Source organism: Elgaria multicarinata, chromosome 5 (assembly GCF_023053635.1).
Source record: "Elgaria multicarinata webbii isolate HBS135686 ecotype San Diego chromosome 5, rElgMul1.1.pri, whole genome shotgun sequence".
Taxonomy (NCBI): domain Eukaryota; kingdom Metazoa; phylum Chordata; class Lepidosauria; order Squamata; family Anguidae; genus Elgaria; species Elgaria multicarinata.
Genome location: NC_086175.1, coordinates 109062158 through 109190207, shown reverse-complemented (window position 1 = coordinate 109190207; position 128050 = coordinate 109062158). Strand labels below are relative to the sequence as shown.

The following is a 128050-nucleotide window of genomic DNA, read 5'->3' as shown; positions in this document are numbered from 1 at the left end:
ACTGTTAAAGATACAAGAGCCCTATCCTCTCCATAAGGTCACTCTAATTTATAACAACAGAGGAGGTGTGTCTGTCTGCACCATAGCACCAAGACCATAAAACCTAGACACCTGAAGCTTGGCATGCATACTAAAGAGGGACCCTAGGGACCTCTCTGGGTTATTTGTATTTTAAAATGCATTAAATTAATTTAATGCATCCATCTGTTTGAAGCCTGTAGTACCATCTTCAGTCACTAGCTGACAGTCTTCCCTAACTAGTCCATAGTTTTGCAATCAATGTAGTTTGAAACCAGGAAGCAGTAGTCCAAGGAACAGAGCTATATGGCCACCCCATTCCTTCTGCTATGGGGAAGCCCTCCCTTGGGGAGAAATAGGGCTACACCATGGCAGCAGCTTTGCCTAAGGGTGCCAGCATGCATGGCTTTGCTTATGCAGGCAGGCACAATGTAAGACACCCTGACAGCTGCATAGCTGTTTGAAGTCTTCATTATATCAAACTAAGGGCTATCCCAAGCTATGCAAAGCCAGGTTATGAATAAAATATCCCAATCTTTTTTTATTTAAAGATAGAACTCACTAAAAACATTTATCCCAAATATTTAATTGATTAATTAATTTGACTTGTACCCACCTTTCTACCAAAAATAGTACTCATAGCAGTTCCACTGAGTTCAATGGCAAGTACACATATTCTAAATGTTTTAAATACTTTCCTCTGTTCTTGCCCTCTGAAACAAAACGAGTTAAAAATCCAAGTAACAGCGCAATTCTGTGCAGGATTACTTCAAAGTCCAACTGTGCTCAGTAAGACTTACAGCACAATCTTATGTATATCTATGCAGAAGTGTCCTTGACTTATTCCCAGGAAAGTATGTATAGAATTGCAGCCTCATGCCCTACTAAGTGCACTAGGATTGCATCCTAAATTAACAAAAGTGGCTCAGATCCAACTAAATGAAGTCATGCTTATGTCCCAAGGGAGGGTGGGGAATGGAACAATTTTGTCACTACTACATAGGCTTTATTGATTCATCTTACACACACAAACTGTGTTTCTTCAAACCTAAACATTCATTTTCTTTTTGAAGGAAAATCTGGCATTTCTATCACCATTCATAATATCAATTGCTTGCAAACCCATCTTTCATTGTGTGCGGAGAACTATTGTGGCTTCTTCACACAAGGTGGCTTAGGGGTTATTTGCTAGATAACTGGTTTTACACAGCTCGGACTTTGGTAATAAGGCTTACTTCCAAACTGAGAAGAGTTTATTGTCCACCATGATCATCTAAAGACAAATATTGTCACCACTAGGACTCTGCAAAGGCAACAATAAGGCAGCATTATATTGGGCTGCATGGAACACACGAAAGATGCTGTCAAGCTAACCTCAAGAGTTTAGCTGTAAAATTGGATTCCTGGAGAGAGAATGTAACAGATTTGGCAACCTAAGGATATTTAAAAAGCTTAAGGCTCTCTGGAGGGAAGTTCAAGTTATTGAGTTGCAGACAACTGAACCTTTGCAAAGCATGTAAAACTAAGGTTTTCAATGAGCAACAGCAAAGTACACTATAATTTTGGTGCAGCATCTAAAACAGAGCAATGAAAACCTCAACATTGCTTTGCAACAATGACTTGCAGCTAAAGATTCAATTTCCAATTTCCCAACTCTAGGCCTAAATGGCAATTTCCCAACTAAGAATCAGATGAGCACTATTAGGGGATGGAAATTATTTAAAAATGCAATAGCCATTACTCATAGCTATGGGAGCTTCGCCGGTATCACCATCCAGTTAAAGGCTGTAACTTAGGGCCAAACAAGATACAATGTGGGATGTCCATGAATGAAACTCATGACATCTTTTTAAAAAGCAACCGCCCAGAGAGCTTCAGCTATGGGGCGGTATATAAATATAATAATAATAATAATAATAATAATAATAATAATAATAATAATAATAATAATAATGTGCTGAGGGGGGGACTGAATTAGCTCCAGACCATTCCCCACACACATATATCAAGTTGCTACTGGCCTGACTTGGGAAAAAAGACACACAAAACCATTGAAAAGAACTTCACATGTAATCAGTGTTTTAGATATACCAAAAACATTGCAACACATGATATATCCACTGCTGAATACAACAAGAAAACAACTATAAGACAACATGGAGTCCAGAAGGGATCAGAAGATCGCACCTGTCTTTTTCCTTATTAGCAACTTCAAGTGGCAATTTCTGGAAAACAACACCAATGCTCAAGGGTTAAAATCCCCTGTCCCACCACAGGCCACTTCCCTGAGCCTATTCACATAATTAATTAATTAATTAATTAATAGCACTGCTTATAAGCTTTAAAAAAAGACCCTAGGAGATCTGATCGTGGATCTTGCACAACAAGTTTTGTTGTGCAAGAGCCAGCTGTAATGCCTATAATACAGCTGGGCATTAGAACATAAGAAGAGTCATGCTGGATCAGACCAAGGCTCCATCTAGGGCCAGATCTACACTACTGCTTTAAAGCGCTTTATAACAGTTTTAAAGCGCTTTAAAGCAGTTAAAGCGCTTTATAACGGTTATAAAGCGCTTTAAAGCAGTAGTGTAGATCCGGCCTAGGTCAGCACTCTGTTCACACAGTGGTCAACCAGCTGTCGACCAGGAACCCACAAGCAGGTAACAAGTGCAACAGCACCTTCCTGCCCATGTTCCCCAGCAACTGGTGTACATAGACCTTTGTTGTTGGTCTTATCATGACCTGCTGGATTGGAAACAGTTCAAAGAGAGGAAAAGCCAAAAATGATTGGTTTCTCAACTGAACTGCTTAAGTAGTCCTTCCTGTCTTTTCCTTTCCTATGGCCTGATGGAATGGCTTAGGATTGTATTCAGAGTCAAAATCTTTGTACTCAACTACCTAGAATGCAATTTGACAGAAAGATACTTCTTAGGCCCTTGTGTTTTCTATGTACTTTGGGTTGTTGTGTTGAGGGGAAAGAAAATATAACAATATGCTACATGCATTTCAGAACTAGACACACAAGTGAAATCCACAGTCATGCCCAGCACCAGCACCTTATAAATAGATCCATTCATGTTAAAGCTTTATTCTTCTGGCCTTTTTCATTGCAACATCACAAGTTATTTCCCCTGTGTCAATTTCTTTTTCACATTCAATAGACAAAATAGGTAGGTGCTTAACCATTCTTGCCCTGTAGTAGAATGCTGTGTTATTCACCAGACATGGCAATATGGTGTGTGTGCAGGTTGGAGGACACGGGTTGTATGTGTGTTTGTGTGTGAACTAGATATTTACACACCTATATTTTGATCCTGTAAATGCTACCAGGAGCACAGGCTCCCACTGTTCTTGGTATCAACAGAGTGTCATCACAAAGAACCTTGATGGTGGGCCTTCTCCGTAGCGGCACCCACTTTCTGGAAAACCCTCTCTCGTGCTGTTCGGGAGGTGGAAAATATAACATCTTTCAAACACCTCCTGAAAACACAGCTTTTTAGACAAGCTTTCCCTGGAGTATAACTTTTATGGTTTTATATATTTTTAAAGTTTTAAATTGACTTTTGTATATTATGGTTTTAATTGTGAACTGCCCAGAGAGCCTTGGCTGTTGGGCAGTATAAATATGTAATAAATAAATAAAATAAATAACCTAATTATTATGGTGCTTTGTCCCTCCTTCCTGCCTGTACATAAGGAACTCTGGGACTGGTAGATCTTCATTTTGCGTGTCACAAAGGGAAGGTAGCACAAATCTCCAATTTCTGGTTAACTACACAAACACTCTCTGTGGCCCCATTCATATGCGCATAGGGGAAGGATGGGCAAGGGAACTACAGAGCAGGGAGGGGTAGGAAAAACACTACAAGCGGCTCCATCACATAACTGGCGACTATGCAATGCCCAATGGTTCATTTACTCCTCCCTGCTCCGTGGACAAATCAGTGTCCTCCTGTGCTGCCAGGTAACCGAATGGCTGGTGGGCAGGAAAAGGCATGCACTGGTCGCTCCAGCCATCGCTATACAACAGCTACCACCAAGAAAGTCTGCTAAAATGTTGCCAGAATTTGCAGGTGCTCTTGCCGACTTTCTCGCTTGTCTGCTGTTTTTTTTTTTGTCTGTGCAGCCGCCATGAATTACAAAACTCCTGTCAACCGACATGCAAACCATCCCCATGGCCTTCAGTGCAGAAAGTGCTAAGGGGGTTGGAAACTTGAACCATCTTGGGGAGAAACACACACACCCGACATATTAACCCACCGTGGATCACGTTTTTGAGTGATCCATGGTGGATTAGACTGACGTCTGAACAGGCCCTCTGTTCTAGAGACGGGCCTAGGCCAGCAACTCACTGCTCAGAATGTCGCTTCTTCTGCTCTAAAACTGCTTTGGATTGGATCCAGCCAATCTTACAAGATCTGGGAAAGAGAACATAAATACAGGGAAGTAAATTTCCATGAACATGCTCAAGCAAGATTAGCAATTTAGCCTTAATTTCTTTCCTCTCGGGAGTGAAGTTCCAGCCTAGGACTGCCTGCCCTGATTCTCCAGGCTCTGCTAAGTGAACCCTTGCCCCCACGCTTGGCCCCTGACAGTAGCCCTAGTGCAAGCTCTCTAGCTGCCTGAGGCAGGAGAGAACACGCGTCACAACTTGCTCCAAATCACACCCTGCAAGAGCCCCTCACCTACTCTTTCTGGCCGCATGGCAGCAAACATAACAGCAAAGCAGGCGCAACAAGGGGAAAAGAGGGTGAGTGGCTGCGCCAGAGATCCCCACTGGCCGTTCACACTGCAGCAGAAGCCACGGCAGAAGAGCAGCTGGTGGTGTTCACCAGAGTACCAGCTGGAGGTTGCAGGTGGTGGTGGGCCCTTCTTGTGGGGTGGGGCAGGGGCAGCGGGAAACAGTAGAGCACAATTCATTGGCTCTGCCACCTGATGCAGGCACCTCACCTTGCTTCATGGGAGGGCTGGTCCTGCCTGACACTACCTAGCTTCCATTGCCTCTGAAGCTTTGCTACACTAGTCTTGAAAGCAAGCTGCATCCATCTAAAATGTTTTCCACAATAAGAAAATGATGACTAGCAAGTGGATGATTCATACAAGTGCAGACGAGAGTTCAGGGTTGTGTTTTGTGGCCTACATTTTCCAAAGAGACTAGTAACAATTATAAATAACTTTGAAAGAAAGTTTTTTTAGAATGGCAAATCTCCTCCCCTGCTGCAAATCATATGTCTTTAATGGCAGGCACCAAAACGTTTACTCCAAAATGGGCCCACAGCACCTGTTTTTTCCTTGCAGTATAAAGTGTAGTGGTGTCGCTTTCCTTATCACACTCTCCTGATAAGTCCATATGGCCAGCGCCCTTGTGAATGCACTCCCTAGGCCTAGAAAAGGCAACAGCTGTTCTTGATGATTAGAGGGCGGTCTCTGCACTTTTCCCAGTGACAAAAAAAATTTGCATGCTTTGCTGTAACTCTCATCATGTTATTGTGGTACTCTGAACTCTGTAATCAATGTGGATGAAGTGTTTTCCTGTAATACTTTTGAAGAAAGGTGCACTGTTACTATTTATTTGAAAGCGCTTTCCTTTCCGTCTTTTCCTGACCACTCAAAACAATATTATTTCTTTAATAGTCCAAGTCAGCAAACTGCCGTCTGTGCTGGTAAAAAGAGTTAGACTGTAATCCTATACCCACTTATTTGGGAGCAAGCCCTATTGTACTCATTTGGATGTACTTCTGAATATATATATATATATATATATATATATATATATATATATTACACTGTAAAACCTCTTTAATTCTAGTATGTTGGTCCAAAGATCCTTATAAGCCCAACTGGTAAGTTTTCATTTAAAAAAAATGAAAGTAGAATGTGATTTGGGACAGGACATGGGAGGAATTAAAGATTAGGGGTGTATTTTATCAGCCAGTTTCAGAAAGCCATGGAAAATTTTGACTCGAAGCTTCATCTAACGAGCGTTTTACTGCATTCTCCTTACTGGGCATTCGCGAATTACTCACATGATGTTGTCTGCTTCTCGCCCGTCTTCTGCCCCTTCTGGCCATTATTGCGCCGCAAAAAAAACCCCTCATTAAATCCGGTTGCTGCTCTCTCCTACCGGACTGAATGGGACTAATTACTTCCTGTTTTCAGGAAGCGACGTGGGAGCAGCGGCAGAAGAAGCGACGGGAGCCGCGCGTTTGACTAGATGTGATGAAGCTTTCAGTCACAAAATGCCCCATATATATTATAGCCGGACACAAGGCAAAGCCTGTAGGAAAGGTAGGAATGGTTGGACATCTGCCAAGGGCCTATACCCCAGGAGGGACTCACTGACATGAGCTGCCTGAAGTTGCTCCTCCTCTTCATAGCAATCTGTTATTCACCTGGCTCTTGTTCTGGCCCAGACAATAGCGATGATGAGAAGGAAAAGCAGGAGATGCCACGGCCTACTTGCTCCCTGCCCATCAAGCAAGCAAGTGGCAGCAATGATGAGAAAGAAGAGGGGGAGCGAGAGCAGTTGGTGACAATGGTGGGGAGAAGGGAGACTCATTGACAGAGGGGGGCATTGAAGGTGTCTTGTCCAAGCCCCACCCCTCCAAAACCTGAGGGCCAAACTAGATACCTATAGATGCATGCACAGTTTTTGTTACGTGAATAGTAGCCTTGGGGAAGCCTGAGCTGGGGGAGAGGGGCTGTTGAACTCTTTTTTTCTTTGCGCAGTCCCAACAAAAATCTCCTCTCTGAAGCTGCTGCTTGCATTTCCAAAGCATTCCCCATTGGTACCCATGGAGGCCTCCCTTGAAATGCAAGGAGCAGTTTCAGAAAAGCTATTTGTGTCAGGACCGTAGCAGGGGGAGAAAGAGTTACACCTGCCCTCCCCATCCTCATGGTCCTGAGGGGGCTGCTATTTACATAACAAAAATGTGCAGGTCAAAATTGCATTCACACAATTAATGTTGCATTTAGTTTGGCCTCTGGGAAAGGATGTAAGGTCGGGTGTTTGTCTAATTTTTCAATTAGCTCGTCATAGTCAAATGCCACCTAGTGACTTGACAAAGAAATACAGGGCATGTTGGATGCTGAAATGACATAAAGCAGGTTGAAGGCGTTCAAGTTGCAACATCATTTCGTTTCACAGGGGGGTACTTACCACCTGCTTCACTGGCCCTCTGGTGCAATGCCTTTCACTTGCATGTTTATTCTCCCTCCTTTGCCCATCACTCTTCACATCTTTGCAGTGTGCAAACACATGCACAGAGGAATGGTGAGGAACAAGAGACAGGATGTGGTACAAATGTGCCACATCAAGCAACAAGCTAAAACACTTTCTTGCAAGTAACAAAGCAATCCTATGGTGTATGGGGGGCGGGCAGGAGGGAGAGTTTATGGCAGAACAACTGCCACATCCAAAGGGAATAAATTATGCCAGCTGGAATAGTTTCAGGGCCTGCTGGAAGGCCTGTTGGGGAAACAAGGGGTTTAGAATCTTGCAGATTAACGGCCTTCTCTGACATGTCACACCCATCCACCCACCCACCCACCCACACCCACACCCACACACACACAAAAGAAAACCCCTTTTTGGCCTCCATGACTGGCAGAACATTAATGGAAAGAAAGCAGCAATGGCATAAAAGCACCGAGGCGACCTTTGACGGCAGACTGCCATCCCACTGATGGGCCTGGCTTTACACCAGTGAAACAGCACTTCTGTTGCATCCTATTTCCCTCAGCCACCCTCCTGGGGAGCATAGGAGTGCTCCCTAAGTTTGTTTACAGGGAAGCGTGGTGCCTGCCTGCTACAAAGGATGGCTAGCTGGTATGACTACTCGGAAATGCTACTGAGTTAATGGTAAGCCATTATTTTAAGCTCAGATCCCTTGATTATGTTGTCTGAAAGTTGTTAGATCAGGGTGGGCAACCTACAGCCCTTAGCCCACATGTGGCCCTCAGCCTAATTACAAAAGCCCACTTCAAGAGATCAGTTCAGATGTGTGAGAAGAGCAATCTGTCCCTTCCTTGGCAGCCAGAGGAAGAGGCAGAGAGAGAGAGAAAAGAGAGTGGAAAGAAGTGGACAGGACTGGTGGGATACAATTACAACCATCTGTTTTTTCTGTTTTGCTTTTCTTTTCCTGAAACACTCTTTTAATAAGGCCCTACTTCACATGGGCATCAGACATCAAAACTCCTGGGTAAACGTTGTGGCTCCAATAAATAAGGTGATCATTAGAATAAGGTTCCAAAATGTTAAATGGAAATCAGAGAGGGGTTGTTCTAATATTAATAAAATTGAAAGGGTTTCACCAAACTTCCTGAAATTTGCACATGCCAGAAAGGAATGTCTATTTTACATAACCTGAAAATTTGAGGAAGATGGGTTAATGGTTGAGGGAGAAATGGCAGTTAACAGGGGGGAAAGAAAGAAAACTCTGTCATGCAAAAGTGTTCCTGAAAACATGTGTTGGCAACCTTTTGTGCCCATGATTTCTGAAAAGACTATAGGCTCTATGTTTTAAAGATTTATGTTTTCCTATTCCCTTTGTATTGTAGTTGGTGGAATTGAATTTCCTTTTTATTATTATTCAATTTACTTTTTAAATAAATATATATATATTATAATGCAAGTCTGTGGGAGTCTCATAACATGGCACTCAAAATGTTGAGGGTGATGAGGGAGGGGAATAACTGCCATGTGGAGTAAAAGTAGCAGTGAGTTTCTGAACATGTGTGCGCGTGTGTGCACGCACACACGCACACAGACTGTGACCGGTCCCCACCACTTCTGTGTACTGGTTTATGCTCTCACCTATTCCCCTTCTCCTCTGCCCCCCCCCCCTTTAACAATTCGCATTTCTAAAGTCCCTTTGGGGGTTCAAGTGCTGGGAACAGAGGGCTTAGAAGGAAGCTGTAGAACGGAATCGGAATGAACCTTTGGTTCATAAGCAAGCCTGTCTGTCCTTGAGGACAGAGAGTTTTGCTCTGAGAATCATGCTGACAAGGCAATGGTCAAGCCGTGAAACAATGGACCAGTATGAGAAAAGGTTACATTTGTTACTCCCTGCCGCTAGCAGCTCTGCGAGTCTGGAGCGTTCCCATGTATCCTGATAAGACCTAATGTAACATCAGCTGCTTAAAACAATGAGAAAACATGCCTGCAGGTTTCTGCCCACCAATATGCCATTCATCAACCTAGAACTAAATTTTCCAGTTAGCAGCTAGAGAAAAGAACCAGTCAAAAAGCAGAAAATTCAATTGGAGGAGTGTGAAGGCATTAAAGAAAGCAACAACACACCCAGTGAAAAGAGGAGACCCACATTTGTTCCAAGCTGGCTTGTTTGGTTTTTACTTTTTGCTTAACTCTGGACTTCGTTAGCAGATTGTGGTTTGTTTTGAGAGCCCTTTTGGGTGAAGAAGAGTCCTCTTTTTTTCTTTTTTGAACATGTTTCCCTTGGGTTTGAGATTACTTTGGGCTATTTTTCCTCAAGTCAATTTCTGTGAGCTAGGGTGACCATATGAAAAGGAGGACAGGGCTCCTGTATCTTTAACAGTTGTATTGAAAAGGGAAATTCTGCAGGTGTCATTTGTATATATGGAGAACCTGATGAAATTCCCTCTTCATCACAACAGTTAAAGCTGCAGGTGCCCTGCACTCTTTTAAAATGGTCACTCTAGTATAGCTCCTGCAGCTTTAACTGTTGTGATGAAGAGAGAATTTCACCCGGTTCTCCATATATACAAATGACACCTGCTGAAATTCCCTTTTCATTACAACTGATAAAGATACAGGAGCCCTGTCCTCTTTTTCATATGGTCACCCTGTGTGAGCCAGACTCCTGAGCAGCTTTGTGTAATTTTTGCCCTCTAATTTATTTTGCTCACTGGTGAAGCTGGGCCTCACAACTTTTCATTTTAAAATATTTTCTTCACTCTCTACCTGGATTAATTTCCCCTTCCTGGACTTTGCCGAGTTCTGCATCCTGGATTCTAGGAGAGGTCTCTTTCAGTTTTCTCTGGGCCAGCAAAAGAATGGTCTTCAGATCTCTGCTTGGGATAGGTAGGTAACTATGCCATCTTTTAATTCTCACCTCCCAGTGTTCTCTTCCTTTTCTCTATACTACTATAATGTTGAAAGCTTCAAACACTGTATTTAACTAGTTTGGACTGGTGGAAGTTTAAGTAGGGCTAAGTAAACAGCTGGTGGGCCTACTAACATTGTTTTGGGCCTACTAATATTTTTGTGTTTTTTAATGGGCTTCAGCAACAGTTAATAGTGTACACATGTATTTTCTTTATAATCATTGCACATTTCACATTTTACTTCTGTATCTGATGATCTTTTGCGTTTACTTTTCTTTATAAACCATTCATATCTTAAGACTTATTGTGTGGCATGCTATCATTTATTTAACGTTAAATGAATGATAACATACCACATGTTTTCCTGCTTAAGTTTTAAAATTTATTTTCAATAGGCCTAGTAACTTCAAAAGTTACAGAGTTGGGGAAAGTCCTCAACCTCTTTGTGATCAGAGGCACTGAGAAACGTACCCCAGGAGATAATTTAGACTGAGCCCAGACACATAACACTATTCCTCCTTCTGAAGAGGTCTGGACCACAGACTACTAAATACAAATAAACTGGCAGACCATAATAAGAGTTTGTCATGTGCCCATTTGCTTTATAAGGCAGGTTCTTCTGCAGGCTACCAAATGGAGGGCCTAACAGGCCAAGAGTTGCCTGGATGGGTCTGTCAGAAAACCTGCCTCACGACTCCTTGCAGGTACACATTCTACATCAACTGCTCTCAGCTGAACTTTATGGAATCCCATCTTCCACCCCTGGATTTAATTTATTGACCTCCCCTTGCTGGGCCTCGCAAGGAACTATAGGGACAGACGGAACAGGCATACACAGCATGCATAGAGTGCTGAGAGTGGCAAATCTAAAAGCACGTGTGTTGGGGAGACATTTGCTATTCAGAAACCAAGGGAATTCAATTATCAAAAAACCTGCAGATGTAAAATACCAAAAGCTAAGGCTATCTCACATTGGTCCAAACCCTATAAATTGGAAGCTAAAGCTGTTGCCTTATCTGACATGCCATGATTAGTCATGGGAAGTTGGGAGTGCCTGGGACCAGCAAAGATGTTCCACACTGCCCTTTATTTCCTTATGAGGCATCTGACCCTTACTGCATTGCTAGAGGAATCCTATTGTGAGGTGGACTGACACCTTTCTTCTGTGAGTTGACCCATGCCTTTACTGGTGAGTTGATAGCAAGACATGGATGTCTCCTTTAATGTAGTCAGGCTAGAATAGTACTATTGCTAATAATGGTATAGGGTACATACTGTAGTTAGGTCCTGCAATATGCATGCTGGCAGAAATTTCAACGTGGTAAAGAATGAATACTTTCCTTTCAGCACTCCAAACCCATTCTATCACACCAATGACTTGTATAAGAAAGCACCCACCAAAAAATATCTTTCAGCAGCATGCCTGCTGGTAGAAATCTCACCGTGGTGTTGAATGATTTTTCTTTTTGTCTCATTCATGATGGTGCAGTACAAAATCCAGAATAAAAAAACTTGAATTCCAATGTAATTCCATCTTACCTTGTGGTGACACAAAATAATAATATATGGATGATGAGGGGTTCAAGAAGAGGGCCCTTCTCACTGTCCAACCCATTCTGCAAGCTACTGATGTAAACAACAAACAGGCATGGGTCATCTCACAGTAGGATTCCTCTAGCAATACAGTAAGGCTCAGATGCTCCATAAAGCTACACAGGACCAGGACAATGTGGAGCATCTTTGCTGGCCCCAGGCACTCCATCCTCCCAATCTGGATTTGGGAATAAAAGACCCAGGAAAGGTGTGGGTGCCTGGAGTGTAAATTGTAAGCAAGCACAGTTTGTGACATTGTACAACATCACGACCGATCAAGAGGCATAACGTCATGACTGATCACAGGGCACATCAGAGAAGGCATCAGCAATAGCTTCCAATTTCCTGGCTTTGTAGAATTTGACTAATGTGAGATAGCCTTAGGGCATGCCTACACCAGCCCTATATCCCAGGATCATTCCTGTGCGTCCAAATGCCACACAGGGGATCCCAGGAGCAGGCAGGACTATCCCTCCATTTCCCTGGGATAACAGTTAGGTGTAGAAAGGGCTTTAGCTTCTGGTTTTTTAAACCAGCAGGTTTTTTTGATGATTGAATAACATCTATTGAGCAACCTAAAGGAAACTGTATTTCAACAGTCAGCGTTACTACGCTACACCACATTGCACTTGTATTATTTAAAATAAGATAAAATCCTTTACAAAGGCTGGGAGAGGCGGGAGCTGCCACCAGTTTTGTGACTGCGTACGTATGAAGCTACCGAAGCCTCCCTATCATAAGCACAGAAACAGCTGCACCACACAGTTACTGGTCTAGCAGGAAGGAATCCTCACCCTTGGTAATTCTCCTGTACAAATATGACAGTGCAAAGTCTGAATGGGCAGACTTGAATGAAATGGCAGCCTGGGTGTTTTCTCTTCTTCAGGAACCTCGGAGTCTATAAAATACTAAAAAAAAAAAAAAAAGAGGGAGGGAGGGAGGAAAGGAGGCGTTCTGCTGTCATGCATTGGCCCAGAACTACCACTAAAGCAGATGTTTGCCTGGAAAGGCTTTGCACCTGCCAAACCACCAGCCCCAAGCTTCCTTCCTTGTTTTTCTTCTTCTTTCTCCTTTTTAAGGCCTCAAAGCGGGAGAGAGCAGCATTTGAGCAACGTGCAAAGCTCTGCGGTTGTTGTTTTATTTCCCTCAAGACGCTCTATCTATTCTCCTCAGAGCAAGAAATCAGACAGCAAGCCTTCTGGGACAGGAGAGAGTTGAACTGTGAAGCAACAGGACTTTGCTCAGCGGCTTTTATTTCGTAACCGAGAATAACTTGGGGGGAAAGAGAAAAGTGTCAGTCAGTAAGTATATAAGCCGTACAAAAAGAGGATTTCCTACAACCCAAACAGGGCTGATTCTCAGCACTTTTCAGATGGGTCGTGTTGATCCCTACGGCCGGAATGAAACATTTGTTTATGCAAGCTTTTGGATTACACAGAACACTTCCTCAGGCAGAGTAGAAGATAACTAATCCTCAATTATACCCAGCAAGGGTATTTATTAAAGGTTGTTTTTTTTTAAAGTCACTTTAGGCAAGGAATGCCTTTATTATGAATATGTATAATGCAATAAGCTGGCAGGTGAATAAAGGCTGTTGTAATGGCACAAATGGAGGTGCAGCTATAAAACCCAGGGGTGCAACACCTCTTTTAGTAGGGGTGTGCACGGACCCCCCGCTCCGCTTCACTTGCAGATCCGCCATTTTCCGGATCGGGCCGCTCCGCCCCGCCCCCGCTCCGCCCACTTCCGCTCCACTCCGCTCGGAGCTCCAGATCCGGATCCGGAGCTCCGTTTTTTCCCTCCCATAGGCTTGCATTGAAAGCTAAAAAATTATACAACTTTTTTTCTGTTCAAGTTAGAAACCTCACGTTTGGCACCATGACACCTCATGGGGGTATACACACACACGCCAAGTTTCAAAGCAATCCCATCATCCCCTGATTTTTGGGGAATTTTTGAAAATCGGGCACCCCATTCACACCCCTTTCCATAGCTCCGTCAATTTGCACGTTAGAAACCTCAAACTCACCACCATGACAGCTTATCCAGGGATACATACGCACGCCGAGACTCAAGGCAGTCCCATCATCCCCTGTTTTTTGGCGGGGCTTAAACCTGCAAAATTTGGAACTTCCAAAACTCAAAGTGAGCGCAGGAAGGACTTCTCCCCTGAGTCAAAGCCACACACACACACAACATCCCTGTGAGGTGGGCAGGGGAGGAGGGAGGGAAGGCAGGCAGGCATGCAGCTGGCATTTCTGGGGGCATAAGGAAGTGAGCCAAGGATAAGCCAGTAATGCATATAAAATGGAATAAATCAATAAATAAACAAAGGAGGGGTGGAATTAAAAGCAGCAGTGTTGCTCAATAAACAGCAAGAAGATTTTTTTAAAAAAGGCTATATCTGTCTTTTACCAGCAATAGGGGGACGTGCCCGGGGGAGGGGGAAGCAGCTGCCAGTTCAACTCAAGACAGCCACCAACAGCTCTGAGATTAAGAAGTAAACGCTCACTTCAACTCATAACAAGCATCGCTCCACCACTAAGAAGTAAACGCTCACTTCGACTCATAATAGGCATTGCTCCACCGTTTTACTCTCTTTGGAAGGCTCTAATGGCCTTCCAGTGCAGGAGAGAGTGGGGGCACGTCCACGATGAGATGCCCTAGGGGAGCTCATCCCCTTGCACCACATCTTTTCAGTTGTTCCCCAAAGTTAGGGTGGGGAGCAGTGCTGTGTTTCTATCTCTTATTCTTGGCTTAGTATATGATTTCAGGTTGTGTTTGTGCATTTGGTGGGGCTACTGTTTTAAAAAACACTGGGAAAAGCCCGTTCAGATGAAGAAAGAGAAGTTTCCCAGAATCCCAAGTTACCCGTTTTGCCTATGCCCTCCTCTAACTTTGGGATCATGTGATCATGACCGGGAGCTGACTCTGCCCCTCAGCCCTTTGAAAAAGGTATTTTTCCCGCCGATTTTTTAAAAACTTCTAGCGCGCGACCCGCACGACGCAGAAAGTTGAGAGTAGTCTCAAAATGACCCCCATCCACGACTCTCTGTGCACAAGAATTTTCAGAACAATAGCTTAAAAACCAACCCAGTTATGCCCAAGTCTTTCCCTCAATGCAATCCTATGGGCGAAAAGCCGAAAACGCCGTTTGAGCCGCGCGGTTGACCCGATTTTAAAAAAAAAATAGCACGTGACCCGCACGACGCAGAGAGGTGAGAGTGGTCTCAAAATGACCCCCATCCACGACTCTCTGAGCACAAGAATTTCCAGAACGATAGCTTCAAAATGAACGTAGTTATCCGTGATTATTTGCCGCAATGCAATCCTATGGCGAAATGTTTTCAAGATGGCAACCGGAGCGCTCCGCCTGAACTAGGAGCTCCGAAAAATGGTCGCTTCTCTTCGCCTTGCTTCTAGGGGTCCGCGGTCCGCTCCTACTCCGCCTCTGGGTAAGGCGGAGCAGGCCAATCCGCTACTGCTTCTAGGCTCCTAATCGGAGCGGATCACACCCCTATCTTTTAGCCCAAGGGCTGAATTCACTTTTAAAGAAGCTCTCAGTGGTTTGTAGCTTAAAGCCCTTCCTGTCGATAACTAAGCCTTAAGAGAGGCATTTCAAGGTTTTAGAATGGGGAGGGGGAGCTACACAAAAGCCAGGAAACTACCAAATGATTGGTGGGTGGAGAAAAGGAGGTGGGGTCAAGGGAAGGGATATGGCCACCTGGGGGATTGGGCCCTTAGGCCTGATGTTCCCACTCCTGAATCTGAGGGAGTTCTGCATGCTCACCAAGCTTTCTGAAGCCCACCTTTTTAATCCTACCACAGGCCCAATATCACCCAGAAAGTTATAGAGCTTCTCTACATTACTGGGCTTTCTGTTTTCTGTTTCTTTGCAGGATTACGATGGACTCCTTTACACAGCAGACACGTGGTTTGAATTGAGGAAAGTCCTTCCTCAACAAGTTCTATATGTTTCTGTGTGTTTCAATTTATTGGCACTAGATTGTGCTGTCATTATAGTGCTATGTCAGCATTTCACACAGCTAGTAGATCGGAATAAGGTCCCTTTCACGTTATCTCTGATATTTTAAAAAGTGGAATAAAGCGCGGGGGGAACTGTGGGAGACGTCCTGGAGATTGATAACATTGTGTAAAGGACCTGCTAACTTCTGTGAGTGACCAGTCATGAGTGTGCAATAAATTGCTCCTGTAGAAAAGCCCTAGTCCGCTGTGCAGAAGCATCTGATCCAACACTGCCCCCATTCAGATGACAACATTAACCATGCTGTTTGTAGTTAAACAGCATAGTCAATGGTGTCCTCTGCTAGTGTTCCACATGTGGTTAGTGTTAACCACAGATGAACATGGTTAAGCTAACCACAAAGCCCTGAGTGTTGTCTGAACGGGGCCAGTAGGAGCTTGGAAGAGGAAACTGCAGAAGCACTAGTGTGCATGCAGAATTGACAAAGCTGTACAGTTTTAACTCCTTGGCCAGTCTTGTAAACATGGGTATTGAAAAACTTTCCTTTTATGACAATGATGGAGAACTTTAAAAAGGAATGAGGGTGATCGTGATGGCAAAATTGCCCACCCGCTTGTAAGAAACTGCTCTTCTCTATTGCCATTTTTTTTCTATGCAAGACCTTTTGAGATTTCCTCCAGTGGTTTTTGCACAGCATTAACTTGAAACTGGTCATTAACAAGCATGATTTTATTTGGTTGTGGTTTTCATCAGCAAGGTGACTTCCAGCCAATGACCCCTTTGCTTTGATTTCCATGTCTTCGCTAAGCCAGGGATACAAGATGCTTTGGGATATTAAAAGAAGTGTAATGTACAGAAGTCCTCATACTAAGAAAGCAACACTGTGAGCAGCCTTCCTTTAAAGAAAGAAAGAAAGTGGAAGAAATGTAATTAAAAAGCTAATTCATGGTAGGATGGAGATGTAGACAGACATTAAATGAAGAAAAACAAAACAAATGTTACATGGCTTAATGAGTACAATTAAATCAATAATTAATTACAGATTAAATATATAGATCTCAGTGAAGAGCGTTTAGTGGACTGCTGTAAACAAAATACACTCTACCAAGAGAGCATGTGGAATGGATCTTCATCGTTATTTATGGATATACTATTTGCATTCCAATACAGAGCTGGAGAAGTGGGAGGAATTATTGGAAGCCTTTGAATAACAACTTTGGAATACGGGATAAGTATCATCATCACTATGAATGTTTACAAATAATTATTTACTGATGCTGGGCTAATTAGACTGGGGCCGTAGCTAGACTTAAGGTTTATCCCAGGATCATCCTGGGTTCGTCCCTGCCTGAGCGCTGGATGCCCTGTGTGGCACTTAAATGAACAGGTTTGACCCCAGGACAATTCTGGGATAAACCTTAGGTCTAGCTACGGCCTAGGTTTGCTATATAAGCAAGCACCGATATTAAAAGGGATTTGAAAACATTCTCAATATAAATTTTCAACTGGAACCACCATAAGAGATTTTAACAGAGTTGTATACATGCAAAAGCAATAGTAGAATATGATACAACTACTTCTGGCCTCCTGGTCTAATTAAAATAATTAGTCAGTTTCTCCAACAGCAAACTCCAGGATGAAAGCAGAGAATTGTGCATGGGAAACTCTACTGTTAGTCATGTTAAATACCCCAGACCACCTTGGGAAATACCATACTAAAATAACAAATATAGAAGCCTTCCCCATACTCAGTATAGGTGTGATCCATTGCTGCAGACTAACTACATCGAAGAAGAAATGTATCTGAATTATCTTGAAGCAAAATAGTAGCTCTACTCACCACGTTGTTTGAGGTAAGCAATAGAGGCTGCATTAGGACGTGATGGGAATGGGCCACAGTGAGCCTTGGGCTCATGTGCTCTCCTTTCCCCTCCCCTCCTCCCGTATTGCCATAAGGAGAAGTTTGGAAACTTTCGCTTCTGGTTTTATTTACCACAGCTTTTTGTTTTCTCTGAACCAAACAAACTATAATGAATGTTAATTGTGGTTTGTCTGAAACAAGCCCACTTCAAACCAATTCAGGATCCAAAACCTCATAGCCAGTTAGCTGATGAAGACTGAAGATCAGAATGAAAATGAAGACCAAAATAGAGACCAAGGGGATGTCTATATGGGTTCTTTACCCCAACCTAAACGCGCAGATACGCGTTTCAGGACACATGACGCAGCCACCCATTCGCCGTAGTGCTGGGTTTTTAACGCGATAATGTGTATATTCGTTGTTGCAATTTACCATGACTTTTGGATCAATGTCCGAGTTTCCACCGCATTATAGTTATGTGTCGTTGGGGGAGTTAAATCACATTTTGACATGTAGGCGTAGCTTAGAGGGCAGGACAAAGTGATTGGCCGATTTCCCGCCTATCGCGTCCTCCTCTGGCTCCCTTGTTCCTTCCCACCATTTTCATTTTAAATTATATGATTCTGCGGAGCTCTGCAGATACAGCTTATAATATTAAATATTAAAACAAAGAGGGGGGAACACACAATCTCCTGCATAAGACTCCTGAGCACAGGCTGCTCTCTCTTGAGCTGACCACCTCTCCACCTGCACTTCTCTTGCCTTCGTCCTTTGCAACGTGCTGCTTTCCCCGCTCTCACATCTTCTTCTGCTGCCTCATTTCTTCCCCCCACCCCGGGGCTCCGCAAATAAAATTTATAGCTTCGCTCGTCTATACTCTGTAGCATTGCATGTGTGCATGTGCGCATTAATAACTGCACTACAAAAAAAATCAGGAGAAAAATCACTGTTGCTGCTGCAGTGTGACGCACTTTGCCTAGATTTGAATCAACAAAAATTTGGGTTTATATTCAATGAGGAGCAATCCCATTGTCGTATAGATGGGGGCCAAATGGCAATAACCCCCCCCCCCCCGATCCTTGACAAATGTGAAGTGAGCCTTCATAACTAATCACTGTTGGGCTGAAAAATTTCCTCAGCCTCCAGGAAGTGGGTAGGGAATGAAAGGCTCTCACCGCAGCCCAGCTGAAATCAGTCAGTCTACTTTTGGCAAGAATTCAGCTCCAGCCTTGAAGGCTTGGAGACTAGATCAACATGAAATAATACACGGAGGTGGTTTAATTAATGTGTGCAGGCCCATCTTCTTGAAAGGCAGTTTCTGCAAGCATTTAGACCTCAGGAAAAACAACAACCCTAATTTCTTATATTTGTGAAGAAAGAGATTGTTTTCCTGGAATTATCAAGAATGAAAGACACCACCTTAAATTCAGTTATTTTCATAGGTTTTGTCCCATTTATTTATTTATTTACACACTTTATATGCTGCTCTGCATTCAATAAAATATCAGAACAATGAACTATAAAATTCAGAGAATAATAATAATATTAAGAATACAGAATTTTAACCTATAAAATCAGATTGCAGCACAGTGCTGCTGCTTGTAAAAAGGGCAGCCCTTGATGTTAAACTGTGACCAACAATACATTTATGCTCCAGTGTCAATACTTTGGTCTTCAAGTAGAACTCTGTGGTGGTGTGACAGTGGGCAGCCATTTTCCATAAAATGTTTTTAAGGGTGTAATCCTATGCATGGTTAGACAGAAAAAAGCTGTGGGTTTTTGGTTTTGGTTTTTTGTCGTCTAAACATGTGTAGGATCCCATCCTAAGAGAGTCTACGTTCCATTTACTGCTGTGGATCTGGTCATGGATTTTCTGCTCTCCTGCAAATGTCCAACAGATCCAAGGTTTCTGTGTGCCACAATAAAACATCTCAACTATCGGGATGGTTGCCATTTCCCATGCTATCATCAGCTATCTTTAAAAAATAAGGAGGGGCTGGATATAAATACTAATGCAAAAAGAAAAAAAGATAGCTGGAAAAGGTGGTGATTAGCAGCGGAGATGTGGTCAGCTGCAAAACCACTAGAAATGAGATGTGGTATTACAGCAAAATGGCTTGCCCCCTAGAATCTGCAAACATCAAAACCACATACCCTGAAAAGACAGGAGGGTAGTCCTAAGAAGGGCTGTGCAAGTCCCAGATTCAGATCGCCAAAGCCTTGGTGGCCTTTTTAGGATGGATCGGCCATTTTAGTGCACAGCCCTAGAGTCTGCCGTGTGGAAAGTGCCTACAACTCCCAGCATGCAATGCCAGGGAGGAAGGTACTTACTGGGCCCAGGAATGGCAGGCACTCATGGTCTCACCGGCACGATCTCCCGCTCCCGGACACGATCACCAACCCAGCCACATTATACAGGACGCACAAGTTGCTGCCCTGCAGCTGCCTGCTTCCCCTGAGATCCGCCCATTTCTGATACAGTCTGGGCTCCCAGAAGCAGGTGGCTGAGGGACACTCGTAGAGCTTGCAGCAACCCCTCCAGGGACTTGCGCATCCTGGCTGATGCAGCCAGGTGGGCGACTGTGCCCGGGGGGGGGGGGTGAGGCCACGAGTACCTGCCATTCCTGGGCCCAGTAAGTCCCTCCCTCCCAAGCATTGCATGCTAGGAGTTGTGGGTACTTTCCACATGGCTGTGCACTAAAAGGGCGGATCCATCCTAAAATGGCCACCGAGGCTTCGGAGATCCAATGCTCGCACAGCCCTAGTGCAGTACTATTCACACCTGTGGAGACTGTGCTTCTCTTCTGGCTTTTTTTTTTTTTAAAAAAAAGTCTCATGTTTTCCTTACCAGTAAAAAAAGAGAAGGGGGGAAAATGGAAGAATGAATGGAAAAACAGGAGGAATTAGAAATGGATGATGATGTCATGTGGAATCCCTGTAAAGTGTGTATGAACAATGCCTGGTGATTCTGCATTAAATGCCCAGTGTGGAAGTAGGCGTTGTTTAATTTGAGCTAGTAATCTCATTACTGCTTGTGTTACACGGTTTGAGTACATGATGGAACTGTTACTACTTGTTTTTTGACAGAATGATGAAATCCATGGCTTCTGGAAGATGTCTGCGCAACATGTATGCACAACTCACTGCTCTGGCACATTGCACTGTGAGCTCTGGCACTCAGTGTTGCCCGTAGGGTACCTTACTTTCCTTTATCTTATTTTTTTTTTAAAGATACTTTTAGAAGGCCTCACTTTATAACACTTCCCATCTCGAACCATCTGTTGCAGCTGTTAGGAAACCTCTCTTTTGTTTCTGTTTTAAAACTTCTTCTTTCTACATTTGATCTTGGGTTTGAAAATGAATCAATTGAAAAATAGTATCTGTTAGTACAGTTTGAGGACATTGACAAGTGGCTTGGACAGGTTCGTGCAACCACTTCCATGCTGGATCCTTGCCCCTCTTGGCTGATAAAATCTAGCAAGGAGGCAACAGCTGGCTGAGCTAGGGAAGCGATTAACGACTTCTTGCAAGAAATAGGCGGTGGCAAAACTACTCCTGAAGACGTTCTCCCTCGACCCAGAAAAACTTGATAATTATGGGCCTGTGGCAAATGTTCCATTTCTCAGCGAGGACCTTGAGCGGATGGTTGCAAGCCAGCTCCAGACACTCTTGGGTGAGACTGATAATCTGGATCCATTTCAGTTAGGGTTCAGGCCTGGGTTGGGCATGAAAACAGTCTTGTTGTCCTGTATGTCAGAAGAAAGACTTGGGGAGTGTGACCTTGTTGTTTCTCCTTGATCTCTTGGTGGCTTTTGATACCATCAACCATGGTATCTTTTGGGGATGACTGTCTGAGGTGGGAGCGGGAGGCACTGCATTGCAGTGGTTTCACTCCTACTTGGAAAGTTGGCTACAGAAGTTGGTGCTTGGGAACCTTGCTTGGCCCCATGCTGTCCAACGTCGACATGAAACTGTTGTTTGATCATCCATAGTTTTGGAGTGTGTTGTCATCATTCTGCTGATGACATGCAGCTCTACAACCCCCTTTCATAGTCAGCAGGTGAGGCTGTGGATGTGCTAGATTGGTGCTTGGCTGCAACAATGGACTAATAAACTGAAGCTCAATCCAGAGAAGACTGAGATGCTGTTAGTAGATGGTTCTTCTGACCAGATGGAGGGTGTTCAACCTGTTCTGGATGGGGTTGTACCCCCATGAAGGAGCAGATTCATAGCTTCGGGCTGAATGAGCCCCAAGCTATGAATCCTGAGCCATCTTTGTAAATTGAGGCTCAGGTGGCCTCAGTAGCATGGAATGCCTTCTGCCATCTTCAATTGGTAGCCTAGCTATGCCCCTATCTGAACAGGGATAACCTGGGTTCAGTTGTCTATGCTCTGGTAACCTCCAAGTTAGGTTACTGCAATGTGCTCTAGGTGAGGCTGCCTTTGAAGATGGTTCAGAAGCTGCAGCAAAATATTTTATTTTATTTTATTTGGAACACTTCTGTACTGCCCTTCAGCCAAAATGGTTCCCAGGACAGTTTCCAATAAAGTCAGTACAATAGAACAGTTTCATTTTAGAATTGTAATTCGTTAGTGAGATGGATCTTTAATTGTCACATTGAGAGTGATCTTTACTCAGTTTAGGGACTGAGGTGTGAGGAGAAATGTTCTCTTATCCATAGCTATCCATTATCCATAGCTTATCCATTATCCATAGCTATCCATATGATATCTAGTGGAGGGATTAGTATGTCACTGAAGGTTTTACCCATTCAGCTGTGAAGGCATCTGGTGCTCAGGTTCCTTGCCAGTTTTGAGATGTTCCAGCCACCCCTTTAGTTGTAATGGCTTCTGAAACATCTTCTTTTATACCTGCAACAATTGTAGAAACTACAGTCTGTAAAATAGATGATGATGATGATGATGATGATGAAATTACTACTACTTCTACTGTTTTTTGTTTTTGATCCTGTTGTTCCCCCAGAAAGCTCAGGACAGCAAACATAACCCCCTCCTTTACAACAAGCTTGCAAGGTAGATTAAGCTGAAAGATAACTATTGGCCCAAGGTTACCCGATGAGCTTAATAACTGAGCACAGGAATTTAAGCACAGATCTCTCAGGTCAAAGTCCAAAGAAAGCATCAATTGCTTCTTGCGTTGATTTTCCTGTAGGAATGAATATTTTAGAATTAAGTGGTTTAGATTGTTCATTCATCTCAGTCATTTTGGTGTGCATTTTATTCTTATAGTTCCTTTACCAAGGCAAATGCATTCTATACATCGGTGTGGGTGTGTATCCCTCTTCTTATATATGATTGGGACTTACCTCAACTTACAAAGCAATACTTTACCAGTACACTTTTTATGCATTAGTACAAACTCAGCTTTGGCTATATAGATTGTATTAATTTTGTACATTTGCTTTTGTATTTGTCTCTGGAGTTCAAGGAATCCATTTCAGTTAAAAGCAGCATAAGCTTTTAATGGTCACAATTTTCTGTCCTTTCAATTTAATTAAAGTCTGGATATTATTTTTCTTTTCCTAAGGCTCTTTACTGTCCCTCTGATATATGCTTTAAATGAGTCCAAACACACTCTTTAGAGGGGTTGTGGGTGAATTTATTTTTGAAAATACTGAATTACCATTTGAGGTTTAAAAACTTTACCTTTTCAGAGAGAGATTCAATTTCCAGGTTGGTTTAGATGAAGATTCCCACAGCAAAGTCACCAACAATTGTACTGCTGCATGGTTGGATGTTTCGGTGGCATAAAAAATAAATAAAAATTCTCTAGAGCCAATCCTACATTCTTATTTACTAGCACTATGGGTTGGTTCCAAGATATAAGCCTCATAGAACAATTGTGGGCAGAAGGTAGATCTCCAGAAGTTTGGGACTTCAACTCCCAGAAGCCTCTGTCAGCATGGCCGATACTTAGGAGTGCTAGGAGTTGAAGTCCAAACCATCTGGAGATCTGCCCATTCCTGCCCTAAAGTTGTTCTTATGCCTTACTATTGAAATTTGCTTATTCCCCTGCCTTGCACTCTCACCCAGAAAATGGTGGTGGTGATGAGGATAAGCAGTAGATACCACTACCTACTTGCTCACTGGCTCTTATCCCGTCAAGCAAGTAAGTGATGCAGAGAAAGCAATATCAGCAATGTCAATGTTAGCCTATCAAGTCAGAAAGCAATACTGAGAAAGAGGATAAGGAGCCATAGCTGCTGGTGACAATGGTGGTGAACTCACTGACGGAGGGGGGACATTGAGGGTGTCTTGCCCAAGGCTCCTCAAAAACCTGGAGTTGGCACCACAAGGGGATAATCACTGTAGAAATGCAATGATGCGGAGAAGAGCTTTCTTCACTATCATCACCACCACAATACAGATTAGCCTTTCCCAAACTAGTGCCCTCTAGGCCCCCATCTATACGACAACGGGATTGCTCCTCTTTAAAAATAAAGCCAAATTTTTGTAGATTCAAATCTAGGCAAAGAGCATCACACTGCAGCAGCAACAGTGATATATTTCCTGAATTTACTGCTCAGAATATGCAGTCATACAAGAGCCCTTGTGGAGCAAAGTTGTTTTGCTGGACATGAACCTTTTTTTTTTTTGGTAGTGCTGTTATTAATGCGCACATACGCAGCTACAGAACCCTAACCCTTTATTTGCGGAGCTCCGCAGATACATATAAGAGAAAAACTGGGTCGGGGGGAAGGAACGAGGCAGCCAAGGAGGATGCAAGAGGGACTGAACACGTCTCCTCCCTCTGGTTGCCCGTTCCCCCCTCTTTGTTTTAATTTTATAAGCTTCATCTGCGGAGCTCTGCAGAATCATATAATTGCAAATGAAAATGGCGGGAAGGAACGAGGCAGCCAGAGGAGGACGCGATACATGGGAAGGTGGGAAATCAACCAATCACTTTGTCCTGCCCTCAAAGCTACGCCCACATGTCAAAATTCAATTTAACTCCCCCAATGGCACATAACTATAATGAGGTGCAAACTCAAACGTTGATCCAAAAGTCGCAGTAAATCGCAACTACGAATATGCGCATTATCTGGTTAAAAACCCGGTGCTGTGGCAAATGGGTGGCTGCGCCATGTGTCCTGAAACACATGTTTAGGTCAGGGTAAAGAAGCCATATAGACATGCTCCAGATGTTGAACATTCAACTCCTGTTAGACCCAGCCAACATGGCCAGTGGTCAGGGATCCTAGGAGTTGCAGCACAACACATCTGGAAAACTGGTGTAGACTCTAAAATGCACTCTATAACAAGCTGGGCCAGCTTTGGTATTAATTTCCTGCTGTCTGCATTTCCCTCTTAACCCCTTTAGAGAATCCAGTTCCCAATTAAACAGTGGTGAGTTGTATCCATAAAGAGCAGAGAGGATACTTATGAGCCACCATGGCAAAGAGCCAAGGTCAAGTAGACCATCAGCAGAGAGGCTGTTAAAATGAATGTCTAAATCAGCCCACTACTGATTTAGTCTTGAAACTTAGTATTGTCTCAATTATGCTGGAAGGAAAGACCACAGATACTCCACTACTTTCACCCATGAAGACTGCCTTCTACATTCCACACCATCCCCACACATATTATTACATTGAGTTGGGGGGGGGCACTCAGTATAATCCCTCCGATGACAGATTTGTATTAGGGCTGATTTGGCCCAAAAAGAAAGATACAAGCAAACTGGAGCAAATTTCAAGAAGAGCAACAAAGGTGACTAAAGGTGTAGAATACAGGCCCTACAAAAAAAAAGACTGAGGGAACTGAACATATTTAATTAAAGGCACATTCAAGCAACTTTGACAGATCAGATGTGCTGGCCACCAATTTGGATGGCTTTAAAAGGGGGTTGGATAAATTTCTGGAGGAGAAGGCTATCAGTGGCTACTAGTCCTGATGGCTAAGTGCAAACTCCACAATCGGAGGCAGTAAGCCTGTATACATGATTTGCTGGGGAACATGGCTGGGAGGGTGCTATTACACCCGTGTTCTGTTCGTGGGTCCTTGGTTGAGAGCCCGTTGGCCACTGTGTGAAGAGAGTGCTGGACTAGATGGACCCCAAGTCTGATCCAGCATGGCTCTTCTTCTATTCCAGTATGTCCAGTCCCTGCAGAAACAAAGGAAAGGATGATCAGGGCCGACCCAAGACATTTTGCTGCCCAAAGCAGAGGACAAGATGACGCCACCCTCCATTCTATATACAAAAGCCAACTGGACTAGCAGTTGAATCTTATTTCAACAATGGCAACAGGATACCATTAACACATCTGAGGGCAGTAGGCTAGTTTAGGTGGTGCATGATAGGCAGTAGGCTAGCTTTTGGGGTGCAAGACAGGTTTCCCTCTCCTGGAGGACAGCTCTGCCCTCCAAGAGAGGGAAAAAGTTGGGAAGAGGTCAAGAGGAAGAGCTGGGGGTTTCCACCTCTGCTCCCTGTGATGGTTGCCTCATTCTGAGGGCGGTTCTCCTGCTGGTCACCATAGCTATCAGCAACCAGACTGGGCTCTCTAGTCCACATAGTTGGCTTCCCACAGTGATCATGGAGGTATTCCATTCCCAGGGAGAAAGTTACTTGCATTTTCCCAGAGCATTTCCTACTCTGATGGTTGAGCACAGGACGCCATGGTTTCAACATGGCATTGGTGTATGCTAATCAGATTTTGTTGTCGTTGTTACCTACATAAAAATTTGAGAGAGAGAGAGAGAGAGAGAGAGAGAGAGAGAGAGAGAGAGAGAGAGAGAGACCTGGATTCCTCCTGAAATTGTATATGATGGCCAATGTAAAAATTAGATACTCACATTCCAAAATAAACATAACCCAGGGTACATTCAGAAACAGAGGGCTTTATGGGATAAGTGTGCCAAGATAACTGAAGTTCCAGAAACATGTTTGGTCAACCTTCTGGGCAAGACAAATAATTTCTTCTGTTGCTTTATTCATTTTGTAGACTTCTTTTTTAAGATGTTGGTTTTTGTTGGCTGGTATGTTACTTTGAAATCTAGGGTTTCAGTTTGATATCAGGATCAAGTTCAGGTACACTGTTTAGAATGGGGGAGGGGGACCACTTTCAGACCAAAAGCTAAATTTGGTTTTGGAAAAGCTCTTTGGGATGGTAGGCTGGGCTGAAGGCAGAAGGAGCAGGACGTAAAACAGAAGAGGTGGAGCCATAAATAGAAAAAAATAGAATAAAAATGCCAACATATTTTAGCTTCAAGCTTTTACTGCCAGTAAGAGCTCCATCACACCTACTTTTTAAATCCGGTTTCATCCACGGTTTCCCCCTCCATTTCCTTAGCGAGTCGAGTGCTGGGCACTTTCATGTCTGTGCGTTGTTGTGCTCTTTCAGCTCATGTACCTTTTCACTTGGAGCACTACTATGCCAGCGAAATCTCCCACCCCACCCCCTACATTCTCCTTTCTACAGCAGATATATATATATATATATATATATATATATATATATATATATAATTTGTGCACAAATACAATAGTACAGCAGCCTGAAACTGTGCAATTATGGTAAAACAACACACACAGAGACCAGTTCAATCACAGTGTTTCCAATCTGCACACCATGGGCTCACATGCTCCCTTCTTCCTGCCTCCTCTCTTGTGCACAAATCTCCTCTTGCCTTCCATGTGTTGCTATAACCATAGTTTAGTGAAACATATTTATTGGCACTAACTATGGTTAGAACTAACCAGGATGATCTCAAAACCATGGTTTGTTTGAAGTCAGCATACAAACTATGGTTTTGAGGCAATCCTGGTTATCTCTTATCATACTTAGACCTGATGTGGATGCAGCACTAAGCATTGTCTACAGCAAAACGTAGAAAGGAAGGGGGAATTTTCCACATGAAAGGGAAGGAGGGAATCACAGTGGAAGCCTACAAGGTGGTGATATGTTCCTGGTGTCTGAACCATGGTTTGAAAATTGGGTAGGAGGGATTATAGTTGAATCAGATCTCTGTGTGTTTGGAAGAGCTTCAAGCCCAACAGAGAGCCAGCAGGTCATCTTTCTTCCCTGAATCTCCTAGCCACTGGTCCAAGTCAGCCAGGAAGGACTAAAGAGGGCACAGCTGGAGTGACTGCTGCTTAGGTTCAACACAGCTTTCTGGTAAACTGGGCAAAGAACTCCATAGTTCCTTGCCAGATGATCAAACATCTGGGAACACTTCTTGACATTGCTCAAACATTCCTCTTCGTAGAGTGACTGAAGGCTATAATTGCACATCATGCCAGGAAAGCTATTTAAACCAACATAGTCCCTGGTGATGCAAGAAAAGCCTTCCCCAACATCTGGTGCCCACCAGGTGTTTTGGACAACAACTCCCATCAGCCCCAGCCAGCATGGCCAATGATCAGGAATGCTGGGAGTTGTAATCCAAAACATCTGGAGGGCACCAGGTCGAGGAATAAGCCCTGTTCCCACACTGGCATATTTACATTGGGGGTACGGAGATATACTGCTAAAAACAGCTTTCTCCAACCCAATGCCTTCCAGATGTATTAGGCTACAACTCCCATAATCCCCAGCTTGCTGGCTGCAGATAATAGGAGTTATAGTCCAATACATCTGGAGGGCCCCAGATTGGGACAGGCTGTGCTAAAGCATCTGATCCAAGCATAGTTTGCAAATAATGCTTTTATTACTGAGTTTGAGGCCGCTCTTACATGTGCATGTGGATGGAATCCTTATTGCCCCTTCAGCTCAGATCCCAAAGAGACAGGAAGTGAAGCTACTATCTTCACTGCAACCAAAGAGAACAAGTATTGCCTGCAAACGTCTCCAGACTGTTGTTGTCCTTGTCTTCTTCTCTTTCTCCTTCTCCTCATTGTGCTGTTTAACGGCTTAAAAAAATCCCACTTCACTTTTGCCTCGAAGCTACAGGCAAGTATGTGCCGCTCTGTGCTAAATACTTGTGCAATAAGTACAAGCAGATGTTTGAAGCTATGCTTTGAAGCAAAACTTCGTCCTGTGGATTGTTTCCCAGCAAACTGGAGTGGCGGGAGGGGGGAGGGGGGAAACCACCCAGCCATTACATACAAATACAGCGAAATGGATTAGTCATCCTAGAATCAGAGCTAGGGAGAGGCAGAGTGTGCTGAGCATGACTACTGAGGCAGGAATCTAAAGTGCAGACTTTCCAAGTTGGCCATATAAATGACATGCAAGCAAAGCTCGTACATTTAAAGCTACGTTTCTGCCTGAAGAATTCACCGACTGGACTGCAGCTCAAAAGCTGCATTTGCAGCTGAGCAGGAAAGGGGAGGGGAGGAATCTTCACCCTTGTAAACAGGAACAACACCTGGGATAGGCAGCCTTCCACAACACAGAATGAGGCCGTTTCCTCAGGCAGCCGATTTTGAACACCATTCAAGGGCAGGAAATTAAGGTTGTCTCAAGACGCTTTGCTGCCTAGGGTGAAGGACAAGATGGAAACCCACCCACCCCACTTTCATATATAGAAGTTGACTGGATTGGCGGTTGAACTTTACCTCAGCACTGGATAGCATGGCCCCTTATGAATCACCCCAAAAGAAGACATGCATCCTCAAAAAGAGGACACCATTTCCCATTACATTTGCATCAGATGAGCGTTTTATTGCACGCTCGCTACTGCCCACCTACAGATGTGCGCACGTCCTTTAGACTGTGACATCCACCACCCACTCCTTCCGCTCATTTTCCTGTAGCAAAATTGACCCCCTTTAATCCGATTTTTTTTAAAAAAAACCACGGAATGTGCCGTGATCTCCTGCTATGTGCAGGACAAGTGGAGTGATAAAAGCAGCCCCTGAATGGGCCAAATGGTCTTTGTTTACTTCCTCTTTCCTTTCTGTGAAGAATGAGGAAGTGCGGAGAAGCAACGGTAAGGAAACACGATTTCCCCCTGCGTGATGACACTTTATGTATAAACCCCTAAACGACTTGGGACTAGGTTACCTGAGAGAGTGTCTTCTCCCTTACCAACCTGCCCGGTCACTGAGGTCATCTGAGAGTATGCTTCTGGTGGTTTTGCATGGCCCTATTGGAGTCTACCTGGAGAAGAGCCTTCAGTGTGGTGGCCCCATTTCTATGGAAATTCCTGCCTCTGGACTTCAAAATAGGGACAGCCTTTTGGCAACCCTTCACATAGAGGACTGTCTATGTGACAGTAAAAGAGGACACATGGTCAACCCAACACTGGGTGATGGGACAGCATCCTCTGCCTCAGCTGAGGACAGCATCCAAGCTTAGGGACCAATCAACACATACAGCCATGCAATCTTCCCAAACTTTGCTGCCTCCTCCCACCCCTTAGCTAGGGTGGACACTTCCTCATCACCAAAAATGAGGAAATGCTGGCATTGATGTATGAAGCCCTAAATAGCCTGGGGCCAGGATAACCCCAGGACTGCCTTCTCCCAACCGGAACCTGCCTGACAATTTCATATATTTTTTTGAAGGCCCTCTTCTGCATTCTTACATCTGAAAGGGTGGAGGTCTCTACTACCTACCCTGCAGAACTCATACTTTTTCAGTCCTCAGTATTGGTATGCAGACAGTGAGGCTTACCAATGTCAGGCTAGATTCTGGTTTGAGAGCACTCAGGGAAAAACACTTCTGGAAGACCCACTCTGACATAGGTGGGCCTTCCTGACATCATTGGTCTTAGTAGGCTTACCAGCAGTGCTGGTGGATCATAGCAGTGCCATAATGTTTGGTAGGCAGATTATATGCATGCTGCCATTTTAATTACCCCACAGTCCTAATATAGTGTTCCCAGGATTATCACGGGGAATTTAAAATGGCAGGTGACTCACAGTCACCCACCATGTTTGCTATGTATGCCTGAGCTTGGAGGAAAGGGTGAAGGCAGGCCTGAATAATATATATAGTGAGGATGCCATCTCACTTTCAATGTATCCATTGAAAGGCAATGAGAATTTTGCTTCTGAACAAGTGTCATTGCTGTTTACAATATTTTAGGAAGCAGGGCTGGGACCATGTAAGGTCTTGAAGAGGTGTTGACTATTAGAGAAAATACTGGGCTGGTTGGACCAAACTATGTATAAGGGAATTTTGTATGTCCCATTTTCAACAAACTCATACCTTTTGAAATCATTTGCTTACTATTTTCCATAGCAGGGATCCCCAACCTTTTTGGGTTAGTGAGTACATCTGGAGTTTTGAGAGAGTGTTGTGGATGCTCTCACAAAATGCTTGCCATGGGGCGGGGGATCTTGCCTGTTCATAAAATGGCTCTATGGTGGGCGATTGTCAGAAGGCAAACTGGTGAGACTATAATAAAAGTAATTTGCCCAAGAACCTAAACATAAGGCAGATGTAGGGTCTGAGCTCCAGAACATAAGACCATCCTTTGGCTTTGTGGTATGCCAGCCTCCCAAATAAAATTATATACACAAACACACACACAAATAATTATAATTATAATTAAATAATAATGTAATTATATAATTATAAATAATCATTATAAATTTAAAGAATCCAAGTCAGCGGCCAATACATTAATGATGATAGATAGATAGATAGATAGATAGATATGGCTTAATTAGGCCATAATGTTGTTTTTTTAACAGGCAGGCATATCTTTAATGTGGTTTCCTTTTTAAGTAGCCAATGAGAACCCATAATGTTGATGTTGGCTTCAAGTTCTGTCTCTTAGGGCACAATCCTATGCATGTTTAGACAGAAAAAGCCCTGCAATTGCCAGCACACCCGAGCCAGCATGGTTAGCTAGAGTGATAACGGGAGTTGTAGGACTTTTTTTCTGTCTAAATGTGCATAGGATTGTGCCCTTAAAATAGGATGGACAAATCTATCAATTCTGAGTCCTCTCAGTTTTTTGTTTTTCCAGTCATAAATTCGTTTTCTTCCAAACAATAAGAATTTAATAAGAAAGAACCTTGCATGAACATTAATATGCGTTTTTGTACACATTTCTCCTTACACGTATTTTTATATGCAATCTTGCCTAATATACACATCTTTGGCAAGCAATTTTCCTAATATAATGCATTTTAATGTTATTTTCACAAATATTATTATTATTATTTATTTATATAGCACCATCAATGTACATGGTGCTGTACAGAGTAAAACAGTAAATCGCAAGACCCTGCCGCATAGGCTTACAATCTAATAAAATCATAGTAAAGCAATAAATATATGCATATATTTATTAATATAAATTAATATAATTAATATAAAGCAAATATATGCATGCTTGTGTGCCCTTTCCCATAATAAAAACATTTTGTATGCATTTTTTATTGGAGAAGTCCACCGCAAAATTTGGAGAAATGCAAATGAAGAATAATTGAGTTTTGCTTTACTGATAGGTTCAAACGCGTGTAATTAGGTAATTACACATTCAAGTGTAAACCAAACAAATTTCTCCCCTATCCTGACTGTTAAATTCAATATCCTTATTTGGGAGTTCACTTCATAGTATATGAAATGGTACAGTACAGACTTGCCTTGTGACTGTAATGTCTTTGCCTCCAGGTGCTGCTTTTGTTCACAGGAATGCATTTTGCAAACCATTCTTGTGATTAAAACTCCTAGCACTGGAAAGACTCTGTCTACTCCAGTGGCGAGGAACCTCCAGCCTTCAAGTCTAGCCTGGCCTGCAGATTTGCCAAAATAGAGGACTGTTTGCTGTATAGTAAGACACTTGGACACCCTTAACCACTGTTTCTGAGAAACAAGGTTACTGGAGTAGCAGTCCTGGCTCCACAACAGCCTAACATATGGCTCAAAACAGGTTAAATTATTGGGAACGCGTCTTTTAAAAACCACGGGAACAAAACAAAAAATGAGTGACCCGGAGAAGCAGCAGCAGCCTCCACTACAGTTACGTAGCTGCTTCCACAAAAAAAGAGCTCACCCCTGACACGTGAGTGAGAGCCAAGATTGTGTTGTTGTTTTTAGTTCCTGTGTTTAACTGAGCAATGCTGGGCTGTAACCTAACATAACCTTTCTCTTTCAAGCCACTAACACTGGGTTGCATTAAGCTGCTCTTCGCGACATCTGCATATCAACTCTGAATGAATGCATGGAACACAAGAAAAGTTTGGCTCAGGCCTGCCAGGAAGAAAGCAAAAGCGTTTTCTTTGAGGCTGCTTCATCATACGGCTGTTGCAGCAGAAACACCCGACTCTAATGACATATTTTGTAATACCCTTGTCTGCAGACAGCTGAATTGCCGCTTGTTGAACTCTTGTTTATCCAGCACTGCTTCTGCATTCAAGATGGTGGAGAAATTCATTCGGTTCACATTTTAATGCCCTTACCTAATTTCGTACTTTCAAGGCAAGGTACAGAATTATTTGTACCTTGAATCATGAATCAAAACTCAGGTAGCCTTCAAAATTTGCACTCCTCCAGAATTTTGCAATGGAGTTCTTCAATCAATAAATGGGGCCAAAATCCTGTACATTAGAGGAAGGTGCATACAAAAATGTGTCTATTGTGGGGAGGGAGGAAAAGTTAGAAAAAACACTGTGATAGGAAAATTGCTTGCAAAACACGTGAATGTATTAGTCAAAATTGCATATCGAAATGCATGCATTAAATACACACACATATATGTAAACATTTTCATGCAAACGTTAAAAAAGTTCTCCAAATTTGGGACAAATCAAATTTAAGGTTGGGAAATATTTCAAAGTTAAGGACGAACTGAATATAAAATTAGACAAACTAGAAACTGAAATTGGAAGATTTATCCTGCAACAGTCCTGCTCAGGAGCAGGCAACCTGGGGCCCTCCACATGTTTTGGACTATAACACCCATAACCCCTGATCATTGGCCATGCTAGCTAGGGCTGATGGGAGTTGGGAGTCCAAACTATCTAGAGCAGTGGTTCCCAATTGGGGGTCCACGTAACCCACCCAGGGGGTCTGTGGCACCATTCACATATTCACCATTCATTTCTGGAGTCCACTGATGACAAATTCCTACCAGAAGTAAAATATAACATCACTGAGCACCTGCGTGATTTAGCGACTAGCTTCAGAGATTACTTCCCTGCACCTAATCCTGAAAACACATGGATAAGGAATCCTTTTGAATGTGGTGATGTACGACTAACAACTCTATCTGTGGAAGAGCAAAATGCACTTGTTGACATGACTTGTGATGGTTCACTGAAATCATTTTTCAAAGAATATAGACTGGACCAATTCTGGATGAAGGTTTTTCTGGATTAAAAAAATAGAAAAGAACCATAAATCATAAGCGGGAAGAGCATCAGCCTTGAAAGTGGTGCCATAATTGTTGGAGAGGATGTGGGGAAAAAGGAACGTATTTACATATGTGGTGGGAATGCAAATATGTGCAAAGATTATGGAAGATGGTGTTTTTAGAAATTGAAGAAATAGTGGGAATGAAAATAGAACAAACACCAAAGATTGCATTACTGTCACTATTTGAAGATTTAAAATGTGGAAAAGAAACTAAAGAGTTGATATCGAGTTTGCTGACTGCAGCACGATTGATGGTAGCTAGGAACTGGAAGATTCAAGGGGAATATTTTATTGAAGAATGGTATAAAGAAGTATGGGATATAGCTATTAATGATAAACTGACTTGTAATATTAAGTGGAGAAAAGGCGTAACTAAAATAAACGAGTTTGAAGGAATCTGGAAACAGTTCCTAATATTTGTGTTTACTAAGGGAAGTGGGAAACCGCCAGCAGAAGAAACGATAAGATTTTGGAATCAGGAATAGATCCCGAGGTGGGGGGTGCACTTTTATGTTAAGAATGATTATGTTGTAGTATGATAATTTATAGGTAATAACTATTCAACATATACGTAATCAACGTTTATTCAATATGTATGTAGCAGATGTTTGATGTTTCTTTTATTTTTTATTACTGTAATGTTATATGTTTAATTAATGTAGAAAATAAAAAAATATTAACAAAAAAAAGAAAGTGGTGCCATCCACAGTTAGCGCCTGAATGGTCACGGTCTTCTCAACTATGGTGAGATGTAGTGTATGTCTATTTAAATTATTTTACTATTACATTTTGGGTTTACTATTATTTATTATATTACATTTATCTCCCGTATTTTTCATCTTGTAAGGAACCCAAGGCAGCTTACATGATCCAGCACCCTCTCCACTTTAACCTCACAACAGGTAGGTTAGGCTGAGAGTCAAGTGACTGGCCCAAAGTCACCCAGTGAGCTTCAAAGCCAAGTGGGGACAAAAGCCCAGATCTTATTGGCTGGTTGCCTGGAACATAAAACAGGAGTGCTCCTATTAAAATAGTGTGATTGTGGTCTTCTGATTTCATTGATTAATTTCAGTCCATTAAGACACAATCCTATGCCTGTTTAGACAGAAAAAAGGCCTTAACTCCCAGCATGCCTGATCTGGTATACTTAATTGAAAATCCATTTAATATTATTTAATTGGTTGATAGTTTTAATTTATACCAGTGTAAATTCTAAAAGTCTGTTTTTGAGTTTCACAGTTTGGTTTTGCTGCCTTATTTGACTGGATGTATTGTGGTAGGAATAAATAAAATCCATTTTTCAGCCTTCCTAACGGTGTGGTTAAGTTTGCAGCTGTTTTCTCTCACAAGTAATTAGAACAAACAACTGAAGCATACACAGAAATTATTAACGATTTCCTTTTACAGAGCCCACAGGAAGACCAGTTTAATAATATCCCTCCCTCATACTGAGCACAGAAGCATACATTTGACAGGAGATATATTTGACAAATTAGACTATTTTTCTTCTGTCAATTCTGCAGGCAATTACTGTGAATTTTATACCTCAGCACATAAGACCCACAACAGTTACCCTACTGGTCTGACATGCAGATTTCTTCATCGCGGTCTTTATAAGCACAAAATCACCAGGTAACATTTTCTCATTCTAAATAATGAGTAGTGGATGTCATATATAACCACAGGTGCAGAAGAACCATTCCAATAGGCATGGCTGGATTACATTCAGAAGGTTTGCATTGTGCACACTTCCACACGTTTGACAGTAACCATGGATTTGCCACTGCACATATATTCAACAGAGAGACACATGATGTATAAAACAAATCCTTGTGAAAATTCACATCTTACATTCTTAGATGTACGCTTACTATCTTAGGTGTGCATTAAATGTTTCGTATGTGAAGACACTGTTGCTTTATTGTACGTCACCTTGGGTGTCTCTTTTATTTTTGGCAGAAAGGTGATTACTTAATAAAACTCTTTATTTGTGTAATAAACTGATTGCATTTTGACCTCCGTTTGTCTCCTTTATGTTTCATTTCTATTCCTCTCCTTCCTGCACATCTCTGTGCCTTCCATATCTTGCTTTGTTGTTCCCTGGCCGACAGATGGTTGGCCACTGTGTGAACAGAGTGCTGGACTAGATGGACCCTTAGTCTGATTCAGCAGGGCACTTTTTATATTATGTTCTATGTGCTACTTCCTGTGCCTAATGTACTCTAAAGGCTAGAGATGTGAAGACTTGTGGGGAGGGCAAATTGGGGGGAAACCAGAAAAATGGAAAGGTTGAGGGGGACTAGGAAATGAAGGAAAAACATTGTTGATACTTGTAAAATTTCCATTCCCTGCTACTCCATTTTTTTCTGGGGGTGGGTGGGTTCCCAGACCTTCACATCTCTGCTCAGGCCCAGCGTCAGGGGTTGGGATTGTGGGCATGGGCCTAGGCCCGCACTCCAGAATGGGGCCCCTCTACCATTTCTAACTCTGCTGCTCTTTTGTTAGTCCCCTAACTGCCTATTCCAAATTTGTCCAAGTAATATAGATTATTAGCTTTCTGTACAGGATTGTGCCAGCCAAGTCTATTTTATTTATTTAGTTTTATATATCACTATTCAACTAAATAGTTTCAAAACAGTTCACACAGGGATTCTCCACATTCAGCGAAAATCCCACAGCCTTACCGTGGTTATCTCTTCCGCAGTCTTTCTGTGTTTTATGATAAATAGGCAAAATACACATGCTCTCCCCCTTGATTTTGCCGGTTACTTCCCATATGTTTCACTGATACCGCTAGCAGATGGCACTGGTTTATTACCATGATTTATTTTTATTACCGCATTTTTGGGTGACTTTTAAAATGGCGGATTATCCCTTGAAAACAACGCAAGCATTCTTAGACATTAACGATGTTGTGAAAAGGACTGTGAACTTCCATGAGTGAACAATCATGAGTCCACAATAAATGCCTCATGTTATAGCAAAAATTCAAACGTTAAAACAGTTAAAAACATAGTAAATGTTAAAAATCAGATGCAACAAACAAAAATCTAAAAGCTCAGCTCCTAAAAGCATGGCAGTGTGGGGAAAGGGTTTTAGGAGGGGTCCAAAAGGGCGAACCAAAACATGTAAAAAGTACTCCCAGCCACAACTACCTTCAGATCAGCCAGTGGCAATACTAGGGCCAGGAGCACCTCAAGTTGCAAATCTGCCTCTGAATCCTCTAGAAACAAGCATTTCTTCAGGTTCACAGTCCATTGAAAAATCTTTCACTTTCTTGTCTGGCTTGTGTTTAAGTTTATTTACTCTCATCCCATTTGCTACTGTTCTCATTCAATTCAGGTAGCCTAATTCTAATGGTCTGTACAGCACCTAGTACACTTGCTAGTACTAAATTATAAGTACCAGTTACTGTGTAAATCCTAACATACACAAAGCTAGATAAACAGGGGTGAAGTGTGTGTGTGTGTTTGTGTGTGTGTGTGTGTGTGTGTGTATATATATATCTATATAAATAAAAATGTAAATGTTCGTTCGAAACAGACGTTATATCTCCGAAAGTTCTTCACCGATTGCTTTGAAATTTTGACACAACGTTGCATTCGAATATGCGAGCGTTGTTATGTAACTATGTTCTATATGGGGACAAAAGTTTGTCTTAAAATCGAAGAAATAGGCCTCCTCAAAACCAGTCCTGCTGATCATTGTGACATCGCCAACCAGTAGGCCAATCCACTGCCTCTGCCTCCTCTCCTATTTGCATGTACTCTCACAATTGGCTGAGTGAATATAGATGTCACACCTGTGACAGTTACACATTCTGAAGAAAGGTAACTGCCAGGAGTTTCCACTAACCTCCGCACCATAAAAACATCCTTTTTTTAAAAACCAAACAATTTGCTTTACTTCATCCAAATAATGCCTCACAGAAGATCACACTTAGGTCGTCGTACTCGCAGAGCGGAAGCACTGCGACGAGAAATTGCAAATCAGACTGAGGAAGAATGGGCATCAGCAAACGAGAAAAAAAGAAAAAGAATGCCTCAAATACGTGCCAAGGAACCAGGCAAGCAACGTTCAGCCAGACTTGAGGATGCACGATTGCGAGCATGGCAATCGCGTAAGCACTGCGACGAGAAATTGCAAATCAGACTGAGGAAGAACGGGCAGCAGCAAACGAGAAAAAAAGAAAAAGAATGCCTCAAATACGTGCCAAGGAACCAGCCAAGCAACGTTCAGCCAGACTTGAGGGTGCACGGTTGCGAGCACGGCAATCGCATTCTACAGCTTCAGATCTGCTTTGTTCTCAACAGAATGAACGCGACAGGCTGAGAGTGGCTGAAAGACGTCAACGAGAAACAGCACATCAGCGTCAAACACGACTCCGTGGTAAACAATCACACGATTACAATCGCCTTGCATTCCGGTACAACCCAGCTGATGATTATAGTTTGAGGCGGCATGTTCTCATCGGCACTATGACTGAAGTGTGTCCTTATTGCAAGGCTCTTAAATTTAATGGAGAAACAAAACGAATGTGTTGCGCTGCTAGAAAAATTAAACTGCCTCTACTTGGAGAACCACCAGAGCCATTACAAACTTTGTTTGCCGGATATACCGCAGAATCAAAGCATTTCCTATCTAACATCAGGAAATACAACTCATGCTTCCAAATGACGTCGTTCGGCGCAGAAATCATCACAGCTCCATTTATGCCAACTTTCAAAGTCAAAGGACAAATTTATCATAAAGCCGGCTCCTTCCTTCCGTTTCAAGATAGTCAACATAAATTCCTACAAATGTATTTCATTGGTGATGGCAATGATGAATTGAATGCACGCTGCGGAATTTATACCGGCATAAAAAGGTCCATCGTTTCAAAACTGCAGCTACTTCACGAAAAAAACAATTTAGTACATTTGTTCAAAACAGCAATTGACATGATGCCATCTGATACACACAAGATTGTTATTCATGCTGACAAAACGCCTGCTGGAGAACATGTGCGAAGATTCAATGCTCCAACTATAGACGAAGTGGCAATTGTTATAGTCAGAGATCAATCTTGACAGGACCTTTCAAAGGTGAAGATGTCCTCATTCCTCGCATTCCTATGATTCCAACAGATATGCCATTTCAATTTAAGAGATTGCAATTCCCCATTCGATTGGCGTTTGCAATCACCATCAACAAAGCTCAGGGCCAATCTTTAGAATTGTGCGGTTTAGATCTAGACACAGATTGCTTCTCACATGGACAATTATATGTTGCGTGTTCTAGAGTCGGCAAACCAGACAATCTCTATATCTACACAGACAATGGAACAACTAAAAATATTGTATATCCACAAGCATTGTGAAATTAAACATATTAGAAACATCCGCTTTGTCTTTTCTTTCTTTTCAATTTAACCAGACTGAGCCACAGCAACGCGTGGCAGGGTACAGCTAGTATATATATATATATATATATATATGTTTCCTGCCTAAGTCAAGATTGGTTCTCACTAAGTGGTCATCTTGGCTCTGGCCGTACCATTCCAAGCTGCAGGTGGGGTTTCCTGTTATTGAACGCCCCTCCATACAAAATAAATAAGGGTGCAATCCAATGCATGCTTAGACAGAAAAAAAAGTCCAGAACTCCCAGACTTTTTTTCTGTCTAAACATGCCCAGGATTGTGCCCTAAATAAATCCCTACACATAGAACATTCACTTGTTAGAAAGAAAGTAGCCTGGCAGCTTTCTCCTTGGCATCTAGTTTTCTATCTGCAGTGGTTGTAATTTCTCCACCTTCTTCTTGGGATGGAGGTATGCATTTAGTCACAGGAGTGGGCACATACCAGAGTGTAAAGCAGTAGAGGTTTATCATCTCAGTGACAACTAGGCCCCAGAATAATACCATGAAAAAGAATACTTGCTTCATTGCCGCTTATTTCTGTGCTGGCTGTTCGATAAAATTAAATACAGTGTTTACTGCGAGAGGAGTAATCTTGCAGTGGAGAGCCCTTAGGGCCAATTCAGAAAAGATAGGTGCAAATATCAGATGAAGAACTGCTGCTCATGCCTTCTCTGAGTTCCCAAGTATGTAACATTCAAAGAATTGACACATCTGACCTCTTACCTGTGGTCCAGTCAATCCTCTTGTTCTGACATCCATTTCAAGCCTCAGACATAGCTATGGGTGAACTCCGCCTGACAGAGCTATCCCATTTTTATTTATTGTTAGTGGGCAAACAGAGGTGTGAATGTTGGCTGCGTTTAATGTCCTTCCTAATAAGGCAGTGCCTAGGGTGGCCATATGAAAAGGAGGATAGGGCTCCTGTATCTTTAATAGTTGTAGAGAAAAGGGATTTTCAGCAGGCGTCATTTGTATGCATACAGCATCTGATGAAATTCCTTCTTCATCGAAATAGTTAAAGCTGCAGGTGCCCTCCTCTCTTTTGTATCTGTTCAATAGGGCAGGACTCCTGCAGCTTTAACGGTGTATGATGAAGACAAAATTTCACCAGGTGCTACATGCATTCAAATGAGACTTGCTGAAATTCCCTTTTCTATACAACTTTAAAGATACAAGAGCCGTCCTCCTTTTCATATGGTCATCCTAGCAGTGCCCAAATTCAATGTGTGTCTCCCATCTTACAAATGTTTCTGTCACTGGCTGAAGAAAATGTCAAAACTTCACAACGATTAGGCAGTCTGAGGTTTGTCATTTTTTTTTAAAGTTGCATAGTTTTATCCATTTCCCCCTCTCATTTGGTTGATTGTGCATTTTTTTGGTCACTCAAATAGGCAAGTGTGCTTTCTGTTTTTCATTTTTTGTTTGTAAAGGAAGTGACAGGAAGTTCAGACATGATGAGGAGAATGCTCTTCCCAGTGCCTTATTTGCATTCAAGCTATCCAAGGTCATTATGATTCGCTGCTGTTTCCTCCTGCTCTTTTCCTGAACAGCTTCCTCCAATTTATGCAGGCATCCTTTATGTTTAAAGTGTTTTCCAGCATGGAACCCTTCTTTTTCACATGTGGCTTCGTGGTCAACCTCAGAAGCCAAAGGCTCCCATTTTGAAAACTGATCCACCCTCTGGAATCTCAGGGAAGAACTGTCACCACAGCTCAGCTGTGGGTTTCAACCACTACAGAGAAGATCATTGTTATAAGGAGAACTTCTACTTCTGAAATTGTATTCAGTGTGATAATTTGATCAAGGTCTGACCTTAAATGAAAAACGCATCCTAAAAAATTTTCATTCAGGTAAAACATCTTGCAGTAGAGTCTGAGATTAAGACTAAATCTAAAAGAATTGTCCGTAGGAATCCTGACATCTTGCTCACAGCTGTTTTTTGCAAAATTCATACAGATGTTCAATTTTGGCCAGGAGTTATCCAGGATGCCTTTGCACCTTAGCTAGCGCTGTTAAGAGTTCTGACTGAAACCTGGAGTGGACATCAGAGCCACTAGCCTCCACTGATTCTAAGTTTTTCCTTGGGATTCCCTTCATATAAAATAGTGGTATAAAATAGGCCCCGAAAATCCCTGTTGGATGCCTGAAAATACAGAACAGATTATATATTGTTCAATTATTTTTTAAAAAACTGGTGATTTAAGACCCAAGTTAAGGCTCAAGCTCCACAAAGCCAAGAAATTGAAAACTAAGGCTGATTAGTGATGATGTTGTGCAAAGTTACAAATTTTGCTTGCATACAAACTACCGTCTATGTACCTTCACATTTCCTTGGTCCTTCAGGCTCAAACCCAGATGGAGGGGATGAAGTGCCTGAGACCAGCAAAGATGGCGCACTGGTCCTGTGTTGGCTTATGAACCAACTGAGTCTTAGGCCCATTCTACACCTAAGGGCCTTCAGGGAGGCAGAGGGGATGATCCCAGACTTACCTGCTTCCGGGATAGTCCCTGGGTGTCTAAATGGAAGCGTGACGTCCCAGAAGGGAAGAGGAACATCACGCCTGTCATTAAACAAAAAACAGCGCACTTGCACTCCAATGAAAAAGTAAGTTAAAAAACAACCCACCCCCACTCCCCCCGGCCCAATGTCCCTGGACTCCCCCCGGTCTGGCTTTTTCCCTCTGCTGACCCTCCTACTTGTAGGGAGGAGAGAAGCCAGGATGGACACCTACACAACCCACGGTCCTTGGGAACATCCCGGGAACGTGGATAAAACAGGGATAAGTGAGGTCGCGGTGATCCTGGGAAAACAGAGGGATCGTCCCTGCCTGCTCCCGTCGGGATCCCCTGTGCATCATTTGAACGCACAGTGATGATCCTGGGGGGAAAGGCAGGTGTAGAAAGGGCCTTACAGTGTTGCTAGGAGTCCTTTGTGAGTTGACCCATGCCTGTTTGTTGTTTGCAAAACATCCACCCATTGTATTTACAGCACACTACAATGAGGATGAGGTACTAAACCTTTAGAGATGTTAAAATGGACTGGGAGCCAAGATCACATGCAAGGTTATGTTATTATCCTATAAAGCCCTAAACAACTTGGGACCAGCATACTTACCAGACCGCCTTCCCTTATATACATCCAGACAACAGTTACAATCTTCAGAGGAGGTCCTGCTGGCCATTCCCAAATGAATGGAATGCTGCTATGAAGAACCTCGGCAGCGGGCCTTCTCTGTGGCGGCCCCCACCCTCTGGAAAACCCGTCATCGTGCCGTTTGGGAGGCGGAAAATGTAGCTTTTTACACAGGCTTTCCCTTGACTGTAATTTATCTGATTTTATATTGTATCCCTAAAGTTGTGACCTTTTAAATTGTTTGTATACTTATTGTATTTTATGGTTGTAATTGTGCACTGGCCAGCATAAAAATGTAATAAATAAATAAAATAAATAAAAATAAGCTACACGTTACATTCTTTGTTTGTTTGTGATATTTATATACCGCTTAATATAATAAAATCCCTAAGGGGTTTTCTTATAAGTATTAAATCACATTTAAAATACAATATTAAAAACAATTCCAATTACAATAAGAGCAATACAAGGAGCAGTAAGATAGAGAAGCAGTATTAACTGAATTACAAGCTGGGGAAAGCCTGGGTAAACAAACGTGTGTTGCATGTACATGAATCACACACCATGTAGCTGGAGCTTGTCATTTTTTTACTTTAGTGTAAGCATGCAGAGCCCCGGTTCAGATTGGGACCACCATTTTCTGGGCAGGGAGAGTTAAACTTTCCCTTCCCATTCTTCTCCCACCCCACCCCAAATCCCAGCCCCCCACAAGAGAGAGCCTTTTTTTTTTATTAACCCTCCTTCCTGTTTAGGGGGATTTCAGGAGAGGACCACTGGTGATGGGAGGTTTAACTGAATGCTTGTCTCTCACACATTATATTAGGAACATAAAGATAGGCACACTGGGCCATGAGTAAAACATCCAAATTTAAATGGGGAAATCCAAAATCCACATTGGTTTCAGAAATGGGGATCAGCCATTGCTTCTTTGCCTTAGAATGGCAGGTGTTATCTGATTTCTGCAACACCTGCCAGTGGCTCATTCAGTCTGCAATCATTTTGGAACTGCTAATACTAGACCTCACAGCCGTAAGATCTGGCCTAATTTTTAAACAGTGATTTTCCAGCCTGGCCCCCTGCCTCTTGTACCATCTAGCTTGATGAAGAGCTCTGGAGAATGAGAAGCTTGGACAATCTTTTGTGGCATTTTGGTTGATCTAAATAAAGGTATTATTATGCACATTACTTTTTGGTGGGAACTCCCTTAAAGAATAAGGAAAACAATGTGTCCCCCTCTCAATTCTCATTTTTAATGTGTTCTTTGGGAGACAAATTTGAAAGTTACAAAAATTCTTCAATAGATTTGCGTTGGTAGACAAGCGCAAGTCTTTAAGTGAATTCAGAAAGCCCTGCATGTATTTCCAAAAGGCAATTCCCACTTGAAGCACTTCAGGGATCTCCATTCAATCTTCAATGTCAATTCCAGAAGGTGTAAGTTGATCTTGAAAGACAGACAACAGCCATTTATTCTAGCCCCAACAGCAATTGTGTTGTCAGGATAGTTCCTGCTTACAAATCTGTTAAAGACTAAAACTTTATCACAGAACAGGTTTCTTAGCTACACTGGGATCAACTATTTATTTTTACCCTAAGCATTCGCAGCGTTTCTATTGTTTGGAGGGCTGACCTTAAACATAGGCGAGTTGGGCGCTTGCCCAGGGTACCAAGCTGAAGCTGAGCTTGGCGACTCAAGAACTGCTGAGTGAACCATCTGCAGGGAGCTAAGGCAAAGAAAATTAGTATGCAGTTTGAACCTTTTCTCAAAGTTCTACAAGTTGTTTATGTACTGACTATACAAATGAACTTCCATCAATTAGCTTTAAAACGTTAAAATGTTCCTTTTACAATTTCCAGTTCAATGTCAATTGATCTAGATAAAAAAAACACAACACAGCTTTATATCACTAAGCGGAGTAAGAATTACTAATGCTATAAAGGACTATAGATAGTAAGAGAAGAAACAGTAAGCTGACTGAGGGGTGGGTAGTGAAGGCGCCCACTATCCTAGGCTCCAATTGCTGGCTCTCTACAGGACTAGAAAAAGCTAACTTTAGCTATTACATTTACAGAAAATCGTAAGTCAAATGTTCAGTTAAAGAATTCCACCAACCTTTTATACTATTTTGAAAATCAATTTTACAACTGAAAAGTACAACTGTTGTTGTTATGGTGTCGCTCCTATGTTAAGGAAGGTCACAGAAGGAAAATGTCTCAACCCTCTCTTCCTATCCCCCTGCAACCAAATGCAGCCCAAAGCCTCTCTGGATCATTGGGGGTTCTCCTGAGTAATATGTGAGGGGCTGCTAAGGGAAGATTTGGATCATAAGATAAAACCTAGGCTGCAATTGATACCCACTGAACTCAAATTGACTTACTTCTGGGTAGACATGTACAGGATTGTGGTCATCTCTTGTGCCCCATACCATTGTTGAGGAGGAACACCCCAACCCATTAGCGTGGTTTTCAGGGTGACTGCAGTGAGGAGGGGACAGGAAACTTTCCTTCTAACTCAGGTTCCAAGCATATGACCTTTTGGGAAGACTAATGAGAAATATTGCATATGAAATTACCCTAAAGTGTTAACTCTTCTTTTTCAAGGATTTCTTTAAAAATCACATCTTTGATTTAACACATTTCAATGAAAATATTTAAAGTAAACTCATTTAACTAAATATATAAAACCTCTGTAATTCTTTTTTTATTAATATCAACCAGGAAATCAGATGTTCAGTATTCTCCTGAGGTTATACATAAACAAATGCAAAATTGAATTAAGAATCTTAAAAGTCAAAATTGTATAACAAAACAATACTCCATCAAAAGTGTAAAATTACAAGAATGCTATTTTTAAACACTGGCACTTGAAAACCATCATTTTGTAACTACAGAATTGCCAATCAATCCCCAAATTAGTCTGCAGGTAAACGTGAAAGTGTTAATAATTGCCAGCACTTTTACTGAATATGCAAAATCTTAACTTTGGTTTTCAAAGCAACCTATATTTTATCAAATCAGAGGTCATTAGAATACCATGTTACATTTCACATTGAAATGAAAAAATGTATTTTTTTCCCCTTACAACTATTTTTAACTTACAAAATGGGCAAATATCAAGAATGTGTTATAAAAGACTAACAGAAAGATACATCTTATCTCATTTTAATTTGAGACAATATAAAAATTTGAAAATGGGCTAAAACTAGTTCGGAAAACATGAATTTATACAGATCAAATAATGGTACCACTTATAGAAAAAATTAACTAAGTAAAATCTTTTCCTGTGGACATTTACTACCAGGAAAGTTCATGGTATAAGGCCCACAACCATCACTTGACATGGTATCCTAAAAGGATTACAGCAATTTAGCATTTAACATTACTTGCTTAGGTAGGGTACCACTCACCTCTGTATTCAGGTATTTGCAAATACAACTCTCATTACCAGCCAATGAAGTCACATATGTAAATTCCTCACAGATTAATATGAGTATATACTCTCTCAGCAATCCCCCCAAGGACATTAATTTGAATTTATTTTTCCCTTGGAAGCATTCCATGCCACAGAATTGAATTCTATACTTCTCATTCTTCCCAAACTGGTAAATTTACACAACTCAGTAGAATATTGTATGTAGCAAAAGCTGAGCAAATATGAATTGGCTAAGAACAGGTATTCTATTAAAAAAAAAAATTTGTGACCTGTTAAATGACACCAAAAATCCTGCTTTGCATATGACTGCATATATTTATTTTCTACCCTATCATGATTATGTAGGGCATGTAGGTCAAAGCTCTTTTATCAGCTTATTATATGAAGAGAAAACTAATTTTGATGTGAACCCAAAAGGGCATAACATAAAGTATGAGCTCTCCAGAAAAAAGAAAGAAAATATTGAATTTACAAGGGCACCTATTAAAAGGACAACAATACTAATTTAAAAAATGTATTTACTTAGAAGCAATCAGAATGTCAACAGCTACAACTTTTTTTTTCAATTACAGAGTGGTATTTAGTTAAACAGAACAACTATTATTTTTATGATGCAGACAACTGAAGATCAATAATGAACTACATCCGCATGTGTAACTAATTTGTGCTGTGCACCAACAAGGAATCTGCTTTAAACTTCCATGCCAATTTACAACCCCCATACTGTACTAGGCAAGGTTAGTGGCCACTGAGATACCACTAATGACAGGGCTACCGAAAGACACGTGTGGTAGCGGGTTAACTATACAAAAAGAAAAAAGGGAAAAAAAGACACTGTACAGTTTTAAAACAAATCTTACACAGCCTTATGCATATCTTTTCAAAAGGAGTGAATTGTGTACAGGGGGTTTAAATGCTTTTATAGACAAGAAAAACTGGTCTAAACGGAGGCCTATTCATCATCCTCATCTTCTTCATCATCTTCTTCCTCATCCTCATCTTCATCCTCTTCATCGTCATCCTCATCTTCGTCGTCTTCCTCTTCCTTCTTTTTCTTGCTTTTCTCAGGCTTTGGAGCAATCTTTTTGGCTACTTCAGGCTTTCCCTTAGCCCGGTATGCAGCAATATCCTTGGAACAAAAAATGCAGAAGCATTTAAAATTGTAAAATGTAAATCCCTTTTATGATGGGATGAACATTAAATACACACAATCCACATTTGACAAAATTATCATTCAGAACCTATAACTTGTTCAGGTGACAGTCTAATATTCATACTATCACACCTCAGTGAAGTGTATGGATTCTGCCTAATAGCTTATTAACAGAAGATTTCATGTACTTCAATTAAAGAGTAGACAGTGCCACCTTCAGCATGCAATACGTCTATCTTTTTAGTTGCATGCTATTCAATAAACTAATCCTCAAAACTTGAAGAATTCATGTTTTTAAAATCCCAAATATTCGAGTTTGTTTAATTATGAGTCTTAAAGAAATAGCCAGATTAGTTATGGGTCTTAAACAGATTCCTTACTTGTAATTCGTTGCTTAAGTGTCCAAATATTCAATGCCATCTAAACTGTTCACACAACACTCAGGACCCATCTTCCTGATTCAAAGCAATGGATGGCTTGTGCCATTAGCACTAGACCTTACCCATTATCAGACTGTGAAGCCTGGGTGTCCACACCATGGTTTAATTCATATAATACATTGCTTCAATATAATCTCCCAGCCAAGAGTGGCTTCATATGTGGTATGTTTTACTCTTAAAGGGTAAAATACATACACATCTTATCAAGTGTAAAGTTCATGAAATTCAAATACTTTCATATACTTAGAAGAAGCAGTTTGATCCTTTCCCTGCTTCTAAGTATTTTATTATGGATACCACTGCTAAATCTTACACATGTTCATTTGCAATACTTGATTTAGTACCTGGGTATCTCTCACCAAAGCTGAAATATGTATATGAAGTTGTCCTCAGATTCTGTTCATTTTCTATCAAACACTACATTCAACTTCCACTGAAACTACTTGTCTAGTAACAGTCCATAACAATTAACAACTAATGTTGCCCACTGCTTACAAAACACAGCTGTTATCATGAACACCAATACAAATTATTTTAACATATAGCCAGTTACGTGCGTCAGTATTAACAGCACATTAGTGCTTAATTAAATTTTGTACATTCAGGCCACAAAAATGTTTTTTGTTTTTAGATGAACCAATACCACCACTGGGTCTTTTTTAATATTGTGGCTTCCAAGCACACTTACTTGAAAATATGTTCCATTGAGTGAGCGGGGGGAGGTGGGCTTAATATTCTAGAGAATATGCAAGCATACATATTTTTGTGAACCGCCCAGAGAGCTTCGGCTATTGGGCAGTATAAAAATGTAATAAATAAATAAATATGGATTTATTCCTCTCAGTATTAATTACCAATATTTATTTAATGACACAACAAATACCTGGAGTGGGAAAAATTACATAGGGAGTTTACCTTTTCATACTTCTCCTTCAGTTTAGCAGCCTTCTTTTCAAAAGGTTGCTTATCATCTGCAGAAGTATTATTCCACATCTCTCCAAGTTTCTTTGCAACATCTCCAATAGAAAGGCCAGGATGTTCTCCCTTGATTTTTGGACGATACTCAGAGCAGAACAAGAAAAATGCTGAACTGAAAATTAAATTACAAATACTTAGAACATAAAGGTTCAACTATTGGACTAGGCATATCAAGTTGGGAACTTTTAGTACTACTCAAAAAGCACTTTATAACAAAACAGACAGATACAAATAAAACACAGTGCAATGCTAATTCCCAGCTATTTAACTGTTAACCTTCTGGATGTGAATTAGTACAATACTGCTGTAAGATACAAGTTAACCATAAAAAATACTCACGGAGGCCTCTTTGGTGCATTTGGGTCCTTGAACTTCTTTTTTGACTCTCCTTTAGGTGGTATGTAAGTTTTCATTTCTCTTTCATAACGAACCTTGTCAGCCCGTGCCATATCTTCAAATTTTCCTTTCTCCTTAGCAGACATAGTCTATAAAGATAATTCAGTATGTACCTTCAATTCATGCGTACACCCAACTCCATTCTGGAATTGTATAACTTATCAGTGATGGTGTTTTTAGTACTTGTAATTACATTTATTTGATTATCTACTATATCAGTATTTTAAAAAACAAAACCCTTACCCTCCACCTTTCTGAACATTTTTTTGAGAACTCTGAAAAGTTCACTGAAGCGTCTGGGTGTTTCTTCTTGTGCTCTTCCCGGCAAGTTTGCACAAAGTAGGCATACGAGGACATTTTGCCTCTTGGCTTTTTAGGATCACCTTTGCCCATTTTTGATGATTTCTGGAAGACATAGTAGAAATCTTGGAGAATTAGTTTGGGCTTCCATACTTATGTGGTAGGCCAAGAAAAACAAGCAATTAAAAGCTCATCAAACTAGCATTCTGAACTTTTTTTCCTTAATATTTCACAGCTTCTGACACGCCTTCCAAGCCTATGCGGCAGGGTCTTGCTATTTACTGTTTTACTCTGTACAGCACCATGTACACTTATGGTGCTATATAAATAAATAATAATAATAATAATAATAATAATAATAATAATAAATATGTAGGCAACCAGCAGTAATTACAAATCTCTAAAACATGGATCTTGATGTTATCTGATGACTTTAAAGATTTACAAACCTAAAGTAAGAAGGTAAAACTCAAAGTTAGCTTTCAATAACTTACCATCAAGAGGTGAAATCCAATGGTGTCTGTCTACCAATGGAACAGATCCTCCCTCCCCCCTGTAGCTCCCCAAAATCTCTTCCAGAGGGTTGGGGATTCTCTAGAAAAGATCTGGTAGGGATGAAGAGAGGAGGTCCCACTGCACAACTGGAAGTCTACTCATGCAACATTGATGGAACCCAATCTAATTCATATTGCCAGTGTATTTGCAGGTGAGTGGTCATACTTGTGAAAATGCCACCAGAAACAAATTTCCCATCTTCAAAGATTTCACTACCATTTTCTTGTTCTTTCCAAAATTGGAGCAGTCAGAATAGGCTGTACTAGGAGGAAGAATTATACTAGTGCTATCCACTGAAGAGCTAATGTACTATTGCCTACTTGCAACTCCTGCATACATACACCTATAAATCCTGAGGTTCAGCAAGACCTGACCCTAGACTGCAGATGATTTTTCAATTACTAGTGTTAGCAGGAAAAAGCGCTAAAACCTGTGAAACCTCTTCATCTACTTTGTTCTTTTAAACTACGTTGCAAAAGACACGGTTAGTTTATATGACTTACATAGAAGGGCATTGCACACGCACCTGAACAGATGTAGGCAGTCAACTTTCGACAGTACCAATCATCTGTTTGACAATAGGAGGGAACCATTTCTTGGCCTCCCCTAATGGTTGGTGCTGTCAATACTGACACCCGAACGAATACAGCAGCGATCATTGTACATGCACCCCCAGGTGGTAGGCAGGGCCTGGAGCCAAAGTGGGCAAGGCTATCCCTTGTTCTCTCTCTTCCTGCCACCAAACGAGCTGCTGGTGAAGGGGTGGATCAATTTTGTCAGGCATCTTAACTGATCACCTGCAGAGGGCTTCCCTCCACTTCTAATGCTCCATTCGTTTCATTTCAACCTCCCCCCTTCTCACCCTTTGTGTTTCCCCCATTGAATTAGGCCTGGGGCCACAGGTTTCCAACTCATGTTCTACATCCTTTCATGTATGTGGGGCCCAATAAGGAGATATGTGTATAGAGGCATACATCTGCACTCTAGTCACTCTTGTACTTAAATACAAATACCAATAAAGAGCACAAGAGCTTCTGAGAGTTTGCTTTATTATAGCATAAACTTTCATGAGCAATTGTCTACTTCATCTGATCAAATAGGCCACTGCCTACAAAAACACATGATACAATGAAAAGTTTCTTTTTTATGCCCTACAAACGCTCTGGCAACTGGTTGTGCAAAAATATTTGTTCTATATCCAGGTTCTAGAACATTGGGGGGGGTGAAGAGAGAACACCCAAAATCATGGCCTTTCTATACTCTAAATGTACAGTGAGCATATTCACTTAAAACAGTCTCTATGTGCCAACTCACACCAAGGTCAGTGGGGTGGCAAAGGAAGTCTGGCTGGGGAAAAAGCTCTCCAGAATATGCCATATGAACCAGACCCAGGCTACTCTCTGAAATTATGGACAGTTCTGGCAGACAGACTTTCAAAAAGCTTTTGACAAAACCTCTCTGCAAAGGCTTCTAGTAAACTCAGCAGTCATAGAATAAGAGGGTAGGCTATCTTATTGATGTGCAATTGCTTAAAAGGACAGAGGGGTAAATGGACAGTTATCTGATTGGAGGGATGTAAGAAGTGTAGCCCAAGGATCTTGTTGGGATTTGTGCCTTTTATAAATGATCTGATGAAGTAGATAGTGTCCATAAATGTGTTGTCTTTACAGTGCCACAAGACTTTGTTGTTTTTGCTGGAGTTAAGGGTGAGCAGTGAGGTGGCCCAGGTTTGCTGACAGCAACAAATTATTTAGGTTGTAAAAACAAAAAGAAATTGCTAACAGCCCCAAAACCATGTCTCCAAACAAGATGAATAAGCATTAAAATGGAAAATGCAGTTCAATGCAAGTAAATATGAAGTTATGTGCATTGGGGGGGAGGGAATCCAGACTTCACATATATCCCATTGGGACTGGTATTCAAGGAGGTGGAACAACAGCCCTATGAGGAACTGTTATAATGTTTGGGGCTTTCTAGTTTAGAAAAAGTGAGTAAGGGAGGACATGTCAGAGGTTTACAGAAATATGCATGGTGTGGAGACAGTGGAAAGAGTTTTGTCTCTATATAATATTAAAACTTGAGAACATCCAATGAAGCTAAATGGTGAGCGATCCAGCATGGACAAAAAGAAGTATTTCTTTAGACAGTTAAACTAACCATATTAATCTATGGGATTTGCCATCATGCTTTTAAGAAGGGAATAGGCAATTAATAGAAGATGAGGCTATCAATGGTTACTGATCATGATGGCTATATGTTATCTTTAGAGATCAGAGGCAGCATGAATACCAGTTTGGATGGGGGTGGGGAGTGGACACAGCAGGAAGGCTATTGCCCTCACAGTCTTCTTGTGGACCTCTGGTTGGTCAGGCAGTCCTTTGGTCAGATCCAGTAAGGCTCTTCTTACATTCTTCTATCCCATTTCAAAAGGCCCAGTTTCTCATATTTATGCGGAAGTTCTCTCTCTTCTGAGGAGTAAACACTGCCAGAGCAGACTAGCTTTTCCCAAGCTTATTCATGACTGTCGAAGAAAGCACTTCTCTACTCTAGCTTGTACAACTTAAGGAAATGTGCAGTTCTAGCTGGTATTGCCACAGAAAGCACTATTTCCTATCAGTTTGGCATGTGGACAAAAAAAGATTTGTACTCTCTGACTAAACATGTCCGGTCTAAAGTTTCTGTCAAGCAAACAAGACGTAAAAGCCAAATGCTCCTCATGCCTATACTGGAAGCTGGAATCAGGGAAGAAGCTCCTATAATTTAATAAAGGTGATGGGGCTAACTTGATAACAGAGAATAAAAAAAGAAATGGAGGACCTTATAAATGCAAATGGAGGTCCTTATAGTTAAGCAATTTACCTCAGAACTCCCTAATTAAAATTATTTCATTTGCAAATGCATTTTATCAACGCTTAAGCCTTTACTATATTACAGGATGAACTTAAAAAAGAACACCTAAGCCTTTTTAAAAATTAATTTTTTTCTTTTTTAAAAAATAAAACACCTTCCACACAATACTAAGTACTTTACTCATGCTTTATTAAGCTTTACCTGGCAGGATCTACACTACTGCTTTATAACGGGTTATAATGGTTTTGACACTGTTTGGGCCCAGGGCATATTACATATACCGTTTTCAAAGTGTTATATCCCGCTTAGTGTAGATCCGGATTAATTATGGAGTGAGGGGGAGAAAAAAGTTTTTGGTGTAGTACTAAAAAAGTACTAATCTCCAGCTATTGCGGGTGATTCATAGCAAAGTCTAGACTACTAAGAGAAATTAAATATCAGGGAGCAGTTTTGTATCCGTTTCTAATAACTGTCTCGTTATGCGCCGCCATCAGCTTATCACTGCAAGTGTCCTGGCTGCAAAAGCTGCTCTGATGTGCTTCGCCTACAAGGATCCGGACGCCCGACAATATATCTATAGCTAGCACTGTACTGCTCAGGGATCCTCCTCTGTGTCGTGTGCTTCAATACATAAGGAGGAGCGGGGAGATTTCACAATGGCGCAGGCTTCTGCCTAAGAAGGTCACCAGCGGCGGCAGCGATTCTCCTTCCATTTTGTGCAAACGCCTTGCTGATGAGAGAGAGTCCCCTTGAAATGCGCTCCGCGGGCGCTCCGCTGCGGCAGAAAGGCCGCGGGTGCGCGGGACCCCGAGCCCCGCTTGCCTGTGCTTTGGCGGCGGCACCAGCCACGGCAGCTATAGCCAACAGCGCTCCCTTTGCCTTGGCTTTCGCAGCATTCGCTTAGCAGGAAGCGAGGCCGCTTCTCGGAATGGCCGCTGCTCATAGAGAATATGGCTCCTTCCTTCCCTTTGTGTGTGTGTGTGGTGTGCGTGTGTCGGTGCGCTCTGTACTCTGGCGCACACACTCAGCCATTACAAGCAAAGGAAGGGGGGGCGTCTCGTTTGTACTTAAGGCCCCCCAGGTTTAATTATTTTTCTTTTTTAGCTCCGACTTAAGTCCTTGGGGTGGGGGGGGAAACACCCTTCGCCGTCCGTCCAGTTAGTGAGTCAGTGGACGGCCTGGACTTTTAAACGGTCGCCGGCGCTCTCCTCGCCCAGGGAGAAAAAGCGCCTTGAAAAAGTTCCCTGAACTGCGCCCCCGCCCGTCCGCGCCTCCCCCTGCCTGCCTGCCTGCCTGCCTGCGCTCCAGCCAGTCAAGTCTCCCTCTCGCCTTGTTTTCGCTCTCGCTCTCGCTCTCTCCACACGGCTGTCGTCAGCCATGTTACAGCAAGCGCAGCTCCCGAGGTGATTTATCGCCCCGAGGCCAACAACGCCCAGAGACGCTCCCGCGATTCAGCGTCGCGGGGAGACCTCCAGGCGAGACCCCCCACCGAACCCACCCCCGCTGCCGCCGCCGCCCTTCTCCCCGTCCCCCCACTCGAAACCAGCCGAGCCCCGTCACGCCGTTCGCGTTGAGAGAGAGACCGACCGTCTCTTCTCTCTCCCCCCCCCCCTCCCGCACCAGCCTCTCTCACAGACTCTGCAGCAATGGCTATGTAGGCTGTGCTATGTAAGCAGCTTATTCACACTCAGCCCGCTTTACACCGGTCGCCCGGCCGAACAGATCAAGCCTCCCCCCCCACGCCGCCGCCCATTTACACGGATTTTCAGCACCGATCCTGATTATATATATAAATATATATATTTATTGGAGCACAACGAGGGGGCTTTCACGGCATTTATGGTCCCCTTCGCCCACTTCTGAAACTCCCCAGTTGAAGGGGGGTATTTCCCCCCCAGCACATTTCGCCGTCTTTCCGTCACCTTCCTCCGCGGCTGAGGGGCTGAGGAAAGTGGGTGTTCAATCCCAGCCTCACCGCCCGCCCCCCCCGTCCCCCTCGGCCGCCGCTTTGTGTGTCTGTGAGGAGCGAGTCTTGCCCCTCGCACGCACCCCAAAGCCTCCACCGTTCCTCCGGCTCGGAGCTGTCTGGCCTCCCGACGACCCCGCAGGATACTTACCTCGTGCCACACTCCCGTGCACTCAAAGATCTCAGTTCACACAAGTCACAAACACACTCGCGCTGGCCACACAAGACTGCCTGGATCTCGTATGTAGTCCAATGCACTGCAATGGCTGTGAGCGGGATCGATACGCAGCCTCCTCACTCTCTTTGCACTGGTAACATTACTCTCAACACAGCCCTCTTGCCATTGGCTGCGGCCGCGGCAGGCGCTAAGCTGGTTGGAGGAACGCCTTCCATTGTCCTGACCAGAGGAGACTGCCGATTGGACGCGGCGGGAGACACGTCACCAGAGATTGAAAGGGCGCGCAAATATAAAACTCAGCGAAAGGGAGATGGTTGAGGCGGGATGTACAGCTCTGAGGCTCAGACTACTGCTGTAGTGCTATGTATGAAGAGAGCGGTTCATAGGCAATCGCAGAACTCTCAGTATAGGTAAAGGGAGGTTCGTTGCCTTAGCCGCACAGCCTTTCCCACCGCCAAGTAAGCACCCCCGTAGCCTGTATAAAGGGTTGTGAAACCAACCCGTATACCGATCTAGTCGGTGCTGTTAGAGGCAGAAAAAATAATAAAGAATTTTTTAACGTTACTCCCCTATACTAACTCAACGGCCCTAGAATCTGAAAAGTACATAATGTACCAATAAAATACATTCAATATTTTATCCCAACAGTTAATGAATGTAGCACAACAGTCGGGCAACAGCTAGTCCCGTTGTTTAGATGAATAAACTGAGGTCCAATTATACATTCATTTATGAGAGGCTTCTACAAATTAAATGTATTTGCTAAAAGCCCCCTTCTCTTAATTCTTTTTAGACACTGATTTTTACAAGAATAGTCCACAGCAAGCTTTTAAAATGAAGCAAGCTATAAATATAATGCAACCTATGGAGGAAACACTGTATGACATCCCTCAATTTTAGAGGAGTTTCCCCATCTGCTCTCATGCTTGCAGTTCAGGTGCAGATTTCAAGAAATGGGGATACTCCTGGTCACAGGACTAAGTTTCTTTTAAGATATATTTTAAGCCAATATTTTAAACAAGTTTAAAACTGCTGCCACAGTAGTAGAGCTGTAACCACAGAACAGGAACATAAAACCTAAGGGCCATGCTGGATCAGACCAATAATCCATCTAGCCTAGCATTCTGTTCACACAGTAGCCAACCAGCTGTTGACCAGGAACCTACAAGCAAGACACTGGTGCAACAGCACCCTCCCACCTATGTTCCCCAACAACAACTAGTGTATATAGGCTTTTGTTGTTTATTCGTTCAGTCTTCGTGACTTCATGGACCAGCCCACGCCAGAGCTTTCGGTCGGCTGTCACCACCCCTAGCTCCCCCAAGGTCAAGTCTGTCACCTCCAGAATATCATCCATCCATCTTGCCCTTGGTCGGCCCCTCTTCCTTTTGCCTTCCACTTTCCCGAGCATCAGCCTCTTCTCCAGGGTATCCTGTCTTCTCATTATGTGGCCAAAGTACTTCAGTTTTGCCTTTAATACCATTCCCTCAAGTGAGCAGTCTGGCTTTATTTCCTGGAGTATGGACTGGTTTGATCTTCTTGCAGTCCAAGGCACTCTCAGAATTTTCCTCCAACACCACAGTTCAAAAGCATCTATCTTCCTTCGCTCAGCCTTCCTTATGGTCCAGCTCTCGCAGCCATAGGTTACTATGGGGAATACCATTGCTTTAACTATGCGGACCTTTGTTGTCAGTGTGGTGTCTCTGCTCTTAACTATTTTATCGAGGTTTGTCATTGCTCTCTTCCCAAGAAGTAAACGTCTTCTGATTTCCTGGCTGCAGTCAGCGTCTGCAGTAATCTTTGCACCCAGAAATACAAAGTCTGTCACTGCCTCCACGTTTTCTCCCTCTATTTGCCAGTTATCAATCAAGCTGGTTGCCATAATCTTGGTTTTTTTGAGGTTTAACCTCAAATACTGGAGGTAGCACATAGCCATCAGGACTAGTAGCCTTTGATAGCCTACTTCTCCAGGAATTTATCCAACCCCCTTTTAAAGACATCCAAATTGATGGCCATCACCACATCTTGTGGTAGTGAATGCCATAGCTTAACTATGCAGTGTATGAGGAAGTACTTCATTTTATCTCTCCTGAATCTCCCACCAATCAGCTTCATGGGATGACCCCCCCCCCCAGGTTCTTGTATTGAGAGAGGGAAAAAATGTCTCCCTATTCACATTCTCCACACCATGCATAATTTTGTACATCTCTATCATGTCTCCCCTTTACCCTCCATTTTTCCAAGCTAAAAAAATCCAGATTCATTTGCTAGACATTTCTTTTTAAAAACATACACTCTTCATTCCTTTCAGAGATTCAAGGGAAAGTGTTCAATTACTATTCTTATTGCAAGTCCAAGATGTAAACCTGCTCCTATCTTTCAATGCTTATGGTCAAAATGCAAGAGCATTAGGATGAGTTACAAGTGGTTGTCGTTTATTTTATTAAACGTTAATATGTTGAATTACTTGAAACTTTTCAGACAATTCATATTTGGGGTTTTACCATTCCCACTGACTTATGATAGACTCCCATAGTGCTTTTATGCACAACCCAGCTCAATATTCCTGGCAATGAGCCTGGACTCAAGTTACTTAAGATTACTCAAAGCACTAAAAACAAAATAATAATAATAATAATAATAATAATAATAATAATAATAATAGTAATCTATTCCAGATTCAGCTCACCCTTGCTCCTATGTTCAAAATCCAGCCTAAGATTAAAAAACTATTTAAAAACTAGTATATCATCATGACTATGTGGAGAATCTGGATGCTTCCAAACAAGGCTTTTATTGTGTAATTGCTCTGCCCCATACATGGAATTTTACAGGGGGTCCAATTAACATAAACCCTGTTCAGACAATACGCTAAGCCATGGAAGTCAAGCATTTTGATTTGGGTTCTAGTCCCCGCTTGGCCATGGAAACCCACCGGGTGACTAGGCCAGTCACAGACTCTCAGACTACTCTACCTCACAGGGTTGTTGTTGCGAGGATAGAATGGAAAGGAGGATTATGTACTCCATCTTGAGTTCCTTGGAGGAAAAAAGGCAGGATATAAATGCAATCATAAAATAAATAAAAACATTATGGCTTAGCATTTATTTTATTTATTTAATTTATTTATTACATTTTATATTGCCCAATAGCCAAAGCTCTCTGGGCGGTTCACAATGTCATGTGAACTATGACTTAGTGTGTCTGGTGAACCATTCCTAACCATGGTGGCTACATAACCACAGTTTAACCACACTCATTAACCATTTGCTGCAGAAGGGCTAGCGGCCTAACCATGGCTTAGCATGTTGTCCAAACAGGCCCATAGTCTGTGGCTTCTTCCATATTTTTTTCTTACCATTAAAACCTCTTAAAAAGGAAAAGATGGAAGAGCTGCACTTTTTATTATTGTTATTTTTTTAAAAAAAAATCATTTCAATACCACCCAATAGCTCTATGGGCTGCTCACAAAAATTACAAAGCACAAATACAATAAAACATAGTATAAATTTAATAGACAAAATTTAAAGTAATTTAAACAGCTAAAACAATTTCAATGATACCAGACATGTTCAAGACAACCGACATAAATGCCCCATCATATGCCATTAAATGCTTTGGAGTAGAGAACAGCCTTAACCTGGCACTAAAAACATTACAAAATTGGCACCAGGTGGGCCTCTGTGGGGAAACTGTTCCATAATTGCGGGGCCACCACTGAGAAGAATCTCTCCCGAATTACCACCTTCTGAGCCTCCCTTGGAGGTGACTCTGGGACGAAGGCTTCAGGTGTTGATTGTAATGTCCATTTAGAGGCACTCCATCAGGTACTGCAGTCCTGAGTTGTATAAGGCTTTGTAGATTAAAATTGGCAATTTGAATCAGGCTTGGAAACATACAGGCAGTCAATGCAAGCATGCCAAAATTGGTGTTATAAGCTCAGATCTTACGGTCCCAGTTATTAATTGGTCTGTCACATTTTGCAGAAGCTGGAACTTCTGAACAGTCTTCAAGGGCAACCCACATACACTGCATTGCAGTAATCTAACTTGGATGTTACCAGAACATAGATAACTGAAGCCAGGTTATCCCTGGCCAGATAGGGGCATAGCTGGGCCACCAGCTGAAGTTGGTAGAAAGCACTCCATGCCAGTGAGTCTCAAGTGACAAAGATGGATCCAGGAGAACTCCCAAGCTATAAATTGGCTTCTTTGAGAGGGTACAACCCCATCCAGAACTGGTTGATCACCATCCATCTCATCAGAAGAAGCGCACACAGGAGAATTTATCTTGTTTGTATTGAGCTTCAGTTTATTAGCTCTCATCCAAGTCCATTATTGCATCCAGGCACTGATTTAGCACATCCACAGCCTCACCTGATGAAGATGAAAAGAAGATCTCTGTGTTATCAGCATACGGATAGCAACACATTGCAAAACTCTGCATGACCCAACTCAGAGATTTCATTTAGACTGTAAATAGCATGGGGGACAAAACCGACCCCTGAAGAACCCAATCCAGGAGAATCCACAAGCCAAGCAATATTCCCCAAGAACCACTTTCTGGAGCTAGCCATCCAAGTAGAAGCAGAACTACTGCAATGCAGTACCCCCACTCCCAGCTCAAACAATTGCCCCATAAGGATACCATGGTCAGTGTTTTTGAAAGCCACAGAGATATCCAAGAGTATCAACAGGTTCACATTCCCACTGTCTCTCTCCTGACCTAGGTCAGCATACAGGGCAACCAAGGCTGTTTCCATCCCCAAAACTCAGCCTGAAGACCAACTGAAATGGATCCAGATAATCGGCCTCATTTAAGAGTGTATGGAGCTGGTTGGCAACCAGGACCTTGCCCAGGAAAGGAACATTTGCCAACAGCATATAGTTCTTTTCTAGGTCCAGAGAGTTCTTCAGGAGTGATCTCACAGCCACTTTCAAGTGGTGATTAATTGCACTAGGAATATCCTCTCTATGCCAGTGCCCCACATTCTTATTTATTTATTGTATTTTTATACCACCCAATAGCCAAAGCTCTCTGGGTGGTTTACAAAAATTAAAACCATGAAAACTATTCAAAATATAAAACAAACAGTATAAAAGCATAATACAGCGGTTCTCAACCTGTGGGTCGGGACCCCTTTGGGGGTCGAATGACCCTTTCAGAGGGGTCCCGTGAAACACATATTTCTCCTCTGTGTGTACCAGGAAAGGGTCCCTGGTACACACATGGACCCTTTCACAGGGGTCCCGTGAAATACATATTTCCGATGGTCTTAGGAAACTGTATTGACTGAACTATGTCAATCATCTTTTGTATTATTAAAGCTATTGTTATGTATTATTTTCAATAGCAAACCATCCCATGACAATGGATCGTGTAGAGAAGAACGAAAATAATTTTATGGTTGGGGGTCACCACAACATGAGGAACTGTATTAAAGGGTCGCGGCATTAGGAAGGTTGAGAACCACTGGCATAATATAAAATACAATATAAAAACACAACCAGGATAAAATCGAGCAGCAATGCAGAAATTAATAGTTTTAAAATACAAATTTTAAACAGCAAAAATTAAGTTGCTAGACTGTTAAAATGCTGAGAAAATAAAAAGGCGTCTAAAAGAGTATAGTGTAGGTGCCAGGCAAACCTCTTTAGGAAGCTCATTCCACAGCCATGGTGACACAGCAGAGAAGGCCCTCCTCCTGGTAGTCACCTGCCACACTTCCTTTGGCAGGGGCTCTCACAGAAGGGCCCTTGAGGATGACCTTAGGGTCCAGGCAGGTACATATGGGAGGAGGCGTTCCTTCAGATAGCGTGGCTCCAAGCCGTTTAGGGCTTTGAATATTAATTCCAATAGTGTTGGGTACTCTTCATACATTTGGAACAGTGTAAACATTACAATCCCCATGTGGAACTGCTGTCCAAACATTTTAGCAGCCTCCCATGTAATCATCATTGAGAATTAAACCTTCAGCTAAAATCACTGATGCCATGCTTCCAGAAGGTTAAACACAAAGTAAATGATGAAAAATAATCTGACTCATATACAACTGGCAGGTATTGAGAAACCCCTTTACTATAAGAGCCACCTTTCAATTCAATACTGATGTGATATTAATAGCCCTTGGTCACCTCTCAAACATCTAAATAAGAATGTGTACCCTTCCAACTGCATGTCCCCCCAAAATTAGCCTCCTGGATATGCCACCTGAGTCTCCCATGTTGGTATACAGAACGATGGGAAATATACACTTATAGCTAGGAAAACGACATAACCTCTAGGCAGAATGCCAATAGTTCTTCCAAGAATATTTTGAAGACCTATGTATTTTCCAAACAGGATGTCTACCATGGTGGCCATCTGTTGCCTGAGGATGTAGATTCGTTCTCATCTTAGACTGCAATCCTAAACATACATACTAGAAAGTACATCCCAGTGTACTTTGTGAGACATACTGCCAAGTAACTATAGATGTAGGTTATGCTGTAAAAAATCACAATAATTAGTACTAGAAAATTCACAAGACTTTTTAGTATCCTTAAGTCTGCATCTGTGGTAATGGTAAAGTTTTCCGTAAAACCACAGTAACTTGTGTGTAATAGTGGTGCTATAAGATTAACTTTTCCCAGTCACACTTACAAACTGGACAGTGGGAATCACAGTAGTACCTTGGTCTTCTTGGCAGCTTTAAAATAAATGAGATTTAGTCATAACACAACTGTGGTTTCCAGTGTATCTAGCTTGTAAGTATAACTGGGAAAAGCTCAATTCACAGCACAAAACAAAGACACCCATATAGAGAACGGATGTTTATTTATTTTATTATTTATTTATTTATTGCATTTTTATACCGCCCAATAGCCGAAGCTCCCTGGGCGGTTCACAAAAACTAAAACCATTCAAAGTATAAAACAAACAGTATAAAAACATGATATACAATACACGTTAAAAAGTGATTAAAAACTAACCCTAAAAACATACCAAACTAGAAAAGGCCTCACTTTGCTCAGCCAACAAACAGAACAAGGCTGAATCTGTCATATCCTGAGTTGATAGACTTTGCTAGCAAGCCAGAGGCAGGGTCATACTAAATGTAAGAAATTTTTCTTTATCAAACAGGTGGCAAATTTATCACAACAAACACACCTTATTGGTGCTAATAGCAGTGCTGGAACTGGCTGGGTGTTTCTGGGGCTCAGTGGGCTGCACAGGAAGAGGAAGAGGGTAGTATGTGGTCTCAGGATTGTCCACCCTTCTATATTAATTATTACTATTTTATTCTTTTTTATTTTTATTATTATTACTACATTTATATACCGCCCCATAGCCGAAGCTGTCTGAGCAGTTTACAAATTACAGCTTCAAAGATTTTCCATTTGTTTTTTCACGTCTGATATAGGGACACACAAAGGATCATCAGTTACTTCAATCACTAGAAAGAAATTATGAAGCAAACCATAGATCTGTATTCTATGGTTGCATTTTCCTAATTCCAGCACAATCCTGCCTGGAGATGGTTTTAACTTGTATTTCAACTATATGACAAGGGATTGCATACTTGTGGTGATTCAACAAGTTCCTGTCATTGTCAGTGCTAACAAGGTGACCAGTTTTTGAGTATATTGGTTCCTGGTTCATAAAGGAAAATTAAGGGAGAAATTATATTACTATTAACAATACTACTCACCCTTGGTTATCCTAAAAAAGTAAGAGACCTTTTCCCATTTCTCAAACATTCAAAATGTGGTGGCATGAAGTTTGGCTTCACTCTGATTCTTGAGGTCAGTGCCATTATCATGGGGTTCTGATTTCACCCATAGGTATGATTCATTAAAGGCTAATTAAATACAAATATAAGAATTTTATCCTAACTGGACTAAGCCCACTATTTATTTATTGCATTTCTATACCGCCTAATAGCCGACTCTCTCTGGCAGCAAATCTGAATAACCTTATTAGACAACTTAAGGCCTACATGACTTTAAAAAATGGCCTGATTTAGTATACCTCTTCTTAAACTGGCAAGAGGAGTCCATTTCCTCGTGCAATGCGAATACGCACTTCGTTTGCCTAACAAAAGTCACACAATCCTTACTTCCAAGCCCTTATGCATGACATGTATTATGCCATGTGGTTTTTTCATGTAAGTTCTATAAGGTCATTAACTCTATAAGATCATTAACTCTGAAGAGAAATCAGAATGGAAAATAATCCAATACAATGTCTTCAGGATGAAAAATAAGATACAGAGGCAATCTTTGGGTGACTAATAAGATGCTGAGGAATCCTGGTTTCTGGACATAAACCTTTTAAGTCGGTATTTTATTTTCAAAGTGCTCAATATAAGAAGAATCTACAAGCAATAAAGGATTCATCCCCTGATACTCATTCCAGCGAATAAGATTTGTATCCTTACTCTTAGCATATTTAGTTGGAAGTAGATTTATTTAGCATATTTATTTGTCACAGATTTAAAAGGACTCACTAGTAAACACACTTAGGGCAGTTCATGTGTTACAGCACAATCCTATGCATATTTACTCAGAAGTAAGTTCCACTGTGCCCAGTAAGGCTTACTCCCCTAAAGTGCATTTCAGGTTGCAGCTTAAATCAGGTCTATGAAAGGGTCTGGTAAGGCTGTTTTTGTGTTGCATAAAGAAAAGATGGTAATTTGATGAATGGTAAAAAAAAAAACCTAGGCTGGTAGACATCAGAAGTAAATTTAGTTAACAACATTTAATTTTTAGCTTATTTTGTCACTTTTTTCCTCCCCACAAATATCAGTATCTGTTGTGGGTATTCCTATTGTGCATCAACCTCTCTCATAAGTTATACAAGTGTAAGCTGCTCAAAGAAGAAGTGGACAAGACCAACTGAAGCTGCTGTCTTTATGCAAGAGCTTGAAAGAAAACAGAAATTAGCAGTCTACACAGGGGTGATAGGAACAATTTATACATATATGCCATTCAACATTCAATGCTTGCAGCTCAACACATGCATTATTGCGTAGGCATACATTTCAAGCTAAGGCTACTTGTCATGACAGCTATATATTACTACCAATATCCAAGGCAGTATGCAGGACAACATGAGCAGGAGGGTGCTATTGCCTACTCGTGAGTTTCCCACTGGCAGCTGGTTGGGTACTGTGTGAACAGAATGCTGGATTAGTTGGACCTTTGGTCTCATGCACCATGGTTGTTCTTATGTTCATAGGCAAATTAATCAGTTTCTTCAGAAGAAATGCTTAGTTTTACACATCTTCTGATTAAATGAACTCTTTTCTCATCATTTTAAGAGCCAGCAGGTTGACAATATAAGAGCTATGCTGGATCAGATCAAGGGTCCGTCTAGTCCAGCATTCTGTTCACATTCTGTTCACATAGTGGCCAACCAACTCCCAATGGGAAACTCATAAGCAGGATGTGAGTACAACAACACCCTTCCCCAGCAACTGTGTATACAGGCTTACTGCCTCTGATACTGAAGGTAGCACATAGCCATTGATAGTCTTCTCCTCCAGGAATTTATCCAAGCCCCTTTTAAAGCCATCCAAATTGATGGCCATCACCACATCTTGTGGTAGCGAATGCCATAGCTTAACTACGCACTATGTGAGGAAGTACTTCATTTTACCTGTCCTGAATCTCCCACCAATCAACTTCATGGGATGACCCCATTGGGTTCTAGTAATATGAGAGAGAAATGCCTCCCTATCCACATTCTCCACACCAGGTATAATTTTGTACACCTCTATTATTTCTCCCCTTACCCTGGGAAAGATTCAGCTTAGGAATGGCAGGCAACCATATTTAATTTAAGAACCTTTAACTAATCTCAACCTATTATTTCAAGAATTACATTTTATTCACTTCAGTAAATAATTTCCATTAATAAACTTACTTTTTGCTCATTTTGAAAGGTTGTCTTCAGGTGTGATGACAATGCTGTGCTATAGGAACAAAGCTACTGAGTTTCTTTTAAGTACAGAAGGTTTATTCTAGTGAGAGAAGTTAAAAGTTTTTATAGCTGAGGCAACATTCCCTAGCAGTGAGATCTAATTAACTTTATTAAAAACTGTGGTAGTATTTTCTATAGACCCAAGCCTCAAAGTTAATTTAGAAAAAAATATATAGAGGGGATAACCAGCTTGCTGTTCTGTCATATCTGGTGGCAATATTAACCCTGTGAGGAAGAAGAAGCGAGGGAGACAGGAGCAGGCAGAGAGACCATCAGGGCCTGTTTCAATTGGAACATACACATACCCACAGGGTTAACTGACATCTTGACCCTGTGGTTTGGTCTGCCCCTCTTTTGGGATATGCGAGGGGGGAGCAGGACCTTCCCACCAGTCTGAACAGTCTCCTTAATTTCTTTTCCTTTTCCTCCTCTTCCCTCCCCGTCCCCTCTTCCTTGTGTTTCATGTCTTTTTTAGAATGTAAGCCTGAGGGCAGGGACTGTCTTTACTGATTGATTGTAAGCCGCTCTCTCTCTCTCTCTCTCTCTCTCTCTCTCTCTCTCTCTCTCTCTCTCTCGGGGAGCCTTTTTGGCTGAGGTGCAGGATAAAAATACTCTAAATAAATAAATAAATAAATATCAGGATAACCTAGTGTTTCTTTCACATGTGGATTTTAGATTAGAACTACATGAATTGACTGCTACAGCACGCCCAGAAACACAGGACTCAGCAGAATAAAACCGAAGAAAGCACATTTTCTTCCATTTTATAATATGCTGACTCTATTCACATGCTGGGAAATTCAGCATGACTTGAAACATCTCTAATTGTGTATCAGTAAAAAAAACCCATATAAATAAGGAATGGAATAAACTATGCTGAGAATCTTACAGAGAGGATTAAAAAACATTAACTTCCATGGCTTCATTATTTCTTGAGTGACATTTTTCTTGACAGAGAGACAGGGTACAAGTCAAATAAATAAATTTCCAGGAATTTTACATTTTAAGTCTTTCTATAAAAGTCTTATTACATACTTCTTGGAAATCATTTGGAAGAAATAAAGTCTATGTAACAATAGATAAACACCTTGGGCAGAATCCAATGGGGCACTTACACCTCTGCCAATTCTCTTGCATCCTGCCAATTTCTGTCCACAAGTGGCACCCACCACTTGTGAAACAAAGGTTTAGGATTTCAAAACTCTTCCCATTACCGCTTTATATTTTCCCCTTGTTTCTACCATGAAAGGGGACTCACCAGTCCTTAACTCTGCTTGGAAAAAAGGAGGCTAAGGGAAGACATGATAAAGGTGTACAAAATTATGCACGATGTGGAGAACATGGATAGGGAGACATTTTTCTCTCTCTCCCATAATATTAGTACCCAGGGTCACCCCATGAAGCTGATTGGTGGGAGTTTCAGGACAAATAAAAGAAGTACTTCTTCACACAGTGCATAGTTAAACTATGGAATTCACTACCACAAGATATAGTGAGGGCCACCAATTTGGATGGCTTTAAAAGGCGGGTGGAAAAATTCCTGGTGGTGAAAGCTCTCAATGGCTACTAGCCCTGATGGCTATGTGTTGGCTCCACTATCCGAGGCAGTGAGCCTGTATACATCAGTTGCTGGGGAAGATGGGTGGGAGGGTGCTGTTGTACCATGTCCTGCTTTGTTGGTCCCTGGCCAACAGCTGGTTGGCCACTGTGTGAACAGAGTGCTGGACTAGATGGAACCTTGGTCTGATCCAGCATAGCATTTCTTATGTTCACATCTTCTATTCCAAGCGCCTATTCCAGTTTTATCAGAATTTTCAGGACTTTGGTTTAAAGACATGATGGCTCAGTTCAGACAACACGTTAGTCAACACAGTGTGAAAACTCCACTCAACGGTTAAGTTTTCAGGAGGTACTCCCCACACAACATGTTCTAACATCACTGTTGTGTGACTGTGGGCTACCGTGGAGTTGAGTAAAATCCATCAGGACATTTGATTGACATTTCCTCCGCCCTCTCTCCTCCACCAGTCCTCCTGATGGTATCCTATCAGCCACTGCTGCAAAAAAACAATCCCGGCGACTCTCCTAGAGCGGGACTCACTCCTTTTGCCGCTCTTGTGAAGGAACTCTATAGCCAGTGGGAAAAGTCAATGGAATGTAACGAAAAAATCACAGAGCCCTCCATGCAGCACAATGGCTGTGCAGGAACTCTCCTCTGCACAGCGTGGATATTCTGTGTGGAGTGTTTTCCAAAAAAAAACCTCCACCGTTGCATGGAGTTTTCCCGCCAAACAACACATTTCTCAATGGTGTTGTAAAAACTCCACCATGGAGTTCTAAAACCACCACAGAGAAACGTGTTGTCTGAACTGAGACAAAGTGTAATTTAATGGATTCATATTTGTCAGAGGCATGATACCGCAGAATTAGAATTTCAGCTCAAAAATTAAATAATAAATATGAGTAATTACAGCTGCAATAATTAATTAATGTCACTGATTAATTGACTAAAATACTTTTTAGCTGATCCAAAGTTGTCCCTGAATAATTCAACAAAATATTTTAAAGTTAATCAATAAGAATAATGATAAAAGTTAGAAATGGCAGCCACAATTTTAAGAGTAGAATTCCCCACTCTCTTACAAACAGGAAGGAACGTGCATGATGCTACAGAACATCAAAAAACAAAGTAGTTTTCTTTATTCAAAACTATTATTTTATTCATATGCCAATTTAAGCAGCTTTAACCAATTAAAAGTAATAATCAGGCCTGTTCAGACAACACGCTAAGCCATGGTTAGACTGCTAACCCTTTTGCAGCAAATGGTTAGTGAGCGTGTTTAAACCATGGTTATGTAGCCACTATGGGTAGGAATGGTTCACATGACATGCTAAGTCATGGTTCACATGACATGCTAAGCCATGTTTAGCTCAAAATGCTTAACCACCGTGGCTTAGCATGTCGTCTGAACAGGATCATTGAGTAAGGCTGCAGTTCTATACATACGTAAGTGGGAGTATAACCTACTGAACTCCGTAAGACTTACTTCTGAGTAGACATGTATAGGACTGCAGTGTAAGAGCTTGCTAGTCCAATGAAGTAGCAGTATAAAACTACTAAGGACTGGCACTGTCTCCATTCAACACGCCTGTCATTCAGTTCTACCATGGCCTCAGACAGCAGCTGTTTAGAGAAATTCGAAGGATTCAAGCAGACGAATTTGCTTCCCATCAATTTCTCCCCCCCGCCCCCGGCCGCCTCAACTGACACTTTCAAAATTTTGTAGGTCCTGAAAGTCCTTGTTTGGCCATTTGGAGAGAGGGGTTAGAATTCAATCCTTCTCCCCGTCAATATTAGTTGCTACAGGGGACTAGGATCACATGGAGATGCCCCTCCACTGATCTCTAGCAGCAAGTGGGGTGTATTCCACCATAGCAAAGCCCCTAAAGCACCCATATAGCACCCCATGGATGGGAAGCTAATACCAGCAGTAGCTAATGGGATGCCCCAAAATAAGGCATTTTAGGGACAGGTCAGAGACAACTTTGTTTCTGCTGGAGCTAAAGCTGTTACATTCCCCTGAGAAGTGTGTCACTTACGACTGCTCTGCCTATTTGCAGAAATGTCATTACTTCCTTACTAAAAATTGATAGCCTTGGGATCAGACAAGTACTGGAAGGAATGAGACTTACCTGAACTTGACCAAGAGCTACTCTGTTGTCTAAACCATTTCCTGGCAAAGCTGCTCTTTACAAATGCCTTAAATTTTGCAGAGCTTCCCTGTGGCATAAGGAACTCGGAACGGCATGATGAGTGCGACATTAGAGAAACTACTGGCAACTGAAAGAATATAAAATTTGTAAGTATCCTTTAAACTGTGTAAACCCATATTAAAGCAGATAGTATTATGTTTAGTCAAGCCTTTGTTTATTTTCCTCATTTAGCACTCTTTGTTTGTAATGTGACATTTCCCTTGATTGTTCAGCCATCAAAATGAAACTTAATATGCACATCGCTGTCCCTCAAAATCCAGACCCTCTTTCAGTGGAACAAGGGAGTCTTATATTTAATTAAATCTATTTACTTTTATTTTTAAAAAATATGCTCCAACTTTGTTTTGTTTTATACGCCAAGGCAGCTATCTAGCCCACTTGCGTTGTAGGACTATTGAGAAAGACAACAAGAAACATGTCCAGAGAACTTCAGAAAATCCTGATAACAAAACTATCCAGGTTCTTTAACCAAGGCCGGCCTTCCTGTGAGGCAGGGTGAATCCTCTGCTCAGGCGGTGGATCGGAAGGCCCCTATGGGCCTGCAATTGCCACAGCAGCAGAACAGCAAGCAGGGCTTCTTGGAGGAGCAGCCAGCTCCCCGCAAATCTCTCTCTGAACTCTCTCACAAAGCAAAAAGATCATGCAGGTGGGTTGTCCAGATAGGCTGCCTGCCTGATCTCTTTTTTGGGGAGAGGACTCAGAGCAAGAGATTAGGTGGATGGGCTCACTGGTGAGGTTGCCTGCCCAATCTCTCGTTCTAGGAGCATCCCCGAACAAGAGATCAGGTGGGTGAATGGTCTCTGGATAGCTGCATCAGCAGCACAACGCAGCTGACATACCTCCCCAGAGAGGTCACCTGCCTGATCTCTCATCCAGACACTTCCCAGAGAAAGAGATCAGGCACGGGGCTCTGGGTAAGTCCCCTGCATGAGAGATCAGGTGGGCGGCCTCTCTGGAGGCCCAGGCCTAAATGCTGCACTCGGAGGCACCGCTAAGTGTCTTCCTGCCTGAGGCGATAGGACATCTTGCACTGCTACTGCTTTTAATCCTCATCTGAAGTAATCATTCTTAATTTCAGCCTAAAGTTAAGATCTACTTATGATTTAGAGTGCAATCCTATACATATCTACTCAGAAGCAAATCCTATTGAGTTCAGTGGGACTTAATCCCAGGAAAATGGGTATAGGAGTCAAGAAAAAAAGGAATCAAAAATCCCATTTTCAAACACAGAAGAATGACACATTTTACAGTACAATCCCAAGTGGAGATAGAGAGGAGTATATTTACCTCCTCGTCCCAAGCCCTGCCTGTTTGTGCAAGCGAGGGTAGAAAGTGCAGGAGTGGTGGTTTTGCCAAGCTTTTAAGCTCAGATCTTTTTATTTCACCCCAATTGGGTGAGGGAATTAGCTATGCCAGCTCCATGCTGTCATAGCCAAGGTCCCCAAATTGGGCAACGCTGGGGAGAAACAGAGTAGATCCAGCAAATTCAAAGCTGGCTCCTCCTGCCCCCACAATGCCCCATTTTGAGCGTTATGCTTGCTACTGCCAGCTGGAACACTGCCAGTGGCAGCTTTGCAGGGCCCTCTGCAGCAGTGGACCTCCTCTCCACTGGCAAAGGTTACTGGAAGGGTACCTCTGCTTAATCCTAACCTCCTCCAGCAAGCTGGATCGGGGGTTAGAATTGTTCTGCCATTAGGTTAAATTTGTTTACTTCATGGTATCAAAGCTTTTACACAGGTATTTGATTTGAAATTACTCGGAAGCAGAGTGTTTAGGAATATGGAATCCAGGCAATGGTTTGTTGTTTATTCGTTCAGTCGCTTCCGACTCTTTGTGACTTCATGGACCAGCCCACGCCAGAGCTTTCTGTCGGCTGTCGCCACCCCTAGCTCCCCCAAGGTCAAGTCTGTCACCTCCAGAATATCATCCATCCATCTCGCCCTTGGTCGGCCCCTCTTCCTTTTGCCTTCCACTTTCCCTAGCATCAGCCTCTTCTCCAGGGTATCCTGTCTTCTCATTATGTGGCCAAAGTACTTCAGTTTTGCCTTTAATACCATTCCCTCAAGTGAGCCATCTGGCTTTATTTCCTGGAGTATGGACTGGTTTGATCTTCTTGCAGTCCAAGGCACTCTCAGAATTTTCCTCCAACACCACAGTTCAAAAGCATCTATCTTCCTTCGCTCAGCTTTCCTTATGGTCCAGCTCTCGCAGCCATAGGTTACTATGGGGAATACCATTGCTTTAACTATGCGGACCTTTGTTGTCAGTGTGGTGTCTCTGCTCTTAACTATTTTATCGAGATTTGTCATTGCTCTCCTCCCAAGAAGTAAACGTCTTCTGATTTCCTGGCTGCAGTCAGCGTCTGCAGTAATCTTTGCGCCCAGAAATACAAAGTCTGTCACTGCCTCCACGTTTTCTCCCTCTATTTGCCAGTTATCAATCAAGCTGGTTGCCATAATCTTGGTTTTTTTGAGGTTTAACTGCAACCCGGCTTTTGCACTTTCTTCTTTCACCTTTGTCATAAGGCTCCTCAGCTCCACCTCACTTTCAGCCATCAAAGTGGTGTCACCTGCATATCTGAGATTGTTAATGTTTCTTCCTGCGATTTTAACTCCAGCCTTGGATTCGTCAAGCCCAGCACGTCGCATGATGTGTTCTGCATACAAGTTGAATAGGTAAGGTGAGAGTATACAACCTTGCCGTACTCCTTTCCCAATCTTAAACCAGTCCGTTGTTCCGTGGTCTGTTCTTACCGTTGCTACTTGTTTGTTATACAGATTCCTCAGGAGGCAGACAAGATGACTTGGTATCCCCATACCACCAAGAACTTGCCACAGTTTGTTATCATCCACACAGTCAAAGGCTTTAGAATAGTCAATAAAACAGAAATAGATGTTTTTCTAGAACTCCCTGGCTTTCTCCATTATCCAGCGGATATTGGCAATTTGGTCTCTAGTTCATCTGCTTTTTCTAAACCCAGCTTGTACATCTGGCAATTCTCGCTCCATGAATTGCTGGAGTCTACCTTGCAGGATCTTGAGCACTACCTTGCTGGCATGTGAAATAAGTGCCACTGTCCGATAGTTTGAACATTCTTTAGTGTTTCCCTTTTTTGGTATGGGGATATTATTTATTTATTTATTTATTATTTATTACATTTCTATACCGCCCAATAGCTGACGCTCTCTGGGCGGTTCACAAAAATTAAAATCATAGTAAAACAATCAACAGGTTAAAAGCACAAATACACAATACGATATAAAAAACACAACCAGAATAAAAACCACGCAGCAAAATTGATATAAAATTAAAATACAAAGTTAAAACAGTAAAATTTAAATTTAAGTTAAAATTAAGTGTTAAAATACTGGGAAAATAAAAAGGTCTTCAGCTGGCGACGAAAGGAGTACAGTGTAGGCGCCAGGCGGACCTCTCTGGGGAGCTCATTCCACAACCAGAGTGCCACAGCGGAGAAAGCCCAATATAAGTTGATTTTTTCCAGTCTGATGGCCATTCTTGTGTTTTCCAAATTTGCTGGCATATGGCATGCATCACCTTGACAGCATCATCCAGGCAATGGTACTACATACTTTTCTACAGCAGTCTACACTCTACCTCCTGGACCTGTTAGAAAGAAGTGCCACAAATCCCTCTTCTTAGCACACATCCATAAGGATATCCTCAAGAGTCCTTAGAATACATTTTCTATCTTTCCTAGGAAAAATCTACTCATTTAGATGTTTTGTAGTTAGAAGAAATGGGAAATCCAAAAATCAACAACATTTCAATATTGACATATTAGTAGTAATGGGTATTGCCTATTTACACATCAGGCCTGTTCAGACAACACGCTAAGCCATGGTTAGGCCACTAACCCTTTTTACAGCAAATGGTAAGTGAGCATGTTTAAACTGTGGTTATGTAGCCACCATGGTTAGAAATGGTTCAAAAGACACGCTAAGCTCAAAATGCTTAAACCCCCCTGCGCCATGACTCTGTCTGAACAGAGTCAATATCATATATGCGCACTAATAGGCAAAGATCACCATAAGAGTAATCCCATTTTCACATTGACAAATAATCTGTGCCTACAATTACAAAACAGGCATATATTCAACTTTCCTCTCACTGCAACTCAGGGGGTGGGGAATAGCAACATCTTCTGGATATCATGCAGCTGTTAAGAAATACAGCTAACCCTAAAGTACAGTCTGAGGTCAGGGTATAAAGAAATAACCACTGCAGTATAAGAGTCATAATTCAGCATATTTGCAGTCACATACATATACAGAATATGAGATTCTTGGCCAAGCGGTTGATTTTAGGCATGGGCCACAAGAAACGCCTATCTGCCTGGGAATCAATAAAAGCGAGTATGTTAAATACCTGTGTAGTTTATTTAAATATAAACAAAGGCACAGCAAGATGTAAATTGATTAGTATATCAAGCCTAGTGTATCTCCTTAAATGTTAGTGTGATTTAAATATTTTAAATAAAACCTCTGGCTTACATCATGACCAATTAAAGCACATTATCAGAGCCTTCCTGCTAACAAAATTTTGCTTTTTTAAAATAATACTAATAACCCCTAAATAAAAGTTAGATAGCTTTCATTCAGGTTAAATCCTTAATGCAGAATGGTCAAGTCACACCCAACTTTATCCCCAGAAAGAAAATAGACTCTGCAATCCTATATCCACTTGCTGGAGAATAAGCTCCACTGAACCCATGGGACTTACATCCGAGCAGACATGTATAGGATGCTATTTTGCAAAGAGTCAAGTTATTCAGAGGTGACTAATTTAATCCTACATTTAGCAGGATGTTATATAAAAATTCCAGGAAGAAATGCATAGGATTGCATGGTTAGTTCCCACTTAAATCAATAGGATTTAAGCCCTAACTTATCGTTGCTTTCAATCGGACCCAAGTTCAACTAATTTGCAGTGCAATCTTATACATGTCTACTCAGAAGTAAGCGCTATAAAGTTCAATGAGGCTTACTCTCAAGTAAATAGGTATAGGACTTAGTATGAATCCAAGCCAGTATTCGAGTCTCATCAGCATTATTCTTAAGACACAAGTGTCTCTTTATGTATAACCTGAGGAGATGCTCGTAGTCCTTGGTGTTTGTTTTGCGCACCTTCCTTCTCTAGGCGAGAGAACCTCGTCGGATCCGACCTAAGCGAAAAGAAAGGGGACTACAAGGCATGAGCACCACCTCTCCCAGCTGCCATTCCCCGCCTCCTCCCACAACCCCGCCTCAATGCACAGCGGCGGCGACTACGAGGAGGAGCAAGCCGGCGCATGGGCCGCTTTTTAGCGGGGAACTGTTTCAAGAGGACGCGCCGGAAGTTGCGCAGGGCCTCGGCCAGCCCGGACGTGCACCTAACGTGTCTTGAAGAGTCGGCGTGGGGTTGTTCTCGGCCTGACCTGGCGCCGGTTCTGCCATCCTCGCGCAATGGGGGCCGGAGGGTGAGTAACGGCCTTAACCGTCCCGGGTTACAGGCTTCTCGGAGTGGGGGTTTCCGACACCCGCCTTTTGCGGGCTATGCTATGGGTATCCCGGTGTTTTCTTCGCTGCATGGTCAAGCAGGGGTGCCTCTAACGAATTGCCTTTGCTCGTAGGTCTCTGGGTCGCTCCACGCATGGCGACCCATTCGGGTTTTTTTTGCTGAGCCTGAGGTGTAGATCGTCATCTATAAGTGTGACGCCCTTACATTTGCTGCACTTACGGCTGGCTATCTGCACGTGGGGATCTAGCTTTGCGTGTATGCGTTGTGGGGAGGCGGGAGGGATGGTTGGCTTTGCATATGATATTCATTGTAATGTCCCCCATGCAGGGCGCTAGTCCCTAAACGGAAGTAAATTCTGTATAGGAACTTAGAAATGTGTGAATCCGTTACTATGGAAGCCATGGAGTTGGGGTTCTGTGAAGATTGGGTGTACTTTTGTGAACCGCCCAGAGAGCTTCGGCTATTGGGCGGTATAAAAATGCAATAAATAAATATTATATTTATCACACCATCAGTGGTCACTGATATCAGATAGCAGGCCCAGATCCCGAGAATAATCCTGAAATCCTGTGCACATTCCCAACCTTCCATTTTACTCCGTAAAACCTACTTCTGAGTATATGTATGTGGTAGGATCTGTGTACCTGAGTTATATGGAAGGCAGAATTTCATCAAGTTCTGCTTTTCCTGTCACTGTAGTGTGATTTGAAAACAGCCCCTACACCTAGTCTATTTTCTGTGCAGCTTTTAAAGGATCAGGTTCAATCTCAGGGTCTGGATGAATTCTTAATTAGAAGTATTAGACTCTTTTTATGCTTTCTTCTCAAACCCTGAGCACTGTAGCTAATGTAGAAGGGTAGGCTATAAATTCTCTTAAATAAAGAGCTGTATAATGGTTTGGCCAAAGGGGTGCAGTGTAGGTGTTTTTTCCAGATCACGTAAAGACTAGTTACTTATCCATCCAAATTTACTGCCCTCTTGTATTTGCAGACAGGGTTGTTAATAAATGAAAATCTGGTGCTTTTCCATCTGTTCAGTGCACATTTTCATACAAGGGGAAGATGGGTATCTTGTTTTGTTAGTGATTGTGAATAGGGAAGCATGTGGTGGTAGCTATACCAGGTTAATTAACAAGGAGTTCAAGTGTATGATACAGATGGGCTTCACATGAACCATTTCATATGTTGAAGCAATGCATGAGAGGGTTGTGGGGATGCATTGGGGAGTCCTGCACCCTGCTAACAACACATATGCTGGCATCATAGCCATGCGAAATAGCTCTATGTGCATACAGATATATGTGTGTAATGCTCCTCCATACAAGATTGACCCAGGTTTCCTTTTGCGTGAAATTTCTTACTCAAGTCCATTAGTGTGCATATAGAGCTCTTTCATCCTGCAATGTCCTCACATGTGCTTTTAGTGTGTGAGGGGTTTTGTAAACTCCCCTACTGTATTTATGTCACTGATCATGACCTTGGTATTGGTTTCTACTTGGTGCCCCTTATTTTAGGACACAAAGTGCTGATTTTTTAGTGAACCTGAAAAACAAGTACTAGTAATGTTTTATGCTTATTTCCATATGTTTTTAATGGGATGCACTTGAATCCACCAGGTACTGGCTCATAACTCTTGGAACATTTGATGTATTAATAGTCAATAGGTGATGCCATATGTGTGTTTCTTTGTGATGCCATATGTGTGATGCCATCTAGTGACCATATGATGAAAATAACCAGTGTCCTCAGAACATTACCTGTCTTGTTGATAATTATCACTAGGCGCTTTGTACTTTTAATGTTGCATCAGATGTGTCAGTTTATTGAGATACTAATCTCATACATATCTATAGCATTCCTTTTACAAAGCTTTCTGCAATTTCACTTTTGCTGTTTCATGCAACATGTCTCATACCTTGAACCAGTTGACGCATACATGAAGTGATAATGGCTTTCTCTGTACTGCTGATGACTGCACCTTTAGGGCTTTCCCCAAAACTTGTGAATATAATATTTCTGGCAGCATAACTGTTTCTGTGTCCAGATTCCTGCTTTGTAATGAGCCTTCCATAAACATCTGATTCCAGATGCTTTATGGTCTTAAGGGAATGTGAGAAATAATGCACACAGTTTCAGTATCCTCTTTCAAAGAAGTTGGGCAGCATTACTTCCATTGCCCATGACCAATAGAGGCTTCATGTTGTGCACATAGAAAAATGATTGTAATTGCTAGCCTTGATAAAGCAGCTGTAGGCGAGCAGCTTTGCAACGCTTAGCCAGTACACGTGAGAGCAGGTTTACGAAGTCACACATACTTTCATACATCAAACGAGTAAGTATTTTTTTCACTCCTGTACATAATGCTCTAACGTGGAAATCTATTTCTGGGCACTATAGCACAGATAGACCCCAGAGTGTCTTTTAAAACTTCATCTAGACCTGAAGCATACATTAATGTCCAGCAAAGGCATATGTATATCTCCCAGATGAGGCTAGAGTTTGGAAACCAATCTGGATGAGTTCACATCTCCACGCATAAGTGATACAGATGCTGGCCTGCAATGAATACTGTGCATTTTTCTCTTTTTTAAAAAATATGCCCAAATGTATAAGATTTCTTTTGAAATGTCTTTTCAAAATAAAGCTTAATAAGGGGGTATCATGACTTTGCCTTGCCCTGGAAGCAATTACAGTCCAGGAACAACATATGTAACAACTTAGTAAGACAGGCATATTGGATATCTTTTAATACACAGTTCAAGCATTGCGAGCAGTACCTGATGGATTTGTACTCCACGGCTGCATTTGGAAGTAGTGCTCCCCCATTCTCTCTCTTCCTCTGGCACAGCCACGGAGATCAAAAAGCTCCACTTCCCCTTTAGATCAACTAATATTTAGTGGAACATCCATATCTAAACTGTGGTTAGTTTTAACTTTATTTAGTGAAAACAAAACAGCTTCATAAATGGTGGTTTGATGTTGGCTTGTTTCCACACTCCTAGTTAAGATTAGTCACAGTTTGTTTGGGAACTGATGACGTGGAAAGCTGCAGTTTATCAAAAATGGAAGCAAAAGCTAGAGCGGTGTGTGTGTGTTGTGTGTGCATTGGTCCTGCAAAGGTCATAAGCTCATGAAGATCTCCCAGGGCCTAGAGTGTGTGGGGAGACTAGGATTGTTCTCTAAAAACAAAACTAAACTACATTTTAGCATTGTGTTGTACCAGCATTGTATTATTTATTTATTTATTTAAAAAACCAGAAATGGGGGGACGGACTTACTTTTACCTGTTTTCCAGGTATACCCCTCTCATGGTCTGAGAAACCTTAGAAATACCCTACCCTTTTTTTAGAACAGAGACAGTGGGAGAGGAACACTGATACTAGTTTTCCCAAAATACCCAATAGGGCACTATAATAATCAAGAGTTTCCAAATTCAAGAGGTTTACAGAGAACCTGGGGGGGTGGGGTGTCCTCAGTTGCAAGATAAGTACTACTTGACTATGAAATTCCAGCAAACACCTGGTGCCATATAAAACTACAACATTTCATAGCTAATCTGGATTTGTTTATTTTAGAAATTCCGTTCCTGTATTGATTATAAAATAATCCTAAAGTGGGGCACAAACAATAAAAACAGTAAAATAATGCAGCATTGCCCCCCCAAAAGTTTTTATAAAGCTAGAAAACGTGGGATGCCGTAACACAAATCTTAGAAGTGTTCCTGTATTTATGCAAATGAATATATTTTCCAACAGATGCTGATCCTTTCATAATAACTTCCGCAAGTGGAGATTGAAGTTCTATAGATTGTTTATCAACAGCTGAGCTCATAATTGCGCTTGAATTACATTCCTCCTCCCTCTCCCGGCAAAAAGATACATTCTATAATTAGTTGACATGGGACAGACTTTGTCTGAAAATGCTGCCACTTAGTTCATCTTAACAGATTGTCATTGTGTTGTAGTGGTCAGAGTATCAGACTAGGACTGGGAGAACCTGCATTCAAAACACACTCAGTCATGAAGCTCAGTGGATGATCTTGGGCTGTCACGCACACTCTCAACCTAACCTACCTCACAGTGTTGTTGTGAGGATAAAAACAGGAGAGAGCCACTTATGTTGCCTTGAAGAAAAGGATTTTCATAAATGTAACACATTTAATTAAGTAGAATATTGCAAAATACAGTTTCTTAATTGCCATTTAAGTGGTGTTACTGATTCTGACTTTAAACATGGAATCCTGCTAACTAGTCAGTGGCATATAAGAGATGGAATTGTGTTCTCACATTTTCAAAATTACTGCTATCCAAAGAGCCCAGCCAGGAATTAAGGTTGTTAGGCATTGGTTTAACTTGAACAGCATCTGAGTGTTTACTTCCATAGATAGTGCTGAAGTTAAAATGTGTATATGCTGTTAGACTGTTATAGTGCTGTTGTTTTTCACCAGTGACAAATGATTCAATGAAGGTACTGTAGGATGCATTTCATAAGTTGACTGTAAGCATGTCCAGGGTCATGGTGGCGAACTGTGTTCTATACCTGTGTTAGAACTGCAGTACACACATATGGAGAAAGTATTGTAGTCTTGACCTTCTCTGATTACTCAAATTTACAGTCTTGGGCTTCTTTTAAAAGGAAATTTGGGGAAAATTAGGACATTACAGACCAATTAGTCTTAACATCTACCCAAATAAATTGGTGGAAAACATTAAAGTTAAAAATAAGCCCTTGCCGTTTGCAAATGGAAGTCCTGTTTCTCCAAGCTTTTGGAGTATTTTGAACATGTTGGCAAACATGTAGATAGAAGCATTTCAGTAGACACTGTATGATTGAAATAGCTTTTGACATCTTTTCTCAAAGGCTTCTGAGTAGAACTTAGCAGTCTTTGAATAAGAGAACAAGTCGTCACAACCTAGGGAAGTTGTGGGCTCTCCCACACTAGAGGCCTTCAAGAGGCAGCTGGACAAGCATCTGTCGGGGATGCTTTAGGGTGGATTCCTGCATTGAGCAGGGGGTTGGACTCGATGGCCTTGTAGGCCTCTTCCAACTCTGCTATTCTATGATTCTAACAGTAACTGGTTAAAGAACAGAAGGTAGGAATACATGGGCAGTTCTTACAATGAAGAGATATTTTTTAAAAATGGAGGTGGGTATTTATTGGAATCAATACTATTTTACTTGTTGGAGTTGGAGGAGAGCAGTGAGGTGGCTGAGTTAATGATGGCACAATGTTATTCAGAGTAGTCATAGCCTGTGAAGAGCTCCAAGAGGATCTCTCCAAACTGGGTGAATAGGCAAGAAAATCACAAGCAAGGTTCAATGTAAGTATCCGGAGTAAGGTATCCGAATGTAAGGTTATCCGGAGATGTGGACTGAGGTGTCATCAATATGCGGATGACACCCAGCTCTACCTTTCCTTTTCATCAAACCCAGGTGAGGCAGTGACTGTTCTGAACCAGTGCCTGGGCACGGTAATGGACTGGATGAGGGCTAACAAACTGAGACTCAATCCAGACAAGACGGAGGTACTGTTAGCGGGTGGTTCATTTGTCCGGCGAGGTGATGTTTGCCCTGTCCTGGACGGGGTTGCACTCTCCCTAAAGGATCGGGTCCGTAGTTTGGGGGTGCTCTTCGATCCAGAACTGTCACTTGAGGCACAGGTGAACTCAGTGGCAAAGAGCACCTTTTATCAGCTTAGGCTGATATACCAACTGCGCCCTTATCTGGACAGTGATAGCCTAGCTACAGTTATCCATGCTCTGATAACCTCTCGTTTGGATTACTGCAATGCGTTATACGTGGGGCTGCCTTTGAAAACGGTCCGGAAGCTTCAGCTGGTACAAAACAGGGCAGCCCGTTTACTAACAGGGACTGGCTGGCGAGATCACATTACGCCAGTCCTTTTACAACTTCATTGGCTGCCAGTCCAGGTCCGGGCCCGATTCAAAGTGCTGGTATTGACATTTAAAGCCCTAAACGGTTTGGGGCCAGGTTATTTGAAGGAACGCCTCCTCCCATATGTACCTACCCGGACCTTAAGATCATCTACAGGGGCCCTTCTCCGTGAGCCCCTGCCAAAGGAAGTGAGGCAGGTGGCTACTAGGAGGAGGGCTTTCTCTGCTGTGGCACCCCGGTTGTGGAATGAGCTCCCCAGAGAGGTCCGCCTGGCGCCTACACTGTACTCCTTTCGTCGCCAGCTGAAGACCTTTTTATTCACTCAGTATTTTAACACTTAATTTTAACTTAAATTTAAATTATACTGTTTTAACTCTGTATTTTAACCTTATATCAATTTTGCTGCGTGGTTTTATCCTGGTTGTGCTTTTTATATTGTATTTTGTATTTGTATTTTTAACTTGTTGGTTGTTTTATGATGATTTTAATTTTTGTGAACCGCCCAGAGAGCTTCGGCTATTGGGCGGTATAAAAATGTAATAAATAAATAAATAAATAAATAAATAACTGTGAAGTGATGCTCATCTGGGACAAAAAAACCTAACTTCGCATCAACACCAATGTAGTCTAAACTGGCAGTGACTAACAAAAGAGATCTTGGATTAGTTCACTGATAACGTCACCTCAGCACGTAGCAGTTGTGGAAAAGCCAAATTCCATGGAGAGCCATCCTGTTGATTGCTAGGCGGCTACTGCTATATACGCATAGGGTGATGCATGTGGTAAGTGCATTTTAACACGGGGCAAGTAAATGAAACACACAAGTAAGTACCTACCCCATGGCCTAGGTTGCACACAAATCAGGCTTTATGATCAATCATGTGGAAGAGAATAACTAGCTCTGAGTGTTCCAGCTCTGTTTTAGAATACTTTTAAGGTGGCCATGTGAGCTCTCCAGGCAGTGTCAGTTCCAGGTTTTGGAGAACCCTTAGGCAAGACACCCTCAGTCGCTCCTCTCCCTTAGTGAGTCTATCATTTTAAGATGACTATCAGCACCTGCTGTTGCTCCTCCTTTTTCTCATCGTTGCTATCATTGGCTTCCCTGTCAGGCAGAGAGTCAGACAGCAAGTTTGCAGTTTCATCTACTGCTCTTCCTCCTCACTACCACCGTTGTCTGAGTCAGAGCAAGAGGCAGGTGAAAAAGCAGGTTGCAACAGTGAAGAGAGGGAGCAAGTCCAGGGGGGCTCTTATCATTGGTCCCTGCTGGGCTGTAAGCCTTTGGCAGGTGCCTGTCCAAGACTCCTCTTGACAAAAGCCCTGTAGGGCTAAGTGCATTATTGAATCTCAGTGTAGATGCATATGGCACACCCAGAGCATAGGCTCACCATCTGCCTCTTGCTTCTGATACAAGTGGTTTAGAAACTTTTCAGGTGGAACAGCAGCAATATTTGCAAGACTTGTTGGGACTATATATGGATCTGTTGTATGACAAATGTAAAGTTTCAGTTAGTTGCTTTACATCAGGGGTGCAGAACCTTAGAGCCTGGCCCCAAATCTGGCCTTCCAGGGGGTCCCACTCTGACCCTTTGGGAGTCTCTAGGTGGTCACAACACATTCCCTTGTCCCCTTTCTCCTAACCACCCGTCATTGGGTAGTTTCCCAGCTTTTGTGGAGTGATGTTTCCATTCTGAAAGATTGAAATGCCTCCCCCAAGGGTGCCAGTAAGAGCTTTAAGTTAAAATAAGGTGGTGTTTTGGCTCCCCCTTTTTTGCCTTTGGTCCCACTTCTTTTGCCTTCAGCCACACCCACCATTGGAATGCCGCTCCTGAAAGCTTCTCCAAAATGGAATTCGGCCATCAGGCTGAAAGAGGTTCTGTATCCCTGTTGTCCATCTTTGTGGTTCGTATGTGTGTATCTTCCCCCCCCAACCTGCCCACACATATTCCCTTATTCACAAATTGCTTCACTCCTTCTACCCACCCAAAATATCTCTTTCGTTCGTGTGCTTTCTAAGGCTTGCCATTGGAAACATGCTTATTTAACTTTTTTTCTGTTCACTTCTTATTTTGCAGGATATGTGAAAAAAATCCTTAGGACTGTTGAAAATGTAACAAGTGACATGATAATTTAGCCAATGCCTCAGAGTGATGGAGTACCAGAAGATTGGAAATGGTTTGCAAGTGACTGGTATAGGGGCATCTGCACTCCACATGGTGGGGTATTTGGGAAAAGTCAGTTCAGTTCTCTTTCACATTGTGCAAAGTTCATTTTTTTTCCTCCTCAATTTTGAGAGATTTAAAAAAATTCTATTGGGCTAATTTTGCTGTATTACCTCTAAATTTTTTGTAAAATTATTTTGTAAAATTATTTTTCCACGGAAATCTTACTGAAATGGCGAAAGATTTACTATTTTCAAAGGTTAGCTATTACAAACACGTTTGTTCTAATGCTTGGGTATAAAGTTCAGGATTGATAGTAAAGGCTATTTTGTCCAGTGTAAATAAAATGAACACTTGGTCGGTATAAAAATCAAATTATTGTTTGTTCTAATATGAGACGCTCATATATTTTATGTTTCTGTACTATCAAATTTAATTCTTCAGTCACATAAATGACTTGTGTGGTATGAAAGTCATTTTCTTTGTTTTGATGTTTGATCTCTCAGGAATAATACGTATGTTGTTTGTTTTTACATCCCTTTAGGGCTCTAATTCTGCTGAAGTAGCTCCAAATGAATGCTGCCCAGCTTGCAAAAAGAAAGGTCTAATAAAAGCATTACGAACATATCGCATAAATTTTGAAGAATCTATTTTTCTGTGTGAAAATCCCCAGGTACTTCAGTGTGTTTTTTAAGTTAGGATTTGTCCAATATTGTTATACCCCATCATTCTTAATCTGCACATTTGGGATGATTTACCAAGTAGTTGGCATGACATTTCATAACTGAGTAGTTCTTTGGCATACAAAATAACTTGGATATCCAGGTTCCGTTAAACCACAGGCATGTTATGCCTCAATTCATGAACAGGTTATGTTGAAGAAAACTGTGTCATATGATATGCCAAAAAAACAAACAAACCCAGATGTAGAAAATGAATTCTCCCACCCCTTCACATGATCCAGAGCAGGTCCTGAATTGATGGATACCTTTCTAGGCAATCTACTAAAGCCCATTCAAAGCTGTAATGATCCCATTGATTTTTAGGTAAAACTATTAAAGCCCAATTCAAGACTAAGGATTCTTTAATTTCAAGCTGTAAAAAAGAGACAGCATTTACAGTTCCTAGTCATATAACTATCTTTGTGTTTGGGAATGAAGATGGATTAACCAGTAAGTATTTGAGCGGGGTGGGGTGGGGAATGATGGTAGTTAAGGCTGTGAGACTCCAATCAGCATTGTATAATTAATCTAGCTTTGATTAAACGAATCTTGAAATTTCCTTCCTCTGTGTAAACACAAAACTAGCAATAGTCATATTGGTGTTCAGAAAAGCAGTATTTTAAGGACATAAGAAGAGTCTTGCTGGATCAGACCGAGGGTCTGTCTAGTCCAGCACTCTATTCGCACAGTGGCCAACCAGCCGTCGGCCAGGGACCGATAAAGCAGGACACGGTGCAACAGCACCATCCCACCCATGTTGCCCAGGAACTAGTGTATACAAGCTTACTACCTCTGTTACTGGAGGTTGCGCTTAGCCATCAGGGCTAGTACCCATTGAGAGCCTTCTCCTCCAGGGATTTATCCACCCGACCCCCTGTTTAAAGCCCTCACTACATCTTGTAGTGATTTAACTATGCACTGTGTGAAGAAGTACTTCTTTTTATTTGTCCTACATCTCTCACCAATCAGCTTCATGGGATGGCCCCATTGGGTTCTAGTATTTTGAGAGAGGGAGAAAAATGTCTCCCTATCCAAACTCTGCACACCATGCATAATTTTGTACACCTCTATCATGTCTCCCCTCAGCCTCTTTTTTTCCAAGCTAAATAATCCCAGCTGTTGTAATCTTCTCTTGTAGGGGAGATGCTCCAGCCCCTTGATCAACTTAGTTGCCCTTTTCTGCATGTTTTCTAGCTCTATAATATCCTTTTCTAGGTGTGGTGACCAGAACTGTACACAGTATTTTAAGTGTGGTCACACCATAGATTTGTATAAAGGCAGTATGATACTGGCAGTTTTATTCTCAATTCTTTGTCTTATTATCTCAGAAGAGTACTATTTAAAACTTAGGGGTGGGGAGTTAGTTGGGTACTTAACTTGTAGAGCTGTAGTTTCTGTAGACAGCTTTCAATGCCATCCCTGAAAGTTGCATTATATCTTATTAATTCAATAAAACATTGTATGTAGGCCTAATGTCCAGTATATGTTTTTCTTTTCTCTTTCAGTGCATCTACCCTCTCGGATTTGAACCACTAAGCAACATAATCATTCCCATTGATCCAAAAGGTTATCCCTCACAGGGCACTTTTAAGAAAAGAAAGTTCTTTGACACAAGCCCAGTGCCTTCACCCATTGAACCATGCATAAAATTGACTAGGACCGATAACTTGATGGATATTGAGCAGACATCCAAACCTGATTTTGCTCCCAAGTGCAATGAAAATGACATGTTTGGAACTCAGTCAGGGCAGCCTGATTTTTCACAAGCCAGTCTGCCAAACTTGTATAGTGCAGCTGAATCCGTGGAACAGAAAATGGGCTTGGAAATGGCAGCTCAAGAAAGTTTACCAGAGATGTCCAGTGTGCAAACACAGCCTTACTCAGATTCTGAAATTGGTTCATCAGTATCTCAAATTCTGCATCAAGACAAACAATCTCTGTCGGAGCCATTGGGACTTCAGTGGAGGAATGCACATGCTCTCTGCTGGTTAGATTGTATTATGTCAGCACTAGTGCATTTAGAAACACTAAAAATGATTCTGACTGGATCAGATTCAGAAAACACATCAATAATCGAGACACTGTTTGCAAAATATAACCAAGTGACGGCACTTGTAAATACTTGTCAAAGGGGTAAGTCAAACAAGTCATTTTTTCCTGTCAAAATATTTTTTGTTTACAAAAATCAATGGGATCTATAGATTTCTGACCTTTTGACAATTCAGATTATTTTGATAGAATAGTAGAGTTGGAAGGGGCCTATAAGGCCATCGTGTATGTAAGAAGTAAAAATTAATGTAGGCCTTGCGTTTTCTTTTCTCTCTCTCTCTCTGGAATCAGATTCGTATTTCTGACATGTTCACTAGCCTTCAACATGGGAAAATGTTCTATTATATTGATTTAAAAAAAAAAACCGTTACACAAGTTCTGGGATTATAGAACAACCTTTGATAAAATCACACCTAGTGAAATCTGGCCATTAGAAGCCATGAAACATTTCCCCCACCCCAGCTTCTGTTATTTCCACTTTCATAAGCTACTTTTCCTACCTCTACCCTGCCGCAACAAGCAGTGTTTGCCCAGATAGCTCCATAGCTGTTGATCACTCTTTCCTTCATCCTTGATTAGCCTCAAAATCTGGCCAAGCTTGTAATGAGATACATACCTATGGCCTGACTGGAGTCCACCAGAAGAAGGGCCTTTAGTGTGGTAGCCCCCTCTCTCTGGAACTCCCTACCCCTGGAGGTCAGGCAGGCAGGCGCCAACACTGTGCCGCTTCTGCCACCTCTTGAAAACAGCTCTTTTCCAGAAGCTGTCCTCAACTGACCAGCCATTGTTTTTATTGGTATTCTGTTTTAAATTGAGCCATTTTTAAAAGTCTGGTTTTATCTTTTTACTGTTTTATTCCTACATTCAGTCCTCTAGAATCTATTTTAGATATGGAGCCGTATATAAATATTGGTAAATAAATGATAGAACAAGTGGTTTGAAGGCTAAACTATCCCTACCACCCCTGGCAGCAACTTCTCAATACATTGGTTACTTTAATTGAGCTTGATGACATGCATGCAATTAATTTTTACAGTTTTTACTTTCATGCACTTCTCTGCAAAGAAACTACACAGTGTTTGTAACAGAACCCCTGGTGCACTGGAGGGGGATTCTGGGACATGTTCCAGCATATGTACTTGGCTCAGATAAAATGCTAGGTAGGTTTGTAGGGCTGCAGTGTTTCATACTTGAAACAAGAGAGCACACGGGAAAACACACAGCTCTCCTGCTTTATGTTGCAGGGGAAAGGTCAGTAGTGTTGGCAAGCTGTCTTTAAGAGATGCTTGTCGGCCATTCCTCTTCCTTTGGTATCTGGTAAACCTTTGAAGAACTCTAAGGTTCCCTAGAATGCAGTTTAAAACCACTTCATGAGAGGCAGGAAACAGGTTTGGCTTGGGCAGATGATCTAGCTGTTTGAGTATTTCATACAACTTGCATTTAGCTTTGGGCAGATATCCTGAGGATGGCTGCAGCAGTCAGATCAAACAGTGGTCTGTTTTCCTTGTGACTATGTGGGATTTTTTTACTGTGGCTTGGATCCAATAGTGCATAAGCAGAAGACCACTCACACAGCAGGACTTCATTGTCCTCTCCTCCCACCCCACCCTCTGCAATCCCCTGCACACCACCCAAATCGGTTCCAGAGGATCCCCCAACCCTCCAGAGCAGATTTGGGATGCATTTTAATTTTTTTATTATAAAATGTCAACAAAAGTAAAGAAAGAAAAAATGTAGCTGCATAGGTTTGAATATATCAATTTCAATACATACGTATGAAGTGTGTGTATAAATACAGGTTTCTAAGAATTCGAAATCTTCAACAGAAGCAGACCAAATATCTGAATCGGATATTTGGGGTGCATGCAGTGGGGAGGGTAAATCAGCCAACAGTTTCCCTTCTGCTGGTAGAATGACACCGTTGGATCCCAGAATCATATTGCCCTTGTCTGCTACAGAACAAATTGCAGAGTTTCATTTATTTAGCAGTGTCCAGTTACTTTTGGTATGGATTAGGAAATAGCCATGTTTGAAGAACCATGTGTTGATTGGTCAGCAAACTGTTTCATACAGACAACTGTGTTTCAGAGGTTCCTTCGGATGTTCTATCAAGAGCTGAATCTCACCTGAATGAAGTCAGGAATCTAATTTTTGACCACCTTCAGCCTCACCTTAAGTGTAAATTGGGTAAGTAATTGATGAGGGTTTTCTGTGGGGGCTGGGGAGGTTATAAAGTGTTGGGGTTTTGTGATATAACAGTTATGTTTCCAAATGTGGCAGTAAACTAGCGCATTGCCAACTTACTGTTTTGCTCTGTCATATATTTCCTTTCTCTCTAGTTTCTTTATTTATGGGTCCAAAGGGACCCATTCCTCAGAGTTATGTGCTACTGTATTGCAGTGCTCTTGCTGTTCTTCTGCTTTAGCTTGGTCTGTCCATCAGCTGGAAACCACTTTAATTTGTCATTAGCTTCCGATGAGATCCTGGTTTCAATACTCAAATGCCTTTGTGTGGTCCAGCTGTCTTCTGTGCCTTTGATTACTCAGGCATAAGGAGAGCCTTGCTTGAATCAGTCCAATGGTCCATTCAGGCCAGTATCTTGCATCTCACAGTGGCCAACCGGATGCCATGGGGAAGCCCTCAAACTGAGCGTAAAAGGAATAGCCCTTGAGCTGGAAGTATTTAATGATATGCTGCCTCTGAACATAGAGATACAATTTAGTGACATAAGAATATGTGCTCAGAGGTTAAGATGGAATGAGGATGCCCTCTTGACAGTGCCACTTTTGTCTGGAGTTGAATACACGGCACCCGAGACAGGATGTTCTCGATATAAGTACCCCAAATGTGAAACTCCCTCCCCACCTCATATACAGGTGGTGCTTACAAGCTTTCAGCGCCAGCTAAAGTTCTGTTTGTTTACCCAGCCTTTTGATTGAATTTTTCTCTTGTTCTGCTGCATCACATAAAGTGTTATTTGTCAGCTATTTTTCTCTCTGTTTGATTATGTTTTTTGTCAATGTTGTATTATTTTAATGTATTTTATTGCATTTTATTGTTTGTACCCTGATTTTGGATTATTTTATAATAAAAAGCGGTTAAGAAATGTCTTAAATAAATAAGTAACAGCCTCATACTAAGGCAACACCATTGATCTAGCTAGCCCAGTGCAATCTATGCTGACTGGGAGTGGTTCTCTCGGTTTTCTGGCAAGAGGCTTTGCCAGATATACCTGGAATTGAACCTTGAACCTTTTTGTATGTGAAGTGTGTGCCACCACTTCCCCCTTGCTCCGCTGCCTGCATAGCGGGCTTCATGTTGTGCCATTGACATGATAGGTGGCATGGTGGGGTGGGGTGGGGCTGGCCTAAGCTCCCCATTGCTAAAATAAGGCTCTAATGTGATCACAATGTCATATAATGTTTAGCACAATCCTACACAGGTAAGTTCAATAGAACTTACTTCCAGATAAGTATGCCTAGGATTGAAGCTTCAAAAGTTTAAATGCCTTAGTTTTGTACAAGCAGCTTTAGGCTACAATCCCGTACATACTTACCTAGGTATGTGAGACTTACTTCTGAGTAAACATGCGTAGGATTCTGCTGTCAGTCACTAAAATATATCTTTTAGTTTTGAATATAAAAAGCAAATTAAATGATCTGAGTGTATAACTTCAGATATTCTGTTTATACAAATTCATAGTCATATTTTAGAAATATATAAATCAGTACAAGAACCTACACGTATTTTTAGCCTTGATACTTTCGTTGTATGAACTGGGCCCAAAATATACTGTGTATGTTAGTAAGAGCCTGTACACAAACTTTTATAGGAATTGGTCCTTAGGACTGCATTTTGCAATCTTGAAATATGTATTTTGAAGAGCTGTTAGATCTTGGTTAAGAGTGCATAAAATAGTTATGTTTTTGTGGTGTGTTTTTCTTCAAAGGTGAGGAGGAAAGCCCAGTGTTTGCTTTTCCTCTCCTTCTACGGAAAGATCCAAGAATAGATAAACTTTTCCTCCATGCTTTTTCGTGGAAGCTTAAATGTTTACAGTGTGGCCACCAAGTCAGTGAGAGGTTGGTTTCTTTAGACTTTTTATTTTTCACCCTGCTTCTTTAGTACCATCTCATATTTACCTTAAATTTACTGTAGACTTCTGCTCTTTTCTTTTTGCAAACAATAAATGATGCAGGATTGATGGGGTGTTATGTGCCTGCAGTTAACTAACTTGCCATGCATCTTGTTTCACAGTTTAGCATAAAACAAGGAAAGACAAGCTTTCTGTGCAATACTAGAGAACTGCAGAGTTTTAATTGTTAGCCAAGGTTTATCCTACTGTCTCCCAGTTGTAAACCACTGAGGGATTTATTATATTGTATGAAGTGTCAAAATAAATAAACATTTGTGCATTCAGAAGTAAACACTAAAAAATATAACAGTACCCCAAACATTATGTTTGGTTTCTTCATAAAATGCCCCCCCCCCCCCCGATATACCCAATTCTACTTCCATTCCATTTTTTCCATTATGGGAAAGTGACATGTTATAATGTCTTTTGTTCTTAATTGTTGAAGCTTCATGTCAATATGTATAAATAATAATAATGATGATGATAATAATAATAATAATAATAATAACAACAACAACAACAAAGCAAACACTAATATAGCCACCCAGCAAGTGGAAGTAAGCTATACCACTCTATTACAATCCCTAAAACAGAATTTGATGTTCAAGTATTGTTGGCAGGTTGCAATTTACTGCTGATATTACCCTGAACTTTAAACTGACTTCAATCTTGACTGCACCAGATTCAGATCAATTCTGAATTTAGCCCATTAGTTCAAATTACTCTTCTGGCCATTCTGAGTTAGTGTTGATATTTAGTTTTGCAAGCATTTTGCAGCTGCAATGTATTAATATTTCCTTTGTTTTCAGGTGTCAGAAGACATTGACAACATTTACAAATATAATCCCAGAATGGCACCCACTGAATGCTGTTCATATTGCTTCCTGTAATAACTGTAATCACACATCTCAAAGAAGACAAATGGTTTTAGAAAAGTAAGTGTGAACTGTATTAAGTTGAAGTGAGTAAAACTACATGAAGAGTGGGCAAATAATGAGTTGCAGCTAATGTGAACTTTTTAATGATTAATCCTAGAGCCTGCTTCTCAGTATAAAATCAAGAACATAAGAGCTGTGCTGGACCAGATCAAGAGTCCATCTAGTCCAGCGTTCTGTTCACAGAGTGGCCAACGAGCTCCCCATGGGAAACCCTTAAGCAGAATATGAGTGCAACAGCACCCTCCTACCCATGTTCCCCCACAATTGGTGTGCAAGTCATACAGCCTCTGATACTGGAGGTGGCATATACCTACCAAAACTAGTAGCCATTGGCAGCCTTATCCTCCATAAATGTATCCAATCCCCCTTTAAAGCCATCCAAATTGGTGCCCATCACTACATCTTGTGATACTGAATTACATAGTTTAACTATGTGCTGTGTGAAGAAGTTAATAGCCTTATTGGATCCCATTGTGTAAAGATGAGAATGCAAGCTAGGAAGCTGTCTAAAAGCCCCATCCTATGTGATAGTATTCTATGAGCTCTAAAACAGTATGTGCTGTCTCATCTGTATAAAACAATCTTAGATCTCTTGAAACTTGTGAAACACAACTAGAATAGTGATTTATTTCACTGCAAAGTCTGCTGTGTGCTGATGCTAGAATTAACATTAATACAAGTTATTTATTTCTAAAGCTCCAAATTATTGTGTTTCTTTGGTAGAATCCCCTCAATACTTATGATGCACTTTGTTGAAGGTTTGCCACATACTGATTTGATGGCTTACTCATTTCATTTTCAAGAAGATTCTTACCAAATAACAAGTGTTATTCAATATCAGAAGGATGCAAAACACTTCATAACATGGACCTTGAATTCAGATGGTAAGTACAGTGCACTCTTGTTACGTCTATATCCTTTTTAAACAGCTGTTTGTACTGGCTGGTATCGCCAAACTTTTCTCTTCCCAGTAGCAATAGGAATAGATATAGGATAACAGTCCTACATACCAATAGCAAACTCATTCTCCAAGTGCTAATCTTTACATAGCCAAAACAGTACTATCCATGGAGAAGAAGGTGATATAAACAGACTTGGAAGGATACCAAGGTTTGCAGAAAAAAATTGTGGGGTGGTGGGCACTCAAAACAGCCTAATGAGGACTGGGAATGCTCACTGGCTGCAGAACACGGAGTGCTGTTGTTGGGAGGGGATGGTACCTGCCACCATGAAAGAGGAAGCAATGTGATCTCTCCTTAAGAAATCCACCCTGGGCCCCATGATGCTTGACAACTATTGTCCGGTCACAAATCCCCCTTTTATGAGAAAGGTTCTCAGTGGGATCATGGCAGGGTAATGGCAGATGTTTTGGGAGGATTCTTTATCTTCACCCATTCCAGTATAGGTTTGGGCTCAGTTTTGGGACATAATTGGCCTTGGTTGCCCTGATGGATGACCTTTACCAGGAGAAGTGTAAGGGGAGTGCTACCCTGTAGCTTTTACTGGATCTTTCAGAGGATTTTGGTACCTTCTGGGATAGACCTCATGAGATGGATATTGGAGCACCATTCTTCAGTGATTCCGGTCCTATCTGCCATCTTGGTTTCAGAGTAGTTTTGGGGGAGTGCTTATCAGCCCCCTGGCGTTTAGGCTGGTGGATGACAGAAGGCACTACTTTGTCCGCAATGCTATTTAACGTCTAAATGAAGCTGTTGGGAGCAGTTATTAGGGCATTTGGATCAAGGTGCTGATGCCCCCAGCTCTGTTTCTCTGTAACACCTGAATTGGGAGGCTGTGCAAGCCTTGGACCAATACCTCGATGCAGTGGTGGTTTGGGTGAGGGCCAGTAAACTGAGTATTGACAAGATGGAGGCTCTGTGGATGAGTGGTTCCTGTACCCAGGAATTGGATCAGTTGCCTGCTCTGGAGAGGATTACGCTCCCCCTGAAGAAGCAGGTCTGTAGTTTGTAAGTGCTCATTGCCACTGGAGGCACAAGTGTTCATTGATGGCTAGAAGTGCTTTTTACTGGCTCTGGTGGATGGTTATGAGCATTCCTGAATAAGGCTAGCTTGACTACTGTGGTCCGTGCATTGGTAACCTCAAAATTGGATTATTGCAATTCACTTTATATGGGACTGTCTTTCTGGGTTTTTGGTGCCTACTAAAAATGTACTTGTTTCAACAAGCATCCTGTCTTTAGTATACTGTAATAATATACAATGTTTTATTATTATCTTATACTCTGTTTTAATATATTTATTTTAATATAAGCAATTACCATTAAATAAATAAATGGCTTCACTAGGTCATGTGAATTAGGTCTAAGAAAAATAAGCTGTGCTTCTCACTCTCTTAGTGGCTTAATGGATGCTTACATCAGACTTGTAAATAACCACTTTCCTGAACTGTAGTGAGTAGAATTGCCCCAGACAATCAGGGAGGAAAGCTATTGTAAACTTAAAGAGAATTGGTTCTTCCTTTAAGACTATAAGTGAGCCATGAGTGATTAAGTTAGGTTTATATAAGTCAGCAGTCTAGTTAAAAATAAAAATTAGGCTCCTGATTTTTGTGGACATGTTTGCAATGCTGGCTTGCACGGTAAATGCTGAAAGATTGTGTTCTCTGAAATGAATAGAATAGTGATCTCTATAAAGCTGTGATGAAGAATTATCTGTTTGATGTTCAGAACTCTTCATATCTTATTTTCAGAAACATGGCTTGAGTGTGATGACTTAAAAGGGCCATACTGTAGAAGGCACAAGAGCTTTGGAGTTCCTCCTGCAGAGGTTCACATTGTCATCTGGGAAAGAATGCCACCACGAGAGACCAGTGAACTGGATTTGCAGCTACGAAGTGGAGAAGCCGTGAATGTTGCTCTTCTGAAAGCAAGGCCAAAATCTCCAGTGAAATCTTTGAATGATGAGGCTGTAGACAATACATCCTTCCTTTGTTACAGTGAGGATATGAATGAACATACAAATGAGGCACAAAACCTAGATAGCAATTACAAAAGTAATTTGCCTTGGGGCTTGCAAAACGTGGCTGAAGATGATGTTATAACCTTGAATCTTGTAAGTGTTCCACTTGACTCAGAAGGTAAACCACTAGAAAACTGTCATACTGTGGAAAATAAACTGATAGCCCAAACAGGCACATCACAGCTACAAGATCCAGGTCAGATTTATGTGCATCCAGTTACTTCTGGAGGAAACATTGCTGGAAATGAGTGCAAATTGCTAAAAAAGACCAGTGCTTCCTTGCATCAAGGTCAGCCAAACACAACAAATAATACATTAATTATGCCAGCAGTTCCTCTAAGCAATAGTAGTTATTCGCCAGAAGCATTACTAGTTGAAGGGGCAGAACATGAAGTTAATCCAGGTCTCGTTAAAGATAGCAGCTTGCACTTAGTGAATCACCCCCAAAAAATTGGCAGAAAAAATTCAGGTAATAGTATAAAGGAAATGCCTACTATTATGGAGAGAACAGCAATAAATTCACAGGTCTCTGCTCCATCCACACCAAGTAATACCTCTCAGTCACTGTATAAGAATGAAATGAAATCTTCTGGAGCCAGTTGGGTAAAAGGCTTACTTGGAAAATATCCTTCTTTTATGCCTAAAAGTATCTCAACTTATAATAAAGCAGAGAGCTCTGAAAAGCCCATTAAAAAAGAAGCTAGCTCCAATTCTCTTGTTAAACACGCAGTCCACTTTCGTGGCTTCCAACCTAAATGTTCAAAAAAATCCATCAAAAAGATAACATTGGATTCTTTGCATAAATCTTTACCTCCGACATCCTCTTCCACTTCTCTTTTTGAGAGCATCCCAATCAAAACGCCAACTACTAATGGACGCAGAGGAGCTGTAAATAAGAAAGCAGACTCATTGGGTACTTTTGATAAACAAATTCAGCCCCAACGAAGCCACAATGAAAAGAAAAAAACTGTATCTTTTGAAAATGTTGAGAAGTCAACGGTTGATAAAGCACATCAACTACGCCTAAAACTACTTCAACAGCTTAAAGCTAAAAAAGAGAAACTAGCTTCACTAGATAAGCTGGCAAAGACTGAGGTGAAAAACAGATGCTCTCCCAACAAAACCAAGAAAGACCAGTCACAGCTTGGATCCCAGAAGGAGAATGAATCCCTGCAGAGCTTGTTAAATGCACTGCAGCATCAAATTGATGTTGAAGATAGCAAATCTGTGAATTCTCCAAGCACCAATATGTCCCAGTGCAGCAGTTCAAGTTACGATGATATTTTATCTGAGTTACTGTCTCCAGCTACAACGATTGCTTCCTTAGAAATTCCACAAGAAGAAGAATGTAGATATCTGGAAATGGGAGGTAGCAGTCCAAAATTTCCAGTACCTAATGAGAAACTTATTGGGGCCCAGGACACAGCGCATGACCACAATTATCACAGTCCAATAAAGGAAAATGGATATGAGGGTCATACAGACTTGTTAATAATGAAATCACCACTGAAGAAACTCAACTTTGAAAGTTCTGCAAAACAAGATATTCTGGATGAACTATTATCTTGTTCAATGTTGAATTCAATAATGGCTGATACTGATGACTTGCATCACTTTGATGAAACTCTATTAACTTGGTGAATTGTGTTCTAACAATTTCAGAGTTTTCTCTTAGCTGTCTTTAAAGCCAACCATAACTTATATTTCAAGCTAATTTGCACATGGTTCAACTTGGAATATTTAAAATGTTTTTTTTACGGTGATGAGATTTTTTTGTTCTTGCTTAATAAATTGGATTTGTGTTTTTCTCTAAACAAGTATTAGTTGGAAGAAATGAGAATCAATTTCATGTCAAATAGAGGGGACGATAGAATCTGGAACTAATTGACGAAAGTCACAAACACAATTTCATTCATCCAAGGTCTCTTAAAGAACTCACATATGCAGTTGCTTCCACAGTTCAGCAATCACTAAAAGTGATTCCCGTATTTTATGATAGTGTGGTAAAATTGCTAGCAAATCTAAGCCATTTGCACCCTGGCATAGTCAAGAGTTTGAAAAAGGAGCTCTTGCACTTCTTTTCTACCATTGTGTGGGATAAACCTTTTCGGTTGTATACAGTGGTATCGTTCTGCTAGCTCAAAGCTGCTTCTTGCGGAAACCTTGTTTTTATCCTTGTGTGTGTCAGTGCTCTGATTCAGCTTCTGCAAGCGGTTGCACAACTCTGTAACTTTATTAGACAAGGTGTTTGCATTGGTAGTGCTAGTTCTGGGGTATATCTAATGTTACGCTAGTGGAAAAACAGTAAGAGTTGCTGTTCTGCTCATGCACAGGTGAGCAATCTGGCCTTTGGGCTGTATGCAGCCCACCATAGGTGCCTTGCCATCCCAATTCCTTCCCTGGGCCCAGGTACCTTGTTACACAGGGTGTGTGAGGTGGAGGGCCACCTTATCTATGTGCTCTGTTTAGCAGCAAAACAAGACTTGCCAACACCAATCAGTTGTTCGTCAGGCCAGCAAAAACTCAATTCTGCTGTGAAATGGGTACGCAGGGCGTGTTTCCCAGTAAAATCAACCCCAAATTTCAGTGACTTCAATAATGGTTCTTTGAAGGGGGAAGAGGCTTTAACCTCATCCTGCTCTCAATGATCATGATTAAAGTTACTTTGAGGAAGGTGTGCATGCATGTATAGGTGTGTGTGTGTATGTATATATACATCTGTATGGGGTGAATGCATGCATGGTGGGGTATGTTGCAGTTGGCCTCTGGGCTCCCCAAAGTTGCCCACCTATCTGCTGGTAGTTGTACAACTAGAACATGCAACATCTAGTCTAATGGAATAATTATGTTGTGCAACACTGTGTGCAAACAGAACTTTGAATTTGACAATTGTGCTTGGATAAAAGCAGGGTTCTCAGAACCTACTTTTGAGAAACAAATTACCAGTGTTTCAAGGAAGTCTGATGTAGTAGTGATGAGGGACTTCAATTACCCTGATATCTGTTGGGAGACAAATACTGCCAAAAGCGGCCCTTCCAAGAAATTCCTGACATGCGTGGGTGATAACTTTCTCCTACAGAAAGTGGAGGAAGGAACTAGAGGATCTGCAATCCTTGACTTGATATTGACCAATAGGGATGACTTAATGGATAAAGTGGCAGTTACGGGAACTCTGGGGGGAAATGACCATATCATAATTGAATTCTTGAACATAAAGGAAGCAAAAGCTGAGTGTAGCCATACACGTACTCTGGATTTTAGGAAAGCTGATTTTAATAAACTCAGAACCATGATAAGTAAGGTCCCATGGCAAGTGGCCCTAATGAGAAAAAGAGTGCAAGATGGGTGGGAGTACTTAAAAAAGGAAAATTTAAAGGCACAATTACAAACAATTCCAACAAGGAGAAAAGATAGAAGACAACAAAAGAAACCAATGAAACCAAATGGCTCCACAAAAAGCTTAGAGATTACCTGAAAACAAAAAAGGATACATATAGAAAGTGGAAGGAAGGCCAGGCTACAAAAGATGAGTACAGCCAGGTGGCACAGAAGTGCCAAAATGGCATCAGGAAGGCTAAAGCTGAGAATGAGCTGAGATTAGCGAGGGATGCTAAAAGCAATAAAAAGGCTTTCTTCAGATACGTGAGTAGTAAAAGACAGGAAAGAAATGGTGGTTCAACTGCTTTATGAGGATGGCAAATAGATAACAGAGGACAAAGAAAAGGCTGAAGTGCTCCAATTCCTACTTTGGCTCAGTCTTCTCCCAAAAGTGGGGCTATGACCCCCCTGGAAAAAGTGAAGCAGAAGTTGAGAGGGCAGGATTGCAGTTTGAGATTAATAAACAAATGGACAAGGAACACCTAATTTCCTTGAATGAGTTCAAATCTCCAGGGCCCGATGAACTGCATCCTAGAGTAATGAAGGAGCAAGCGGAAGAACTCTCAGAACCTTTGTCTATTATCTTTGCAAAATCATGGGAGATGGGTGAGGTGCCGGACGACTGGAGGGAGGGCTAACGTCCCTATCTTCAAAAAGGGCAAAAAGGAACCTGGGAACTACAGACCAGTCAGTCTGACATCCATCCCTGGGAAAATTCTGGAGCAGATTATAAAGAAATCAATCTGTAAACACCTTGAAATCAATACAGTGATTACTAGAAGCCAACATGGATTTGTCAGGAACAAATCCTGTCAGACTAATTTGATCTCATTTTTTGATCGGGTAACCTCCCTTGTGGACTGTGGGAATGCTGTGGATGTCATATATCTTGACTTCAGCAAAGCTTTTGACAAAGTGCCCCATGATATTCTGATCAACAAACTAGCTATTTATTTTATTTATTTATTTATTTATTTATTTATTTATTTATTTATTTATTACATTTTTATACCGCCCAATAGCCGAAGCTCTCTGGGCGGTTCACAGCTAAAAGTGGGCTAGATGGAACAACTATTAGGTGGATTCACAGTTGGCTACAGAATCGGACTCAAAGAGTACTTATCAATGGAACCTTCTCAAACTGGGGAGAGTTAACGAGTGGGGTACCGCAGGACTCAATCCTGAGCCCAGTACTCTTCAACATTTTTATTAATGATTTGGACAAGGAGGTGCAGGGAACGCTGATCAAATTTGCAGATGACACAAAATTGGGTGGGATAGCTAATACCCTGGGAGACAGAAACAAACTTCAAAGTGATCTTGATAGGCTGGAGTGCTGGGCTGAAAACAACAGAATGAAATTTAATAGGGATAAATGCCAAGTTCTACATTTAGGAAATAGAAACCAAATGCACAGTTACAAGATGGGGGATACTTGGCTCAGCAATACTACAAACGAGAAGGATCTTGGAATTGTTGTAGCTCACAAGCTGAATATGAGCCAACAGTGTGATAGGGCTGCAAGAAAGGCAAATGCTATTTTGGGCTGCATGAATAGAAGTATAGCTTCCAAATCGCGTGAGGTATTGGTTCCTCTCTATTTGGCCCTGGTTAGGCCTCATCTAGAGTATTGCGTCCAGTTCTGGGCTCCACAATTCAAGAAGGACTTAGACAAGCTGGAACGTGTTCAGAGGAGGGCAACCAGGATGATCAGGGGTCTGGAAACAAAGCCCTATGAAGAGAGACTGAAACACTGGGCATGTTTAACCTGGAGAAGAGAAGATTGAGGGGAGATATGATAGCACTCTTCAAATACTTAAAAGGTTATCACACAGAGGAGGGCTAAGTTCTCTTCTTGATCCTCCCAGAGTGCAGGACATGGAATAACGGGCTCAAGTTACAGGAAGTCAGATTCCGGCTGAACATCATGTTAGAGCAGCAAGACAATGGAACCAGTTACCTGGGGAGGTCGTGGGCTCTCCCACACTAGAGGCCTTCAAGAGGCAGCTGGACAACCATCTGTCAGGGATGCTTTAGGGTGGATTCCTGCATTGAGCAGGGGGTTGGACTCGGCCTTATAGGCCCCTTCCAACTCTACTATTCTATTAAGCTTTGTACTATTGTCATACAATTAAATACAACCCATTTTTTATACTTGACAAATAGATTTCTGTTTTTTGTAGACACTTAATTGAAATTTATATTCTATCTAAACTGGTAATATGCAAATAGTTTAGGATCAATGGCCATCTTTATTGCCTGTGCTTTCTGGTTAAAGAATGATCCTTCAGTGTCATATCCCATGCAGAAGAATGATAAGGTTAACATTCAGCTATGAGATACTACTATTCCTACAATAGTTCTGCTAAAACAAGAGTCCTAGCAATCTTACTAACTTAATAGAATCATAGAATAGTAGAGTTGGAAGGGGCCTATGAGGGCGTCGAGTCCAACTCCCTGCTCAATGCAGGAATCGACCCTAAAGCATCCCTGACAGATGCTTGTCCAGCTGCCTCTTGAATGTCTCTAGTGTGGGAGAGCCCACAACCTCCCTAGGCAACTGGTTCCATTGTCGTACTGCTCTAACAGTCAGGAAACTTTTCCTGATGTCCAGCCGGAATCTGACTTCCTTTAACTTAAGCCCTTTATTCCGTGTCCTGCACTCTGGGAGAATCGAGAAGAGATCCTGGCCCTCCTCTGTGCGACAACCTTTTAAGTATTTGAAGAGTGCTATTATGTCTCCCCTCAATCTTCTCTTCTCCAGGCTAAACATGCCCAGTGTTTCAGTCTCTCTTTATAGGGAGGTCTGACCTGGTGGATGCAAGGTAAAAAGATTTCTACCCACAGTTGGAATCCTAAGGAAAAAATATATTCAGAAGCAAAGAGAGTCTACGGTTTAATTCTACGTCTCTTTTTGGGTTCTGTGTTTTATTTATTTATTTATTTATTACATTTTTATACCGCCCAATAGCCGAAGCTCTGGGCGGTTTACAAAAATTAAAACCATGAAGAGCATAAAAACAACCAACAATTTAAAAGCACGAATACAAAATACAATATAAAAAGCACAACCAGGATTAAAACCATACAGCAAAAATTGATATAGGTTAAAATATGGAATAAAAACAGCAAAGTTTAAATTTAAGTTAAATTAAGTGTTAAAATACTGAGAAAATAAAAAGGTCTTCAGCTGGCGATGAAAGGAGTACACTGTAGGCGCCAAGCAAACCTCTCTGGGGAGCTCATTCCACAGCCGGGGTGCCACAGCAGAGAAAGCCCTCCTCCTAGTAGCCACCTGCCTCACTTCCTTTGGCAGGGGCTCGCCACCCTAACCCATCACTACTTGGCGTAGTGAGAAAGCACCATGTGAATTACATCGGATGTGCAGGTGCTCATCATGACAGCCCGATAACCGCAGGCAGTTGTGTTGATCCATATCGCCAAAACTGTTCTAACAGTATTCATCTCTGCTAGGAGCAGGACTTTTGTAAAGTGAGTGGGTCTTAATTTCCCATTCAAGACCAGGCCAATCCCTATTGGGTAGTGTGTGCATGTGTTGCTGAGAAAATTAATTTCTGCCCTAGCTCCTGTGGCGATTTCAGCTACACTCAGGAAATGCAGAAGCCTGAGGGGATGGCAGATGACATCAGCGTCCCTGCTAATCAGAAAGTGCTGGTGCTGCAATCCTGTGAGCGCTGGCTTTGCTATACTGCTTTGGATAGTCGACCACTGCCAAGCGGCCTTCACAGGGAATCTTTTGGAGTGGAGACTCATTCCACAGGCTATCCGCATGCCCCTTTAATAAATTCACACTGCCTGAGTGCATGCTTTTATATACAGAATTTTATCCCATAACTGCAACATAAACACTATTTCCCACCTGTGCACTACTATTTCTCCACTCACTCTCAACACCACGTCTAGAGTGACTTACCATGTGGGTAGAGCTGGTGTTGCATGATGACAGTTGCATGGCTGTCATGGCGGCTGTGAAGTCCTGAGCTGCTCCTGAGAAGGCTGCCTTGGATGTCGATGTCCCCTACGGCAATCAGTCTGAGGGGCCTTGGCATCAAAACTGGGATAACCACCAGCTCAGGCAGGGGGACTGTTGGGCAGTGGGGTGGTAGATACACCAACAGTAGGGACTAGCAGCCATTGATAGTCTTCTCCATGAATTTGTCCAATCCCCTTTTAAAGCCATCTAAATTGGTGGCTATCACTGCATCTTGTGGCAGTGAGTTCCATAGTTTAACTAAGAAAGGTGTTAAGAAGTGCTTCCTTTTTCCTGCCCTGAATCTCCCACCAATCAGCGTCATGGAATGACCCTGGATTCTAGTATTATGGAAGGGGGAATGTCTCCCTATTCATTTCCTCCGCACCATGCATATCTCCCCTTACTTGTTTTCTGTCACTATAAAATTCAAAAGGCGTTTAGCAAAATTGGTTATCATGTTTCAAGAGCTCAACACAACTCAAGCCCCATTGTTGAGGTGAATAAAAACAATTGGGAAGTGAATTATCACAAATCAGTACAAATATTATCACCATAACTTTTCAGCAATTGATGCTGCTAAGTACAGACTTTTAGGTGTAATTCGTTGGTGCACCGTGGGGTAGAACCAATACTATAGCCATATATGATTATAAGGAGGCTTTTTCAGGGTTTCCCTAGTGTGTGACTTTCACCTTACGTGATCGCCATCACTCTGAAACCTTCCTTGCATTTGGGGGTTTGCTTTCTCACATACAAAGCTGGAAGTACAGATTTTCAACACAGAAATATAAGTTTGATATGTGTATGCAGAGCGAGAATTCTTTTGGCACTTTGTGAAATATAGTTCTCATAACTCTCCTAAAACGCTATTTAATCCAAATCCTTTTGCCCTCCAGTTTATGGAACTTAACAATACAAAGCAGAGTCGCATATTATTGACTGTACAGTACAAGGGATATGAAAGTAAGACTCACTGAAGGAGCGTTCATAATTTGCAGTGAAGGGAAGCTATTTGCTATAAAAGAACATAAGCCTAGCTGGTTTATGATATGAACGTTTTCCTAACAACATGTTGTTTTTAAAAAAATGTTTCCGCCCGGTTTCGAACCGGGGACCTTTCGCGTGTTAGGCGAACGTGATAACCACTACACTACGGAAACTCATATGAAAACTGGGTCTCCTCATATGATATTTATAGCAGATTAGACAGATGCATTTACGTTTTAAAATAGTACATTGAAATATGTGCAAGTTCCTATTCTAACCACACTTCCATTCATTGCAAAAGACAGAGCAAAATGAAGAAGCTTCATAATTCTTTCTGCGCACTCCAAGCCCTGGTAAAAAGTCTAGAGATCACAATGTATTCCCTTAATTAAAAGAGAGCCCCTGCCTTTATCCAACATGAGCCGCTGCGTAAAATTGAGCTGTATCTGTTCAGACTATCCGACACACTTTTTTATACGAAGGGAGGAGGAGAGTAAAAATACCGATTCCGTCCCTGGGTGGGCTCGAACCACCAACCTTTCGGTTAACAGCCGAACGCGCTAACCGATTGCGCCACAGAGACTCCGCTGGTAACGGCTCTTTGCCAGGAAAGTACTAATGATTGCAACTCCGTGATCTTTTCCGATGTTAATGTAATTTCATGGAATCTATCACCAATGGGAGTGTTGCAATTAAGGAACTGGAAAAGTATTCCTTTCTTGATGATGGGAGAGAGAAGACTAGAACAATAACTAGAAGGAGGCGCTTGAAAGTAAGAAACAGGGTCAGTAAATTGAGAGATAGCTAAACGAGAGAATTAATACAAAACGGCTGTCCAATTTATCCTTCCTCCATGATCGCCCATCCCAAAGTAACGGGAAGAAAAAAAAGATAAATTAAAAGTGTGGTTTTCGAGCGCACCATTCAGTCATTGAAGCAGTGGGGTAATTTTAAGACATAATCCTATGCATGTATATAAAGGGGGGAAAGGGTCCTACAACTCCCAGCATTGCTGGGGGATGCTGGGAGTTGTAGGACCTTTTTTTCTGTCTAGCCATGCATAAGATTGTACCCACCTTAGTCGTTCGATTTATATAATGTACTGTCTCTAGTGAGCTAGGTTGGCAAAAAGCAAATGTCTGTAACCTTTCATTCAAGATTCTACAGGTCGTTTGGCTACTAACTACAAAAACGATCTTCCTTCAATTAGCTTTCAAGTTTGTTTCTTTTTCAATTTCCACTCAATGTCATTTGCGCTAGGTAAGCATCAGTGGAGCACAGCTTTACTTTGATGCAACGTTACCAAACACTTAAAATACAGTGATACTATAGGTACTATATAAATAATACTAAAATAAAGCCGTAAGCTGTCAGAGGTCAGCTGGATACCCTTTTTATTGGGACGGTGTAAAAGCTGGAACGGAACAGGCCGGAATGACCCCATAATATTAAAAAACCATACCAAAAACAGTGGCATGTGTTAGCAACACTTGGGAACAATATTTTAGGACTAAAACCATTGCAATATTATATCACTATTAACCACAGAACTCCCAAAACATCTGGAACAGAATGGGATGGCCAGAACGGCCACTTCTGAATGAGCTATATCAACCAAACTCACCAGTCACACATAACTCCATGACAGGGATGCAATAAGCCACAAAACGTCCAAAGAAACTGCGTTCCGATACCCGTTCTGGGCAAAAGTCCATGTTGCGCAAAATGGGCCATAACGGCAGCTTTCCAATGAGGTAAGTCAACCAAACTCACCAGACGCACATTACTAGGTGGGACAAATATAAAAAGCTCTAGATGTTGCCCTCGAAACCACGTTCCAATACCCATTCCAGGCAAAAGTCCATATTGCGCAAAATGGGCCATAACAGCGGCTTCTCCACTTGAAGAAAAAAATCATTACTATCCAATGAGATCTATGTATGTTGGTGGGAATGAGCCAGATGTCCTTTGGCATAACACTGAGTTTACTCCAACGTTATGTATACTAGTTGTATACCCATTTAATTCCAGAGACTGCATAATAAACAGGTATCTGAATGTGGTTTCGGGGCAACATTTGGAGCTTTTTATATCTGTCCCACCTAGTAATGTGCATCTAGTGAGTTTGGTTGACTTACCCCATTGGGAAGCTGCTGTTGTGGCCTGTTAGTAGTGAGTAGTGGAGAAGGCCAGCAGCAAACCCCAACCAGAAGACCTTTGAGACTGAGCCCAGGAAGCAGAAGGAAGTTCTGTCAGAATGGGTTTGGAATTAGGAGGAGGTAGTCAGGAGATGCACAGCCCAGTCCTTATTCCCTTAACCCCATGTAAAAACAAAACAAACCACAAAGTACATCTCTTGTTCTGCTTGATCCCAGGCCAAGGAGAAACTGCAGGTGAGAATTCTCAGGTGAAGTCCATGCATGCAATAATACTCTCATCTGCCTCCCCCCCCCCCAGCTTTGTATACATATGCATAGGTCCTTGTAGGGAAGCCCCCACCCCCCGCAACATCACACCTGCATCAAGCAGTATAAACCCTCTAAATGCCCCTGCAAAGTTGACCATGGGAGGTGGGTGGCACCAAAGGCTGCAATTTATCCTAGGGACAGCCCCGCCCAAGTCTTATTCAAGCAATCATGCTAAGGGTCTATTCTCATAATCAGGGCTTCATGAAAAAGTGTTATTTATTTTGTTCCCCAGTTAACAATGCATCCATCATGCACATCTGTCACTGCACGTTGGGTTTTTTTTCAGCACATCATTGAAAACTACCTGAAATGTGACTTAGCAGTTGACTTCCCAAAGCCGCTCATAGCACAAAGTGAAAGGTGAACATGGCTGATTTGCCATGTGGAATATGGTGGGAGGAGTTAACACAGGTTTTATTTTTATTTATTTATATTTTATTATTTATATCCCACCTTTTTTCCTTCAAGAAACCCAAGGCAGCGTACATAATCCTCCTCCTCTCCATTTTATCCTCACAACAACCCTGTGAGGTATGTTGGGAGTCTGTGACTGTGCTTGCACAAACATAAAATTTAATTGGATTCTCCTCTTGTACATAGTTCAGAACCTAGTTTCTGATAGCATAACATTATTTATTTCTTTATTTTTATTTATTTTTTATTTTATTACATTTATATACTGCGCCACAGCCAAAGCTCTCTGGGCGGTTTACAACAGTTAAAAATAGTAAACATTAAAAAGTATACAAAATTTTAAAAACCATCAGAAACATAAAAACAACAGTAGAATGACACTATTGGTCATTGGAGAATAACACTATTAGATACTGCCCCTTGACACAGTTGTAGGAATAAGCCAGTAGTACATCCTTTATTATTAGCTTTTCTGCACAAGATATTTATTGTGTGCTCATGATTCCTTACTCACAGCTGTTTACGGGTTCTTTAAATGGCATTGTTATCCTCCAGTTTCACGTCTGTTTTTTAAGAGGTGGGTGGGGTTAATGCGGGGGAAATGGAGTATTATTTCTGAAAGCAGAAGATCTACTTGTGTATTTGCACTATTCTGCTATAGCACAGCACCACCTAGAGAAAAGCAGGAAAGGAAACATTCTTTGTGTAGAGCTTTGATCTCAATTCTGTGACAAAACCAAAAGTAAATGCAGTGATTAACAGCCTTGTATAGGAAGCTTAATAAATTAGAACCATTAAGTGCAATCTAGAGGAAAATGGATCTGGAAAGAAGAAAGATACAGTATACTGTAGGCACTGTTTAGCAAAGAACAGACTTAAACTGAAGAATCCTCCTCTGCTTCGTATATTTGCCCATGCAAATAATAGCACAATAGGATATATAGAGAACAATGTAATTGTTACACGTGTCTGCAGAATGATGTGTGGAATTCTTGCCTTACATATATCTGACATGCATTTCTGCATCTGAGCTGTATGAAGGGCAGTGGCTCAGTGGTGGAGCACATGTTTTGCATGCAGAGTGTCTCAGGATCAAATCTTAGGCCTTAACTAGACCTAAGGTTTATCCCGGGATTGTCCCGGGCTCGTCCCTGCCTGCTCCTGGGATCCCCTGTGTGTCATTTACATGAACAGGGATGACCCCGGGACAATCCCGGGATAAACCTTAGGTCTAGCTAAGGCCTTATCTCCCACCATTGTAGGCCTGAGAAGAATCCTGTATAAAAATCTAGAGAGCTGCTGCCAGTCTGTGTATCCCAAACTAGGCATGGTCTGAATCAGTAGAAGATAGCTTCTTATGTTCTTTGATATTGCACCACATGTTACACAGCTGTTATGCACAAAGGTCTGAGAGTAACTTCCGTTTCAAAGCTACATGAAATAGCCCAAATATAGTATGCAAAAGGGTCCTTGTTCAACTTCTCTGTAAATGATTGTTTATCTTAGATCTTTTCAGTCCAGCAGGAGAAAGCAGAAACCAGACATTTTCTGGGGGGTGGGTTGTGGTGCAATGAAGGCTCAGAAGACACGCGAGAGGCAGACAACGTCATGTGAGCAACCCATGAGTGCCCAGTAATGAGCATTCAATAAAACGCTCATTGGATGGAGCTTTTGGTGTCTATGAAATACAAGATGACACAGTTGCAACTTTTCTTTTCTTTTTTCAGAAGAATCCTCAGCCATTTCTTAAAGCTGTGACTAATATTTACCATCCTAAAAGTGTTGAAGGGCATGTACTTTGAGTAGGGAATATCTCACTAATTTCTTTTTACCCAATCTACTGATTGCACCATCACAGTTCTGAAATGATTTCATATCCTGGGTTCCTACTTTGTAATGTGTAACGTTCACAGAATAAGAGAAGCTGATTTCATTCACGATGTTGTCTGCCTCCTGCACGCCTCCTGCTCCTTCTGCTCATTTTTCTGTCACAAAAGAAAGACTGGGGGGATGTCTATATGGGTTCTTTACCCTGACCTAAACGTGCAGATTCACGTTTCAGGACACATGACGCAACTGTCCATTCGCTGCAGCACCGGGTTTTTAACACGATAGTGCACATATTCATAGTTGCGATTTACCGTGACTTTTGGATCAATGTCCGAGTTTGCACCACGTTATACCCTGTTTCCCCGAAAATAAGACAGTGTCTTATATTAATTTTTGCTCCCAAAGATGCGCCAGGTCTTATTTTCAGGGGATGCCTTATTTTTCCATGAAGAAGAATACGGTACACATTTATTGTTGAACAAAAAAAAAGGTCTTATTTTCGGGGGGATGCCTTATATTACAGCGAGAGGCAAAACTGGAAGTAGGTCTTATTTTCGGGGATGTCTTACTTTCGGGGAAACAGGGTAGTTATGTGTCATTCGGGGAGTTAAATCACATTTTGACATGTGGGCGTAGCTTTGAGGGCAGGACAAAGTGACTGGCCAATTTCCCACCTTCCCGCCTATCGCGTCTTCCTATGGCTCCCTTGTTCCTTCGCGCCGTTTTCATTTTGAATTATATGATTCTGCGGAGCTCTGCAGATAAAGCTTATAATATTAAAACATAGAGGGGGGAACAGGCAGCCAGAGGGAGGAGACGTGTTCGCTCACCCTCTCGCTCTTTGGAAAAAAGCTCAGTGTATTTAAATGCTACATCCCCCAGAGCTGACCGCCTCTCTACCCACACCCTGCGCTTCGTCTGCCTTTGGGAACCCTTTTCTTTTTGGGGGGTTGTCCTTTGCAACGTGCTGCTTTCCCCCCTCTTGCATCTTCCTCTGCTGCCTCGTTCCTTCGCTCGTCTATACTCCATAGCATCATATGTGTGCATTAATAACTGCACTACAAAAAAACCCTCAGGAGATAAATTGCTGTTGCTGCTGCGGTGTGACATTCTTTGCCTAGATTCGAATCAACGAAAATTCAGGTTTATATTCAATGAGGAGCAATCCCATTGTCCTATAGAAGGGGGCCTGGAAAATCTGACTTTTTCAGCTGTAGCGCAAGATCCCTCCATTTGAATTGTTAACTCAGATTTGATTCAGATGCATGCATGGGTCTAGTCTAAGAAGCTGGCCGCTCAAGTTCTGTTGATGCACAGTTTAGATTTGCAGATTTTTAGAAAGCCTCCCCCCCCCCGCTAAAAAAGAATGATTGAGAAGGTTGGCTTGCAGCTGATAAATTTAATGGACACATCAGTGATAAGATATCTAAATTCAGCTTAGCTGAAAAGTCAAATGAAATGTTCCATGATGCAAGATAAGGAAACCATCACTTCCTCCCTCTGTGGTTTGTCTGGCTGAGCTGCTAGAAAAAGTTAGGCAGAATTTCCTGACAAGCTTGCTGCTAACATGGACCAAGAAGTGGTGGGCTACATTGTCCTTCTGGTCATTGTCACTCTTTTAAGCGTCGTCCAAAATGGTAAGAGAGGCCAGCGTGTCTGGAAAGAGAGAGGTGAAAGCGGGAGGGCCAAATTGCTGCATTATGCATTGATGTGGGGGAAATAGGATTGACTCTGCTTTCATGCATTCATTTTTGATTCTGTGTTTGTCCATGTCAGTGTCGCTTCTGAATTTTTCTCAGAATCCCTTCCTTCTTCTTTCGTTTGTGTGGTTTGAATGGACGCCTTGTGGGGTTATGTTTCAAGCAACTTAGGGCACAATCCTATGGATATTTAGACAGAAAAATGTCCTACAACTCCCGACATAGTTGGCTGGGGAATGCTGGGAGTTATAAGACTTTTTTCCATCTAAACATCCATTGGATTGCACCCTTAGTCCGGACTAACAGCATAAACCTTAATGTTAAATTAACACGAACAGAATTGCAGTTGTAGAAGTTCGGATGTGGCAAGTTATGGGCTACAATTGAAATTGTTTGTTCCTCTTTTATGTAAAGCGGAAAGAGTTATTTAATGGACTGATTGCAGGAATTGACCTAGCTGCTAATGTCTAGGTTCTCGAAGTGATGTGAGCCCCCCTTATGGGGCATGAGGGGTGTGAGACAGCCATACCTTTTAAGGATGGAGAAGAAAACACTGCTGAAGAAAACTTCCTTGGACCCGGAAAATCTTAGTAACTACAGGCCGGTAGCAAATGTTCCATTCCTGGGCAAGGTCCTTGAGCGGGTGGTGGCGGGCCAGCTCCAGACACTCTTGGATGAGATTGATTATCTGGATCCATTTCAGTCGGGTTTCAGGCCTGGCTTTGGCATGGAAACAACCTTGGTCGCCCTGTATGATGACCTATGTTGGGAGAAAGACAGGGGGAGTGTGACTCTGTTGATTCTCCTTGATCTCTCAGCGGCTTTCGATACCATCGACCATGGTATCCTTCTGGAACGTCTGGCTGAGCTGGGAGTGGGGGGCACTGCTATGCAGTGGTTCCGCTCCTACTTGGCAGGTCGGCTCCAGAAGGTGATGCTTGGGGGACATTGCTCGGCCCCGTGGACTCTCCAGTATGGGGTTCCGCAGGGGTTGGTCTTGTCCCCCATGCTGTTTAACATGTACATGAAACTGTTGGGTGCGGTCATCCGGAGTTTTGGAGTGCGCGGTCATCAGTACGCTGACGACACGCAGCTCTACTGCTCCTTTTCAACTTCATCAGGTGTGGATGTGGATATGCTGAACCGGTGCTTGGCTGCGACAATGGACTGGATGAGGGCTAATAAACTGAAACTCAATCCAGACAAGACTGAGATGCTGCTGGTGGGTGGTTCCTCTGATCAGATGGGGGGCGTTCAACCGGTTCTGGATGGGGTTGCACTCCCCCTGAAGGAGCAGGTTCGTAGTTTGGGGGTTCTCCTAGAACCATCTTTGTCACTTGAGGCTCAGGTGGCCTCGGTGGCACGGAGTGCTTTCTACCAACTCTGGTTGGTGGCCCAGCTACACCCCTATCTGGACAGGGATAACCTAGCTTCAGTTGTCCATACTTTGGTAACATCCAAATTAGATTACTGCAATGCCCTCTACGTGGGGCAGCCTTTGAAGACAGTCCAGAAGCTGCAGCTTGTGCAAAATGCGGTGGCCAGATTGATAGCTGGAACAGGGAGGTTTGAGCACATAACACCGATTCTGGCCCGCTTGCATTGGCTGCCTATATGTTTCCTAGCCCAATTCAAGGTGCTGGTTTTAACCTATAAAGCCCTACACGGCTTGGGACCGCAATACCTGATGGAGCGCCTCTCCCGACATGAACCTACCTGTACACTGCGCTCAACATCTAAGGTCCTCCTCCGAGTGCCTACTCCAAGGGAAGCTCGGAGGATGGCAACAAGGGAGAGAAGGGCCTTTTCAGTGGTTGCCCCCCAACTGTGGAATGATCTCCCCGATAAGGCTCGCCTGGCGCCAACATTGTTATCTTTTCAGCGCCAGGTCAAGACTTTTCTCTTCTCCCAGGCATTTTAAGCAGCATTTAACAATGTTAAGTTTGTTTTTAATGGACCCCAGAATTGTTTTTAAATGCATACTGTTGTTTTTATACTGTTTTTTAATGTTTTTGATGGTTTTTAAATTTTGTATACTTTTAATGTTTACCATTTTTAATTGTTGTAAACCGCCCAGAGAGCTTCGGCTGTGGGGCGGTATATAAATGTAATTAAATAAATAAATAAATAAATAAATAAGGAAACACTGAGCAGTCTTGGTAGCACCTCACCTAGCATCAGTACCAGCATGAGGTTAACATAGGATGCTGACTTATACTGAGTCAGGCCACTGGTCCATCTAGCCCAGTATTGTTGCCACTGACTGGCAGCAACATCCCAGGGTTTCAGGCAGGATTGCTTTCCAGCCCCATCTGGAGATGCTGGTGATTGAACTGGGGACCTCCTTCATGCAAAGCATGTGTGCCACCTATGAGCTGTGGCCCATCAATCGCATTCCTTTACTCCCTGCTGGCTGGACTTGGTGGATGATAGCAACTAGGGAAGAGAATGTGAGTGGTGGGGAAAAGGGCAAAGGGTGCTTTTTGTTTTTAAAGACGTTCACTTCCATTCAGTCCAAGTCACAGGTATACTCAAAAGTAGGATTTGCCCCAGGATCTTGGTTCAACCCAGTGTCTCCCTTGATGCAGGTGGTGTGTCGTCTCCAATGGGGGTGACCGCAGTGGGGACAGTCCCAGGTAGGATAGTCCTTCGAGGGTCGTACTTTGGGTGGAGGGAAGAAGGATGAGATTGCCAACTTGTTTGGCTCAGGTAAGGGGGCAGTTTGAAAGGCCCTAGGTGTGAACTACAGGGACCTTCTCACCAAGTTGGGGGGGGGGTGCATTTCAGGGACGTTACTGCTGGTAAGTGAAGGGTTGACCCGCCCTGGAAAAACTGCCCCTTCCCTGCTGCAGTTGCAGTGTTGCGAGGAGGGATAGTGTGTGAGGGTGAACCGCCCAGGGAGCTTCGGCTATTGGGCAGTATAAAAATGCAATAAATAAATAAATAAAATAAATGCGTGTGTGTGTATATATGACTGAGTTTATATGTCTGTGAGTGTGCATATGAGAATTGGTGTGCATGTGAATACAAGTGTGTATGTGAGTGAATTGGGTTTGGGCAATCGCATTGGGGCCACATCTCAGCAGTAGGGTGACACACACACACACCCATGCTTGCCTGGAGTGAATTCAGTGCTCACCACTGGACAAGAGAGAGAGAGAGAGAGAGAGAAACTATAGCTACTAGCTAAGTTACTCCCATTCTGGCCTGTAGCTGGGAGGTGGGTAGGCTGCCGCCTAAATTTTCTCTGCCCCCTAATTCTTTTTTTATAAATGGTTTTTTAAAAGTTTAAAATGTTGTCTTTTAAAAAGCCTGCAAAGTAGATGAACTGCCCTTCCTCCATTTTTTTGGCACTCACCCCCATCGAACATTTAGACAGGCTAGGGCCCTGCTCCCATCACATTGATGAAATGAATAAATAAATAAACATATTGTTCCAACAAGCACACAATGTTTCTCAAACTTTTTGTGCTCAGACCTTATTCTAAACTTTATTCTGCCTTATTAGGCATGTATATATGCAGTTGTGTATGACGATCTGCATTGAAATACACGTAATGGAGCTCCACCACAATGGGCACTTCCAGATGAGGCTTTTGTTATGCCATCATCCAACTTCTGTACGGAATTTGACAGAGGGTCAAGACGATAACAGCTGCTGCTTTTAACCCTCCCATGCGTTCCCACCACTTCTTCCGTTTTACTCCTTATTGCAGAAAATCCATTAAGGAGCAAAAGACAGAATAGATGTACAGTGCCATAGCATCAGAGCTCCATTACATATACTGAAATGCAATTGTGCATCATGTGCAGCTCAGAGTACCAAACGCTGTTCTAAGGTCAGCTCAGGTGCATGTCCAGCCGATGACAGCAGTTGACTTTTGAGCATGGGATTGCAAACAGATTGGAGGGGAGTACAAAACCAGAGGGTGGGGAAGTTTGGGATGTATTTTCAGAAAACTATGAGTCAACCCTTTGTCTGGGCCATGGCCCTTTAAGGAGGGAAGAAGCTGAATGCAAAAGCCTTAGTCATCACCTTTGCCCCCAAGATCGACAGGCTAGTGGTTTTCTTCCTTCCTCTTCTTCAACATGTGCCTTCGCTTGTAGATATCTATGCATGAGCTGGTAGCCTCTAGGGCGGTGGTTTTCAAATTCCCTACCCATAAAGAAGATGGCCTGGAACACATGCAACTGTCTGTAGCCTAGAAGCTGTGTGTTGCAAATGGGTATTGGTAGTGGTGGCCATACTATAGGGTGACCATATGGAAAGGAGGACAGAGCTCCTGTAACTTTAACAGTTGCATAGGAAAGGGAATGTCAGCAGGCGTCATTTGTATGCATGCAGCACCTGGCAAAATGCCCTCTTCATCACAACAGTTAAAGAGGCCTGCCCTCTTTTGTATCTGGTCACACTAGTATAGCTTGTGCAGCTTTAACTGCTGTGCTGAGCAGTTCTATGCAACTGTTAAAGAAACAGGAGCCCTGTCCTCTTTTTCATATGGTCACCCTAGGCTATACTTGTTGTTTGCCATTGGTGATGAAGGGCAGTGGTGCTCCGGGTTTTCAGGCAGGATTCTTTTCTTAGCCCGACCTGTGACCTTCTACAAGCAAAGCAGATGCTCTATCCCTGAGCTATGGCCCCTCCCCTGCCAGTAAGAGCTTTAAGCTAGAATGTGATGGTATGTTTGGCCCCACTTGATTTACCATCAACCTCACCCATCACTGGAATAGGGGGCCCCATGCGCTTCTCCAAATTTGAATTTGGCCAACAGGCTAAAAGAGGTTCTAGATTTGTGAGCCGAACTCTTTAACCAATTCAGATAAAGTGTATGAGGAAGATCAGTATGTCTCAATACAACGAATAGGTCAAGTCTGAAAGTAAAGTAAAAGTAAAATTTCACAGCCCTAGATAAACATCAGGCTGTCTGTCACGTGTCTGTGCTTTGGCGCATCAAAAATAGAGATGCACAGACATAGAGCTTTATCACACCAGCGTTATACTGTGCAATCACTGCAAATTGCATGCAAAGGACTCAGAAGTTTTCCACCTTACAATCTGCTTTGATTGTGAAGTACTCCCATGCATCCTGCCTTAATTGTGCAATAAAGCAAAAAGATTCGCCGTATTTAGCCCCTACATTTTGAGCGTATCTTCCGAGCTGCCGCAGGGGCACAGGAGCAGGATTTTAAAGAAATGCTTACATCTGCGTAAGCTTTAAAGATAAAGTCACCAAAATTGGCACAGTAATAGATATTAGGGAGAGCTTTAACACTTCCTGGTATGCAAAGGATCGCTGTCGCCCGGTAGCAAAAACAACAACAATCACGAAAGCTTAGCACTACAGGGATAATCTGAGGGAAGCAGGGACGTGGGATGAAGTTTATAATCTAAAAAGCCGAATTTCCCCATTAACCTGCTTCTACCCATGGTCTTCCATGTTGCAGGTGGCGTGATGTCTCCAATGGGGACAGACCCAGTGGGGGTAGTAGCCCCAAAGGGGATAGTCTTTTGGGGTTATCCTTTCAGGGATGGTGGGTGAGAGTGCCACCCTGTCTGGTTCAGGGGAAGGAGAGGTTTAAAGCCCCTAGGTTAGGAACTCTGAGGACAGTCTCACCAAATGAGAGTTAGGCTGCAAGGCACTGAACGGAGGCTTCTTTTATGATGGGGTAGACAGGGCCACCAGTGGGTTTATGGGTAGGATGACCATATGAAAAGGAGGACAGGGCTCCTGTATCGTTAACAGTTACATAGAAAAGGGAATTTCAGCAGGGGTCATTTGTATATATATGGAGAACCTGGTGAAATTCCCTCTTCATCACAACAGTTAAAGCTGCAGGAGCTATACTAGAGTCACCAGATTTAAAAGAGGGCAGGGCACCTGCAGCTTTAACTGTTGTGATGAAGAGGAAATTTCACCAGGTTCTCCATATATACAAATGACACCTGCTGAAATTCCCTTTTCAATACAACTGTTAAAGATACAGGAGTCCTGTCCTCCTTTTCATATGGTCACCCTATTTATGGGGCTTGATGCAGGTGTGACATTATCGCCCTTCTCAGCATAGCTTTGCAACCCCTTCAGCTCAGCTTGGTGCCCCCCTCAGCTCAGCACCGCAGGCGACCACCCAGCTTGCCACCCCTAAAAGAGGATATGTCCTCTTTTACAGAGAACCATCTTCTATTTGAAGGTGTCCTCTATCTCAAGGGCTGTCCAGTCCAATTCTGGTTTAAAAACAACAAATTATAAGAACTGTTGCCCATGAACAATTAGCACCTCTAAGGAGCAGGAAAGCCCATGGGCCACCTGGTCAGTTTTCCACACTATGGTTTGTTTGTATTTTTATTGTATTTTTATACCACCCAATAACTGAAGCTCTCTGGGAGGTTTACAAAAATTAAAACCTTCAAAATATAAAACAAACAGTATAAAAGCATAATATAAAATACAATATAAAAACACAACCAGGATAAAAATCAAGCAGCGATGCAGACATTAATACAGATTTAAAATACAAATTTAAAACAGCAAAGTTAAAATTAAGTTGCTAGACAGTTAAAATGTGGAGAAAATAAAAAGGCCTTCACCTGGCGTCTAAAAGAGTATAGTGTAGCTGCCAGGTGAACCTCTTTAGGGAGCTCATTCCACAGCCACGGTGCCACAGCAGAGAAGGCCATGGATGTGTTGTATTTCTATTTAAATTACAATAATAATTTCTAAATTTGCATCTATAAATATAAATCAGCACATGCATATTTTATGCAAATTTGTCTTCTTTTGGGATGATGCTTGATGCATGTCATCTTTTTTGTGATAAGTGGCCATCGTATTTTATAGATCATTTGGGAGTTGGGTGCTCGCATTGAAAGTGCTTAATATGTCTCATTGATAAATTTGAGTGTTTTTATTTTATTGTGTCTTATAATTGTTGCATTTATTTGCTGCTGTTTTGAGTTATTTGTGTGTTTTATGTTTATTGAAATATTTTGAGATAAATTGGGGTTAAATGCTGACATTTTGTTAGGTAGTTATTATGTTATTGAAAGATTGCCATTTATTATTAAACCGTTCTGATTAATATGAATTTAGCAGGGTTACTCAATGGTTTGTATTGCTCTTTTTTATATTGTTGTTCTTTTTGTGTTTCTTGGCAACTGTGGACTTTCCACAGAAAGGAAACAGAAGGATATAAATATCAAAATCGAAATGAAAAGAACCCATATTTTTCTTTTTAAATTTAACAGCCTTTTTTGCAAGCAAAGTTGAACAGGAAAGCAAGAGTAACACAGGCAAAATTATTCAGCGGGGTGGTTCATCTGCCTTTGAGCGTGTCTTTACTGCCAGGTGAGTATTCCCACATGGTTTTAGTAAAGAGTAGCGAAGCTGCACACAATAACTGTTGCAGATATAAGAATACTTAAAGCAGCCTTCCTCAACCTGGGGCGCTCCAGATGTGTTGGACTACAACTCCCAGAATGCCCCAGCCAGCTGGGGCATTCTGGGAGATGCAGTCCAACACATCTGGAGCGCCCCAGGTTGAGGAAGGCTGTCCTAAAGAGACATTCTAGAGCTCCAATTTGCTAAGGCTGAGTTTCCACCCTTAAAGGCAGCCTAAAAATAAGTTTAAATAAATGAGATAAAATAAATTAGGCTACAATCCTAGGGAGTAAGCCTCATTGAATACATTGGGTGTTACCTCTGACTAACTCTGCATAGGATTCTGCTGATAGACACTATTCCTACACAACCCAACAAGCCTAGAAAGCTGGCTGTGGTTAACTCGGTGGTGAAGGAAAAGCACTCTGCCTATGCTCAAACACCAATCTCTAATTAGACTGAATGCAGAGGGGTTATCTCTCTGTTCAGAGATAAAATGAGGATTCCTCCTCCCCAAGCCTCCAGCCCGGGGGGAACGGGCGTGCTATGGAAAGGAGGTCAGGGCTCCTGTATCTTTAACAGTTGTATAGAAAAGGGAATTTCAGCAGGTGTCCTTTGTATGCATGCAACGCCTGGTGAAATCCCCTCTTCATCACAACAGTTAAAAGCTGCAGGAGCCCTGCCCTCTTTTATATAGCTAGAGTGAGGGGGGTGGGTTGTTTATTTATTTATTACATTTATATACTGCCTCATAGACGAAGCTCTCTAGAAAGTTTACAACGATTACAACACTGAACATTAAAAACAAATATACAAAATTAAAAATCATAAAGAGTATAAAAACAGCCCCGCCCCTGTTGTTTACGTGGGGCTTAGGAGGGGGGATCTACAGAGACACTGGAGGACTGAGCCCCTCTGTGGGCCAGATGTTGCCCTCTTGTGCGCTAAACCATGGTTTAGTGTTTCATGCAGATGAGCTGATTATATTTGAGAAAGATGCTAGATGGCTTGAGGAAACATTTATTTCTTAGCCAGCTGATAATCCAGGCAAATATATTAATACCTGATCATGCATTCCAGGGCTGGTTCTGGTATATAAAAGAGAGAAGAGAGCTGGCTCAAATTAAGCCTTGTATAATTGATATTTATGTCATAGATAAAGTGATTGACAATTGAAATGGGAGATAGGGTTTATTTTTATGCCAGCATCTCTTTGAGATTGCTATCTTTCTGATTTTTCCTTTAAACGTCCCACCTTTCCTCATGCAACTTGTTTGCTACTTAGTTTGAATTGTATGGATACGTTTTCTTTTAATTTTATTTTAAAAAAGAGATTTCAGATACATGAGTGACAAAAGGAAGCCAGGTTTTCCTCAGAATTAGTATGCCCCTCTGCCATGCGTAAGTTAGCTTTTCCATCAGGGTGAGCTTCCATACACAACTATACCAGGGCCGTGTCTTGACAGTGATGCCTTCGCAGCTGTGGGATGGGAACACTGTATCTTCAGTGCAGGAGGGAGTGCAGGTTTTCCAGACAAAAAAGCCACAGCGCTGGCAGCCATTTGGCTCATCAAGCCCGCTCCCTGCCTTCCCGACTTACTGCATCCTATCCTGGGCCTCAATCCAACCCTGGAAATGCCCCCAGCTTGAACCCGAAGTGAGGTCACCACCAACAGATGGCGAAAAGAAGGTGGTGACCTTGCAGCAAAGGGAAAAGCCACAGTCAGTCGGCTGCTTTTCAAGTGTGCCGTTTCATCGAAAAAGCCCGTGGTGTCTGCGAGTTGGCGGCTGCGTTGTATAAATGATGCAGCAACAGTGTGTCACGAGTGGACAGCCACCGTGGGGGATACAGAGTGCATAGACAGCCCCCAGATCTCTAAAGTAAAATCTGAAGATTTTCAGACTGCCTGAAATTATGAGCTCCCTATGTAATAATTTTGAATTAGGAGAGGAGGGCAAGTGCTGGGGGTTGTGGGATTGTTTTCTTGTTCTCAATATGATGCTCTCCCTTTTCTTTTTAAAATAAATTATCTTGCCCTAGCCAAAACTGCAGAGATGCCTATCCGACCTTCCTTGCCGTGCTTTGGTGTGCTGGGTTGCTGTGTAGCCAAGGTAATATATTCAGATCGCTTCTCGACATCCCTTCCTGTATCTTTTTATTGTTCAGGGCAAATGGCAATACTGTGTTTTCCTTTTGAAAGACTCTTGCCTTAATGTCAAGCAAAGGAACTGAGGAGGTTCTACTTAAAAGCTGCAGGAAGAGCAGTTCTGCTAACATGGATAGATAGCCACACAAATGTGTTACTTTACCAAGTGAAAATGCAATGGTTTTAAGGCTGCCAACTTTTGTTTCTGGCACTGCTGCTGGATCTTTAACAACTATGTGACTTGTAAACATTCATCAGGTGAATCTTTTCCCATCTGTGTATTTGCATATTGGAGAAAATGTTTCTGTTTCTGCTTGCCTGTCACATAGTTGCACTGCAGCCCTGGCTAAGGATCAAAATGGATTAAAATGAAAGAGGGTGCTTCCAGTTAGACAACTCCTAGTACTTCCAATCAGAGGGCACCGTGCAGCTATGGCACCTTTTTCTCTGTAATGAATTTGCCACGGTAAGTAAAAAGATGCGAAAAGCAGTGAGAGAATACCGTTGGGTTAGGAGTGGAAGTTGACAAGGTCTGGACACCCACCCAACCACCCATGAAATTCTGGGAATGATACTGAACAAAGGCATGATAAAGAGCCTCATCGGGAAACATCCAGAATCTAGGCTGAAGGTGAGCAATTTCAGAGAGTCCAGAGACAAATTACCACCCACCAGAAACTACTGGGGACCACAAGCTCCAACAAATTTTGGCAACAATTAAGCAGCATTTTTTTTTTTTTTTAAAGCAGCATTTCACTTTTTAAAAAACAGGCTTGCTTTGTTTTAATGCAAAATCATGTTCCTGAAGCCCTGGGAGAGTGCAGTTTTGCATTAGAATCATAGAATAGCAGAGTTGGAAGGGGCCTACAAGGCCATCGAGTCCAACCCCCTGCTCAATGCAGGAATCCACCCTAAAGCATCCCTGACAGATGGTTGTCCAGCTGCCTCTTGAAGGCCTCTAGTGTGGGAGAGCCCACAACCTCCCAAGGTAACTTATTCCATTGTCGTACTGCTCTAACAGTCAGGACGTTTTTCCTGATGTCCAGCTGGAATCTGGCTTCCTTTAACTTGAGCCCATTATTCCGTGTCCTGCACTCTGGGAGGATCGAGAAGAGATCCTGGCCCTCCTCTGTGTGACAACCTTTTAAGTATTTGAAGAGTGTTATCATGTCTCCCCTCAATCTTCTTTTCTCCAGGCTAAACATGCCCAGTTCTTTCAGTCTCTCTTCATAGGGCTTTGTTTCCAGACCCCTGATCGTCCTGGTTGCCCTCCTCTGAACACACTCCAGCTTGTCTGCGTCCTTTTATTGTGGAGCTCAGAACTGGACGCAATACTCTAGATGAGGCCTAAGCAGGGCCGAATAGAGAGGAACCAGTACCTCACGTGATTTGGAAGCTATACTTCTATTAATGCAGCCCAAATTATCATTTGTCTTTCTTGCAGCCCTATCACACTGTTGGCTCATATTCAGCTTGCGATCTACAACAATTCCAAGATCCTTCTCGTTTGTAGTATTGCTGAGCCAAGTATCCCCATCTTGTAACTGTGCATTTGGTTTCTATTTCCTAAATGTAGAACTTGGCATTTATCCCTATTAAATTTCATTCTGTTGTTTTCAGCCCAGCACTCCAGCCTATCAAGATCACTTTGAAGTTTGTTTCTGTCTTCCAGGGTATTAGCTATCCCACCCAATTTTGTGTCATCTGCAAATTTGATCAGCGTTCCCTGCACCTCCTCATCCAAATCATTAATAAAAATGTTGAAGAGCACTGGGCCCAGGACTGAGCCCTGCGGTACCCCACTCGTTAACTCTCCCCAGTTTGAGAAGGTTCCATTGATAAGTACTCTTTGAGTCCGATTCTGTAGCCAACTGTGAATCCACCTAATAGTTGATCCATCTAGCCCACTTTTAGCTAGTTTGTTGATCAGAATATCATGGGGCACTTTGTCAAAAGCTTTGCTGAAGTCAAGATATATGACATCCACAGCATTACCACAGCCCACAAGGGAGGTTACCAGATCAAATAATGAGATCAAATTAGTCTGACAGGATTTGTTCCTGACAAATCCATGTTGGCTTCTAATAATCACTGCATTGATTTCAAGGTGTTTACAGATTGACTTCTTTATAATCTGCTTCAGAATTTTCCCAGGGATGGATGTCAGACTGACTGGTCTGTAGTTCCCAGGTTCCTCCTTTTTGCCCTTTTTGAAGATAGGGACAACGTTAGCCCTCCTCCAGTCGTCCGGCACCTCACCCGTCTTCCATGATTTTGCAAAGATAATAGACAAAGGTTCTGAGAGTCCTTCCGCTAGCTCCTTCATTAAAACCAGTTGTACGCTCCACCTGCAGATTCTTCTAAAGAGTAACAAACAACTTTTTGCTTTGCTTTTCTTTTTCCCACTGCAACCCAAATTCAGCAGCTATTCTGCAATGTAGCAATCGTGTGGGTGTGGGGAGGCTGCAAAAATGGATGTGGGTAGAGGAGTGAATGTGGCCCGTGGGTAACTCAAGCTCGTGGGCTGTCTAAACTCAGCCGAAGCCCTGCGGTGGCTGCGAATCTGCGCTGTGTCACTTATATGTCACAGCTGAAGATTTGCAGCCACAGCAGCAGGGCTTTCCCATGAAGCCGTGCAGAGAAAAAGTCAGGGACTTACCCTGACTTTTTCAGTAGGAGCAAGGTCAGTATGGTTCTTCTGCCATCTGACCTCATTCTGCGGCCGATCTGGGATGGGCGGTCCTGGTGGAAGGTGACTGGTGATTGGTTGCCCAAAACTAGGAAGGGGTGGTGGTTCTGGTACCTGGATGACTGCTGGAAACCCTGCACTCCCACTTGGTGTCAGGATTACCCGATGCCACCCTGGGTAAATAAAACTGTGGGGCTTAAGGGGAAGGCGGCACCAACTCATTACCGTGAAGTCAGCCCCCTGGTCTAGGCAGATGAAAAGCTTTATAGAGGGATAAACCTCTAAATAAAAACTATCTGTTTGGGTTAATAATCTACCCTACTTCTAAGGGTGGGTAACAATATCTCCTTCTCAGTGCTCAATATATCCTTTTCCTGCTGAAATACTATCCTGACACCCCTTTTAAAGCAGGGGTGGGCAGAATTCAGGCTTGTCCAATTCACTTTCCATTTTACGAGAACCCCAAGATCTACCAACCAGAGCCAGATGCAAAAGACATGCACTTAGCATGCAAGCACAGGGTGCCTCTGAGCCCATTCTGAGCTTAGGAAATTGTTTCCGGAACCAGAACTGCACCAGAACTGACAGTCCCTTTCACACAAAAGTCCTCTCCTGGTTCCCCCAAGGTTTCCTAATTTAGGCGGGAGAGCTCATTTTGTGGTTGCTGTTGTTAAGCAATTGGGAGGCAGAAACCCTTGCCTAGCTATGTCAAATCGCCCCTTCCGAGAGTCGGAAGACCTAAAGACAGTAGTGCACATGCTGGTAACTTCGAGGCTAAACTTCTGCAATGCGCTCTACATAGGGCTACCTTTGTGCCTAGTCCAGAAACTTCAACTAGTTCAAAATATGGCAGCCAGGTTGGTCACCGGTACACCTAGGGGTGACCATATTATACCAACTTTAAAATCACTTCACTGGCTGCCAATTAGTTTCTGGGTGAAGTATAAAGTGTTGGTTATTACCTTTAAAGCCCTACATGATTTGGGTCCAGGTTACCTACGGGATCGCCTTCTCCCATACAATCCGCCCCACATACTCAGGTCCTCTGGGGAGAACTTACTTCAGCCAGCAAAAACTAGGCTGGCAATTGTTACCCAGAGGACCTTCTCTTCTATTGCTCCCAGACTGTGGAATGGCCTGCCGGGAGAGATTCGCCAACTTAACAGTCTTTCTGAATTTAAAAAAAGCTATAAAGACTGATCTCGTTGTTCCCCGCCTTGATCCAAAGGGAGAGGCGGGTAAGTATTATTATTATTATTATTATTATTATTATTATTATTATTATCTGCCCAACCCTGTTTTACGGAACATCCAGCATGCCCAGATGACCTCTGCTTTGGGTATGGTACTTGCAAACATTTGCAGCTGCCTGGTTAAAACTGCTCAAATCCCACAGGCAATGGCTTCACACAAAGAGTTTGCCAGATGGAGCAACTTCTGCCCACTTCCTCAACCCCAGCTTGTGTTCAAATTTCAACAGTCACTAACCACTTGTGTGAACTGGGTCTTTATGTTACAGACTTCTGTCTGGCCCGGGCAGTTACAAGAAAGGCCTTTTTGTACACAAGGTTCCTTTTCGTGTGTTTGTCATTCACACGGGTTCTTTAAACGATGTGATCCTCCAGTTTCGCTTCTGTGTCTAACCAGGAGCCCGTCTACACTTGTCTAGATGAAACGTAACAAGTTGGCAGAGATGACGTCAGCAATCACATGATGCTGTTGTTGTTACGTTTCTTCTGACTTTTAAAACCGTTCCACTTTCTGTTAAAATCGTTTTAAAACTAACAATGTGCCCCAACCTTTCATTGTATTCAATGCCGTCTTTCAAAGTCATGTCTCGTGACCATGGTCTTTGCTTCCTGATTAGGACAAGTGAGGGCTTTTCTAGGGGAGGGAGAGCTGGCACAACGCGACGAGGGGGAGGGGGAAGGAGGGCGGTGAAAGAGGGGACAGCGGCTTAATTTTTTAAAAAAACCGCTTATCTTTCGGGGCGCACGTGGCCCCTTTAAGACGCTGCAGGGCTTCCCTCGTCCCTACGCGTCGCCCCGCCTCCCTGCCGGCTTATCCCGGCAGGTCTAGCTCAGAGTCACCGGAAGAAGGAGGTTTACTTCAGAGCCGGTATGAGCATAATGAAGAACGTTCTAAAGAAGAGTGTGCCCGGGTAAAACGATAGAAGAAAAGGTATTTCGATTGACTGGGCTCAAGTTGCATTTTGTAACGTAGCAAGGGAGGACGCAACAATGCACTTAAACAACGGTGTAATGAATAGTGTAGATCCTGCCCAGCACTTTCCGTGAGGTTTTTTAGAGCAGAGAAAATGCGGCATTTAGTTATGAAAGCAAAAGAAGTATAGTCCATGTTAATTAAGTGTTTTTCCTTTTCCCCCCTTTCCTTCAGCTCCTGCTGCATTTGCTGGACTGATGTACTTGTTTGTGAGACAGAAGTACTTCGTTGGCTATATGGGGGAAAGGACACAGAGGTAACCCCATTTCCATCTTCCTAGACATTGCCAGATGGGCATTCACTTATACTCTCTTTGGTCCCCAACATAATAATAACACATGCTGTTTTGTCCAACCTGGTGCCTTCCAGATATCATGACATATAACTCCCATATCATCCCAGACTATTGGCCATGCTGGCTGGGGAAAGTGGGAGTTGTGGTTCAAATCATCTGGAGGGCACAACATTGGGAGAGGCTGTTCTAGATTTTCCTACTCGGTTTGTTGGGCTACCTTTGTCATCATATTTTCTTCTCACACAGAGGAACACCTGAAGAGAAATGCATGTGGGAAATGCTGGAATGTCCCCACAGATTTTGCAGCAATAAAAGGAGAAGAAAATATAATTTATTGTGCATTTCTCTACAGGCTTTCCCTATGTGGAACAAGGATTCCATATTCTTTTCTGACTGTAGTATAGTGAGTGGCCTAGGGTGACAGGCACCCTACTTTACAGATGACAGTCCTCTATTTAAAAGGCTGCCAGTGGACAGTCCTCTATTTGAAAGACTGCTGTGCCCAAGACTGGTTTAAAGATAAAGAACCTTAAAAATGGTGAGTCCGGCCTTGGAGTTGCCCATTAACAGTTAGCACCTGGACAGCAGGCTGAGCAGGCAGAGATACAAGTATGTATAGGGCCTGCTCAGACAACCCACTAAGCCACAGTTAGGCAGCACAGGAGACCATGGGCCCATGGGAGAATTGATCGCTTATTTTTGTTCTGAATTACCCTGAGAAAGGACTTTATGGTCCGAAATGCGTTGGTAATTTTTTAAATAAAATACCACATTTCCGTTTTCACCCTTTTGCCTCTGGCTTGTTTGGCTTCCATCTTGGGGTTCCTTCCTTTTTTAGCTTACGGTTACGTAGCCACCATTTTTAGCACTGGTTCACACAACATGCTAAGTCATGGTTCACATAAAACACTAAGACATAATGTTTAGTTCAAAATGCTTAATTTTATTTATTTATTTATTTATTTATTACCTTTTTATACCACCCAATAGCCGAAGCTCTCTGGGCGGTTCACAAAAATTGAAACCATAATAAAACAACCAACAGGTTAAAAGCACAAATACAAAATACAGTATAGAAAGCACAACCAGGATAAAAACCATGCAGCAAAATTGATATAAAATTAAAATACAGAGTTAAAACAGTAAAATTTAAATTTAAGTTAAAATTAAGTGTTAAAATACTGAGAGAATAAAAAGGTCTTCAGCTGGTGATGAAAGCAGTACAGTGTAGGCACCAGGCAGACCTCTCTGGGGAGCTCATTCCACAACCAGGGTGCCACAGCGGAGAAAGCCCTCCTCCTAGTAGCTTAGCATGTCATCTGAACAGGGTCATTGAGATGTATTGTATTTCTATTCAAATTAAAGTTATTCTTTCTATATTTGACCACCACTTCCAAAGCCCTGTTTGCTCTTGCAGGGTTGGGTTGAGCTGGGCAGGAAGTGTCCCACACAATTATTATTTTTTGTATTTTTTATTTCCTAGAAATGCACATATTGGTTGCAGTGGGGGAGAAATTAGTTAACCCCAGCTCCAGTCTGGATTAGAATATGCAGCCTAGTCTGACAAACTATGGGGCTTTGAACCACCTCCATCCTACCCCATCCCCAAAACACCCTATTTTGGCATCTGCCAGAGGTGGTATAGAACTATGATATAAAATACTGTTGACATAGGTTTTCATAGAATCATAGAATAGCAGAGTTGGAAGGGGCCTACAAGGCCATCGAGTCCAACCCCCTGCTCAATGCAGGAATCCACCCTAATCCATAGTGTCACTACTATGATGATTTTGGGTTCAACTGCATGCTGTTTGATCTTCTGTATGGAGGGCTAGATCATGGGTGAGCCAAAAATAGATTGGGTCTACTGATTGGTCTTTGCTAATTTCAGCAGGTGTCCTTTGTATGCATGCTGCACCTGGTGAAATTCCCCTCTTCATCACAATAGATAAAGCTGCAGGAACCCTGCCTGCTTTTGTATCTGGTCAAGAGGGCAGGCTCCTGCAGCCTTATCTATTGTGATGAAGAGGGGAATTTCACCAGGTGCAGCATGCATCCAAAGGACACCTGCTGAAATTCCCTTTTCTATACAACTGTTAAAGATACAGGAGCCCTGCCTTCCTTTCCATATGGCCACCCTAGGTTCTGGTATTACAAGTGCAAGGCTATTGACATTTGTTTCATGCCAGGAATAACTCTCTCTGTGTGTGTGTATCATGGATGACACTCGTTTTATTAAGATGCATACATTTTGCAACGTGCACCAAATTTCTCTGCTGATTTATGCCTGTATGGCCCAGATGAAATTAATTGTGCTGCAGAGACATCCATCCATGCAGAATTTGACCCCATTAATCTGAACATCTGAGCACTATTTAAGTTGAGGTTGACCTTGGTGATAGATAGAGAGGTTTAGCTCTTTTCCAGTGAATCGATACATTCTTACATATTGCTTTCCCCCTTCTCTCTCTCGCTCAGCACTCCTGGTTACATTTTTGGAAAACGCATCATCTCATTCCTGTTCCTTATGTCTGTCGCTGGAGTCCTCAACTATTACCTGGGCCTCTTTTTTGGAAGTGACTTTCAAATGTATATAAAAACCATCACAAGTACCATCTCTCCGCTGCTACTTATTCCTTAAATCTCTGCAGAGAGGGAGGTGAGAGGGAACAGAAGAGGTCAGCATGCTTAGCCAATCAATAAACAGGAGCAGATGTTTGAAATGAACCTACAAAGCTCCTTTTAGATTGCCATAAATCTAATGCTCCTAGGGACTTTGTAGTTCTGATTTAACACAGCCCTGATTTATGGTGCCCCGTTGGCATGTCTTGGAAAGAAGAGTAATATGTTCTATGTTCCTGTAAACGTTTATACATGGGTTTGGTCACAGAAATCTTGAGTACAAGGGGAAAAAAAATACTTTGCCATCCCTCACTCCCCTGTCCCCAAATGTATTTTTTTACAAGATACAAAGTGCCTGATTTTGTTATCTTCATGAATTTTGAATTTCTGCTGCAGCCTATGGTCTCATCTGGGCAGATATATCTATATATAGATATAGGGTCAGGAGCTTGGCAGCTGTTATCACTATCATGTTAGCTTAGTATGCGTAACAATAAAGCGTTTGGCATATCTTTCTCTTTGGGGTTGGTTTTGGAGCATTCTGGTTTTAAAAATAAAATTATTTACAACAATGAAATTATTTACTTTACTGCTTGGTCCTAATTGTTTCTGAAATTTACAGATCAAACACAGACTTAGTGAGGCAATGATTTTTATTAGACCAAATGATGTCCAAAATGCAGGATGTAATCTTAAGAGCTGACACAGGATTCTTCTTCAGGCATAGAAGTTTAAAGCAAAAAATAAATATATGGAAGCGTTACGTGACAAACTTCGGTAATGATGGCGAGGGAATAAATACTTTTTATGGATGTTAAGTCACTTAATAACCAACTGTTAACATGAAATTGTTTCCTTTTTAAAAAAGAAAAGTTGTGAAATGACTGATGCTTATTGACAAGATCACTCATGTAGCCCTTTGAAAAGAAAAAGAACAAAAAAGAACAAGAGGGTCTCTATATGGGTTCTTTACTCCGACCTAAATGTGCAGATTTGCATTTCAGGACATATGATGCAGCCGTCCATTCACCACAGCGCCGGGTTTTTAACGCGGTAATGCACATATTCATAGTTGTGATTTACCGCGACTTTTGGATCAACATCCGAGTTTGTACCGTGTCATAGTTATGTGTTGTTGGGGGAGTTAAATCGCATTTTGACATGTGGGCGTAGCTTTGAGGGCAGGACAAAGTGATTGGGCGATTTCCCACCTTCCCATCTATCGCATCTTCCGCTGGCTCCCTCGTTCCTTCCTGCCATTTTCATTTTGAATTATATGATTCTGCAGAGCTCCACAGATAGAGCTTATAATATTAAAACAAAGAGGGGGGGGGAGAACGGGCAGCCAGAGGGAGGAGACGAGTTCAGTCCCCCTCTCACTCATTGGAAAAAAGCTCAGTGTGTTTAAATGCTACATCCCCCTGAGCTGACCGCCTCTCCATCCACACCCTGCGCTTCTCCTGCCTTTGGGAACCCTTTTCTTTGGGGAGGGTTGTTCTTTGCAACACGCTGTTTTCTCCCCTCTCGCATCCTCCTCTGCTGCCTCATTCCTTCCCCCCACCCAGAGCTCCGCAGATAAAATGTATAGCTTTGCTTGTCTGTGCTCTGTATCATCGCACGTATGCATTAATAACTGCACTTAAAAAAATATCAGGAGATACATTGCTGTTGCTGCTGCAGTGTGACGCTCTTTGGCTAGATTCGAATCAACAAAAATTCAGGTTTATATTCAATGAGGAGCAATCCCGTTGTCGTATAGAAGAGGACAAGGTTGTCCACTTCTCTTCACCTTCCTTCCCTACCCAGGTGCCCTTTAGATATGTTGGGTTATAACTTGTATCAACCCCAGCCAACACAGTCATTGGTCATGCTGTCTGGGGATCATGGGAGTTGCAGTCCAACACATCCAGAGGGCACCAAGTTGGGGAAGGCTGCTCTTCAGTGATGTCCACCATACATGGACTTGTAGCATATATACAGACACAGCCTACTTCCTATTTGTTTTTTGGAAGAGCAATGCTTATTCCCCCCCCCCAGTTCCTTTTTTATGTTGGAGGGTTTTGAAAAGCAACCTGCAATGCAGCACCTAGGGGGCTTATTGGCTTATAAAAGCAAATAAGCACTGTTCTCTCCCGTGCCCATCTTTGCATCAGGGTCCATATTTCTCATAAAGCATTTTCTGATTGCCTTTAATGTCAGGCAATGATATGTCAGCAGCTCACCCTTTTGGAGTGGCAAGTCGCTGGTGACATTTTGCAGGAAGATCACACAAAAACAAAGGACGAAAGAAACCCACCACCAGTGATGTCAAGGAGTGCATTAATCACGGCTTTACAACCTTCTGCCCGCCTAGCATAACAGGATGTATAAACATTGATCGTCGTGTGTAATTCAAATCAGATTGCCTTTTCTAGTCGCAGCTGCAAGGTTTCCGGATCGAATTGGACCTGTGGAGTCACAATGTCTGTTCTGTGAAGTATTGTGAAGCTGAAGCATTTTGAAATAAGGAAGAAAAAAAAACCCATTCTGCGATGTCCTCAAAGGAATAAAGGACGACCCTTTAAATAAGAGATGTCCTTTGCTATTAGGAATGTGTGGCAGCCTTAAAGCATAAATGAATATCCTGTTACCATCTGACTATTCCTAGCCATTCAAAAAGCCTGCCTGAATTTAGGTGATTCACATGCTGCTTCTCGGCTCCTTCCAATCTAATTATCTCAGCCGCAGGTCGGCACCATTGCAGGAAGCAATCCCATTCGATCTTACGTCTAACTGATGTTAAGTGTCAGACCTGCTCCGTGCTTCAGAGGCAAAGAGGATGTCTAAGGAACAATAACAAGCTACAAGAAGGCGCCTTTTATGATGCATTAAATAGATTTCTTTCATTCTCACCTAGTTTTCACAAAACCTGCTTTTTCATTCTTTCACCGCCATCAAAGATACTTTTTATAATGACCTCAAGCGGGACTTCTACTCAGAAAAAGCCCCTTTGAGGGAGCACCACATCCTTCTAGCTATCTAATCAAAACCTGTGCATGAAACCCAGGCAGCTGGACACAGCCTGCTTGCTTCTTCCTTTGCACTGCTTACTCCTACACGGATAACATGCAACTAATGTAGTTAGTTGCTCATCACTTAGGTAGAGCCGCCTAGTGTGGGGAGTGGTGGGGAGAGCTTCTGCAACAGCCTTCCCCAAATAGGCACCC

The 128050-nt window shown here is 42.1% G+C and overlaps 3 protein-coding genes, 1 long non-coding RNA gene and 2 other non-coding genes across 7 annotated transcripts; 2 read left to right on the top strand and 4 right to left on the bottom strand.

Annotated features, from left to right (window-relative positions):
• Nucleotides 1-45024: 45024 nt before the first annotated feature.
• HMGB1 (high mobility group box 1) lies at nt 45025-54722 on the bottom strand. The gene is made up of 5 exons (XM_063126988.1): nt 54568-54722; nt 48989-49150; nt 48689-48834; nt 48287-48461; nt 45025-46907 (listed from the first exon to the last, which is right to left on the bottom strand). Exons 2-5 carry the CDS (start codon nt 49136-49138, stop codon nt 46731-46733), a joined length of 648 nt encoding a protein of 215 aa, XP_062983058.1. The 5' UTR covers nt 49139-49150; nt 54568-54722; the 3' UTR covers nt 45025-46730.
• A 3406-nt stretch (nt 54723-58128) lies between these two features.
• Nucleotides 58129-73529, bottom strand: LOC134399580 (uncharacterized). Its single transcript, XR_010025508.1, has 3 exons — nt 73435-73529; nt 68251-68398; nt 58129-58970 (listed from the first exon to the last, which is right to left on the bottom strand). It is a non-coding gene; the product is annotated as an uncharacterized LOC134399580 (long non-coding RNA).
• A 132-nt stretch (nt 73530-73661) lies between these two features.
• USPL1 (ubiquitin specific peptidase like 1) lies at nt 73662-94538 on the top strand. Of its 2 annotated transcripts, none has more exons than XM_063126990.1 (8): nt 73662-73807; nt 82446-82574; nt 84129-84756; nt 86746-86859; nt 88622-88751; nt 89614-89739; nt 90466-90626; nt 92453-94538. In XM_063126990.1, exons 3-8 carry the CDS (start codon nt 84294-84296, stop codon nt 94360-94362), a joined length of 2904 nt encoding a protein of 967 aa, XP_062983060.1. In that variant the 5' UTR covers nt 73662-73807; nt 82446-82574; nt 84129-84293; the 3' UTR covers nt 94363-94538. The 2 variants fall into 2 exon arrangements, with proteins under 2 accessions (XP_062983060.1, XP_062983059.1); XM_063126989.1 differs by lacking the exon at nt 73662-73807 and adding an exon at nt 80332-81973.
• A 6642-nt stretch (nt 94539-101180) lies between these two features.
• Nucleotides 101181-101253, bottom strand: TRNAV-AAC (transfer RNA valine (anticodon AAC)). Its single transcript has one exon. It is a non-coding gene; the product is annotated as a tRNA-Val (tRNA).
• Nucleotides 101254-101589: 336 nt separating this feature from the next.
• Nucleotides 101590-101663, bottom strand: TRNAN-GUU (transfer RNA asparagine (anticodon GUU)). The gene has a single exon. It is a non-coding gene; the product is annotated as a tRNA-Asn (tRNA).
• Nucleotides 101664-107324: 5661 nt separating this feature from the next.
• ALOX5AP (arachidonate 5-lipoxygenase activating protein) lies at nt 107325-125408 on the top strand. The gene is made up of 5 exons (XM_063127663.1): nt 107325-107429; nt 114736-114835; nt 116910-116980; nt 122102-122183; nt 124701-125408. The coding sequence occupies exons 1-5, from the start codon at nt 107360-107362 to the stop codon at nt 124861-124863; spliced, it is 486 nt and encodes a 161-aa protein (XP_062983733.1). The 5' UTR covers nt 107325-107359; the 3' UTR covers nt 124864-125408.
• Nucleotides 125409-128050: the final 2642 nt, after the last annotated feature.

Excerpts from the sequence above, each read along its gene's own strand:
- HMGB1 (XM_063126988.1), bottom strand. The coding sequence starts at position 49,138 with ATGGGCAAAGGTGATCCTAAAAAGCCAAGAGGCAAAATGTCCTCGTAT. Across the intron at positions 48,835-48,988 it reads AATGTTCAGAAAGGTGGAGG|ACTATGTCTGCTAAGGAGAA; the intron begins GTAAGGGTTTTG and ends TTATCTTTATAG. Across the intron at positions 46,908-48,286 it reads TGAAGGAGAAGTATGAAAAG|GATATTGCTGCATACCGGGC; the intron begins GTAAACTCCCTA and ends TTTTGTTCCAAG.
- USPL1 (XM_063126989.1), top strand. The coding sequence starts at position 81,890 with ATGGAGTACCAGAAGATTGGAAATGGTTTGCAAGTGACTGGTATAGGG. Across the intron at positions 82,575-84,128 it reads TTCTGTGTGAAAATCCCCAG|TGCATCTACCCTCTCGGATT; the intron begins GTACTTCAGTGT and ends TTTCTCTTTCAG. Across the intron at positions 90,627-92,452 it reads ATGGACCTTGAATTCAGATG|AAACATGGCTTGAGTGTGAT; the intron begins GTAAGTACAGTG and ends TCTTATTTTCAG.
- ALOX5AP (XM_063127663.1), top strand. The coding sequence starts at position 107,360 with ATGGACCAAGAAGTGGTGGGCTACATTGTCCTTCTGGTCATTGTCACT. Across the intron at positions 114,836-116,909 it reads GAGCGTGTCTTTACTGCCAG|CCAAAACTGCAGAGATGCCT; the intron begins GTGAGTATTCCC and ends ATCTTGCCCTAG. Across the intron at positions 116,981-122,101 it reads TGGGTTGCTGTGTAGCCAAG|CTCCTGCTGCATTTGCTGGA; the intron begins GTAATATATTCA and ends CCTTTCCTTCAG.